A 121,896-nucleotide genomic window follows, 5' to 3' on the forward strand; every position below is an offset into this window, starting at 1 on the left:
ATGAAGACCATCGACGGCGAAGCGACAGCGACACGGCTGCCGTTCGACATGCAAAAGCAAAACTTTTGTGAAAAAACAAAAAAAACCGAACACAAAACCCAGAGTACATGCCATGGTGCGGTATGTAGAGCGTGGAGCATGTCGCGCCATAAATTAAATTTAAGATCGGCTGCTACCGATAGCAGGCCATGGCGATACGATGCAGTCCCACTTCCATATGGTGGCATCTTCGGGAAACTGTCCTAAGGAAAAATCGCAGGGCACGGAGTGCGGAGGAAAACTGTAATCGTACATGATCTAAAAAGTATTCCACCAACTTTTCATTGCAAATTAGGTTTCATCTTTTCTAAGAAATTTCTACGAACTACAAGCACAGCTTTATCGGGTTTTACGTCCGGAATAAACATCATCACACTTGCTCAACTGCCTATCTGAAGGAACGGACGCACGACTCTAAAAAAAATACCATTAACTGAACTCAATCTCAACCTAGGATAGACAATTCCCACTGCCAGGTTAAAATATTTAATGTTGGAAAACTCTGTGCAAACAATTTTGGGGAAATTCAGGCGGTTAAAAAGTTTAGTTTAGCTCTTGAAATGAAGCCTAAATTGAAGTTAACTTAATAATTGTTGAAACAATGATAGTATTATAGACACAAAATACACACGTGTTTAAATAAAGCCCTGATCTCTGATTGAATAATCAACAAATATAAATACACCAATCGTCCCAATTTAAATGCTGTTCTTCTATTAAAAAGATTTGTAGCCCATTTCAGCTTATATGCCATTATATCCAAAATATCATTAATTAGCACTTAGTTCCATTTTTTTTAATAGTTTATAACTATAGTAATTATTTTAACTCGTTGAATTTCGGTTATTTTAATTACTAGTCATAAGTTCAAACTCGATGCTGAGAGCTAGTGGATTATATGAGGAACTTGTAAATTACTACAATACGTATAGGCAACCACTAATACTAACCCTTTCCAGTGGTTATCCAGTTCTAAGCAGATCAGGCGCCTATAGAGCTATATCTCTTCAGTTTGTTAGACAAGTTCGCCAGTTCGTTAGTAGAAATTGGCACTGTACGGGCACATCTGGGGCGATGTTTGCGGTTGACAGCTGACTTCCTATACACATTCAATAAACGTGTGGTGGGTGGCAAGTGGTGGGAGGCAGGTCCATGTTGGCCCCGACTGAGTCAATAAACAATACCGCTGACTAAACGCATCAATGCACAAATTGTTATAACTAAGCTTAACCCATACACTTTGCGCCTTTCGCTTTAATTACATTTTAGAGCAGTGCGCGCCAATGGAGGCAGAATGAAATTGAATTTTCAAAATATCCGTACTAGCCATGAACGGCGTGTTTTGTGTTCAATGTTCGTTACTCGCTGCCGCTGAATAAACATAGTTGACGATGACTCCTCGTTCCCCCCATCCCATCCCATCCCTTCTCTCACTCTGCGTCCGTCTAATAGCTATCGAACGTCAAGGAAAGCCCATCAGAAGTGGCCCCACGAGTGTCGTAGCGTCGTCGTTTAGTGATAAACGCATTAAAAACTAAAACAAAACAAAAACAAAAACAAATACAGAAACTCTCCGACTCTCCGTCATCGCTGTCATAGAGAGATAGATAGCATCGTAATGTATCGCTCGAGGTTCAAATGACACGTATCATTGGCAATTAAATTAAAGTATATACACAGCCATAAGTACACAGCACACACACACACACACACACATCTCGACACTTTTTACAATGTCAAGTATCAACATTACAAATCGAACTAGCTACATACATACTACAAGTATATGCACATATGTACGAGTATGTGAGGTGTGTGAGTGTGTAGGTCTTTCGCCAATAATATTTTAATTGATGTTATGTTTTATTGATAAATGTACATACTCGTGTGTGTGTGTGTGTTTATACGAAAACTATTGCTAATTGTTTTATTGTTAAATGCGGTTTGTTTGTACACTGAATGGCAGCGTAATAATAAATTTTAAATATTGAATAATTAGAGCTTTAGTTGATACCACTCGTTCGTAAGTATTACACAATGGCTCTCTATTGTCCACAAATGTTGTTTATAAATGTCTTAGCAGGCTGAATTGAGTTTGTGAGGTGCATTAAGACTAAAGTCCGATTTTGTGGCATATTCACACAACTTGCAGTTTTGTCACTTCCCTCAATTGTGGCCAATTTGTAATGCCAACTTGCCCAGGGAGTTGCAAGCACCTACTTAGTACGTGTATGAACGTGTATGTGCATGCGTACGCAAGCGCTTCTGACTTGCACTAAATAAATAGTACCTTCCTTCATATGTATGTAATACATGCACACATACAAACGTGCAGACGTACGGACATACATGTCGAGCACAATTGCCACTAATTTAACATTTTTCTTGCTTTCTTTTTAAAATCTGCCTCAAAGCTGACACTGTGCTTCTCACACATGCCACTTACGCGCCACATTATACAAATACATACGAGTTCGTGTGTACTATACATACATGTATTTATTGCTATGTACTCGTATGTACTACATACATACATATGTACATATGTATGTATGCATTGCGACAACACTCAAAAGCATTACTAATCTGTGTCTTTTATAAAGCTAAGGCGAGGTCACGCCACGCCACGCCGACGACAACGACGGCGGCGTCAACGTCGACGACACAACGATGAGGAAGGCACTGGCGACGGCAACGGCAACGGCAAGCTAAACCCCCCGAGCTATAGCCACAGAACCGCCACAACCAACGCTACCATCATCAACACCAGCTCCGCTGCCGCCCGCCTCGGCTACGCCTCGGACTTGCCACTAAAGTATATCTAATGAGACTTAAGAACAGCCACTTCAACGTCTAAGTTGGACATCATCTTCTGCTACTTCTGTGCGCGCACTAGCTAAAAGCCGAGCTAAATGCTAAGTTAAAGAATGCGCTTAATTCACGATTTATAGCTCGGAATTGTCGACCCTTGTGGCATTGTGAGTGGCAGTTGTGTGCGTTGTCGGTCGCACCAAATAGATTTCGTGTCGAAAATATTCAGACAAAGTACCAAAAGCATTTTCATTTCAAGAGCTCACTCAATTTTAGTTTCTTAACAACTCATGATCTCTGACCGGAAAATGTTTTTGCCAGACCTACTATCTAAATAAGATTTAAAGCTCTTTTTTCAGATCAGTACATACATACCTATCGTTACCATAGTAGATATTTGATAGCTATACTTATGTGGGTATCATCCAATGCCTTAACATTTTACAAGTGTGTAAGGATGAGCAAAGTCTCAACTCGATATCTTTATTGATCATTTCGGCAATATAAACGAGCATTAATTTACATTTATTATACACATTATTGAATACTCGTATTAATTAATTTGTTGTTTATATAAAAACAGAAGTCACATAATCGACGACAGTCGAAGTAGAAACATAAATAAACAGCTAATTCCTTCAACCCAAAATTGATATCAGGAATTTTGTAAGAATCCACAGGGCTTTTCAGATCATGTTTATGTATCATACAGCTGTTACATAAACAATATGTTTTGTATAACATTATAAATATTAAAGAGTTAAGCCCACTCGACTCTAGCATTCCCTTCTTGGTCTCTTTTGGTTCACGGGGTAAGCCTTCTGTAGCCAAAAATGTAGATAAGACATTCAGCATTTAAAATCATTATTAAAAGCTGTTAAAATCATAAATGTGACCAGAAATGAAATAAAAGATTATTAGTAATCAAAAACTGTTTAGTAGATAACATGGCACATGGGATGCAAGGGGTGCGATCTGCTCTAAGTTTTAGACACTTTTTCAAAATGTCAACCTCATCTGTCCGTGTTAAACCATACGTTAACTAATAACCGTATCATCTACACAGGGAAAAAAAGGTCGCGTCTTTTTCCACCTAGAGGAGACCAGATGCAATGGATTAATCAGCGACTCATCCCAAATCAATTATGCAAAAAATTTGCTAACTACAAACTTTTATTTGGTCTTTGCGAACTGTGTAGCTTTTATCTTCTTTAATTTATGGATCTTTGTTGCTTTGCGATTAATATATATGAATATGTTCGAGTAGATCTAGAGTTGCTCTTAGGAGGAAAGAAATTTTGTTAAAAAAGCTTTTCTGTAACGGAGAGAATATTGAAAATGTATGGCATGTTATTACATAGTTACTGTGTAGAGTACATGCCAAGGTCATTTGTTTCTGAAATCCAGACGTTCATTACCATCATATCAGGATAAAAACAAAATGAAATGGTTTGGATCGCGACCACTAAAGCCTGGTTTCAGATTTCTGCTCAACCTAAAAAAAAATAGTTCTTAGCTAATTATTTTTGATTGCATCCCGATGCGTTACACTTGTATGTATATATGTATGTATGTATGTAATTCGTAGGTCTTGTAAAATAGGCAAACAGCTGCACGAGCACGTCCAAAGTGCGCTTTGTAGAAGCACAAACACACACACATACTCGTACTCGTACATCCATGCATGCGTACATATGTACATATGTATGTACATACATACGTTACGTACGTATGTGTGCTATAAGGCGGAAATTACCTTGTTTGTGTTAAAACAAAAAATCCAAAAGTCAAATAGTGCAAATGGTCAAACGACAGGGCACACAAAGCGCTTAGTAAAAACAACAAGAGATGTTCTTCAAAAGCAATATTCAGCGCGACGCCCAAGCAGCCATAACAAATTTGTATACTAAGTGTGTATGTGTGTGTGTGTGTGTGTGTGTGTGTGTGTGTGTGTATGTAGAACTGCTCTCAAAGTCGCTCTCTTGCTGGCTTCCACACTTTGGCACACAACGCACTCACCCTCTGCCGCTCTCTCTCTCTCTCTCTCTCACACACACACACTCTCTTTGTTCCTCTATTTGTATAATGCATTGTAAAGATCAAAATCAACTTGGGCCGGCGATAAGAATCTCAAGTGCAAAGCAGCCAGCCAAGCGTTCGACAAAAACCAAGCACACACACACACACATACATTCGCACATTTATGTGTAGTTGTGGTCGTGTTAGCTTTAGGTTTGGCTCGTTTGCAGCCTCAGTAGTTGCTGCTATTTGAATAAGTAAGTATTTTTCATTGAATTTCGTTGTGGAAATTTTCAACGAAGAAAAAAGTAATTAAGATGCGCGCGGCGACGGCGGAAGCAACAACATGGCGGTCTGGCCGCCTGGCTGCCTGGCGGTAATAGCGAGTGGGACGTCCAGCAGGTGGCGGGGGTGCTGTGGCTTTGGAAAAGCTCATAGTTGCCGTTTCACTTGAACAATTCGTGGCGATAATTTATAAAATAAATGAATTGCACTTCGACGACGTTGTGGCGACTTTGAGCAATCGTTTGTTCTCATGTGCAGTCGCAGTCGTCTTAGAGGGTTGCTGGTTGGCGACCCTGTGCTGTAATTAATCTGTTATGTATGTGGTTTGACGTGCTTGGAATGGCGATTATTATTGCCTCTGCTCAATATATACATACATACATACATATGTACATAAGCTCCTAAACACATTTCTATGATCTAAAAATTAGTTGGAATTATAGAGCTCAGATCTCACAAATCCAGGCAGCTCATTGTGAGACACAACTCGTTTGGCCGAGTCCATCACAAAAGCTAATGCAACTCAATTTATATGCCAAAATTACAAATGAGCATAAAAAAGCGCAGAACAATAACGACAGCAACAGCAGCACCAGCAGCAGCAGCAGCAACAACAATAACAATAACAAATAACAAAAGAGACAGTGACGACGACGTCAACGCAAACAAAAGTGAAGACAGCACGCTGACGACTCGACAGTGACACAAATGTGGGGAGCAGAGCATAAAGCGAATCGGAGAAGCAAAACCATAGAACGCCATAACAAAATGACTTCAAATGAAATCAAAAGTGCAAATGACTTCAATACACCACAACAAGAGAAGCAGACAAAAGACGAGACGAACCCAGAGATGACTACAATAATGCCCGTACAGAAGTGTTCGTCCAGGTCGGGTGGTCGGGTTGTCAGGTTGTCCGATCCACCAGAGAATAACAGCAAACACAAAAAGAACGCAAATCGAAAGGAAACAAACAGTCAGCCAGAGACATGGAATAAATAACAGCAACAACAATAGAAATGGCAACAACAAAATGTAAATCATGTGCACAAAATGGCAATGGCAATAATCAATTGGGGGGGATGGGGAGTCGTGGTTATGCCCGAGGTGTGGTGGTGGAGTTGGTGATGGAGGTGGAGATGGAGGTGGAGATGGAGGTGGAGGAAGTGGAGTTGGTGGTTAGTTACCGCCGCAGTGAACGCATAAAGTGGACGACGAGTGTGGCGCTCACAAGTGTCATAGAAAATATTGCACAGGCCAAAGCGAAAGAAGCTTGTGAAGCGGGGAAAAGGAAGAGACACCCAAGAAGCCAAAAGCAACGGAAATAGACAAAAAGAACAAGAAAAAGAAGACAAAATGCGTCAGCTAAAGAAAAAGGAAGCAAAGATGTGCAGAAGTGTGCAGAAAAGAAGCAGCACCAACTCAAGCACACTCTTCAGACAAACGAACAGATAGACGCGCGGACAGACAGTTAAGCAGTCGGTCCGTTGGTCGGCTGGTCTCTCAGTCTGTCATTCTGGCGGTCGAGCAGGCAGGCGGGCGGTCTCTGACGGACGCAACCTCACGCTCACGCCATTTTGTTGCTGCGCTGTTCTGGCGCTGGCTCGGTCGCTTTTAGGCACCAGCGGCCATTGCGGCGTAAGGTACGGAAATGCCATAACCATTGCTGCTGATGTGCGTCATCCATTTTTAGTTGTTGTGCACGTTCCGTTCCGTCGATGTTGTTGATGATGTTGTTGCTGATGAAGATGACGAAGATGATGATGGTGCTGGTGCTGGTGATGGTGATGAGACAGCAGCAACGACGGCGCAATTGACAATGCCAGCCACTGTCCGAAGAAGTAGGGCGCAGGGTAAAAGTAACGCTAGAGAGTTGTTGTTGTTGTTGTTGTTGCTGTCTCTGTTGGCATTTCAAGTGTCTTAGGCAGCACCAGCAGCAGCAACAACAACAACAACAGCAGCAATTGCAAGCATAAACAAATTCATTAGAGCCACGTTAATTAAACGAAATTACGTAATTGAGAATTTGCAATATTTAGCTCAGCAACCCCAACAAAGCCGATGGGTCTGGCGAAGGCTACTCTAGATGATTTCCTTGATAAAGCTACTTAGAGTAAGTAGATTAGCAGAGAAGAGTTAGGGCGCATGTATGACCTCATTCTGTAACATACAAGTATATGTATGCCTACTTACAACTACTATTTCAATACACTGGCTGAGCTTATCACTCGACTTTTGCGTGATAGGCCAGATCTTTAACATGCCCAAGGCCTTACAATATTATAGGGAAGAAAACAAAGAAAACAAATTATATGTAGCCTATAAAATTCACGCTAATTGCAGCCCTTTTTCTTGTGGCCACTATCTTGAGTTTTTGGCTTTGCGCTGGATTTGCAGCCAGCGATAAGTACGATCAACGACGAAATGGTGTGGTAGTCTTTGTTATCGTGCCTTGTTTGTCTGCCCGCCGCGTGAGCCAAAGATACAGATTCAGATACAGATACGGTAACCCCAGATACATACGCAATGCAAATATTGTATCTACTTCTTAACTTTACTATGTAGCAGACTATTTTCGTCTGTTAACTCTGCTGAAGCGCCTTTTTTTGTACATAGAAGAAAATCTTAGTAGCCCAAAGATACTGCAAATAAATGCTTACATATGTATGTATGTCGGTTCATCTACTTTTAGCATTCTTCTCATCATCCTAATGCCGCTTTGCCCATAGGCAGCGCTACAGCCCCCAGCTTGAAGGAAATATTCCCAACTCTCCAAGTTCAATTCATCCTTAAAATTATAAATAATTTCAATTCCACATCAACTTTTTGCTTTGTCTTCTGCATGTCTGCAATAGATTCTGCAGCTTACGAGGGTCAGCTATCTGACATCAGTTGTCTCTAATAAACTGGGAGTGGGGTAAAGTTTTGGTGAAGCCAAGACGACCTTGATTCTTGTAGAGCCGGCTATTTAAACTGCAAAAGCGTTGTCCCAACAGCCAGGCCGCTTTGCGATGCACTTGACTCCACACTTTCCCACCGTGCGATTTGTTGTTTTGTCGCTTTGGTGTATTTGTTGTTGAGTTCTCGCCTTCAAGCGTCCGGCAATTAGTCTGCGCGCATGCGTCGCTAGCTTCAGTGTCAACGTCAGCAGTGACAGTGACGGCGACCGCGACCGCGACTGCGACCACGACTGCCCGTTTTCCCATATTCAAAGTATTGAGCGTAGTAAAAAGTTAATTAAATTCAATTAAAATGCGTGGCGAGTCTTCGACAAATGTTATTTTAAATTCAAGGTTAATTTGACAACTGTTTGAAGCTTTTAAGCCGGCTGCGTGCCAGAAGTGCCAGTGACGATGACGGCTCTGGTCTTAAGGGGTACTTTTTTTATGCGCCACGGCCGCTAAATCGTTCGTTCCGCACCATTAATGATTTATCTATGCTATCCGCCCATTTATCGAGTCGGTCCGCCATGCCCGAAGGTGAAGCATGCCACTGGAGCCGACATAGAATGTTAATTCAGATGCCAAATCATAATCCAATGCGTTCTGCATAAGTAAATATTAATAAATTCAATGCATTACTTCTCACAGCCGTTGCCGCCTCACAGCCCCTGCTTGCAACATAAATACGAATTGATTTTGGCATTTCTCCCTGCTCCCGTCCTACTGAGCCTACGGAATGTAATAAAAATTATTTTAGCCACAAAACGCCAACTAAATGCTTTTGCCAGCAACCCCCATTACAAATCCTCCCCCACTTCCGCCGCCCACATACCGACCTGTGGCTCTGGACCACACGCTGCCACACGCGCCGCCAGCTGCGACCTCGGCGACGCTACCACTTAATGACTAAATGAATGTACGCCACGTTGTTGTTGGTGTTGTTGTTCTTGTTCTCGTTGCTTTTGTTATTGTTGCTCTCCGGAACACAGGCGGCCCGAAAATGCCAACAGAGTATTTAATGTTTGTATTTGAAGGCAGCAGCATCAAAGGGCAGCAGCCCACACGCAACATGTGGCTGTGAATGGGGGTTTTCGGGTGGTTTTCCCTTTCTTAAAAACGAGTGTATTTTGTACTTTTTCCACACACGCACACCCAGCAAGAAAAACATCCAATTTATACTAAATATGTGTAGCCATACTCGAAGTAAAAGGCTCATTCAATATTAAATTTAGACGTCTAGTACGAAAAACTTGCACAAGGTTTCCCACGCTGACTTGCATCCGCCATCACCAAGTTATGAAAATTTAATAATGTTTTGTTTTGGAAGAAAAAAAGTTTGTTGGAGCACAGTTCAGTTGCGAGCCAGCTTTAGTCAAGACCATATCAAAAGAGCAGGGACTATTTAAATGAAAGAAGGTATCACGCGGAAAATGGACACCTTCAAAATTAAAAATGAAGTATTTAGAAATCACCTTAAAGCAGGGATTCGTATTCGGGCCATCGCTCTATTTTCGCCAGCACCAACGCCCGGTGGAGTGGCTTCGAATATCAAGCGGCATCTGATGTGTTGCGGGCACAACTTATAGAGTATATACACATACATGCATCTATATACTTCTGAGTACATATGTACATATCTATATAGTCCACCAAAGGCGGGGGTGTTGAGTTTCAAGCACATCGTAGCCACAATAGCAGATAAATCAAGGTGTCGTTTATGTTTGAGTACCTGGCCGAGGCGATTGTCCAGCTACCTACGAGAAGCTCATATTTAATGCTTAGTTGAGTTCGTCTGCATGTCGCCGAACCCCATCCCCCGGGCGGGCAATAGGATAACCCTCGGTGGACTTGTTTGCGTTGGCTGCCATAACTGTGACCGCTCTCATCTGTCAGAGCCAGTGTGTGCATTAAATGTCAATAACCATAACTTAATTCATTTGGTTTGTCTTCCACATGGTTGCCGTTTATAAGCGCACTATCGGATTCAACTGTTTGCACTTGCTGCATTGGTCAACTGTCGTTGTGTGTGTGTGTGTGTTGTGTATATGTGTGTGTGTGTGTGACTCGCACATTGAAATCGAATAAGTTGTGCAGTCGACAAATTGCTGCCTGCACCACTCCGGGGTGCACCATAAACCCACATGAAGTCACAAGATATTGAAAATACATATATTTTATTTCCCAATTATTGATAAACTATTTCGTGTTCCAAATGAGTCTACATTTTCCAGCTCGTAAGCTCATTCTTAGTTTTGCATTGCCTTGTTCCTAGCTTATCGAATGTTTCCGTTTGTGTGCAAAAATTTCATTTTTGGCTAAATAACTAAAGCGACTTTACGACCTTTACCTTCAATATATGTACTTTTGAAGGGAAATTGGTCTAGAAGACTCTGCTTATAAATTAAATATCGCGTCCAATTTTCAAGAATTATATGCGGAATAGGATAACAACAAAAATATGAATTCACTGATATACATATATACCCTCTTTCTTCCTTAGTAAGTTTTCGTGACTCACGAGTGAAGCAACACAATCAGATGAGACAAAAGCATGTCTTATATGCATATTGGTTTTAATATTTTTATAGAAAACGTAATTTTGATACAAAAACCACTCTTAAATCATATAAGTTTCTTAATTACTGTTCACTCGAGTTATCCTAAAATTGTGAAAGGATTAGTGATTGAAACATTTTGATCAGATAAGTATCTGCAAGTATATTATACCTATATACCTTTGTCATGTGATGCTTTCTTGTGAGTAAACTCGAAAAACCATAAAGGAATACTAAAAGCACGCATGCACAAACTTGAATTAAAAATAGATGGCTTACAAATGCTAAAGAGCTTTATAGACTTAAGAGTCCTGTCTGTGCGACAACGCACTATGTACTTATACAAATTGAGCCATAATTGTTCTCATATTTTTCCACTCAACTCGCCAGCCCCTCTCGAGGCAGGGAAAGCAATAATCAATTCCCCTAACAATGTTCAACGATTTCGCTTACCCCCATTGAAGTCAAAGTCCCTTGAGCTTGCAGCTCAAGTGCAACTATCGACTGACCCGCAAGCAAAAAGCAGCTAGCCAATAAAAATGAAACCATAAAAATTGAAATACCACAGGTGGAGCTTTGAGGCTGACGCACACTTAGATCCACATACGTGAACACACCCATACAAGCACAAGCATAGTTTTTTCTGCAATAATTTACATAACTTTTGCCTGACGACTTGGCAAAAAATATAAACAAACATACTATACGTATGAGTACGAGCACAATCAACAGATAAAGGTAAAGGCGAACACAAAACCGAAACGGAGAACTCATGATGCACCCTTTTGGGTTTGTTGGCATTTGGTAAAGTTTGGGAGTTTGCTGAAATTGAAAACGGCGTTGATTATAATGTCAATAGTCATAAAAATTCGCAGCGACACGAAACCCACACACCCGTACAAACGCACACACAAGACTGGTAAGGCCCAGTCGGCCATGGGTGCGGTCAAAACTTGGCTTATTTTTTGCGCTTTTGGGAGCATCAAATGTACATTTCGTGTTTTTTCTTTTTGCAAGCAGTTTCATTGGCACTTTGAAAGCGCGTTTATGGGTATTAATGTTTGTATTTTTTTTTTTTTTGGCTGAACTTCACCCTCAATCCTGTTGCTTACCTGCCGGCAGTCAGCAATCGTGATGCTGTCGCTGAAGGTCTTGTTGTTGTTTTTGTTGTTGCTGTGGTCCAGAGCTTAATGCGCTTTGGCATGCTTTTAGGCAATAATTCATGGATTAACGCCATTTGGTTTAAGCTTATTTTCGGGCTTTTAGCAGATTTGGTTTTGGACTGCTCTAAACACACGCCTTTTCTGAAGGCATCCTGGCGCATTCCTGGAACGTGACTAATAAGCGTCCCCATCGTCGTCTCTAATGATTTTTGCCATTTTTATTGTTTTTGCTTTTGTTTTTTGTCAAAAATTGTGTAGCGATTTGTTGACCACAACAAATTGCATTCTGCGGATTTGCTCGTGTGCCCATAAATAACCATTTGTTTGACCACACAGTGTTCGAGCCTCCTTTAAGGAGATTCGAACAAGTGGCCTTGTACCTGCCAACAGCACGTGCTCAAAACTGGGCTGTTCTCTATACATACGTATAGTATGCATGTCGCCCAACTGGAAGGGCCAGTCATTAATCAATATAAACACATTTACATTTACTCGTAGGGCAGACCCAGACCCAGAGCAAGAGAGCAAAACCCACACCCCAACTGCCGCTTATTACAAGCTAAATTTTGCTGATTTATGCGCCCGCCTTGAATGCTGCTGAGTAAGAACTTAATTTCGTCTTTTACAATCTGCACATAGTACTCGTACACAGAATATAGCTTATCCCTTTGCGCTCGAACAATTCATAAGTCTAAGGACACGCCAACGGCAGCTGGAGGGCTTCTTTTGCATGCAGTAGCCGGCCAACAAGTTTACTCTACGAGAATTTCGTGTTGAACGTAACGGAGCGGAGGAAGTGGTGGGAGTGTTGAGAAGCGGTAGGGAGTGGAAGGGAGCAAGGACAATCAGGCTAGGCCGCTGCTCCCCAAGCAGTTGAGCATTTTGCGCTCATTTCGTAGCATAACTTAGCGTGCTGAAAATCCAAAAATATGTCTTGGCCAGAAAGGGTTGTGAGCCCGAGTCCAGATTGCACAAGTAAGCTGTTGCTAGTGACGCCCCTGCCACTCTCGTTGCGTAAGTTTCCGGTTATGGTATGGTATTTTCATTGTTTTTCATCACAACCAGCAGTGGCCGCCATATCAACGAGTTTTGTGTTGCCGCTGCCAGCTGCCGTCATTTTCTATTTGGCTAAAAGTTTATTCGTATTCAACGCATTTAATAACCGCTTATTGTACTTAAGTTTTCATTGTTACTGTAATCCTTGTTGCTGCTGTTGGTGCTGTCCTCGTCGTCTTCATCGTCGTCGTTATAGTGTTTGGTTTTGTGACTTTAATGAGTAGATCCGCTTTTGGCCATTTTGTTGGCTTGGCTCTTTTCGCTTCCCAGTTGATGCGAAAACAATGGCTGACCTCGGTTCGTAGCTTTTGTCTAAATTCCAAACTTTTTGTGGCCTGCACAAGTTTAGTGGAATATCCGTACCGTATAAAAAGAAGTTACTCCTGTCCTGCGCTGTATTGTGGTACTTTATTAAATTTTGTATATACATAGCATTATCAGATAAAACTGTGTACAATTGAAACACAAATACATACACATATCAGCTTTAAATAAGCACCTTAAAGCAACTTATAATGTAAAAGGCATTGAAACAAAATTATTCTTGACTCAAAATTAGCTTCAGCAACAGTGATTTAACAGCGTTGTGTAAGCTAACATACCAAGCGCACTACGACCCCAAAAACAATCATGGTGCAGCCGAATTACAAAAATGTGGGGCTTGGGACTTGGCTTCGGATTCACTGTTTAGCTTGGCTCGTGCATCCCACTGTTAAGTTAGGCACTTGCTAGTACTTGTAATCGTCACCACTCTCTTCGCCCGTACACGAACGAACGATGAGTTCGTCGGCTCATTTTAACGAATCGTATTACAGTTGCGCTTCGGCTGCTGCTGTTGGGGGGCTGCCTGAGGCTGACTGACTGGCTGGCCAGTGCTTCAGTTCTTCAGTAACCAACAACAACAACAGCGCGGATGGATGCTTACGCTTCGTTTCTTCTTGTACCGTTTACATTGTGTTTTGTACTCTCAACAGCAGCAACAGCAGAGGCAGACATCAACATCAAGCACTCGCTCTCTTTATCTCGTTACTCTCTCGTGGTTTTCCGTTCTCAGTTCGGTGCCCAACTCACCGTGGGGAGCTGTGGTCGGTCGTGTGGGGCTCTTCAGCTCTGTTGTCGGTCGCTGCTGCTGGCTGGCTGGCTGCTCTTCTTTGTGTTTCTGCTACTGCTGCTGCCGCGACCGCTGTCGCCGCTGTCGCCGCTGCCGTCTAACCGGCTGAACGACAGACTGTTGCTGTTGTTCTTGAGTTGGCGCTGGCGTTGTGGTCTCTGTTTTCTGTTTCTGTTTCGGTTTCTGTTTCGTTTGTGTCTGGCTGGTTTGATTTTTGCGCGCTCCATTCGTGCGCTCTGCAGTTGCGTTCGTGCGCTTTTTGAAAATAGTTACAAGATGTTCATCGAAGTGAGTAGAACGCCGGAGCGGGTAATTGGACAAGCAGTGGTTGTGTGCTAGCCCCACAATAACAACAAGAAGAAGAATAAGAAACAGAAGAAGCAGATGAAAACAGTGCAGTGAACATCATTCATTCAATTGAACAAACCGAGCTAAGCTGAACGGAACTAAAACACATGTGAACGGATAGTAACTACACGTACTCGTATGCAAGCTTATTGCATCGGCAAAACAAATACCAGTTCATATATAAATAAATACATACATACTACGCATATGTACAATTAAAGCTACATAATCATATTAACGCACATATAAGTACGAACATGTACATTTTTTGCATATGGTCAAGCTCAGTTTGAAATTCCTCGAGCTCTGCCTCCTCCGCATTATCAGCAGCGCAGGCGGCGCGCGTGTTCGTGCAACGAAGTGCCAAAAAAATTCAGAATTTCCTATAAAGCCATTAATACATACAAATTTATAAGTATGTGTATGTAGGCACATGAAGTATATAAAGTGCATTTCCTTCAACGCGCCACAACTATTGCAACAATTGCTATTTCCCCCCGACTGTGCGTGGTATTTAAAACGTGCTGACCGTTGCCTCTTGGCTTTTCCCTAAAAGAAAATTCATCTAAAAATAAAATAGACCAAAAACTAAACGCGAAACAAAAGAATCGCAGCACTATTGACGAGCTCTCGTTGTTAAAATTATAAAAATACCAAAAGCAAAGGGTAAGACTCGGGGAGCCGAACCAAAAAAGTGCGTGTTGTGGCATTTTCCACGTTCAAATTTTTTAGACGAAACCAAGAAAATGTGCCAAAAATAAACCTCCAAGTGCCGTTGCGGCTGCATTTCTCTTTTCCGCTAAATAAAACACAAAGTGTAATCTGTGGATGCATACATTTAAATAATATGCAAAAATTCCAAATCAAAAAGTGCAATAGTTTCGGCGGTGCTGCAGTGATTCGAGTGCAAATGACCCGAAAATAAATAAATATAGTAAAAAAATAATAATGCCAAAATTTTGTTCCTTTTGTTGATGTACATATATACATACACATATATTTTGAAAATACACACACAAGTGTGTGCGCATTGAAATTGTTCAAATATAAACAAACAATGAGTGTTTGATGCAGTCGACGATATTTCTGAAGAGTCTCTTTTTTTTGGCCTTCTCGTCAACACTTTTCTACTTGCAAGCCATGTACATTATTTTCTTGGATACCAACACATAAGAAGAGTTTTCATTTCGATCTGCATCCGAAGAGTAACCTTGAATATAGCAAAATTGTTTACGTCACATTTGGAATATTTGCGATTTGGATACGAAACGCTCTCCTTGGGATCAATCAGAAAGGTGGGTAAATACAAATATGTAATTGAAAAGTGAAGAAATAATCATCTATTCTCTGCCATACGTAATTATCTTATTTATTTATTCATTTATTGGTTTTCTATTGTAAGAATATTAAAAACCCCCCGAATTATGCTTATAGTATATATCCTAAAAAGAAAGCATCTGTAAACAATTTTCATTCAAAATCAGACTACCTGATGGATTTATTTGTGCGAAAAGTGACAGTATTGTATAATGTAATCCGAGTGCGATGAAAACTACTTGCTTTTAACTGTATTCCAAAACAAAACTAACAGATTCTAAAATGAAAAAAAAATGAAAAAGCCCGTTAACAACAAATTATATCTAAACAAATTAACTATAGCTGCTAAGCAACGGATAGAATCGCCCGTCATTTTCTGTATTTATACAAAACCCAATAAAAACTTGTGGTGCTAACCACTATTAAAAAAAGGCCTTAATCCACTACTATAATTACTTATTATATAAGTTATTTGAAATTGTTTGTGATAAACAAAAAACAAACCGTTTCTCTCTTCAATCTCTATGATTTCTCACAACAACAAGAACCGCACTTCTCTCGCACACGCTCCTATTGCCTTGAGATCTGTAAAGCGAGCAGCAACAAAAGTAAACCACACAACCGCCAGATAAATTAAACATGTGAACACAGAGATACAAATACACACACATGCACATGGCCAGAAAAGCGGTGGCGTATCTTCTTACGTGCTCAAGGATAAAGACTATTGTCTTCTTTCATAGCTGCAGCAAGGCGAAAAAATGAAAAATTTAAGAAAATCGCAAATAACTTGAGCATTGAAACTTTTCTCATTACGAATATCAACGGCAGGCGGTGGTAAGTGTTTTAAACTTTGCACACTTATTGCCAGGATGGTTGGCTGTCAGTCAGGGCCATGGCTATAGCCACGGCTATGGAGGAGGCCAGCTGGTCACTCCGAGAGCGAGAGCACGTCATCTGCCATTGCGCCCACGCCCACTCATAAAGCGTACTGACAATTTTTACTTCTCAATAAATTTTGCTGGAAGCACACATAAATCTATTTCGCGCATTTTATTTGTTTATTTAAAATTGTTAAAGGAAATAATACGAGTGGGCAAGCAATAATTTTCATGATTGGTGTGACAATGTAATTAATTTTGGAGCGCGGCATAAGAAGCGTTCCTCGTTATGATTTTTTAATTAACGATACGATGCAGAATGGTGTTATAAAACTGGGTGGGTAATACATCAGTTTAAATTATGTGAAGTGCGTTGCTTGATGCGATCAAAAGTCGCTGTCCAAATGAGTTTATTCACACGGCCACACAGCCTTTAGCTCTACATAAAGCTATAATTAAATGAGCGTATGTGATTGGGTGTATTGCACTCTTATCAGCGCGTTTACGTCTACGGCCAGGTGGCTGGCCCTGCTTCTCAGAGTCTGCCGCCATGACACTCCCACGTTTTTCTTCATTAATAATAATCAAAGCGTCCAAATTTCTTTGCCATTGTCAAATGAACTTTCCGTAGGACAGACGACACATTCTAAACATTGTTAGGCACAGTCAGTCAGTGTTGATAAGTGTTATGCGAGCATGTGTGTGTGTGTGTGTGTGTGTGTGTGTGCGGCAAAGTCGAGCTGCTGCACCCTGATAAGCGGTGCTCCTCAAATTATTTGCATAATGCTATTTATTTTCCAGCCAGCCAGCCATTACATTCTGCTTGAGTTTTGTTTTTCTTGGGCCCAGCCCGCTTAATTAGCCGCCTGCAGTAAATAACCGAAAATATGTATATTTAGAGACTTTACCATATTTCTCAACCGCCGCGGCGGGGACATCGACGCACATAAATAAGCTTTAGTCCAAAGCCAAATCGGCGGCCGTTGTTGTGCAAAATAAGCAGCCGAAAGCAGCTGGCAAATGGCCAAGAGACATGGCCAAATGTGCTGCTAGTCGTGCCTGTTTTACCCTAAAATTTAACTAAGATGGTGTATTTTGTTTGGAACCCAAGTTTGTAACACTCATGTGTATGATGATGCATGCCTCCCTGTTATATATTTGATGTCAGCATAGACATACGAACGCCTTTCGATCTCCTTCAATTGCCCTACACAGGTAACGTGTCGAAACCGTCAACACATTTTAATACATTTGTTTATTGGATCCTATTAACAATTCAAGACTCATGTACAGTGAAGCAAAAACGAAATACTATATTTTAGAGGGAAGGGTGAAGGGTGCATGAAAAATTCGATATAGCCGAACAAAATTTTAAAGCTCTTTCTTGTTGTTGTTGCTGTTGCGGTCGCCCTCGAGAAGGTGATGGCGACTGCTGCCTCTGCTTCTGCCTGTGCCTCTGTTTCTGCTTCTGCGAGCTCATGGCAATTGGCTACTGTTGAGGCCAATTTCTCTGCTGTACTTGATTGTGGGCCGTGCCATCGCCTTCGTCGCAGAGACTGCTGTGCCGTTGGTCACTAACAAATAATTTAAATTGTATTTATTTTCGCTTGCAGAGGCCTGTTCCACTTTATTACATAAAGGCGTGCAATGAGAAAACAAGCCAAGAATTTACACAGACACACTCGTACTAAGTATTACAGATTGGGACCATCTTGTGCGTTCGCTAAACGGTGAACCATAAAATTCCAAATTTCATTGTTTAGCTTTTATAGCGCAAAGCCACGTAGCCTAGCCAAGTGGCCAACCAGAAGGCAGAGTGCAAAATTTTCCACTATTACATTTTGTTTTTATTTCACTTTTTTTTATTGAAAAACGTGATCAACAACAAATTGAGTTGCCCGCCTGACCAAGCAGGCAAGCAGGCAAGCACATAGCCATGGTTGACAACGAAAACAAAGCACGGGGCCAATTGCACTTGGAATATGGAACTTGGTCTGTGTGCTGGGTGTGAGTTTGAAGTCTTGGCAATTTTTTCGACTTGGCCGCTTATCAGTTTTCCGCCTGTCTGCCTACCGCCATCCGTTCCTTCTTCCCACAATATGTTTGACTCGATTATGTTGTGTGGCTTGGGCAAACAAAAACGAAACGAAGGTTTGAAGGCCCAACGCACAGTGGGTTCAGTTTCACAAAAAGTGAAATCAAAATGTAAGCATTAAAGAATGCCTTTGGTTAATCAAAATGAAAACATTTTTGTAATCTATCGAATTAAACTAGAATACATATGCGGTTAGTAACTCAAATCATGTTCAAAAACGAACTATTTCTCAATTCAAAAGTTTCAATCCTTTTTAAATATGTTTATCTAGTTACGTTGTCTTGCAGAGCTCAATATTTATAGGTCCAACTTCCAGAATTTCTGAAAATGTAGAAATGTTGTAATCTATTAAGATTTAATTTTTAACTTATTCGAATCTATAAATAATACTTTTTCAAGACCCAAATCATGTTCGGTTTTGATTTAAATTACACTAAAAAAAAACAACAATATTTTCACATATGTACATTTTAGTAAATAAATTTTGATTTTAATTAACACATAGAGAATTGAAATGAGAGGCTATTTAATTATAAGTGCTGCAGAGGGTTTGATTACCTCCAAAAGATCATTTTTCTTTTTAATTATAAAAAAGATACACTTTGTTATGACTATTATTCATATTTAAATCAGTAATCAGTCCAATGACGTTGTTTATACTTAAAAAAAAGGAAGAATTAACACATTCCTCTGTAAATATATTCATTTGCACTATGCATTACTTTTGTTCAATGTATGAACGAAATTAGTGGAATCCTTCGTAGTTGAAACCACTGTGCTAGAGTGCGTTCAGTTGGTTGCGGGATGCGGAATGCGGGATGCGGGTGCTACGCTACATGCCATTTTTTGAGTCATCGAACACGTCTTGGACATTTTATGCTGTCACAGATAGCTAGCTAGGTCTGCGTCAAGTGTCAGTTGGCGACCTCCAGCCGGCCGACTGTGCATGTACATGTATGGCATGTGTGCATGTATGTGTGTCCGACACGTTTGCTTTGCCTGGCTTTTGAGACAGTACTGAGGCGTGTGGCGTGAGGCGTGAGGCGGTTTGGCGAAGGCTACTCACTCGTTCTTTTTGAACTGCCGTTGCGTTATTCATTGCACGCCCTCACACATATCGACAGCGACGCTGGCAGCTACGCAGGCAGCGACGCCGCCACACACTGTGACATTTATTGTTGCTTGTAATTGCTTGTAGTGCACCCGATGCGCTCGATATCTCCCACACTGCATGTGACTCTCTCACACACGCGAATACGCGCTCACATACACATACACATACACATAGGCAAAAACACATGTTTTATAGGCGTGTTGTGTTTATGCGCATCAATACTGGGCCAAGGTAGTTTTATCTTTCTACTTTTTATTTTCAGTATGTGCCGATTTTCAACAGATCTGATTCTCTTGTTATTGTAAACGCAATCCTTGAAAAATTGCTTAAACACACATTCAACACATACACGCATCTACATACATACCTACTATACATATGAATGTACATTGACCATCAGAAGGCGCGTCTATTCTCTCTCGCGCGCCAAGAGCGAGACTCTCCGTCCGCTCTCTCTGGTTCTTTGATTATTTATTTATTTTAATTTCGCATAGTATTGTTTTGCTTTTTGTTTTTATCTGCACTGGCAGCACGTTTCTACATATACGAGTACACACACATACACACATGCTTGTACTTCTTAGATACAATCATCTTGGATTGATTTACAGATGAAAATCTGCATTCCTGCAAATACAACATCCCAGTTGTTAAGTCAAAAAACCGACACCACTTTTCACTTTTTTATTTGAGAAGCAGAATAAGAAAGAGAGATAGGAGAAGAAAATTAAAAGATTTCTGTCAACTAACAATTTTGTTTTTCAAACGAAAATACAATTTTTCTTTTGTTATTTATTGACGGTTTTAAATTGATCTTATGTAACAAGTAAACTTCATCCTGTATCTCAAGTGTCTTTCCTCTAGTATCCGTCCTCAGCCCACAAATGTAAATGATAGATTGTTTTTTCTCTGCTGATTCTCTTTGCTCTCTACAGACTAAACTAAAATCCTTACAAATTCCTTAACAACGCTTCATTTTCTCTTAGTTTCAACTCTTTTCTCTCTCCTGCCACTCTCCATTCCCATGGCCTCTTCTCTGTAGAGGGTGAAATCAATGTCTTTTGCAGCAGCTTTTCTGCTTTAGAGCTGTCATTGTAGAAGCTTCCAGCTTACAATGCAGACTGCCTTATTTATGTTTATTTTTTAACATATTTCTATATTTTCTGTTCGGAAATGCTGGGCAAAGGAAAAGTAAATTGCGAACGGAAAACGAATAACTCTCAATGGGAAACGTTGTTGCCAGTTGTGTTACTTGGATTTTTGTGGTGCGTGTCACGAACATGACCGCACAGCCATTGCACGCATCTTGGTTGAACAACTTAGAAAAGTAAAGTGTTAAGTTTGCCACCCTTGCTGTGAGTTTGCGGTTTGTTTGGTTTATCACGTTGCAGTATCTTGTAGTTGCTAAAGATTTGGCAGCGATGGCCGAACTGGCAGAAGTAGAAGGAGTGGCAGGCCTCCTAACTAGACAGGCGGAGTCAGCCCAATTGATTTTGAAGCGGTATCATAGATTGCGCCCTTTGTTATGCAACGGCATCGTGCTTCACATATCCAATTGTGTATCTGACTCTGTTTGGGGGAACCGAATACAAACCAAGATGGAATGATATACGAGCATGTATATACATACATACACATACGCACATAGACAAATGTCTGCGTCACCCGGGGGCCTTTGCTTTGTTCAGATTTATTGCTTTTAGTATCGTGGCTCTTTTCAGTTGATAATTGATGAACGTTCTGTCTGCTGCAAAAGCACACAGACGCACACATTCGTATATATGAAACACTTATACTCGTACAGGACCATTTAGTCCTTATTGGAATGTGCATTGAATGCTTCTGATTGTTTTAAGGCCGTGTGAGGTTTAAGCTGATTTTTGCAGCATTTATCTAGATTTGTCTACTCGAAACAGAAGCCAAATCGAGTGCATGAATATATAAATGCATATATGTATACACAAATAAACTGATGGAGAGCATATTACTGGTACAACAGGATCTTGAATGTGTGTCTTGCCAACTCTTTCAGAAGCTATCAAAACACTGAAGATTATATTCCGTACATGTGCTTGCATCCACATCAGCACTTCTTGAGCTCGATTGCGCAGGTTTATTGCAGAGCTAAGCAACGCCTGGAAGCAGGCAACACTTTTTCATGAGCGCGCATTAAACTTTCGTCAAAGTCATTCGAGGTGTCAAAGTATGAAGGTGAAGCAATGCACACCCTTGACAAAAGCCGGAGACGTGCCGAAGTTGCAAGGTAAACGAAACGATGAGACGTGCAAAGTACTTGCCTCTATCCATCTGTAGGTGTATTCCTGCAAGTAACTTAAAGTCAAAAGCAGCATACGAAATCAACAACAAATGAACAGTCGGCGTCGCAAAACAGCAACAGACACCAGAACGAACTACCATTTTCTTGACGACAGCGATGGCAGCAGTCGCGCACCTAATGATGGCGGCAAACAAGACGAGACAGGATTCCGTCGCATAGACCATACCATTACACACCCACACACACCCACATATACATCTGCTTATTATTCACTCTCGTATGGGGAATTTATATGTGTGTATTTACGTACATGTATGAGTGATTGTTTGCGCCTGCTGATGACAAGTGCTGCCTGTTTTGAATATAATGACAAAGCAAGTCAATTCTTCAGACTCCCACACCCACTACCATCTCGCACTGTTATTATTGTTGTTGTTGACGTATGTGAATACATGGCGCTTGATTATTATGTGTTGACTCAGCGTGATTTATTGGGGTTGTTGTTGTTGTTGTTGCTGCTTTTTGATGTTGTTAGGCAATCTAAGGTTCCCCGAACATACATATGTGTGTTTGGACACCTGTGTGCCCATAACATGAATACTCCATCCTATTATGAGCTGGACGATTCGAGCTCTTAAAAGAGAACTAAAACAACAATCAGAGGATATATTCAAAAGAACAATTACAGCACATTTACATATGGAATAACAAAATTTGAAAAATGAATACTTAAGAGTTCAATGCAGATTTAAACGACCACTCCTCACTGAAGAGTTGATAGGCAGAACTCGCACAGCATCTCGATCGAAAAGTAGCAAAATAAATTTGAATGTGGGGTCTAGTAGGTAATTCCAAAGCAAACCCCCTCGCAATTATTACCAACAATAAAGCCCAAACAAGACACACTAAAGTTTCTCTTTTATGTTCCACAAATCTAGTTCAGAATACGAAATTTGCAGTGACGTCTGTCTGCGAGCAGCGCAACTCTAAAACACTTCAAGTTTGTTGGCTTAACTTTTTAATAACATTGGAGCGGCATGAAAATATTTACAATTTTCACGAGATCAGCCAAGTTTGCTGCTGCTGTAGTGCTATCGTAGTTGAAGTTGCTGCGGGTGCCAATTTTATTTCACTAAAGTTGCGCAACAACAACAAGCCTAGCCGACTTCCTACTCTGGAGGCATTAATGGCTGCATTTTGCAGGTCAGCTCTTGTGATTTGCAGAAATGTGCTGTTGTTGAGTTCTCAGTAAGTTTCCCTATCAAAACTTTGAAAGCTTTAGCTGCTATTGGTTTAGTTAACAGCGTTAAAAGCCTGTCAATAATGAATAGAAAGACATGCAAACAAGTCAATCATGAACGTGCCTGTACGCAGTTATTTGCGCCTAAAAGGCTGCAGCAATTTCCTTGATTAAGATTGTAGCTGCGAATTTGTTCTCTGCGCTTTTTGTTAGTGTGCCAAACATATAAGTTAGCGCTAAAGCACACATACTCGTAATCCCACAACCACATAATTGATGCGCCACTGTACCGCTTGAATTGGCCAACGGCTGTGCGCCCAAAAACAACTCCAGCAACAACATCTACATGTTTACACTCTCTACTTTAGATGAAAGAGTAGATTGTGTTTAAACTTAAAAACAGTCTGCAACGCAACACGGGCTTTCATAGGAAATGTATTTCGACTCAAATAATTGGAAAAACAAAAACTCTTATTTAAGAATTTCTTACAAAATGGCCACCAAATTTTGGTCCTAATTTTCGGTCTTATATCGGTGCTCGCACATAAAGAACAAATCAAACAAGTTTATAAAATGCGCTTGAAATAACTCGATAAGACTGCTAATAAGTCAGATTGCATGAGTGACTATTTTAGTCGTCAGGTTTTTTGTCACTCCTAACTCAGTTAGAAAGTTTTTCAATCATCCAATAAAATGCTTTGTTACAGGGATCTGTCGGCATCAATCGTTTAGAGTGTATGTAGAGGGTATGTAGTCGGCGCGAAGCCAAGAATAACAGTTGTGACCTTTTTCCTCTTGGTTTTTATTATGGCTTGGTTCGGGCTTCAAGGTATTGCAAAGCTCTGTGGGTGTGAACGGCATGCCACACACACACACACTCGTACATCTGCACAGGCACATGAGGGGCGCCGCACACTGCCTTGGCACAGGTGTGCATTGATATATTTTGCAGGGCAAAGTCGTTTTGGGCTTAGGTCGCCTGATATATGTACATATACTTGTATATACAGGTGCAAATCCTTCAGCTTCAGCCGCCGTGTTTATCTGGGTGTACGCGCGCGTGTGTGTGTGTGTGTTTGTGTGTGTTGCGGGTATATGCGTGTAAGTGTGCAGCTGTTATTTGGAATGCGCGCATTTGAGTTTCTAATCAAGGTAATTTTATGTTGGCAAGCACACTTAATGCCAAAATTACATTTTTTGTTATTGTTGGCGGCTATATTGTGGTTGCTGCTGCCTGGGTGGGTGTTGGTGTTGGTGTTTGGCCATTGTCCTAATGACCTTATTCGCATATCCGACGTTGGCAATTTGGGCGGCTTTGCGAGTTGGCAGCTTCTTAGCCACACAGTTTGCAAGTGACAGTACACGGCGTATACGCAATAAATCAAGCCAAGTGCGCTCACCGTCCACACTTACCATAGTATAAACATACGGACATGGATATGTATGTACATGTGTGTCGTTGGCATCATTGAGACTGCATCAAAATTTGCATAACATTTGCGAAGCTAATTAGAGGCCACATTTTAGCTGCATAGAGCAGACAGTGGAGCATCATTTATTTTTGGGTTGAAGCATGTGAGACGCTTTAATTTTATCAAGAAATATATAATTCATAGACAGAACATTACTGTTAGAAACAAACGGCTTTGATATTCATATAATGAATATAATTTTAATAATTTTGTTTCTTATTTGCAACAGTAGAACAGTTATTGTTTTAAAATTAAAAAGATTTAAAAAAGTTATCTTAAAAAGAACCAACATTGCAACAAAAAGAAGAAGACAACCCAAACAAGCTAGCGCTTACAATACATTTATGTGGAACAATTATACAAATATACAGGACTAGATACATTTAATGTAGTCTTAATTTGATAAGTTTAATAATTAAATAATAATTAAGTAATTTAGCTGAATTAAGGTCCACATATACGCCATTGTTTGCATTCAAATAACAAACATTTGCGAGCATAAAATTTATATTTATTTTACATGTGACGAGGCGTGGCAGATCCCACAAAGTATATATACCGTATTCTTGATCAGCATGACAGGGCGAGTCAACTAAGCCCCGTCTGTCTGTCTTTGGAAAGTTAACCCACTGTACAACGCTTTGAAACAGCGCTTCCTGTGGCGGCCCACAGTTACTCAGACATGAGGTTGAAACAACAATAGCAATTTCTAGGCAAGACAGGCCATTATCATTAAGCTGTCGGGCAAAGCGGGAAAGGCGAATGGGATGGCGGACAATACAAAAGACCGCACTTGAAGCTGCCGCACTTTGGCGCATTTGTTGCCTTGACTTGTCGTCAACCCCGCATACAAGCACACTAACACATATTTGTACTATACACGTATATGTACAGTTCGCAATTCCCTGGCTTCTATTGTCAGTTTTATTAGCAGCCAGTCAGTCAGTCAGGCAGTCTGCTGCATGTTGTCTCTTGCCCTTTGTCCCAAGCCAACTGATAACTTTTATAGTCGTCTGCCCTTTCATGGTCCAAAAAATCATATTGTTGTCTATTTTGCAAAGTATATAGTATATACAAATATATTTTGTGTGTGTGTGTGTGTGAGGTTAGGCTTTGTCTTTGTGCTTTTATTGTTTTGGCTTCTGTTGGTGGATGCATTTTATTTAGTCTTTGACTGTCTTTGTGTTTAGCTCACTGCTATGTAAATTGTACGACTCCCAGTTCATTTTTTCAACCAGTGTGACTGACTCTTTAAAGTCAAAAGTAGTTGTTGTACAGGCACATAGAGACACAGTAACTGAGATACGGTTTGCCACCAATGCGGTGCGCGCTGAAAAGTATGCTATGAAATTCGTAATTCACAAGCATAGGCCTGCATTTGTGCTTAAGAGCATATATGATACGAGTACATGTATATAAGTAGTATGTGTATAAGGGCGCAAACACGATCCACGCTCGCTGCTTTCCAACGCTTGGCAGCTCAATCAATCAATCAATTCATTGAATGGAAAGGTCACAAGGGTTTGTCGCAGGTTCAACGCTGGCTTTTCAATATTTCATCGGTGCACGTCGCACAGCTCTCTCTGTGAATGTGTGAGTGAGTGTGTGTGTGTGTGTGTGTGTGTGTGTTGATGACCATTAGCACATGTATATGCGCAGCACTCAATGCATCAAGCATGCTTGTAATGCAAACCATTGATGTCATGCATTTGACATTAATGCAGCATGCTATTGAATAGTGAGAATATAGTATGGTATGAATAAAATCGTTATTCATATAAATACTAGGTGAGAAGCAATTAGCTTTTAGTGAAGCACTTTGTACAGTAAAAAATGTCAATGGAATTCCCATTAATTTATTTACGAGTATGTCCCATCCAAAACTAACCAAGAAATGCCTTCATTCTCTTTACAGTTGACATGCCCTCAGCTAACGGAACTCCTTACATATCGGTAAGTACGAAATATGAATAAACATTTACGATAAGAGGAGCAGACCAAGTGGAATTCAAACCAATCAACTGATTAAAGTTGATGCTTTAATTTAAACAAGCACACACTCTAAAAATTCAAATTCCCTCTCTCACATGCACACATAAAAGGACATCCTCGCACTCGTATACATACCCGCATACAGATACCTAATCAAAAATACATATTGACACCGCAATAACGACAAACAGCCTGGCGACGATACTTGCTTACAAGCCGGGCACGTCTGGGCAGGTGTCAGGGGTGGGGAGGGGGGCTGGCAGAGCGATACAAACAGCATTTTTAGTTGTGAGAGTACGAAGTGCAAAATGAAAATTCATACAAACTTACATATATCTAGCTAGGTATGTGTGTGGATGGCTTTGGCTGGCAGTCAAGCATGCATATAAGCAAATAGATTAGGAGTGTGCGGTATGTCTCTGTGTGTGTGACTGTGTGTGTGTGTGTGTGTGTGTGTGTGTGTGTGTAGGCGTGCGCGTGGGTGTTGTGTATATAACAGCAATCCAATTTGGTTTTGTTTTGAATATTTGACAAAGTTAATTGACAGCTAAGCACATCACCCAGAGCAACGCAAAGCGCGGCAAGCTTATCCATGTCATAAGCTTACATTAATCATACTCCATGTGGTACGGGGCTGCAAAATGGCTTACTTGGGGATCTCCCTGTCTGTGTGTGTGTGTGTGTGTCTGTGTCTGTGTGTGTGTGTCTGTGTGTGTGCCATAAAACTTTCTCTACATGGAAATTTCATTAAAGTTTAAGCTTGTTATATGCCCGAATGTCAACGAATGCTGTCGTTATTTCATTGTTTTTGTTGTTGCTGCTGCTGCCGCTTGTTGTTTGTTGTTTGTTGTTGTTTGTATTGCCCACATTGAAATACGCCCCCAAACTACCATTAGTTGAAATCACATGTCATTGGCAGTTCCCAAACACATGCACAAACACACACACACACACACTCTGATAACATGAGACGCTTGCGCCAAGTGTGAACTGAAGCTGTTGTTGTTGTTGTTGTTCGTGCCAAAGGTTAAATGTTTGTGTACGTGTCAGCTCTGCCAGCCACACTGTGTGCGAGTGCGAGTGCGTGTGCGTGTGCGGCTGCTTGTGAGGCTTTATGACAGTTCATTGATATTCATTTGTGTGTTAGGTGCGCTGGTGTGTGTGTACATGCCTTTAACCCTTCTCAACTCAAAACACAATAGCGTCATTTTAAAGTCCGGCTACTGCAGAAGGTGGGTTTTAATGAAGCTGCACTCCTCGCTATCATCTCTACAATACACAAATTCAATTAAAAACGAAAATACCCACGACAGCAATGTGTGTGCTTGTGTACGGTGTACGGTGGTCAGTGGCCATAATCGGCTTACGTCACTGGCATGCGAACGCCGTGCCAACCGGCTACCCGAAGTCAATCACTGAAGTTTGATTTCCTCGCTGCTGCTTGTAGCCGTGTCCCAGCGCTGCGTTCACTTTTTATTGCATACTTTGGGGCGCTTTGAGGAATTCCACTTGCAGCGGCTGGCATCAATTTAAAAATGCCTGTCCTTGCACGTTGCCACGTCCTTTTGTTGCAATCTCTCGCCGTTGTTGCCTTCGCCTTGCTCCCGACCCGCACAATCAATATGGCTTAGGCATTCGTTATGGATTCATGTCCGGCCCTTTTTGTTTGCATTGAAAATATGAATTCCAATGGCTTTCACTGCCTTGCCTCCTCTTCTTTTTTGCCGCATTCGTTAGCTCAGACGAGGGGAAAGTGCCAAAGATGGCCAAGCTGTTGGGTTGCCAGCAGAAGTGGTGAACCGTTTGGTTTGACTTTTGCACAGCAGTTGAACTGAACTTTTTCTTTATGATTTGATGAAAGAGTATACTGGGGTATTGCAATTTAATGATTCAAAGATATAAAGCCTAATGAACTGAACTGATTGTCAGTCCATAAGGAAATTAACATATTAAATCGATATTTTATATTGTCATTGTTGGCATCAAATTTAAAGAGTACCGACAATTTCTATCTTTAGCTCCCAGAATTTTGACTGTGACATTATTATAGAACCGTTAAAAAAGAAAAAATAATACAGGGAATTGCTTTTGCTAATATACTCGCATTTATTATTCGATATGTATATACTTGTAAAGCAGATGTTAGATAAGAGCATTATAAAATGTGTAGATATGTTTTCAATTCACTTTAAAACTGGCTAGAGAATGGCAGGCATTGCTTAGTCGACTTTGCTTTCGCCTAGTACTCTGTGCATCTCTGTACAAACTTGGGTCAAGTGTGAAGACGGCTATAAAGAAATACTTTTCATCTTGCATCCTTTCATTCTGCGGTCACTATTGGGTTTTGTGTGCATACAAAACTTGCCAACTAAGGCTGAACGTTCAACTTTAACTCGAAGCTTGAGTAGGGCTGATATCGCTTTACATCCTGCTTTAAATCTTAATGTTGTGCTTTCTGTAACAGGCCGAAAACAAAATCTCATAAATATTTCAATACGACCCGTGCACCTGGCCAGGAGCGAACTCCCTTGAGCAAATTAGCCAAGTTTTACAACTTTATGCGAGGCGTAAATTTCGCCAGCCCACACAAACACATTGCGGCTGCTTCTGCCCATACTCGTACATCTATCCGTATCTAGAATAGACACGCCAAGCTGACAGCGAAACACTTAATCCGCACATTTACACCTCACCGCACACAAACAAAAAGGCGTGCGAGGAGACGGGAAAAAAGAAAGCTAAGGCGGCTAAGTGAGGCAAGCGAAGCAGATCCAACAATAAATTCGTGTATCTACTTAATAATTAACTTGAAAAGTTGTGTGTGCCAAGGCGAGGCCATTGTGGCAAGCTTATACCCAGTCTGCTTCAGTGAGGCACTTGAAATCAACCGAAAAAGGTCACAGCTCAGCCCGAGACACCTGGGGAGCTGGAGCTAGCCGCCACCCCAATTTTCCATCGCGTCAAGCTTGAGACAAACACCTTTGACCACTGCATGATATTTACAAAGCAGGACAAATTTAAAATGACAATACTTGAAGCTGACTGAAAGAACTTTATTTCCTGCCAATTTCTGACAAAGCATGCCAGTGGCATGAAGTATGCTACGGCTTTCCACTTTGCCAGCGATGTTGTTGTCTTCATTGGCGTGCAGTTGCCGATGTTGCCAAAGCAAATAAAGACAACGTTGCAGGGGTACAAGAAAATCCGTTGCTTTAATTGCGCTCGAACTCGGACCCTCGACCTCATCCAACAGTTCAAGTTAATTTGCTCATCGCAACTTTCAGCTAGCTCATTAATTACAGCTTGGGCAGGGCCCCCAGCTTGTGGCGAGGAACCACGACCAGCTGATTTACCTCAATTCATAGCTAACGTTTTCGTGTTTTCGTTTGTGTTGTCGTTGCTGTTGTTGTTTTTACATTCATGAAACTTTTCCGGTTTATTATTTCTTATTATTTCTACTTCCTTTACTTTTGCGCTTTTCAACAGCTCGGCGATTTAGGTTGTGGCTTCTTTGTCAGTTGGGGTTTAATCAGTTGGGCTGCCATCCTGGCGCATCTCTTATTAATGCTTTGTAATCAAATACGGGTACGAGTACATGCAGCTCGTTCGCTGGCCAACGGAAGCTTTTTGGTATCTCGGTTATTTCGTCCATTATTTCGCTTTGGCAATATCCATTTCGCTGCCTCCTCATTCTGTATTTAATTAAGCAAATAGCAAAGGCAGCTTTTGTTTCTGTCAAGTGTCCTTCTTGTGCGTCGGTGTTCAACCTTCGTATTCCCCTTGTGGGCTCACTTGTTGCCCACTCTGTGCTATATTTTCGTGGTCGCTGTGGGTTGTTGTTACCCAAAGCTTATAATAAAAACTCAAAGCCAACTGGGAGCACTTTCCACATAGCGCTCTTTCGTTTACTTAGCCAACTTCATTTTAACCCTACTCGAGAGAACAGTAGGTCCAATGCTGCCATTTCAGTCAACTTGTCGCCGTGCTTGCGTCACTTTCAACTGCACTTGCTCCCGATTTGCAACTAAATTGCAAACCTGTCAGGCGACAACAGCAGCAGGATTAGTAGCGGAAGCGGCAGCGGCAGCGGCAGTGGCACCAACTCGCACACGTTGCCTGCAACAATTTAATAAGAAATATATTGGTTGACGTGCCACATTGTGGCAAGTGGGGCTGCTGGTTGGAGCAGGCATCCGACTGTCAAGTGTGCAAAATGACATTTGCCAGAATGCGCCTTCGGCTGCGACTAAAACGGTAAACTAACGCAGCTTCATTTGAGATGGACGCGTGACAAAAATGGGGGACAGAGGTTGCGTTCACGAACAGTCATTTTATTTTGTATTTTTTATTCTATCCCCAGGCCCACGCCACCCACCACTCATCTAAACTGGCTAGACATTATTTTCTATATCTATAACTGTTCTCAATTTTAGTCCGATGTGCATATACATTTAATTGATTGGGGTAAAATATTTATAGTTATTCCTCGATACATTAGGCCTGTTTGTGTTTTTATATTATTTATACATTTATAATCGACTTACTCGCTTGAATTTTGGAAGAAGTTTTAAAAAATGCAACCAAAACTAAAATGTTGGAAGGAAAACTTTTTAGCATTGCATCTTTACACACTTTTCTCAGTTAATATTCAGTTATCTTATAATTTATTTATCCCTCTTCTCTGACACCGCAAGTCGTGAGCGAGACGTTCATTTCTACCCCTGGCAAAATGTCTGTGTAGAACGCAACCTGGCAACCAGGCAGACAAGGAGACTCAGGCAGCATCACTTGTCTCGTAATTCAATTTTAATAAAATGGTAAAGCAATTAACTTTTTTCCACACTGACGCCATACAAAGTGCGCTCAGGCAGTGGCAACAGCAACAGCAGCGGCAGCGGCAATGGCAGCCAAGCGTTCGCTGCATTAATTTGAAACAATTAATAATGCATTAAGGTGCACATTCACACTCACACTCACACACACACACACAGTCACACTGTGGACTTTTAGCAAATAGGCGCACAGCACAGGCTTTAAGCCAAAATGTCAAGATTGCCTCTGTGCCAGTGCAAAGCAAAAACAACAGCAACAACAACAACAACAGCAGAAGCTTTAACAGCAGCAACTGCAGTAACAAGGTCGCGACTTACAGCAAAGACAATTTAATTAACCTCGACCTTCCCTGCCACCAGCGCCAACAGTTGACGTCAGCGTCATTTCGCCGCTTGCCAAGCAAATCACGTTCAGAGCTGGACGGCAGGCAACTGTAAGTGGCAGGGGGGAGCGGGGAGAGCGGGGAGAGGTGCTTGGATAACGACGACCAAAGCAGTTGACCATCGTAAATTGCAACATTAAGACATCAATAATAACGCGTGTGCGTGAAATGTAAATGTTAAACTATTCATACTCGCTCATACTAACTACGCCATGCTAATTTCCAATTCACCAAAGCGCGCTGCAGGCAGACGAACTGCAAGTTTTGCGCATGCGTACCAAGCCCGACCCGCCATCAGAGAACGATGACGGCGACGGTGGCGCTTGATTGCGACCGCTCCTCCAGTCGCACCGCTGCTCTGCCATCACCAGAAACCAGTTTGTCAGCCGCTCTCAATGTTGCACAATGTTGTTGTTATCACTGTTGTTGGTGCTGCTGTTGCTGCTGTTGTTGTTGTTTCTGCTACTGCCGCAGCAATTGCAATTTCAAGAACCAGGTCAAGGTTGACGGCGTCGCTGCGCTGATCACAGTCAGCTGCAACGTCGCTTTCGCCTTGCTCGCTCGCATTGAAAGTCAAGTTCGCACACATGTTTGATTGGCATTGGCCGCGTGCGCCTCGAACATGTTTGATGGCACATCCATGTTGTTTGGCTCACCTATGACGCAATATGTGAACATTTCAGCTTTAATATGGCAGCTTAATATGACAATAATACATTTCGTATCATTTATTTGCAATGCAAGAATCTTATCTATTTAGTTGTATGTAGGTGGAAAAAGACAAGCATTCCTACAACTTGAACGTAACTACTTATAGCCAATCTGAACACCCTCTTGACGCGGTGGGGGGTAAGAATCAATTTTGTGTTAAGGCATTTCAATTACTTTGAAACCAGCAGTCAGATGGGAAAATACGCATACACACACACACACACACACAAGCACTGCATATTAAAGAACTACACTTTCAATATTCACAATGCGATAGACATAAATTCTTCAATAATATGATAAAACAATAATGCAATAATATGCAATATAAGTGTAGTGGGGTCCATAGTAACTCAACCTTCTGGGCGTTACAAATATTAGATATTAATATCGGAATCGGAATGAATTTTGCTTATATTTTGACTTTATATTAAACAACCGCCGAAACCCCACCAATTAGGAACACATATGCCACGCCTCCTGCTGTGTGTTACATAGTCCATATTCGCATAAAGATGGTTTATCATTTTACCGATCGGATACGTTTTAATTGAAGCAAGCCCGATCGTGAAATACGCTGCACTTAAAAAACGTTATACTCCGTTATCGTTCGCATTCCTGCAGTTTGTTTCCACAATACATTTTCATTGCATCGGCCGATTTCTAGGAAATTTATGATAGAGGTACATAGATATTTGTATATTAATTGCAATGTTTAGTTTAGTTTTTTAAAGCTACTACTTCGAATTTTTGGCAGGAGTCAGGAAAATCAAAAAACAAAACAAAATCTTAGGATAATAGGCTCAGTCGTTTCCGAAATCGTAAACCGAGTGGCTTTGGCATGATCAAGAACATACATATGTATATACAAGTCTATACTTTATTTAATTTATTTGATGCCTCCTTCTGAATTTAAGTTATAAAAAGGCTTGAATTCAAGCTTAGAATTTGTCTCCCCAAGAGTGTAAAAAAGAATTCTATAGCATCAATCTCCTCAAAGGGGGAGCAACCACTTATCATAATTTCGGACTATATACATACGTTGTTGGAGCAAAGGCCAGGCTGGCCGGCTAGCAGGCTTCTTCAGCTCATGGCTAACACCGTTCATGTTAGTCGACAGCGTGGCGGCAGCAGGGGCGCCGACAAAGCGCTGTCACTCAAAACAATTCTCAAAGTCAGAACTCTATGCTTGTGCTGTACCTTATGCCAATACTTATGTATATGCTGCACAAATATAGATTTGCGACCATGAAATGCAACACTGCGAGCTAAGTAACCTCGAAGTCTGCCGATGACGCACTGCTACGCATTGTCGTAGTTGTTGTTGCTGTGGCTGTGGCTGTTGCTGTGACTACGACTGCGACTATATTTTTTTTATAATTGCTTTAGGTGGCCACATTGAATCGAGCATTGCAACCGCATTCTCTTTAAATGTCAGTTGTGGTGGCTGCAACCTGCAGCTCTAGAAATAAACTCAGCATCGGACCAAGTGACTCAAGAAGTTGAGAGCTGATAAGAGGCCTCGGCATGGTTTGTAGCCACAAGAATAAATTATGACTAATGGCGGTTGCTAGGCTGATTACCGCAAAAAGTAAGTAATTGTATGTGGCTGTTGCTTCTAACATATGTACTTGTAAGTAGCCAGCAAAGTATCTGTATAACTATAAATAAGTTGACCTGGAATCGCTAGCTCTAGCAGATGCCCCAGATTTGTGTGCGAGAGCGCTAATGTGCTAATTACTAGTTTGATTGGCCACCTTCACAGTCCTTACTGTAGAAGTTAGTGCATATGGTGAGCCACTAAGTCTCTCAGCTCATGTAAATCAATTGACAATTGGTGCAGCGCTCCAAGGTTGCAGCTGCTCATTTGCAATATATCACGCAATTCACGCAGCCCCAGCATCAAAGCCAAAACGTTTTGCGGCTGATCTTGAACCAATTGCAATTGCTAAATGCAGCAGCAGTAGCAGCAACAGCACCACCAGCAGTAGCAGTAGCAGTAGCAGTTGTAGTGGCAGTCAACCCAGTCATGGCCAGTAGCTGTGGCTATGCAATCAAAGCGTCGAGGCTGCCGCGGGCGTAGGCATATGGTGCTGACTGCATCGATAAATTAGATATGCAGCAAACGACACGCATACACACACATATGTACATATATACATAAATATAGTATGTACACACTACTACAAGTATATGGGTGCATGTGAGCGGTCAACAATGCACTTGAACTTTCAATTCTTCAGGGATGCGTAAAACGATTGCTGATGTCGCTTTATTTGTGCATCACTCAGCCTCCTACTTGCTTGTAACCTTAGCAACCATCGTGCCACATAAACATATACATATACACACACACACACACACACACACACACACACACACACACACACACACACACACACACACACACACACACACACACACACACACACTCATTTCAAGTGCAGTTCTTTACTGAATTGTTGTCGATTGCCAATTATGTGTGTAAAGAACCACAATATTGTGCGACCTTAGAAAGAAAAAAACAATGGCAGCCGCCACCAATATAACATTCGTACGCATATAAATCAATATAAAAACGTTTTGACGGGAAAGGAGACTTAGGGACGAAAGTATAAATGCAACTCATTCTCAATTTCCAGCTGGGAAGAGGGGGGAAACAGAAAAACACACACAACACGTGTAGCCTAGGTACTAGGAGAGTCTACATACCATCCTTCATAGGACATGACTAGATCGACGTGTCTCCTCCAGCATGCGTTTCCCTCCGTCTACACTATATCGAAAGTTAACAGACCTTTTATACCATTTACTCAACTGATAAAAGGTTCTTTTAGTTTTAAACCTATAGCTCATCTTTTTTATGTAAATTTTATTTTTTGATTATCTTCCAGTGGTTGAAGGATATACTCCATGATAATTTATATTGTTGAATTCCATTCCGGCAAGCTTGTTTCTTTGGTTCCTAATAAAAACCTATTCAATATTTGTTTTGCATTCACTTACAATGTCTAATCAAAAACGATATTATTCGCGAATCGCTAAATATATATTTTTTTATTATTTAATTTATGTGTCGGTATGTGTTCAGTTGGGTCTGCTCGACTCTGGCATTTAATTAAGGTTTTTATTTAAACTATTTAAATGAAGTTGAAGAAAACAATTATATATAGATATAGCACGTTCCTTGAGGCATATATATATTTATAATACTACTTACTTATATACAGTTACAATGGCATTAGTTGTGTCGATGTCTCTATGCGTGATTGTGTGTACATTACCGAATTGCTTGTGAGAATGTCACGTTCACGAGACGGGCAGGATTTGCGCCCAATGCTACAAACTGACAGTATATCAAGGGCCAGGAAAGCTCGAAGGTCCAGTTAGGGACTACTTGGTGGTCACAAATCTGGCAACGTTTTACGATGAAAGATTAGAAAAAGAAAGATATACATGTATATAATGAGAGCAGTGTAGAGGACACTAACACTTCTTAGATCACAGGTTGAAAATAGAAGTAAAAAGTAGTTGCAACCATCCATTTAAGATTAAAGTCAAAGTTGAGCTGACATCACAGCATCCAAGGACTGCTAAATCGTACAAAAACCAAGGCGAGAACACGGCACGTATGCCTTCAAATCAAAGGTGCTTGTCACACTTTCCGCCACCTGCTGCCAACAGCCAAGTTGATTTTCTTCAGACTACGCTTTTCATTCTATTTGCCAGCGCTCACAAAGCGAACGCTAAGAGCTGGCAAGTTAGTAAGTTGCAAAAAGAAATCAACTACTAAAAGTATTATTATTGTTGCTGCTGCTGTTTGGTTGTTGTTGTTGTTTTGGCTGCACCTTGAGGTGGTTCACTTTGTTACGGATATGTTTTCTTTATGCTCCCAAGTCGAGCACACACACACACGCACACACACACAAGCACTCACAGACGCCATTCAACGTCCTTCATGGCACACGCATATGTTTCTTACAAATGTGCTCGTATGTGTATGTAGATGTGTACACAAATAGTATGTGAATGGCGGACACGTGAGCGTGTGTTGGAATATGCCGGAAGTGAAATAGGAAATTTCATATGCTTTTATGAAGAACAACTACACGTGCGTAGTTGCCTGCCACCCAGAAAGAGTTCCGCTCGTACAAAGTGTACTCGTACCTTGGCAACTAGCAACTAGACGTGCTCTGCCTTCGAGGCGTACAGTCTTTGGCATGCAGCCACCAAAAGGAATTTTATAATTTGATTCCCAGAAGAATATTAATAGAAAATGGAGTATTGCATTTGAAACTATGACTTTTGTATAATTTAAGCTATCTTGCCTTCTTAGAAGCTGCTTTATTATAAATTAGTCAAACAAAATGCAAGCTGCAAGAAACTATAAACGATTCCTCATTCGAATTTAAAGCCACACCCTTTTTTTCTACTATCTGTGTATGCAAGTTGCAATGCCTGTTCCTTGCCCATGCCCAAGAGCCGTCAGTGTCGGTGCACATGTTACGATACCCAACTTTTGTGGCCAAATTGAGCTGCTGTTTCATTTACCAACGAATACTGAAGCGCATAGACAGCAGCAAACAACCAAAAACAAGCAGACAAGTTGTGTTTCAGTACAATTGAGCGGCAGTGAATAGGCACTCGCACATAGCCCGCAGCATGACTCGGAGGGTCCTCTTTAAGGCCGCACTGAAAGTATGCTCGGCATGTTCGTGTACTGTATTTGCCTGCTGGTGGCATGTTTTTCGACGCAGCCAACTCAGACCCCTCTCAAGTGTTTGATTCGAAAAGTTTGCTGGGGAAACTGGTGAAAGACTTTTAAGATTACAGTAGTTACGTCAACGATTTTTATAGCTTCTCCAATGGAGCTGCTCGATCAGAACTTCTTCTATTGACGCGCAGAAATTCTAGTACTTAACCAAAGCAACAAATTTTGTTCGGCGGAAGTCAGTGTTTGACAGTGTTACGCCAATGGCTGTATGTCAAAGGCTTATTATTTATTTTTATACAAGAAATTTCGATTTGTATTTATTTACATGCGGTTATCGAGCTGACAGACAAACAGGCAAACAGGAAAACTGGCAAAGCGGCAGTTTGAAGCTGCTTCAATATATCATATAACTAAATACACAGAGCATACACACATTTGGAGGGAGATAGACAGGCGGTTTGTGTGTGTGTCTGTGTGTGTGGCACTTTTGAAATTCCCCTATGACAGGCAGTTGGCAGGCACAAATGTCAAGAGTGTGTGTTCGCTGCTTAACCCGCACACACCGCTCTACCCATCCCTCCTCCACAGGCGTCCCGCCTCTCCGGGCCTGCTCTGTCGTCCGTTCCTTTCCTTTTTTGCCTTAGCTAAAACGTATAAAAATGCATGACCGCAACACATTTTTCAGCACGCCCGCACACACGAGTATATACAGACAAGTGTATACATATATACTTGTACGAATGTACATATGTATGTACAGGACTCTCGCTTTTTTCACGGCTTCGTTCTAAAGTGTTAAAATGTTGATTGTCCTTTTGCCTCCGCCGCGTGTGTTTGTGCAAAGCCAGTCTGCCAGTTAAAATGCATGCGTATGCTTGCGTGAATGTGGCAAATAAATTTTTAAGTAGCATTTGTGTTGATTGCGATTGTGTTGAAAAAGGACCCGCTTCATTCCGAGTTGCGGCTTTGCAGTTAAGGGCGCTTGATTTAAACATGATTCAATTGGATGTTTCGGTTTGTTTTGCAAATTAATTGAGACACACTTTTATCGTAGACCCACACCGTCCACATATAAAACCATGTTTAATATTTAACAATCAGCAAAATAACAAATAATACAGGTAGTTTTGAGTTGCTGTTGCCAGGGCTTTCGGGATATCAATGTACTCTCATACATTTTTGATCTTGTTAGGCTTATGCATCGAATTATTCTCATGTAGCGTCGACCCGATATCCTCTAAGCTTATCACACACTTAACAGATTTTTAACAGTGACTGATTTTAAGCAACTCTCATGTACAGAAGCTTAAACAAAAGAGTCCCTAGCAAATCGTACTCTTACGTTAAAGAGCGCATACTGCAGCTTAACAGCAGCATAAATGTGCCATAACTGTACGCTGTAAACGAAGAAACGCCATCATCTGCCACTGTTAATTCGTTGCTATTTACGTCCTCTGCAATGGTGAAGCACCAAAGAGCTCACCAACAGTCGTCGAAAGCACCATGGCGGACACTTCTTCGGCTGCTGCTCAGTTGTTGTTGGACCGCAAGAGCGATTCGTTGTGTGACGGCAGGAATTTCTGAAATTGTTGGCCAGCCGAGTAAGCTGCCCATTAAATTGTGATAACTGTAAATGAGTATGAAGAAAGAACGAGACAACGTTAGCATGCGGCCACTAACAGTTTAAACAAAGCGTGCATATTCAAGCGTCGGGGTGCCCTGTGAGTGCTGTGCGTGGGAGTGCAGAGGATTCTGCCGACGGCATACGCTGCATGTAAGTCCATATGAAATTTATGCGGCTGGTTATACATACAAGTATGTGGGCTTGTGTTTTATATCAGACAATGGCCGATTACTGAGCCGCGCATCAACGATGCTGTCGTCGCTGTTAATTTACATGCGGGAAACCATTTACGTGCATATTTTTTTGCGCCGCCTCAGTGTCCAGCCCCAGGATAAGCCTCAACACGTTTGCTCTGGTTACATCTTCAGCATCCACATAGTACTATAACCACAAACATACACATGCTCGTATATAGCTTGCCATTTCTCTGCTATTATTTACCAACTAACCAAAACACTTTTTAACAGCTTTGGGTGTTGAGCATATGTTGCTTTGTTTAGCGCGAGATAGCGAGTGCTCCAGCATCTGTGTACATGTATGTGTCCATATGTATGTTGGTGTGCGTAATTAAGTGTTTTGGGGGTTGTTTTTTTTTTTTTTTTTTGCCTACGCCTCCAGTGAAATCCACGTATTGTGCCCGCAGCATACGTGGCGTATGAGCAATGCGAGTGCTTTTCTTGTATTCTTCTGCTGCCTGCATTGCTTTCTATGTATGTTGAAACGCACATACATATGTATGATTTGCACTGGTTTACTTGAATTGTTATTCATAGCATCAGGTAGCGGGCACCGCAGCATATGCTAACATATGTTAATGTGAGCCACGTCGCATGGGAAAAAGTGCTGCCTCTCGTAGCATCTCTAATGAGAGCTTTGTGCCTGCGTATTCCTGTACGCTGCATTGTTATTAATTTTCCTCTGTGCTTTTTTCTAGTCCTTCCGAACAGGTCTGTACAGTTAAAGTTGTTTTGCTTCTACTCACACAGAATTAGCCACAGCACGCCCAAACATTTTCTGTTTTTGTATATACTTGTATTTTTATTTAGCCAATCCCTATCAACAAACTCATTAAAAAAACCCAACTTTATTAAAACTTCCTTCAAAAGTTAACCTTCGACTCGTCAACAATGAAATAGAAAGCAACAACGTAGGCATCGGAGGCCGAAATTCCAAAGTGTCTAAGCGGAACACGAATTTTCGAACCTACAGAAAAACATGAAAACAACAACAAAGCATACATTTTCCTGTTGCTTGTGGGAAATAGGAAATACAGTTTTCTTTCGCAGAGCAGCGCAACAAGACCAAGAACTCCAGCGCTTTGCTGGCTCATCAGGAGTGTATGTGTGGATGTGTGCAAGGCAAGTCAAAATGGATTTCTACGTGACAAATCTTTATTTAATTTCAAAAATGCGAAATAAACTTTGACGTTTGTTGAGATTTATGTGCAGGCAATATAAATGGGACTGGATCGACTCGTTTGTCGAAAGAACAAGTGAAGGGCTGAGGACTTAAACTTTGTCGTCTTTTGTCGTATTTTGCGCAAAAGTTTTGCGTGTTTCTGTACCAAATCAGTAACTTTCAACATCTTTAGTATTGAGTGTAGATGATGCTTTCCTGAAATGTGCATGGCAAGAAGAATAAGTTATTAAAAAGCAAGGCTCTTTGGCCTAAAGATAATGTCCCAGCTATTTTAGGATATTTTAAATTAGAAACGTAATTTAATATATAAGATAGGTAATCTTTACAGCAACAATGCAGGATATAATTTTAACAGCATTATAGTTGTTAATGGAATAATATGATTTATAGTTTAACCTTCAAAACATATAAAGGAAAGGGTATTTCGGCATTCCATTTATAAATAGAAGGGCTATAGAAAGGTGGGTTTCTACACCTACCTCGTATAATTTTATTTTTTAAAAAAACTATAAAAGTAAAAAACAGGCTACACATACATATGTGTTTCATTCTATTAAAAACTTAAAATTGCTTTAGTTTTCGTATTATTTTTGGTTTTATTTCAACTGTCGAACTAGCTTCACACATAGATTTAACAGTGTGCCACCTCTTAAGTACCCTTTACCCACTCCCGGCAGAGCTTATGCAAAGGTTACATTTATAGCTAAAACTTCCACTAGAACTAACCTATCGTGATGAAACCTAGGAATGTAATTGGCAAGTTACGGGAGGTATGGAAAATCACTAATGGGCTTGCCTAGGGCTATACCTACCTACTAGGGGTATACCTACATGCCTGGATAGCAAGTTGGATTATGCTAGCTCTTATATTTTCTGAGATCCTTTCATTCCTACAGACGGAACATCGCTATATCGACTCTTCATCGACTTGTCATCCTGAATATAAACACTCTTTTACCCTTTGGTTACATTTGTCCGCTTTTCCCATACGAATAACTGTGCGTCGTTGACATTTTTGGATTAATCAAAAATATATTTGCATGTCACAATGATGTGGTTTCAGAAATTGTGAGCAACGACCATTAGCCGAATTTAATTATTAAGCAATGTCAGATGCGAGCATTGTTTGTATATTGTACCATAACCCGCCATTAAATATGCAAAATTTAGCGCATAATTAGCGCACTTTTTGATTATATAGATGGCAGCGACATCATTTACATGGCATTACAGCGATGGCAGGGATCAAACGTACAACTGTTGCACAAGCGTGCATATCCTGTCTCCTGTTTCTATGGCCCCGCTTCCGCGCTCATTTCCGGATCGAAGCGATGGCATGGCATTCACTGTTACACTTGAGTTCTCGCCAAACATTCCGCTCCGATTTTGTATGCTCTGAACGCTGCCACCACCCACTGGACACCCCGAAATTCCGGCTGTCGTTCCTCAACTTACGCCTTTGGACTGCGTACGCCATTTCCGGCCATGCCGGACGAGCTGCTTTTGCATTCGTTGCCATGGCTTTGCTGGCGGTGCAAACTAAAAAAAAATTTTTTTTACAAATTAACTGCAACTATGTACGTCATGAGCTGAAAAAAGGATTCAAAGTAAATAGTTAACGACTACAGTCGCGTTCTTTCGTCGCTTCGTTGAATTCGCCAGCTTTTCATTTCAATAGAAGCCCCAGCTTGACTCGCTCCTTTTCAGATCTTTATTTATCATTGTTGTTGTTTGTGCTGCTGGTGCCGTATCTGATACTGTTTGCGCATTGCATTCAGTTCGCTTCCAATGCCACCTAATAGGCTACCAGTTAATGGTAAAGCGTAAATTCAATTTAAATTATTTGCATATTTTTCGCCAAAATGTTTGCCATTACAGAGGTTTGCTTTTGAAAAGTAAGCTCGTTGAAAGCTAACAGACATTTCGTAAGCTGGGGAATTAATCAAAGCAACACATAAAAGATACGTATTAAATGAGAAAAAGAGAGTTATTTTATGGAGCACAAAGGCTAAAGGAAATGCAAACGCATCAATGGCATACATACTCGTAAACACGGAAGCCACAGCACCACAGTTGACGAAGAAGAACATTCGATAAGCGAAATCCTATCATTACAAATTCTCCTCGCAGGGTAAAAAGCTATTAAACAATCATTTTATTGTATGCAGCACAAAAGACAAAGCGCTCCAGAGGCGTCAAATCATAAAAAAGCACAATTTTTCGGAAGCGTATGCAAACGTCTAATTTCAACCCCGATTAGAGCGAAGACAAATACTTCTTTTGTTTGAATTAATCAATAAAAAGTTAATTACATTTTTCAAAAAGTAACCAGTGACCTCTGCGATATAATGATCATAGACGACTCACCCCAATCGGGACCGAATTTTCAAATGCTTTTTCAGCATGCCTTCTTAACTTATACAAGTACTATAAAAAAGTGATTTCAAGAAATTCGTTCTTTATTAAAGCTCATACAAAAAGAAACAAACATTATTTCTCTGATAGTTTTGAAATAGCCGTCATACAGTTCGAAATCATTTACAAACAATTTCAGCACATTTTGTGCCAACAGTTATTGAAACTAACTTTGGAAAAACGACCAAACGCAAATTGCTAATCGAGATAATCACACAAAGTAGCAGTTTTTCAGGAGTCTAAAAGCTTGCTAAAAAATACATCAGAACATATTAAGCAACAAGGAGCGAGAACAAACATTGGGAAAGCAAAAACCAGAAACAACCTAGAAAAGGCATTTAGTACATTTGGAATTCGAAAGGTGGGTATCAGTCTGTGATTTGAGCAATAGTTGATGTAACCTCATTATCATTCAGATCAGTGCTTTGTTCTTAATGGACCTAATGGAATAAATAAATATATATAATTAATTAATAATAATTATCAATCAGGTGAATATATTGGGCATATCCATAGCCCTTTCTTTTCTAATTGCACAGCTTCTTATGTTGACGAACCAATCCAAAGGATTAGGTTGGAAATAAGTTTTCTAAGATTCTTTACAATACAAGTAGCTTTTTATAGACAAGATTGAGAGAGTATTTTAAAAGTAAACTTCTGAAGCTGAACCAAACTCAGAATGGTACAGATTATATGGCCATAGATCATTTAGTTTACTTTAAAAAATGTCATTTGTGAATAGAGTAAGTTCTTCAGCAATTTATGTTAAAATCGATTCCAAAGACAAGAACTGAAGGCAAAGTTTATTTAAGTTGAATATGTTTGCTTTTCCTATTTTTTAGCTGTTCCCCCATACGATTTATTCTGTTTTTGATTCCAAATACTGCCACCTGTATTCGCAAACTAGAGAGCGGCGAAGCAGGCGCCCTAAGCCCATAGAAAGATTAATTAAGTCCGGACGAGCAAAAAAGCACAACAAACAAGAACTAGCTATGGTGGCGAGGGGTAGACGGAAGGCGTGTCAAACGGGCGTTGAAGTTGATGTTTTGCTTTCTTAGCATACTTTTGTGAGCATCGACTGTGTGAGAAATTAAAATTTCAAAGCGAACGCGTTGTGGCATAATGTTGGCACGTTACAGTGTGGGAGTGACGTGTGCGTGTGTGTGTGAGCTTCTGTTTGTGCCAAGTATTTGTCAAGCTAAGAAAAACAAAAGGAAAAATAACAACTGCAAATAAGCGGAAGCAGAACGAAGGAAAAGCCCACGTCGCGCTTTCATATAATAAGCATTTTAAACGAGTGAAAAGCGCGACATAAACAAAGCAAAGGACATGCTACACACACACTTGCATGGGCGTTTTCTTAACTGGAGGGGCCTGCCGTAATGAGCGCACGTTGGTGTTGATGATGTTGCCACTGTCTCTCTGTCCACCACATGGGTGTGTGTGCGTTGTTTTCGTGTTTTGTTTTTCTTTTCATTTTTTCCCATGCTCCGCGTTGACAATAAACGTGTTGAATGTCAAGTGTATTATTTGTGAGTGTGTGCGTGTGTGCGTGTGTACGTGTGTGTGACTGTATATGCGCCTTTATCTAATGCCCTTTCATATAATTAAATGTGCCAGCTTAATCACAATTTTTATGTCTGTGCGGCAGATTAGCACGCGCTAAGAATTTAAAGTGCTTCATTTCTAAACCCATGTAAATACGCTCATGAAGCTTTTACGGTGCTTTAGTTAATGCACATTCCATAGCACTTTTTTCAATTAATACGTATATCTTCTAATAAGGCGGACTGCGAGCGGCTCATGAGTTTGGTTTTACATCACGTCTGGGATCATGGCATATAGTACTAGAGAGAGAGTGTGAGGTCGTCGGGCTGTGCAAGTAAAAAACAGCAAAGCCGTAAAATGATCGCATTTGATAAAAACTACCCCCAAAGGATTAACCGCAGCTCGTGGACCTTAATGTATATATAAATTGTGATGGGGGGGATGGGTACGCCTCAGCTACTTGGTATTGACCTCAGTCCCCGCTCATCGAACTCTCGTTGTCGTTATTTATGTCGGTGCGAGCGAGGGATTCGGCTAGGAAGTCCAATTAGGACTAAGATATGTTCATGTATCACATGGAAACTTTCAAAATTGTATCCGCCTTCGCATCTTGCTTTGCAGGCGCCAACTTTCGCTTCCTTTGAAATTTATTTGCATTTTCCGGCCTATTTGTGTTTTTTGCTCCACCTTAATGATTCCTCGGAACTGTCTTTGCTCTCTGCCGACTATAAGGCGGAGAAGCAATTCATTTTAATGTCCTTCTGCTCAAACCAACGCAATGCATCGTATATCAAGTGTGCTCCCTTTTTATCCCGACAGTTATTGATTCTATTTTTTATGGCCGTTATCATAGCTATGTCTTTAGCTGAGAGCCTAGGCCTAATGCACACACCCATACATTAACACGAATACATTTTCACGCAGCTATACGCAAGGACATCTGCAGGCGCGTAACAAATTTTTCAAATGATTACTTCATTACTTAGCAGCGGATGGAGTAGAGCCTTCTTGCAGTAAGATGCTTGATTTTCTTCGCTGAATACTTGAACCATTTTAATAACAGATTTTTAAAAGCTTGTACTTAAAGCAGCAACTCTTTAAAACTCTAAGGCGAATGCTTCCAGATTTTCAATAAAAAAACCATTGCGAAACAAAGAGCATTATTCAAAAGAAATTTCGCTGAGGTGTGCATTTCTTCCGTTTAAGGCATTGTGAACATTCAAAATTAAATAGATATCGAATTACACCTTTCACACAAATTAGTCTCGTTAAGAGATTTTTATTGATTATTTTATTACTATAAACTATTTTAAAGGCATGCCTACTGCAGGGGAGCAAAATGAAAACACCGCTTCAATTGCTAAATTCAAAAATTGAACTAATTTTAATATTCAAAAATACTCGAAGTACTTACTGATATTTAACTCTACTTTAAGGTTCATGGTTTAGCGCCTTAAATGTAAATTTGTAAATACATTCATTTGGTGTGCTTACAAAGTTTGAAAACATTGTGTGGTATTACTTAGCTCTTCAAGAGGGCCTTAAAGCACTGCACATTCGTACAATTAGCATGTCGTTGTTATTTAAATACCTACATGGCTTAGACCCCAATATTGCGTAACATATTAATTATAATATATATAATAAAGTACGCTAGTATTAATAATAAAGTCCCGTCCTTGTTCGTTATCCACTACACACCCCTGTGACAATCAATGAGTTAATTTTCCTTAATTAACCTGAACTTGTTGTTCTTCTCTTGCAGTAACCCCTTAACTTGGCTCAGCCATTGTTGCTGCCATGGACCTACCCTCGATGGTGCAACGCTCCGGCGACACTCTGATCGTGCGTAGTGTAGTTAGCGGCAACCAACTGTACATGGACCAATCCAACCACAGCAGCAGCAGCAACAACAACAACAGTGGCAGCAGCAACAACAGTGCTAGCAACAAAGCATCGCCACCGGCCACAGGGCTTGCAACAGCCGCGAGCAGCGTGCTGGAGCAACAACTGGAGCGCTTTCGCATTCAACAGCTGCTGCAACAACAGCAGCAGCAGCAGGCAGCCGCCGCCGTGGCCGTTGTAAACACCGTGCAGCAGCAACAGCAGCAGCAACAGCAGCAGCAGCAGCAACAACAACAACAACAACAACGTCTAGCTATGGACGCCAAGGAGGAGGGTCTGCCGCAGTGTAAGATCAAGCGCAACTACAGCTGCAACCATTGCGCCTACTTCACCCAGAACCCACGCTACCATCTGACCCACCTACGAGACGTGCATGGCGAGAAAATAGTCATCAACAAATGCAAGCTGTGCCTGTACGCCTCCCGCCACTTCCAGAAGCTTGTGCGACACATGAAAATGGTGCACGGATGCACCGACGGCATACCCAGCGGGCACGGGCAGGCACGTGGCAAGCGTGGCATGAGCCGAGAGGCACGCAAGCGACGCCTTGAGGAGAGCGTTGGTGTAATGAGCGGCCAGGTTACTGCCAGCGGCCTGTCCGTGCCCACACTGGAGCAAGTGAAGCGGGAACTGCAGCTTCAGGAACAGAAGCTGCATCGCGACATCGAGGCATTTAATCAGCGCCAGCGCGAGGAGCAGCAACAGCAATTGGCCACCAGTGCCAGTCTCTTCGTGAGCAGCTACGAGCAGCAGCTACAGCTGCAAGCTTTGCGTGAGTTTGAGGCACGTGAGACTTATGAGCGTGATGCGCAGCAATCGCCATCAGCAGAGAACAATAGCCACAACAACAGCAACAGCGATGTGGTTGCAAACAGCTACCTGACACATCCAACCGTGGAGCTCGCTACACCGTCGCCGAGCGGCTCGGCCACTCCACCTTCCGCTTCCGACACGCCACAGCCCGTATCAGCCCATGCCGGTGCTAACTACGAAGAACCACTGAATCGCCTGCTGAAGTGCAGCGTGTGCGACTTCACGACCATGTACCGTGCTCAGCTCGTGGATCATGAGCTGGAGGTGCACCACAAGACCAAGTTTTTCCGCTGCGACAAGTGCAGCTACGTAACGCACATCAAGGCGCGGTTTAGCAAGCACGTCAAGTACCACTCCATGCCGATGATCAAATGTGTGACCTGCGACTTCCGCACGCCCTACAAGTGGAACCTTGACCGTCACATGAAGAACCACGGTGGTGCGGGGCCCTTTAAATGTGCTGCCTGTGACTTCACGGCAGACATCAAGCAGTCCCTGACAGTACACGAAATGAATCACCATGTGCCGCCTGTTGGTAATGCAGCAGGCATATCCTTGTCACGGCGCCGCAACAAGGTAGGCGGCACTGATCTATGCGATGACTTTCTCAGTGATTCGGCTGAGCTGGAAGATCAGTACAACAACAACAACCTGGATGAGGAATATGATGATGTGGGGCTCAGTGCCGAGCACTACGGCAAGCGTGGAAAATTCGACGAGGAAGAGCCCACGGATCTGTCACAGAAAGGAGGCTCGTCGGACACCTCTAGTGTGGGTACGAGCACACCGCGGGCTAAGCGACCGGTTCCCAATCTCATACCCATCACAAAGGGCTCCAAAGAGTAAGTTTGAGACCGCCTTCTTCACCTTCTTCATATCTCCATATTTTAACTTTTCCTCCTTTTCTCTACAGCGTGCTTAATCTCTCTAGAGATACAAACGCATCGCGCAGCTCTCTTACGGAAATAGCATCAATGTTTTTCAATGATAAGCAAATAACCGAGATGCTTGACAAGTCGGACGTACCACAGCTATCCCCAACTACGACTATTACTTCTCACACATCCAGTCATTCGCGCAGTCTGCTTGCAAAGAAATCCAGCGGAAGCTTCTTCGAAAAGCTGAAGACCAGCGGTGCACAGCACGAGAATCTCATGTGCCCATGCGGCCATGTGGCTAAGTGCCTATCCGAGTCCATTATACACGGAAAATCCTGCAATGCATCTGTAGTCATCAATGATGATCTAAATGATGAGGAACACGAGGACGATGCCGATGGGCGTCTTGAAATAGACGAGGACGATGAGGATCGGCAGTCACACTCGGCATTGAACCTAAGCGTATCGGGATCCACGCGTTGCCAACACTGTCGACACCGCTGCAAGTCCTCCACGGACCTCCTGCACCACCTTTCTCAATGTGCAGAGGCGATTCGCTGCGCCAACGAGATGTACGATTCCAATTCGGGCGAGAGTGGGGAGCGCACGGATCCCAAATTGCTGCGTCAGCAGGCTGAAGTGCAACAGCAACGTGTCTGCATTTGGAACAAGGCGGCAAAAGAGATTACTGCTGCAGTTCATAATAGTGCGGACAAAACCAGTGCCGGGTCGAACAAGTCCATAGTTGGCACTTCTGGCAGTGCCAATCAGTTAGCAGGTCCTAATGAAGAAAACAGCTACTACGGCGTGGAAACAGCACCGGGCTACGGCGAGGTAAGTTAACTGAATCGCATTCACCCATCTCATTTCCCGTCTATGATCACGCACTGCACAGAGCACACACTTAGCGCGTCAAAATGAAATTTGACTCTTTCACACACGGCAGGTAACCAAAAAGATGACGGCTGAGGAAGAAGCTGCCAACTCGTCACTGAAGAAGGTGTACAAATGCCCGCACTGCTCCTTCTGGGCTTCCACCGCTTCACGCTTTCACGTTCACATCGTGGGTCATCTCAACAAGAAGCCCTTCGAGTGCTCGCTCTGTTCCTATCGCTCCAACTGGCGCTGGGACATCACCAAGCACATACGCCTAAAAACCATTCGTGATCCCTCGCATAAGTCGGCCAAGGTACTGATGAACGACGAGACCGGAAGACGCAACTACACCAAGTACAATAAGTACATCACACTGATGAAAGTCACCGAAGAAGATGGCGATCCAAAGCTTATGAAGTCGGGTGAGATGACACCGAACCAGGTCGCATCTCTAGCCTTCTTGAAGGACTATAACAAGGTGCCTAGCAATCAGGACATCACCTTGGAGGCGGTCTCCACGAGCAAAGTAAACGCTCTGGATGATCCCCACTTGGCAGATAATCTCATTCGCATACCACTCCTGGCCACCATGATGAACGCAGCCATGGCCCAGCAACAACACCAGCAACATCAACAACAAAAGGAGCAGCAGGACCAAGGCCATGCCCATGCAATGATCACACCTTCAGTGACCATTTCTCCGGTGAAGCGGACAGCTAGCTCATCGTCCTGCAAGCCAACCGACGATCTCATTACTGAGGTCCATCAGGAGGGCAATGAAAAGAAGACCTTCTACAGATGCCGTAAATGCAACTTCAGGTACGTGTGAACTATTTATCACGCTCACGCCTTACTCCTACAGCAATGTAGCTATCGTGAGGCCTTTATTCGACCGGTTAATATGTCAAGACTAGATCGCGATATCATGAAGCTGTTACATTTTATAAAAGTATTGAAACAAAATTGCACATTCAGAATGTTGTCGTGTGTTTTGGAGGTGCATCGCTGCATCAAAAAAGTACAAAACGCTTTCCAATGAAAGAATAAATAGAACCTACTAATACAGTTCGAGTTCCATAGCCATTGTTGTACAGCAACGTGAAGAGTACTTAGCTGTTGCTATTATTTATTCATATGTCCAACATTATTTTTTCCAAACCTCTCGCAGACACAACAACCGTGACGCTGTACTGGCACACGTGAAGATTCACTACCAGGATCCCAACCAGCCCATTGTCACCGCCACCATGAACAGCTCGTCTAAGTCACCGCTGCAGGTCTCGGTTAATTCAAATCCACAACTCTACATGAACAAAGTATTCGCAGCAATGTGCCTATCCCAACCCTCGCCTACGGCTAGCGGCTCTGTGCCCGTCGGGCCTGGCACCGCCGCTATCAGCAACAACAACCAACATTCCATAATATCCGCTGGTCTGCTGCAACGCGCCATTCAGGAGGCCCAGCATTCACCTACACCCAACGCCAGCGCTCTCAGTGGCCTGGCGCTCGCTCTAGCCGGCAACAAGTGTACCAGCCATGCGACCAGTGCCTCCACAGCCCCACCAAAAGCCAGTGCCGCCTCCATTTTAGAGCACGGTGAGCAGAAAGCGAGTCAAAACGAGGCAAGTGCCGACAGTCTGACGTCGCCCAGTACCACATCAGCAGCAGCATCTTCGTCGTCCTTTGCGACGATGTCGCTGCAAGATCTGCTGACCTCACCACGTGCTTCTGGCACTAAACACAGTCACAACAACAGCAACTACGGTGCGGGTGCTACATCATCAACAGCCACAGCCACAACATCAGCCACCAGTGTCCAAACTAATTTTAATGCTAATAATAACTCGGTTATGGGTTCCGGATACAATGCAGACCACAAGCTGCCGCCGCCAAGCACCGTCGCGTCCGTCGCAATTACCAATTCGAACACAATACCCACCAACACCACCAATATGTCGCCTATTCCAGTAACTACCACTTCTATTCCTACTTCTTTTCCAAACCTAACTAGTGCAAGTTCTTTGCTACATAATCCGGGTAATGATAACCACTCATCCCACTCCGACACTCACAGCCAACGCCAGAGCCAGCCCCAAGGTGCTGCCAATGGCGTTGGTCTTCTCATTGACGCTGGTGATGGTTGCTTTACGGGCAATGTTGTAACCTCCTCGCATACTAATCCCAACTGTAATAGTACAACACCAAGTGTCGCGGTCGGGGCCATTACTAAGAACACATCTATGTTGACATCGTCGTCGTCATCCTCGCCATCGTCGGCGTCATCGTCGTCGCTATTGTTGTCTTCGTCTTCGGCCTCGGCATCCTCATCAGCATCGAACGCGTCTGCCTCGCCGCACTCGCCGCCGCCCTCGTTTATGCATGCCTCGCAGGCATCGCGCTTCCATAGCCATAGTCCAAGTAGTACAAGTTTGTTAACGGTGAACGATGGCGATCGACGCGATCCGTCGCCATATCGTTGTGGCCACTGCCATCAGGTGTCGAATTGGAAACATGTCATTCAGGTATTTGATAAAATGCATATATTAGTTTTGTGTTTTGTCCCCCTCCCAACTTGCAACCACTTCGATGAGCATTCGCGACTATACTCAGAGAAAAAATCGTTTCCGATTTTGCGTCACTCAACACTTCTAAGCGTTGAGAATATGAAAACTTAAATATAAATATTCATTTCCCTTGTACCAGTGGAATTTACGTTCCTATTTTTTCTCTGAGTGTGTGCAATGAAAATGCGAGTCAGGGCTACCGAGACGCTACCTCAACCTTTGCTAGGGAATGTAGCAAGGAGGTTAATCGTTGCAGTTTAATCAGAGCTTTAGAACTATCTGGGAATCTAACATACACCGGACGCTTGGACAAATCATGTCAGACCGTAAACGCAATTGGGCGCAGCCTTTCTTAGTAGCCATCTTTCTCTGCCCCAAAGAGTTCCCAACGCTTTAATCCGCCTCTCGCTATAGTCTCGAATATCCGTTGTATCTTGTGCGCACTTGTAGGCCAGAAGTGCCGAGATAAAAGAACACAGCCAACACACACACACACACTCACAACCACAACCACACACTCATCTGTCTGTAGTCCTAAGCTGCGCTGGTAAATATGCAAAACAAAGTTTGTACTTTCTTTATTCTCATACCGATATTAAATTACTGTTTAAATATTAATTGTGTGGTGTCTGGGTTTGCTTTGTATGTCTTACCACTAGTATAAGTATAAGAAATCATGGTGAAAGTTTTGCCTGCTCGGAAATAATCCAAAACCCATTAAACTCTCTCCATACGCCACCTAACATCGAATGCCATTGGGATTGGGTTGCAATCATGGCACAACTTAAGCCAAGCTACCTTATTTTGTGCGTCCCCCAAACACATCCACACTCACATACGAATAACTAGTCCGTTATTTCTGATAGTTACTAACTTTAATTTCCTCTTTATTTCTATACCTATAGCGGCACTGTCGCTTAAAGCATTCCGGGGATATTCGGATCGAGACCCTTGAGCGCAACTCAAATGCCAGCAACGCCGCGCCAGTTTATCGACCTCTTGGCGCCGGGGCGACAAACGAGTCCCACAGCACCAACAACAACAACAACACCAATAGCAGCAGCAGCAACAACAACAATAATACGAAAGTATCTCTCGGCTCCAGCAACACCAAAAACAATACAGCCCTCCTGATGAGCAGCAAGCAGCTCGAACAACTCCTGCACTCGCCCCTATCGGCCAGCGCGGCCGCCGTTGTAAACGCGGCGAACACGCAGCAGGATCTGCAAGCGGCCGCTGTGTACTGGGCAGCTGCTTGTAAGGCGGTCAACGCTGTGGCCAATGGCACCTCCAGCCTCAGTCCAGAGGAGATGCTGCAGCTTCAGCAGAACGATCAGATCGAAATCACGCGCTTGTCGTCATCAACGGGCAGCAACCTGACGCTGCTACTGGACCAGCAACAACATGCAACTAATGCCAACAGCAACAATAACAACAACAGCAACACGAAGAGCAAGCAGCAGAAGTGTCCGGTGTGCCCCTACATTTCGGAGAGCAAGTCCCAGATGAACTATCACGTCTCACTTCATAAACCCACCCAGTATGAGTGCAGGCTCTGCAGCTTTGTTTGCGCCAAGAAGCAACACCTGAGCAGCCACATGCGGAGCGTGCATCAGCAACATCAGCAGCAGCAGCAACAACAACAACAACTGGTAGCCACAGAGTCTATGGGACTGGACTTTAGTATGGCACTGCAACTGGCCGCAGCCGCAACTCAGGCCCAAAAGGTAAGCCCCCGCCTCCTTTTCTAATTTGGCTTAATTCCTGTCTAGCTCGTTCCTACTTGTATTCTCGATTATGAGCACCAACAAGTTCACTTAATACTAAATGGCAAATGTTGTTTTTGTCATCTTGTAGGATGTGGTCGGCATTCCTTTGGCTATGGATTTGAGCCACCTGAACTTAGACGCGCAAAAGCCTAGCGACGAACTGCCACCGGAATATCAATACAAACTCATCAGCTACTGCCCCAAATGCCCAGCTCGCTTCGCCCAGAAGCACAACGAGAAAAGTGACACCAGACAGGCATTATCCCAGCACCTGCAGGCCCATAGCCCGAGTGAGCTAGACGCCGAGGAGGTCTACGTTTGTGCCTTCTGCGAGTATCACGCCAGTGCTGAGACTATGCTGCAGCTTCACAGAGCCGTCCATATGTCGCATTACCAGGAGAAGTGCCAGCAACTGTACAAGAACTGCAAGGAAGACGCCGAGTATCCGGCGCCAAAGCTCCTTCAGATCAACGACACCAGCAACAAGGAGCTACCTGAGACTATTTGGGTGGTGGACAACGAGCTGAGCGCGCAGCTGCTGAAGCAGAATGTGAACGTCAGCTCCTCATCGACTCCAGCAACAGCAGCGGCTGGTGGCAGCTACGATAGCAACAACTCCCTTCTCAAAAAGCAGCTAGAGTCCGGTGGTGGTGGTGGTGGTGTTGCTCAACTGTCTCGCGATCAAGCTCTGTCCAAGCCCCAGTGCGACGAGGATGAGCTCAATAGCACCTCCACACCCTCGACAAGCGCCTCTGTCGCCACCAGCGACCTGGCTGCAGACGCCAGCAGCGAAGTGGGCTCCATGGACATGCCCCAATCGGCGCCGGCACCAGAGCGCTGCTTACACTGTCCATACGAAACGGACGAGCATGAAGCACTGCGGCAGCACATGCAAAAGCATGCATATGTCTCGCAACCGCCAGCAGATGCCCACAAATGCGCCCATTGCGACTACAGCGATGTGGACATGGCGCACATCGAGGCTCACACGGCCGTCCACTTCAACGCCAGCGAGAAGCTCAAGTCCGTGGAGTTCTTCACGTGCTACGACAACCTGGAGATCAGCGTGGAGCGGGAGCCGGAGCAAGAAGACGAGGATATGGCGACGCAGGGCAAGCAGGAGGAGGAGCATAACAACAATCAGGACAACGTCGTCAATGCGAATGTGCAGCGACTCCACGAATTGGAGAAGGCTGCAGAGCATGCGCAAGAAAAGAAAGCCAGCACTAAGATTATTCTCTACAAAAATGAAGGGACTTTAAGTGTGAAGCCTCCTGATGATGGCGCAACAAACCAGCGGAGCGAGAACATCAGTGATCGCCTGCGCCGCCGTATCCTACGCGGTACTCCTCAATCCTCAAGCACAGCTCCGCCCCAACCGGCCGAGGATCAGGAGATGCCCGACAAAATGATTCTGGTTAATGCTAAGACGGGCAAAGTAATATGCAGAAAATAGGCGTATGCTTCGCTGTATATTAAGCCGACAAACACAAATACATTTATACAAGTGTATATTATTGTTAAACCCACATCAGACATTCGAGAATTGTTGCCAGCCCTTTGCACAAAAGACTCATTTGACCAGTCTGAAGAATCAAGAGACATATAATTCTGCCAATTGTGTAGACAATTTTATTTAACTCTAACAGTGCAAAGGTTTGGCAACAAATCTGCTTACTTCTGTTCTGATTTCTTTATTTATTAATTACTTAGTTGTTTTTTGATTTCGTATGTATGAGTTTTCTACCTAATTGCAAACCGTTATTATGTTGTTGTTTTCTTTTTTGGGTAGGTATTTAATTTAAGGCACCCACGTTTTATTGTTACTAATACCACACACTCACAGAAACACACACACACACGTATATATATATATATATTTCTATATATATATATATGGAACACGAAACCGACCATGTTCCTGCACTTAGAAATTTGTCCTAGATTATAATTTTGTTTTAGCTTAGATGTACATTTGTTTTAACTTATGATATAAAGAGGGTGCAGCATATGATTTACTAAAACTAAACAACATATACGATACACGAAGAGATATTATACATTGAGAAGCTTGCACAAAACATCTCACCCGAGCCTAATAGTGCATAACTAAATGTATTGCAAACATATTTTGCCTACGAGCATAAAGAATTGCTGACGCATGTCCGCATGTTCGGCATGTCTTGCACATAGTTTGTACATACATACATATAAATAAATAAATATATTTGCATACATACAGACCTACATGGATATGTAGGCGTTAAGCACCAGCCAAAATTCCAATGAGTTTCAAAAAATCATTTATAGAATACACATCAAAAATTCAAAATTAACTCTTGCTAATCGACAAATTTTGTTTTTGAATGGGAACTGTGATTATTGATATGATAAACTATTGTAAATGCAACATCATTAAATGAATATGGTACTTTATACATGCTATATAAATATTTAATTAAATAATTTTAAAACTTATGTATTACACCTAAACAGGCTTGTTTTACAACAGCAAAACAATATTATCATTAACAAAGTAAATGAAAAGAGCACATGTGGAATAGCGGGGCCATATTTAAATAAATAAAGTAGTAAAAGTATACAAGAACAGTTAATTGAAAATCGCCTTTGTATACATATTAAAACAGTCTCTAAAATTAAACTACAATTAAATAGTTTACAGATTTAGTTGTTTACTACGCACATACACATTTGCAAACTACAAACTTTCAAACAAAAATGTACAAAACAATTGTTAATAAAGAAACGAAATAAACATACAGTGAATTGTATTTAAAATTTCCTTTAGCGTTGAGTATTTTCTTGCGAAATAGACAAAACATATACATATGTATGAATAAATATAGCTTTTGGGGAAATAGTGATGATATTCAAGACCCGGTTTGCAACTTTTGTGCGACGGTATTTCCAAAACCAATTTAAGGGTCGACTCAGGTTTGCTCAACAAAAGTAAATCTTTTACTCCATTTTACAAAAATTATACAAATGGATATTTAAAAGCTAAATGCATGCTATCCAACCCTTCCTAGAAGTCCGTGTACCGTTGACGAAGACTCTGGCGTTTAGCGACGTGGTTCATCTAGATGGACAATCAGAGACATTAGACATAGACCGAATGGAGTCGATTATACACAGATACTCACCAGACGTTGTTGCCTTCGCTCCCGATTCTTTTCGTAGGCTCTAAGCAGGGAGGGACACTTCCGCCGTATATAATCTTCCGATTCCCAAAAGAGACCACCCTGGTTTTCGTAACGTAACAAAAACTCTACCTGAAGACCAAAAGCGATAAATAAACAAGAACAAAAATATGTGTCATTACTTGCCTTTCCCGCCTTTGTCTCTTTCCCTAGTATACGTTCGATACCGTTTTCTGGATGGATTCTTTTGTAAAAATCCTCATCGTTGTCGTCGGACACTTCTTCAGCTGCATCTAGAATGTGCGTACATTGTGTGCAAAATATATCTTGGGCAGCTTATTTAATATTTACCGTTTTGTTGGGCTCGTCGGACAAACGTCAAAGGATGCTGCTTTAAGTAGTCCTCTGCTTCCGCAATCGTTTTAGCCAAATCAAACTCCTCCTCCGTTTCTTCTTCCTCCTCTTCGTCATCGTACTCATCCACATCCAGGTCCATGCCATCACAGTGCACTTTTGTAGCAGGGCGTCGTTTCTTTTTTACTCGATTGCCGCCATCGTTCTCTTTAACGTCCTGGTGGAAACGCACCTTTTTCACACGTCGATCACAGTTCTGTCCCTCGGGTGTGGAATTAATCGGGCTGTCTGTGGCATCACCACTGCCTTTAGAATCTTTGGCATCTTCTGTCTCTGCAGCCATCTCGACTACGGTTTCGGCAAGCGTAGTTTCCTTGAGGTCCTGCGAAATTTGTGTTACCTTTGTTTCAAAGGCTATATTACATGCTATCGTTGTAGTAGCTTCACTACTGCTGTTGCTTCCCGCCACTGAAGTACTTTCACCCACACTTGACACCACGATCTGTTTCTGAAGATTCGCATCTGCCGTGGTCATTGCCATGTCCACCGAATCACTGCCTGCCGAATCGTCAGTGGACTTGCCATCCGCATCCATTTGTGGCAGGTGTGGAAATCAAGGGAGATTTTTTAATGGGAACACGAGTATTACTTTGTATTATTTTAGTAGATTTTAAGTTGTTGCCATTGGACTAAATACGAGCGCTTTGCAGCACTGCAATACATGTACATATGTACATATATGCACCGATAGCACGATAAATTTCTGCTTCGATTTGTCGTCATTTGACAGCGCGCATTTGCTTTCACAAATCGCTGAGATTTAAAAATATCTATACCTCTGTGATGTTAGTATTTATTTAAATAAAAAGGTAAAGCCATCAAACTTGCTAATTTAGTTTGCTTTAGTGCCCAGAATCCTACTGAAGATCGAGCAACGACACGCACTACATGTATTTTGTTTTTGCATCAATCTGCTTGTGCGTCTCGCTGGCGACAACTGCATGTATTTAGTTTTCGTAAGTTCGCTTGCGATCGGTCTTTTGCTTGTGCGTCTGGCTGGCGCCACTTACCCAAACATAACGGAAAAAGCCCTAGGAGTACAAAGAACCACCATGTGCCCTTTACTAGTTTAAAGGTTTCCTTCGGCAAACTTCCAGAAAAAAGTGTTTCGGTATCTGTGAATGGCACAATTAACCAATAGCTCACTCCGATACATGTAATTTATTTCATTTACATCGAATTTGGTATGTATACAAGCGATGCCAAATTGTTGGAATTTAATCATACTAACAGTTTAAAAAAAGTATTTCGTGAATAACGTCCAAGAATACCCCTAATGTACCTCAATTGAAATGTTTTCCAACACTGTCGCGATAACGATTAACAACGTTGAATCGATAACAGAAAAATACATTTCTGCATCGCGCCGGCGTCATTTGGAAACGCGCATTTTTCTCGATTAAGGATTAAACATTCTAAACTGCATAACTAAACTCTTCTAATTCACACTAGTTTTTATCGTTACTCAATAATTTGGTATCTTGCGTACATAAAACGAGTGGATATCGTTTAAATAAATCATTGTTTAAAGTTCTTGAGTGAGTGTCTACCTTGATTTGCTCCTCTCCTTTTTTGCAACTCCCGCAAACAATTTTTTTTATTCATGTATGTATGTATGTGTGTGTGTGTGTGTGTTTATGCTTTCAGTAGATACTGATAACTCAACATAATAATGGGCAAGAAAGGAGATAATCCCGAAAACGCCGGTGGTTCCTCTGCAGCCGAAGAAGAAGAGGAAGAATTCGCAGTAGAAAAAATTTTGGACCGTCGTGTACGCAAGGGGAAGGTAAGTACAGGGTAATGTTGCCTGAGATCGCGGAAATTTGAAATCTGAAAGTGTTTATGCTCTCAAAGGTCGAATACTTCCTGAAATGGAAAGGATACGCCGACACCGAGAACACTTGGGAACCGGAGGGCAACCTTGACTGCCAGGACCTTATACAACAGTATGAGCTTAGTCGCAAAGATGAGGTACGTCTTGGTGTTGGTACAGTTTCGCCTTTGATTGCATGCATGTGTGTACATATATAAAATCTTACAGGAAAAAGGCAAGGAGAAAAAAGAACGTCCGAGCAGCAGCGCTAAAACCAAGGAATCTGGTCGCACCAGCACATCGGCCAACGCTCCCGGCGTTAAACGCAAATCCGAGGAGCCGTGTAAGAATAAAAATTCTACTATGCGAAATGCAAATTTTTTACAAATATTTTGCATTTCAGTGTCTGTACCAAAGTCAAAGCGTACCGAGGTTGAAAGTGATAGCAGTGATATGATACCGCCAGGATGTACTGGTTTTGATCGTGGCCTAGAAGCTGAAAAGATATTAGGCGCTTCGGACAACAATGGAAGGCTAACATTCCTGATTCAATTTAAGGGCGTGGATCAGGCCGAGATGGTGCCATCAACAATTGCTAACGTCAAAATTCCACAAATGGTAATTCGGTTTTATGAGGAACGCCTCTCCTGGTATTCTGATAACGAAGATTAAGGCCATGTGAAATCGGCAGAATTGAAGCCAGTTAGTTTAATATGTATCGGCGCGGAATAAGGACTGCTATTTCCAAACTTTCTAAACACCAATTATGTTCCGCTCATCAAAAAGGAAAAGCGCATAACAATTTTTTTTTTAAATGTAGTTTTTCCCTTGTTTCCATAAATAAAAACTGCATAAATCTTCTAAGATTCACTCATTATTATTAGTGAATTGAAATAACCATATTTCAGTTCTTGCCGACGAAAAGATAAAATTGATATAATAATTTGGCCGTATGTTACCAAACATAAGTTTAACAAGAAAAGAATGGTAGAGTCGAGCAGACCTAAGTCTTACATACCCTGTACCCAATCCTACAGCATAAAATTTAACAAATATATATTTTAAAAATTGATCTAAAAAATTAATTGAATTCAATAAAAATATTCACTTCATACATACATAAGTGGAGACATATGTTGATGTACAGTTTCAACAGCATACATTTACATCAGAGCCGTGTCTCTGCGTGTATGTGTGCTGTACAGAAATAAGTCAGAGCAGCAACCACAACTACAGCCGCAGGTAGAGATTACATTTCATATTCAACACATACATGCATAAGTGGAGACATGTTTATGTACAATTTCAACAGCAGAGTCGTGTTTTTGTGCAGGGTTCGTAAAATGCGACCCATTCGGACCCACGAAAAACTCTGCCGCGGCCCGCTGCCGACTGAAGCAGAGTTTCGTCTGAGCCGTCTGGCAGTGGCCATGGGCCGGCCGTGGGTCGCTGCCGACAGCAGCAGTGTCTACGAGCCGAGCTGCAGAAGCCGAGCGCTCGTTCGTGCCAGGCAGTCATATGTACGACCCGTTTCATCCCTAATAGCTTCATCTAGCTGTTTTGTCTGCGTTGGCATAGTGGTACCTGATATTATTGATATTGATAATATATCTTTAGATTTTTGGCTATAGGATAAATAGAATAAATAGACCATTTGCAAATAAAAAACTTGCTACTAATATATTTTACTATTCTAAAGAACTAGACATACATATTTATTGTAGGTTTTACTATTATGGGAACACAGTGAAAATCCCTTAACGAACGCCTCTTTCAACCGGACACCCCTCTTGTTCTAGAACATGCGTTTTGGTGTACTTTTTAGAGCAAGTTCGCTGACACTATTTTTCGAGAAATTCGAACTAAAGCCTCTTTTGGCTGGTCGCAAACCTCATGTTAGAAGACGCTGAATTGCAAAAACACATAAAATTTCCAAAAAAAAAAAAAAAAAAAAACCTCTCTTGGTCCGACGCGTACATTTTGATAATGGACGTTTCAAATGCATGCAAAATAGTTTCATGTTTATACTCTGTACATGAAAGGTACAAGAATATATTAGGTGTGCGCGAGCTGAAAAATGTAACGGGCAGAAGGAGGTGTGGCAGACCCCACAAAGTATACATTTATATTCTTGATCAGCGTGACAAGACGATCTAGCCCTGTCTATCCGTCCGTCTGCCTGTCTGTAGTTAGTGATTATGAGTCCGCATGCCAAGTTTTATAATGATAGGCCGATTTAACAGGAAGTTATAGCCATATATGTCTATACATATGACCGAGCCACCGAGACACACACAAATACACGCATAATTATTCTACACATATGTAGAGTATTTCAAAGTCCAGATACCCGACTTTAGCTTCTCTACTTGTTTTCATATTCCTTTTTTTTCTTTCTACGTAAACCCATGGGACAACATTCTTGAACAAATATTGCAAATTAAATTAAATGTTTATTTAGCTCAGGAATGGTTGCAAAAGGAAAATATTTTAGTTTTATAATACTTTGCAAGATTAGTGAATATCTGTTTTTTCTGCTATGGCTGAAGCCAAGCACTGCACACAAATATTGGTTTTGAAGGAAAAAACTTACAACTTAAACTTCAAAATATATCTGTGTGTTTATAAATGTATGTAAACCTAAAACTATTAAATTAATTTGGATCCTCATTTTTCTAATTGATTGTTATAATGTTAAACAATTAAAATAAGCAAAAAATGGAGAAAATGTCTATGTGTCCTCTTAACCGGACACAACCCGTTGGCCGGGCAAAAGTTGGTCGGCGGTGAGTGTCCGGCCAAGAGATGTTTCACTGTAAATAAGTAGTAAAGTCCCTTTAAATTACGTTGCAACGCGAAGGATCCTTAAAAATAGTATCAAGTACAATTGTAGGCAAAACAGCTGGGTCAAGCTGAAACGGAGTAGGCAGCAGGTACAGAGTGAATGAGATCGCCACATTTCGCCTTGACATACATATATACATACCCACAAGCATACCATCATACAAATTTCACAGATGCGTGATGCGACACTCGGCTTCTGCAGGTCGGTTCGTACGGCATTCTGCTTCTGCCGACAGCGACCCACCCGACCCACGGGCTCTGCCGGCGAAAACCCACTAATACCCGCGGCAGTATTCCTTATGGGTAGCAGCGGGTAATGAGCAGATTTTACGAACCCTGTTTTTGCGTGCTTATATGCGTGTATTCGTGCAGTGCAGAAATAAGTTAAAGCAACAACAAAAGCTGCGGGCAGAGATTACATCTAGGCGTTCATCCAGACGGACGGACGGACATGTCTAGATCGATTTCTCTCGTCATGCTGATTCAGAATATATCTCTATACATACTTTATGCTTTATGGGGTCGGAGATGCTTCCTTCTGCCTCTTACATATTTTGCTCAAACCTAATATACCCTTTTTACACTACGGTAGTTTAATTTTCCCCCCACTCCCTGAGAAAAACCAAAGTTTGCACACGTAATGTGTATATAATGAAATACTTTTGTTTCAAATTTCATCAAAATCGGTGAGTTCTAAGTGAAGTTATCAGTGAAACGACCACAAACTGCAGGAGGGGGTTCGCTCTTCTTCCTTCAAAAAGCCATAATTTATATGAAAATCTAGTTGTCGTGTTTTTCTGTCCTTTTTCAAATTTTCTATTCCTTTTTCCGCTTTATTTTGTGGCAAGGTGCTGGAAAACAACAACAGCTGCAGGCCCTAGGCTATACGTGTTTATTTTGCACACGTAATCTACAAATACAAATATCTACTTTCGGTTCGAATTTCATCCAAATCGGTCAATTCTGAGAAAAGTTATTAGCGAAACAATTTCACTCCAGTACTACTCTCACAAACTGCAGCATTAAATTCGGGTACAGGGTATTTCACTGTCGGGCTTGCCCGACTGTATCATCCTCTCTTGTTTTGAGTTGGGACTAGGAGAGTCTACACAACAAATTTTGTCAATGTACGCTCAGCCGCTTCCGAAATGCAGGCGTTCATCCAAACAGACTGGCGGACCTCTCTCAATCGGTTTCTCTCGTCATGCCGATTATGAATATACTTGTATGTAAGCATACATATGTATATACTTGTACATTTATATACATACTTTATTAGGTAAATTTTTCTACAGGTAAAGGGAATAAAAAATTCTTCAAAATACAAAGTCAGCCCAAAATAAAGGATATATTTCCGGATAGAGGATGTTGGAAATTTCTTCACGCTGAAGCAATATTTAAAAGGATAAATCTATCCGGATCTATACACGCACATAGAAACAATTCTGATGTACATATATATGTATGCATTAAATATTTTTTATTCAATTATTTAAAAATTCTTTTAGACTAATTTTTAAATTATATTTTCTTAAATTGTTTTCTTTTTTATGTGAGGGTACGGGGTTAGGAGTTGAGCCCGCTCATTCATTTCTTCTTTTGTTTTTTAATATTTGGGACACCCGACTTGAGCTTGTTTGGTGCTCTCTATAGTTGTTTTAGCTACGTCTGTCTGTTTATCCCAGTACGGATGTATTTCAAAATTGTTTTCCTCCCCATCCTCATCGTGAAAGATCAATTGTAAAGGAAGTTGTAGTTATCGCCAAAGTTGATTTATTAATTTACTTAAGAATGGTTAAACTGACTTAGGACTAATAAAAGTACGTGCATAAGTTTTAAAAAATAATATTTAAGTGTACATTGTTCTTAAAAATCTGTTTCTGGGCTTTGTGGTCTCGCATCATCTACGTGAATCTCGGTCTTTGGTGGTGGATTTTGTTGGCTGATAGCTGCGTCTGCAGTGCCGAGGCCGTCATGGTTCTGGGGTATACCATCACCTACGTTGCTTTCACGTACGGGCTGGCTGCTAACTATATCCGCATTGCCTGGGACATCGTGGCCAGGTGCTATCGGGTCTGCATTTGCTGGAGTAAATGACTTTAAGCTTCCCAACTGAGCTCTCACATCAGTGTCAGACAGATGATGCAGAGGAACATTGGCGGGCACAGCCAAACGCTTGGGGCTGGTACTACCGTCATCTGGCTTGCGTCTGTCTGGCGGGAAAACGACTTGAGCATAGGTTACCCCGCTGCCATTGGGTTCTATAACGCTCTGGCCACCACTAGATGAATTTGTCAGCGAGCTGGGGTTGCGTAGGACGGTGATTCCGCGCCTTTCTTGAGTGTCTTGCGTATTATCCCGACGTTGCATAGGCGAGACCGATGGCACAGTGGACGTGGTGGTGATGGGGCTTCCACCTCGGGCCGTGGGTAAACTTGTCCCTGAGCTGGTATGGTCCTCGCGTGGCACCGGAACGTACAGCGAAGGCGTGTAATTGTTGTCGGTCACCTTGCAATTGTAGATGTTCAGGTCCTTGGCATAGATGAACACCAGAACGTCGAAGAGCACCCCTGCCAGTATTAGACTGGCGGTTAGTATGTCCAAAATATTTCCGTGCTTGGGTGTTTCACGTAGCAGGCAGCGCTCGTAATGCGGTGCCCAATAGACGCAGGTAACGCCTGTAAAATAAATCGCATTTAAGAGCAATCAGAAAGGGGTTTTTGTAAACTTACGAGAGACCAGATCATAGCTCAGGTGGACCGGAATGCAGGCGAATAGAAACAAAAACATTACTTCAAATGCAAGTGCCAAGCTCTTATCCTGGGGCAGCACAGCGCGTAGCGTAATTAAAGTCCTTCCGATGACTCCCACGCCCAGCATGAACGCACTAGAAATACTCAAGATCTGAAAAATGATGATCGTATTCTGGCAGCGCGCCGAACTACAAGCTCCTAGGGTAGCACTACTGTCGCCCAAGTTATTCAAGGTTTGATCTCCACGGCAACTGCAGTCTCCATACAACTCATAGCTGTTTATAGTCATCTTTTTGCTGCAGCCGGCATAGCAAGGTGAAAAATAGGTCACGGTACTGTTCTCCGGGCACACTGGCATAAAGGCGGTTGGCGTGCACAAGCATTGACTGGAACAGTACGGCTGAGTCAGCTTGCCGCCAACTATTCCGGCAATAGCACCAACATCGCAAGTGAGGAAGATATATCCCACGAATATGCCGACCAAGTGAAGGCCGATAGCAATATTTATGCCTGTAATCTTACGCGCGGATAGCTGGGCTTTGGATATTACCAATCCACCAATCAACATTCCAATGGCCAATACCGGTGGCCTGAGGAAATACGAGACGAAAGCCGCCTTCCATTCCTGCGCGAGGCCGTCCTGTTCGCTGTATGGCAAGAAGAAGCGGGACTGCAGATAGCTCTCCTCCTGCGATGCGTAGTTGATCACAGCTGCCTGCACGAACATGATGCTCATTATGTTGAACATAAGCAGCTTGTTCCCGAATAACCGCTTCAACGAGGGCCAGAAGTTTGTGTCGTCAACGTAGGTGGCGAACTGACTTCCAAAGTTCCGCATGTTCGATTGCTCCATAATGTGCTGAGCGGCCTGATGTATGACGGTCTTGGGCAGACGCTTGGGAAACAGCCCCAGCAACACGGCACTCACAAAGACGAGTGGCGCCAGAATTATCCACCCAAGCCACCAGCCAACATGGGTCACTCCCACGCCCAACACCAGTAACGACCCTATTTGCTGGCCGAAGGCGCGCGCTGCCAAGGTGGCTGAAATAACCGCCGGACTGTCCTCCGACAAGGAGTTGTCGTCTATGTAGGTGACCCCAAGGGTGTAGTAGGCCAGGGAGGCCATTCCCAGGGCCAATTGCAGAACAAAGAGTAACACCAGCGTTATGCTGCTGCTCTGCTCCTCGGTCAGGGTTAGTCTCTGCAGCTGGGCCAGTGATGTGGAGCACATGTTGCTATCGAGCGACTGATCCTTCGGCTTCACACCATCGGCGCTGTAAGAAGTGATTGCGAATTCGTTTAAAACAATAATAATTGTAAGTTTACATTCCTGGTACATACAAGTTCATTATCGATGGGATAACGGAAATGACCAACGTCGCAGCCTGCAGCATAAGCGTCCCCACGAGCCATTTAATTGGATGGTAAACATTGGCCCAAAATGCAAAAGCCAAAGCGAATATGGCCTGAAAGAGTCCACTACTTGCCAGCAGCCAATCTGTTAGGAAAGAATTAGCATTAACATCGAACAAAATCGTATCTTCCACGAAGATGGCAAGCTTATTTGCTTTTCAACACGTAAAACTATTGAGTTTTAAATGACACTTTACATTCGTTTTAGCTTTGATAAACACAGATAAATTCTTTGAATTTAAACACCAGGCTGCTGAGACATACATACATATGTATCCCATCAGGCCAACACTCACTAACTGGCTATTTGATGACGAATAGATAAGTTACGCGTTCACTCACACACGCACTACGTACTATAAGCTACTAATAAACAATATCGCAAAACTGATAAGCCAGCAACAAATTCAGGCCAGTTTCGGCAGAGTATCACCTTGGTACCCCTGCCTGCATTTTCCATTCTCTGGCGATAAGAACTCGCTCTCTCAGCACACTCCCAAAGTGCCACTGCGATTACTCACCCACAATCAAAGGATTATAGTTGAATTGTGTGGCTGCCTGCTTGGCGGAAATGCGAAAATATGATTCACAGGCCCCTTGGAGAAGACCCGCACTGGTCAGGACAATAAGGAAGGTGCGCACTCGTGCGTATTTCTGACAGCCAGGGCTGCGGCACCACCCCAAGCCCTTAATGCCACAGTCAATACTATCTGCGGGATGAAGATACACGTATGAATGGATTTCCCAAATGTTACGATTTTCTCACCTACCGTCTGGAATGCTTTGAACGTTTACTGCTATCTGTGATAGGTTGGAACTCCGTGTAGGCTGCGCCATTTCAGAGTTGGATTTCGTGGTTCTATTCGAATATATAGTAAGTATGTATAAGTTCACTCGATCTCTGCTGCACTACACCAGTAGCATGTTTGCAATGAAGACACCGATAACTTCTCGTACCTTGCGCTACATGCGTCTATTCGAATTCGTGGTCGTAAGTAGAATGAGCCCGCTCTCGATGTTCATTGTCAATGAATGGTGTTGGGCTCGGTCTTATCTAAATGGCTATTTTCCGGCCAGAATACGAGTGAGATTGAAAGAGTAGTTGGGGGGTTTTATTGAGCTTTTTGAATATCTACTGAACTATTGCTTTTTACTACTAAGAAGCATATAATAATATAGACAACAAATAGAGGTATTGAACATAGGTAAGATTGCACTAAGAGTGTAAATGTACATAAAACTAGCAGAAGAGTACAAAAATGTCAATGCTTCAGACATAAAAAGTTTAGTTGTTAATGTTAGTTGTAAATCGTAGTTGATTTACAGGACCTTTTTTAATCGCAATCTAATCAAAACATTCAAATAAATGTATATGAAATATCAGTTAATAATATGATTACAATGTTATATTTTTAGCTATTTTTTGCTGTCCAACCTGCCATTTTTTGTAATTGACAGTTGGCAGCACTGGTTGGGCTCGAACTTATCTTATCACATGTTGCTGTTTCTGCTGCAACAATGTTGCCAGCAACACGATTTTGTTGTAGCAACACAGCGCCTTCACTTTTGTATTCCAAGACTTGAAATTGCTGTAACTATCGAAAAAAGTGTTTCAATAATTACTTGTAATTAGCTTTTGGTAAAAACTTGTGTTTTATTGTACTCTGTATCTGAAAGGTAAAAGAGTATGTTAGGTTTGTGCAAAGTGTAACAGGTAGAAAGGGGCGTGCCAGACCCCGCAAAGTGTTTATATCCTTATAACAAGACAAGTCGATTTGGCAATGTCTGTCTATTCGTATTAATCACCTACCCTTAGAGAATACTACTATATCAGCTAGAGACACCAAATAAAACACACAGATGCCTTAAATATGTATGCAATACAAGCGTATTCAAAAATTTTCCTCCAACCCCCACACCCTCGCTATTAGTGATATTCCAAAGCTTCCGAGATTCTTTGCATTTTTAAATAAAATTTGGCAGTTACATCCGGTTATGCGTCCGTAAATTTAATCCCGATAGGCACATGTTCAAGGAAGTTATATAGTAGTCATAAATGTAATCTCTGCCTGCAGGATGTAAATTCGATCATTTATTTCAATTTTGTTTATTGTTCCTTTTTCAATTTTGCTAATTTGTTTAATTATTTTACAGTGTATTTCAAACTCAGGGCACCCGACCTTAGCTTCTACACTGGACCTATAAATTGTGCATCCTTCTGACTGCCCCCACTCTTTATATATTTCTTCGAAAAAAATAATATCGAAAAGTCATACTGCTGAGAGAAAACAATCAAAAAGTCCTGATATTGTGGGTTCGTTCTTTTGTTCAAACAACTTGGATAAAATGAACAGATTGTTATTGGAAATCTTTCTCCTACTGGCTGCTTTGGCCAAGACCTGTGCTGGTGGGGATCCGCCGGTACTAATGTGGGGTCTCGACGCGTAAGTTTTCAGTCAGCGGAAATCCTCAATTCAAAATAGCCCGCCCTCACTAATCCACAGGCCTGCACCAGACACAATTTTTAAACCTGTTGAAAGCGAAATGTTGGCTGATTTCTTGGACCCGCTGCAGGAAAACTACATGATCGTGGTCTATTTTGCACAAGAGGTAAGTAGAAAGTCGGCATATCCGGGAGCCAGCTGATATTTGAACATTGAATATTTGAATACACAGCTCTCGCCGAAGGACTTCTTGTGTGAGGTGCCCGAATCGTCACAGAAATGTTTCAAATACCTTAGTGAGGTCTTTCCGCTCAATTACTATAGTCAAGTGCGGAGCCCTCAACGCGTGGTAGAGCTGTTCGCTTACAAAGATCCTGATTGGCAGCAACTGAACGTGAGCGCCGAGCTGCAGCTTCAGCTTCAACAGGCCCCAATATGTGAACCAGGTCTGGTACATGCCTTCAACTTCAGCGACACCCATGCCCTACGACATCAGAACCTCCTGGCTCATGGTAAGTAAGCGGCGTACTCTAAGGGAAGTAAACTTGACAATCCGTCAACAGATCAGTTCATTGCCTCCGTATCCGAGCATCTTAAATCCTGTCCAGTCATACAGCTATATACAGCATTTGATGCGAGTAGCCAGCACCGAGAGCGTCGAGCCGACGATTGGGACCAGTTTAAAAAAGTTTCGCCAACTCCGAAAGCAGATATGGACACGGGCGACGTCGGCATAGTGCAAGAACCTCACAACCTGACTGTACTTCGGGCGGACCTAGGCCTCCTGGTGTACAAAAAGATAGTCTATGCTATTGAAGTGAAGCAAGGGAAACACGTCTACTACAGACGACTGTACATCAAGCTGGTCGACAATGAACTGATGGTGGAGGTGCTGAACACGAGTGTATCGCAGCTCGGTTTCTTGTTCACTCTAAATACTGTGAAGGGGCCCTTGCAAATTGAAATTCGAAGCACGAAAGGAGACTGGCGAGTTACGCAGTTCATGTACCAGGGTGGTGTTAAGTTTCAGACCATTGATCTGATTTTCTATAGCAAGACCCACTCGCTTTGCTGCACAGCCATTACGGCGTATTCGCCGCGCGGGGATCGAATAACCATATACGACCTTTATATGGACGTGATAACAAATGGTAAGTGGCAGAAAGTGTCAGAATGATTCGAACCTAACCGGACTTCCCACAACCGGGCGTAGAAAATCAAACGGGAACTGATCCGAACTATCGCCCGAAGCCCTGCTGGTATTGCGAAATATTCATAACCTCAGGAATCGCACAGGCCACCTTCACGGTAATTATTCTGATTTCCCTCCTAGCCTTCGGATTCTCGATGATCTGGGACATTGGCAAGAATTCAGCCGTTCCGGTACTTAATAGAGATAGAGACCCGTTGGAAGCTGTCCGTTAGCCATAGAACTCTCGCAACCACCCTCGGCCGCCACTGCTCGCAGTGCACAGAACCGCTACACGTTTTTTGTAATTCACTTGCTTACGAATTTAATCATTTGAATCCGAGCATCGCCGATGGAGGAGGCACTGGAGGGGATGGCGCGGGTGTCCGTTTACAGAAGTGGATCGGCAGACGCCATGCGCCGTGCAATAGTTTAATTTTCGTCATTGCTGTGAATAGTACAATGGCTTCGGCGTATCTTTTAATCAAATACTTTCGTGCGTTTTGGATAGCATTAAATAAACAATTTACCTAGCACGTTAGGTTCCAAATTTTAATTACACGTGCGTTTAACTCGGCGTATGAGCAACATTCGATATTCTGCACGAGTCCGAACCGCATTTCTCAGCTCGTCATTGCTGATAGTGTGCTAGCGCTTTATGGAGGTGCACTTAGCGGCGCAGACGGACCTTCTCGGCCAATTTAAAAATTTCAGCCGTCAGTGTCAATCGCGCATCGCCGCCCAATGGTTCAACGCTTTGTTATCCGATTGTTAGCTCTCTCTCGAATTGAGAAATTTAAGCAATTCAATTAATCGGCGAGTGCCGTTAAGTGACGATAAGATTACTTCTAATATTTTTCTTGTGATAAAGCATCAATATTTAAAAATAAATATTCGATTGAAGTACACAAATAATATATACAACGCGTATAGCAATAATTAAAGAGGACCTAACATCCTTAAATAACATAACCCATAACTTATAACGAGAATCTCTTTGTGCTTCATATTTGAGAGAATTCATGGGAAAGGTTTTTGTTTTTAATAGAATCCAATAGCTGTGCAGGTGCGCATCAATTTTTTTTTATTTTGCTGACCCTCAACGTAATCATCGTTATTAGTAATCAATTGTTTATGATAGGCTGAGCATTTATTTGGTCAATAACCAGAGCCACATGTCACTATCAAGACGAAGGTGGTCGCCACAAAAATCGTACGAAAACTGTGATAAGATATAGCCGTCAGTCAGCATAACTGGCACATTTTCCAACAATTGCCCAAACCGAAAGCAATGTTTCGCAGATCACTTAATACAATCAATTTTGTAATTATTAGCAATCTAATCGTCAGTTTCAATGCAAATAAAATGTCTAGCCTAGGCGCCCACCCTCTGTGATACAAAATTAAATATTATCGGGCATAACACTAACACTAAAGTTGTTTACCCAGTCATCGTTATTGGAATATTTTCGAAACGGTTCAGGAACTGTTTTGATTTTCGCCAAACCAAACAGCTCGGCTAACGTTCGATCATTATTTACAAGTTCATCAAAATACTCTTTCTTTACATGCACAGTGAATCAGTGATAAGACAATTGACTTGGGCACATCCACGACTATTATTCGTAAACACACACAAATTTGCAAACACAGAACTCGGCTAAAGATCTGATATGGCGGAAGTACGAAGGACTCCTCCAGGGCATTACCTCTGCGGTATGTCTAATTGGCATCCAGCCTGGCTACAAAAATACGCCACCACAAAAACATTTATGGGTGTCTACGGACTGCTCGGCACAATTCAAGCCATGTCTTACATGTATTTCATCGTTACATTAACCACACTAGAGAAACGCTTCAAACTTCCCAGTCAAACCACAGGTAATTAATGTGGGTCCCGAAATAAAGGTTCCCATATCATGTCACCACTCTGTTTCCATAGAAGCATTTCTAACTAGTTTCTCCCTCTCAGGCATTATCCTCAGCGGAAATGAGATATCTCAGATAATGTTGTCACTCATTTTATCATATATTGGTGGACAGCGCAATCGGCCCCGCTGGATCGCCTGGGGCATTGTATTCTGTGGCCTGTCCTGCTACATTTTGGTACTACCACACTTTATTTACGGAGCCGGGCAAGAAATGCTCCAACTGACGGAAGAGTATCAGAAGAGCTTGGGAAATAGCACCGATCCAAACTTCACGGCTGTGGTAAGACCAAATGCTTTCATGCTGATATGTTACGGGTAAAGCCTCACTTCCCTTACTTCCAGAACGTCAGCACTTTGAAGAACCAACCAGAACAGCTTTGCGGCTCAGGCAAGCATGAGGAGGGCTGCGACAGCCTGTTTTCCTATGTACCCCTGGTGCTCATATTTCTGTCCCAATTCGTGTTGGGCGTGGGAAACACCCTATACTATTCCTTGGGACAAACCTACCTCGATGACAACACAAAGAAAACGAATACCCCGCTTATGTTAGCCGTGGCCATGGCTTTGCGGATGATTGGACCCGTTTTTGGATTTTTTTTCGGTAGCTACCGAAAAGATTTCCTCTAGACAATTCAATAAATCGAATTCTAATTCCACCCTGCAGGCTATCTATCGCTAAACATGTTTATTGATCCCAGCAAGACGCCGCTAATAGACAATAAGGATCCGCGTTGGTTGGGAGCTTGGTGGCTTGGCTGGATTATTCTCGGTACCCTGATGTGCCTCTTCTCTGGTCTGATTGGGCTGTTTCCCAAGCAATTGCCCAAAGCTACAGATTCAAGCAAACACAATTCGCACACACCTCACGTCCTTCGCCACGAAGAGCTGAAGAGGAGCTCAGCAGAACATTTGCCTTTAGGCAGAGGCTTCTCCTCAAATGCGACGCTGGACACTGTGGCGGCAGGCGCGACCTCAGAGTTCCCGCAACTCAAGGACTTCCCGCGCGCTCTGATGAGGCTATTGCGCAACAAGCTGCTTATATTTAACATCATTTCGGGAGTATTCTATATTCTGGGTGCCGCTGGATATATGACCTTCCTCACTAAATACATGGAGGTTCAAATTTACGTTTCAACCACTTAAACCTATTAACGACCGTTTTCATTTAGGTCCAGTTTCATAAATCGGCGCAAAGTGCGACCATTGTTGTCGGTCCTATCTCGATTTTGGGAATGGTCGTCGGATTGATTGGCTCTGGTCTGGTAATATCCAAGAAAAAACCATCTACAAGCAAAGTACTGTTATGGAACGTGTTTGTCGGCTTCATCTACATCTTGGGTCAAATCTCCTATACATTCATGTACTGCCCCGACTCGATGTCAGTGGCACATGATGGCAAGTATGTGCCGTTAGTAATCAGGACTCCATCCGTAAAATCTAATAATTCGCCTTTCAACCTCTGACCAGATTAAATTTGACAGCCGAGTGCAACGCCAACTGCTCCTGCAGTGGCGTCCCCTACTCGCCGGTCTGCCACGAGCCGAGCCAGATCACCTACTTCTCAGCGTGCCACGCTGGCTGCAGCTCATGGGATGGCGATCTGAAGCTTTACGACAACTGCGCATGCGTGGCTAATACCACAATCCAAGCATCCGATTCCAACACCACTCAGCGACTCCTGCAGTTACTGACGGAGAACCCCTACACGGTGCAAGTGGAGAAACTTGCCACCACGGAGACGATCAATCTCAAGGAACTGCCTTTTAGCGATGCCACCACGGAAACGATCAATCTCAAGGGACTGGCTGTTAACGATGACTTCTCAGCCGAGCTCAACAGTGTTGATGAGGACTTTCTCTCGAGAAGCAAGCGCGCTTTTGCCGATTCCATAATACGTCCAGGCGTTTGCATGGAGGGCTGTAATGCGGCATTCTGGGCGTTTTCAATCACCTCCATGATTGTGAATTGGTTTGGCTCTTCAGGTCGCATTGGAAACGTGCTGGTCAACTATCGAGCCGTGTCCCAACAAGACAAGTCCTTTGCTCAAGGCCTGGCACTCATGATGATCAGTTTGTTCGCCCTTATTCCTGGTCCCATCATATTCGGTCGTATTATAGATTCGAGCTGTTTAGTCTGGACAAAGACCTGTAATGGGAACGGAAACTGTCAGTTGTACGATCAGGCTCGTTTTCGCTATTCAGTGAACATATTATCATGCCGTGAGTCCTCAGCAACAATGTCCGTTTCCATTTACTAAGCAATTTCCTTGTAGTGCTCACTTTCTTTGGCGTGTTCTTCGACCTCTTGGTCTGGTATTATGGGCGTGATTTGGATCTTTATGGCGAGAAGGAAGCAAAACGCTTGGAACAGGAAAGCAGGCGAAATGCAGCGATTACACCATTATTGGCGAAGAAAAATGAGAAATAAGATTTCTCAGAATGATGGGAACTCCTACGAGTGCCGAAGCCCAAAATGTACCTACATCCTTTAGATGCAAACCGATGATCACGTTGAGAATTTTGTATGTGAATTAATTAATATACTCTTTTGTACTTCTAGCTATAAATAGTTCAATATATTTATTAAATCATGTAGACGCACGTGAGAGAACTCAATCATCTGAAAAGATAAACCTGAGTGAGGGGGGCATGTTTCCTTAAAAATTAATAATAAAAGAATAAGTAATTGTTAGAAACGATGGCATTTTGGTTCTTTTGCGTTCTTTTTGTTTTATTGATAAAAAATGCTCAAATTTATACGGATCGTTTTTTAATGTATGCATGTATAATAATACATTTTATGTTGTATAAATATTTCAATCAATTGTATTTTCATACAGTTTTGTTTATTATTCAGTTGCGTAGTTTTTCTTTATCCGTTTAGTAAGTATTTGAAACATTTTAATATGTTCACGTATAACTGCCCGAGAAATTTTAACAAATTGTCGTTATGTAACGTTTCTCAATCGAGTCTTCGAAGCCGGAGGAGGTTTGGAAAAAAGCGTTAAAAAGCAGATTATATATAATGGGTTTAACGTTAAGTTAATTACATTAACTTATTGAAGGACCACTAGATGTTTGTCGTTTTTTAAAAAGGGAAACAATTTTTGATTTGTTTTTTCTTCATGTTCAATTATCTCTTCTGTAAAAAATTGCGTCATTCGCTATATGTATATAAAACGTGCAACATAAAAAGGGAAAAGGGCAGAGTACTTGTATAAAATAGAGAGAAAATAATAAAACAAATAAAAATTGTTCGCAGAACCCAAAAACAACTGAAGAATAGTGCATTTTTTATTCCGTTTCACAATCGATTTGTTGTTTTCTTTTTTATATAAATTTACTAATTTGAATAATGTAAGGGTTGAAAAATTAGGAAAATACATAAATTATAGGGAGCGAACAAATGGTTGTAGGCATATAAAATAAAATCTAAAGATAACATATTACGTAATCAAAGTTGCGGATAAAACTTTACTTTTATAGAGATGTAGATGTCAAAAAAGAAGATGCTCACTTCATTTTAAGCTTAAATTTAAATTAAAGCAGTGTTTTAAATTTGAATATTGAAATAACAAGACATTGATTGATATCTGCTTCATTTTCATTTTAGCCCGCGTGGAAATAATATTGTGGGTGTTTAGCAAATAACAAGTTGCAATACAAAATATTGAAGCAAAAATAAAGAGTAAACAAAATTATTCCACTTATTAACGGTAGCGGTCTTTGTATAAATATAAAAATGGTAGCTTACAGCTTTAGTTTTAAAATTCACGACTGCTTTTGTTTTAAACTTGTTTTAGGCATATACATCGGTTATTTTGGTTTATATAAATAATAAACCGGAGCCGGCGGCTTGTTGTGTACATTTTTCAATATCAGTGCCTCAACAAAAACCTATTTGCGATGGCATAATAATCATAAACGCCATAATCGTATATAAATATTACATCTTTTTAGCAATTTTCCGATTTAGTTACACATAATATAGTTTATATTTTATATATAATGCATTTCTGTTGCTCTCTTTTAACTCTACTTTTATGCTTGTAATGCACTCTACGATTCGTTCATTTCGTTTGCTATTTAGATACTTTCTATAACGCTGTCTATTCATTATCATAATCAATTGCTATTGTTGTAATTTAAATTTGTGGTTGGTTTGTTGGTTGTTTGTTTGTTTGTTTTTAGTAGAGAAAGTAAAAGTACTTTTGTGTGTGTGTGTGTGTGTGTGTGTATATGTGTGAGAGTGTAAAGTTGTCTGTTTGGGTTGTCAATAAAATGTATATGAAAAAAACGTGGCATTTGTCGTTTACGTGCGTTTAAAAGTGCGCGGGATCCGTTGTTGTTCCGCAGCAAAAGGCGGACGCTCGAACTGAGCTTAGCTCAATTTATTCGATCACTTTCAGCACTTTTCCAATAGCAATGGTTTTGTCTGTGGACAAAAATTGGATATGAATTGTAAAAACTTGTTTCAAATCATAATTTAACTCACTCTCATCTCTCAGCGTAAAACGACCCATTTGTGGAAATAGTTTAAATTGTTCAAGGCATATCATTCCGGAACATTCAATACGCATAATTGCAACCTGATCCTGTTTAACGAATCTTGGACGTGTTTTTGATTTCTCGCCAGTCTTTTTGTCGACCAAACATATTAGTGCCTGCAATGAGAAAGACATTTTTACTTGCATCATTTTTATCATTCTAGAGAAATATTCATGCACCTACCTTCACCGTCACCTCCTCTGCGGCACAGTGTATATGCATAACTGCCGAGTAGCCCGCACAGATAATTGATTTGTGTTCTAATATAACGACCTGAGCATCAAAGATTTTGCCTGTTTTAATTGGATTCGCCGCATCGCAGATCACAAAACCAGGTGACACGTCCTCTTCCTCAATGCCCTGTGAAACAAAAGCGATTTATTTAAATTGTCATCCGTAATGTTGGGTAGTGACTTACTTTCAGCTTAATTTTGACATTTTCACCTGGACCCACGGATGTCACTTCATAGTCGTCTGAGAACAGTTGATCCACAGCCACTTGCGTCTGTCATTTATTAACAAATGAACGATTAGTATGGTATATATGTCTGCCTTATGAAACCAAGCTACTCACCCGATTTGGCATTACAAGCAAATTCTGTCCCTTGCGCGCTGTACCGGATTCCACTTTACCCATGACTACTGTGCCCATATCTTTGTATTTGTCAACAATTGGCATAATGAATGGGCCATCTAGTTTGCGATTGAGCGAAGGCAGTTCATCGATGAAAGGTATGAAGGCGGGCCCTCTATACCACGGGCATATTGTTTCTGATATTTGTTCCCTCAATCCCAGTCCACTTAGACCCGAGCAAGGCATAAAGGTAAGATCCTTAGCTGGATTAAAGCCCAGCTTCTTGAGGTATGGTAGTATCTTGTCTTTGCATTCGTTGTAACGCTCCTGATCCCAGTTCACTGTCGGGTCATCCATTTTGTTTACGAGCACGACCAAATGCTTAACGCCCGCAGTCTTCGCCAACATGGCATGCTCGCGCGTTTGCCCGCCTCGGTCAAATCCCGTCTCAAATTCACCTTTCCGCGCCGATATAACCAAAACCGCCAGATCTGCCTGTGCCGCCCCGCCAATCATATTAGGCACAAAACTTTTGTGACCAGGCGCATCAAGTATGGTGAAATGCTTGCGATCCGTTTCGAAAAAGGCTCGGCCCACCTCAACGGTTTTGCCTTTGTCGCGCTCTTCCTGATTTGTGTCCAAGGCCCAGGATAGATACCAGCTTTCGCGTGACTTCTCGCGCGCTTCTCTTTCGTATTTTTCTAACGTGCGTTTGTCCACCATGCCCGTCAGGGACATGATTTGGCCACCAATTGTCGATTTTCCAGCATCTATGTAGGTTAATAGACGACAAGAGATTAATAAGATTTTCTGCCTGGCAACTTTCGCTACCAAGGTACTTACCAACATGACCTATAAATACGACGTTCACATGCTCACGCTTGCTTCTATTCTCCTCCACTTTCGGTATCTTTTTCTTTGAGACTTTTGGCGTAGCTTCTCCCTCCGTAAATTCAGCATCATCGATCTCCTCGTCATCGGGTGTAATAATTGCGTCGTCTTCATTGTCCCAGCTATCAGCAGGATCGGTTTCTGCAAATAAAGATTTTTTATCAAAATGGTCGTAAATGTGTAGATAGCGACGTACTTGCGGCCATTTGAAGTAATAGAACTCAAGAAAGTTTACAATATAATAATATGACAGTGTACGAATATTTAAAAAAAAAAGCCTTCTCCAAGCCTTTGAATATCCAAATATGCATGCATATACCTACATAGATATAGTCATGAGAAAAAGAAAAGAAACGGACCCTTGCATTGAGGAAGTTCAATCAGTAAGTCTGCTTCAACTGGATTGATTTCATGAAAAAGGTACATTAAAGAACGTTACAATAAAGAGCAGTTAAAATGAAAAATATTTATTTGGCATTCTATTTGTTTAGCTTGTGCTTGTGACAATTGCGGCTTTTAGGTATTAAGCTTTAGGATACTTTACAAAGAATGTATGTATGCACGATTATACATACATATGTATGTATATCACACATGTATATTCCACATCTTCTTTCGTGTGATATATTAGTACTCCTTATTATACCGTACCTCCTTCGGCAACAGAGTATAAAAAGATACCACAAAAAATATAGCGACAACCGTATTTGTTGTATTATAAACGAGAAAAGTGTTACTTGTTAAATGCAAAGAGATGGTCAAATTTGTACCGTCCATATCACACCCATCGAGATCATTAATTTAAATTAAATATCGAGTTCATTTCGATTTTACATATTATTATCGAACTTTCTAAGAGCGGGTTGGTCACACTTCAACACTTTCACTTTTGGAGAAATACTACAATATTTATCTGATTTTTAGCATATGTACATAGCATAACTGTAGTGGTGCCTGCATGCAAATATACCAACAAACTGTATGCACATACATACATATGTATGTAGGTATGGACATGTGTGTGAAATATTATTAAAGTAGTTAGTTAAAAACTTGATCGGCAAAACTTGCTATGTGTATTGTAGAGGAGATACGGAACGAAGGGGAGTATTAAAAAAGACAGCTTAGCTATCAGAATAGCGTTCAATGCCTACCCGAAAGCTCCCTTAGTTTAGTTTTAGTATATCCATTTCGAATTAATAATAGTTTGGTTTGGCTTGTTCGTTTATAAATATTGAACTGGTTTGGAATAGCATTGAACACTTTGTGTCAACCACAATTGGGGAAGAGCCTCTAGCTCCACCAAAATAAAAGACACGCACAAAAATAACAGCTGTTATGGATTTAAGGAAAAACTGACTTTTTATACGGTTGCTTAACACATTTTTCGCGTTCGTTGGCATAATCTTTAAACTTCGATACAAAAACTTAGCTAAAATAGTTTTGCACAAATTAGGCAAACTTTACGTGCAACGTGGAAAAGTAAAAGCTACATACTGAACACAAAAATGAATTTCTATGCAAACTCGGTGCCGTCTCTGCTTGCTAAGGCCAGCCAGCTACTAACAACAGAATCAAGTTCAAAGCAGTTCTAACCAAAAGGGAGCTGACACTCACACTGAGCAGACATGTGGGCCATATCAGTAGTGGCAACAACAACAAAGAATGTTGTTGAATGGAGCCATCACCCCTCTCCGACGCACTCCTATAACAAACAAGTGATCTCAAATGAGTGTGGAGCAACAGCACTAGTCTGTTCGGCGAAAGACAGCACTACTTTTTAGCGAGTGAATCAACGAACAACACAAGACGGCAACAAAACGAGTGAAAACGGCAAACGTGTCAAAACACGGTGATAGTCGTCGAATGTTAAGCATAAAGACATGAGGCCAGAGGGAAATTGTTGGTGAAGCGCAAGTGCCAACAGCTGCTGCGTATGAATGGCATCGGATTAATATGTAAAAAGGGGAAAAATACTCCAATCTCTGGTTGTTAGCGTGAAAATCAAGACATATTTGAGATCTCTTTTGCCTTCAATTTTCGTTAACATTACGACAACTATACACACAAATAAGGGACAGCTAATCACGTTGCACATTTGTGTTTGTTGCTACGTTTCTCACTCTACGATAGCAGCATTTGAGGTTAGGATCAAGAATAGTAACCTACCTTTTGCATTTGTCGTTAGGCAGTGTCAGAAGCAGGTAAACAACAACAACTAAGTTGCCTTTGTTTGGTATTTCCTACTGGTGTTCTGCAGACACACACAGGCATGCATTTACGAGACACGTGACGTCACTTTGAAAAACAACGCGCACGGCAACACGCACATAGAAAAGTTCAATGCGCCCATTTCTTTTTACATGGTAGAACAGAGAAACTACCCCCATTCACCCACACCAACACACTTGCATACATCACTCCCCACCATCCTCACGCACACTGTGACTCGTTCTCCTTACCATTGTTGGCTGCCGTTTTGTCCGCCGCACTTATATTTTCGACTGGCGCTGCCGCTGTTGCTGAAGAAGGCGTGGTGACTGGCGACCCTTGTACTGGCGATGTAGAGTTCGATGAAGAAGGCGCCGCCGCTATCGCCTCCGTTCCCGCTGCAGCTGCTGCTGCGTTTAGGGCATTTGTTGAATCTCCAGAGCCTGCAGAATCAGGCGTTGTGGCTGGTGTGGCACTACCAGATGCCGGCAAGGAGCTGCTAGGCGCAACAGTCTCCACTGGCAGCTGCTGTTGCTGTGTTGTGGTTGATTGTGGTGCTGGCGCCGAGACTGCCGCTTGCGCTGCAGCCGCAGCAACAGCCGCCGCGCTGGCAGCACTATTGTAATTAAAGCTGGGCACAAATTCCACTGCATTCACATTTAGAGTTGAGAATTTTGTTGTTACTTCTGTGTTTTCCTGCGCCGCCATAGTTGGATGTGTGTTTTTGTACAGAATTTCACTTTTTTCTGTTCGAATCGGATATAATATAAAAATTACACGCGACGAAATCGACGGCAACGACACACTTTCGCCCTCCTACTTATTCCGCTGCTTCTACTTCTGCGGCTGATGCTTCTTCTTCTTTCTACTAATGCAGAACACTCACAAAAACACGCGGGAGTGCTGACACACAAACACACACTTTTACGGCGGATCCAGCCAGACGCAGAGTTGCGGATTTGGTAATACTCCCAATTGGAATTGGTTCTCAAAGGCACACGCCTGATGATGTAAAACTTTATTAGTTGAAAAGTAATTTCTTTTTTGAATATCGCGAAACAAAAATAATTTTTTTTTGTATGTGAAAGCTTTGGATTTGTTACTGACACCTTTTTCAGTCTCAATGACACCAACCACGTTGCCAATTTTACTGCTCTGTGCTCACGTTACGTATTTGCATGCAACGTAGACGTAACGTTAAATTGCTTACAGGTGAATTAACTGCGCAGCAATTGTTAAATTCGCGTACTCTGCAAGCTATGGCAAATTCCTTTAATCTCTATTTAACACCTTTCCCAACAACAAACGCGTAAAAATATACTGAGTTGCTCCCAATTGAATTGCAGCCCTAGACTTGTTCAGTGTTGATTAAGAACGTTTGACATTTGGTAGGGTAGCACTGAATTGACATATAGCGTGTGTAGCCGGCCCGGCTGCCATTATTCTTCATTTCCCTTTTGATTTTCGTTCGGTGTAGACGTTTGTGGAAGGGCGCTTCAAGTTTACTGTGTAAAATTGTGTTAACAAAAAGTAGATAAGCATATTAACAAATACATTTTATTGTTAAAATATTTCCTAAGCAATGAGTGCAAGTGGCGGTGGTGGTGCTGGAGGTGGTGCGCGACCTCCACCAAGAATTGACGGCATGGTCTCATTGAAGGTACATATATACGCAATATGGCGGCTAGTGCTGCAGCCGTCGCCATTTGTGAGGCGGTTTTTTTTTCGTTATCTAACCATTCTATTATACATACATACATACTCGCCTGTGCACAAAAAAAATATATAAAATAACTATTTGATTTGCAGGTTGATAATCTCACATATCGGACTACTCCGGAGGACTTGCGTCGCGTTTTCGAACGCTGCGGTGAAGTTGGTGACATTTACATACCACGTGATCGATATACACGCGAGAGTCGTGGTTTTGCCTTTGTTCGGTAAGTTACTGTCGAGTGTGAGGTTAGATTTGCATTTATTTTTGCACATTAAGAAAATTTTTGCATACTCTGCGACTTTTTCTCAGTCATTAAATGCCAGATAAATTGTATTCAAATTGCAACTGTTGCCTACGAACCTTTACTAGGCGACATACGCTGAATACAACAAAGCTGCCAAATTGTAGAAAGTTGGAACTTTCACATACGTGAATATGTACGTGTACTTCATTTATATTTTCTTTTCTTTGCAGCTTCTATGACAAACGCGATGCTGAGGATGCACTTGAGGCCATGGACGGCCGCATGCTAGACGGGAGGGAGTTACGTGTTCAAATGGCCCGCTATGGTCGTCCTTCTTCGCCAACTCGTCGTAATAGTACCAGTAATCGTCGTGGTGGTGGAACTGGGGGTGGTGGCGGAGGTGGACGTCGTCGGTCTCGTTCACCCATGCGTCGTCGATCGCGTAGTCCGCGTCGTCGTTCGTACTCACCACGCTCTCGCTCCCGATCCGCTGACAGTCGTTCGCCAGGTCGCCGCAACAAGTTCTCCCCCGTCCGTGGTGACAGCCGAAATGGCATTGGAGCCATTGGGGCCTCACGCAGCCGAAGTCGCTCTTAATTGCTATTCGAATACTTTCCATAATATCTGGTAAGATAGGCGTTGGGTGATATTTGCGCATCCTTCATTGAAATGTGTATTTTATCCCGTTTAGCCACCCGGACTACTATGGTGGTGGATGTTCCAGGCAACAAAACACCCATCGACTCAGCCAACACTCATGCTGTACCAGAACAGCAGGTATAAATGCATTAGACATAAACAAAACGTATATCATACACGCAAATATATATTATAGTACACTTAATCCTAAGTTATCCACAGCGCCAAGTCAAAATGAAAATTGTTTAGAATTGTATGATGATACGATATGTGTTTCGAGTACATTTTCTACTCTTATCACTATTGGCATTGTTAAACTGCTTAACACAAGTGAGTTGGAGAATACGATTTGACACAGTAATAGGAATTTCATGTTATGACTTGAGTTTCTTGTATTTTTAGCCCACAAGATTTGTGAAAGGATAGGCACACACATACTTTAAAATAAAACTCGAAATACATGTACAAACAAACGTAACTGCCATTAGTTAGACATCCATAGATGTATTTAGGCGCTACCTACTTCTGTATTCTCTTAACGTTTTTTTTTTTTCCCCTCGGTAATTTTTGTGTTTGTTGTTTGCGCTTTTTATTGTTTTCAACAAACCTTATTAACAAGCTTTCCAACATTTTACATATTTATATATATGCAGGCAATGGTGTGGCGGTTGTTGCAGTCATGTTCAGGCTTAAAAATGTAAATATTATGTTGGCGAGTCGTAGGCGAGGGAAAGCGAGCGACGCGCGAGCAGCTGGTTAAATAAATTGGGCATCGAAACAGCGGCAATTGAACCGATCAAAGCAGATTGGAGACACCAGAGCGAGCCTTGCCTGCCGTCCCGGTCGTCGTCGCTGCTGTTGCTACTGCAGTTGTTGCTGTAATGCTGCATCTTTACGAGCTGCGCTCGACCTTCTTCAAATTGTTGATGATGCTGCTGTTGCCGCCGCCGCCGCTGAGGTTGCTGCACGACGCCTCGTTAGTTCGCCGCGATTTTTTTACCTGTACTGCATATATTGCAGTCTGCCAACTTTCTGGTGTTTTTGCCGTTAACTACTTTTTCGTACTTATTCCTGCCTGCATGAGCGTTAATTTCTGTTGGTGTTTTGCTGAGTTGCTGTTTTGGGCGTACTTTTGAATTTAGCGAACTTTGCAGTTAAAAAAGCGTACGAATTGACGATATCGAATTACTTGCTGGATGGATGTCTTTAAGGACGTTGTGCCCAGAGCTCTGGTAAGCATTCGAAGTACAAATTGCTAATAACATTTCAGCTCCATTGCAGCCAAGACAGGTCCACATCGTTAACACGAAGCCCCAAATGTAAGTCAGCCGTAAAATGGATTAGAAATTTAAATTCCTTTTGCAGATTTTGGTGCTTCAATATACATAGCTTATAATGCCAATCCTTACATTAAATAAAGTGATGATAAAAACCGCGCAAGATGTTTGTCTTTTCATTCGCTTTACCTAAGGGTTAAAAATGGAAAGCTCTGCAATTTTTTTTATTTGCAACGCTATTGATGATTTTCCATAGCTTCCGTATTCGTGGAATATTCAACTTTAGTCAAATTCCGGTTAGTAATTGTGTGTTCGTATGCAAAGTTTCGCCAAAGTGGGTCAATTTGAAAGGAAGTTATAGTAATAAATGTAATCTCTGCCAACTGCAGCTGCTTTGGCTCAAATCTGTCATAATTTAATTTAGTTTTTGGCACGTCATTATTAATCTAGGTTGGATACAGGGTGTTTAAAAGCTGGGTCCGTTTGACTATCATTACATTCTTGGTTTTCTATGTCCTTCGCTGTAGAGCAAATCCATACTATTATGTATGTATATCATCAGCATGACAAGAGTTGTTGCAGCAATGATAGTTCCAATGGTACTAGGCTGAAAAGCGGCTTTTTCTTTCTCACCTACACTGTCAACAAAAATAAGGCCCCAAGAACTTCTTAGGAAACAGTATAAAATTTTTGTATTCTTTCCGAATGCAAATCAAGTTTAGCGTCGGTTGAAAAAAAAAGTAGGTGTATCTGGGCGAAATGAAACCTTATGGTTGCATTGAATGACTCAATTTGAGGTAACTATTTATAGATTGGTGAGGGGAGCCTTTATAATTATGCATCAACGATGGTTGGCTAATCTACATTTGACTGGAAAAGAATGGCTAGAAAATGGTTATCGAGCTAGAAAACTCGCTCGATGGAAAAGCCACTAAAAATATATAGAACAAGATAGAACGCTACAGTCGAGCAAGCCCGACAGTAAAATAGCCTGTACTCTCCACAAAAAGGAAAAATTAAAAAAAAAAAAATTTAAATAAATTAAATTATTAAAAAAAATGAATGAATTAATTAATTAAAATAATTAATTTAATTAAATTAGAATACATGTTTATGTTCAGTTTAAACAGCATACATTTACATCACGTACCTATGCGTGTTCATATGCGTGTATGTATGCAGCACAAAGTTGAACAAAAGCAGCAACAACAACAGCTGCGGGCAGCGCTGCCGACAGAGCTGCAGGCAGCGCAGTACTAACTGGATGTACCTACCAAAATTAATTTTTAAAATCCGAGAATTACGGAAGTTATAAGAAAAAATACGAATTGCGGGGGAGTGGGGGGTGTATCAGAAAAAATAAACAAACTCGTTCTGCCTAGGGCTTATAGGAACCTTGATACCAATTTTGGTTATCCTAGCTCTTGTACTTACTGAGATCCTTGCGCTCATACAGACAGACGGACATGGCTATATCGACTCGTCTTCTCATCCTGATCAAGAATATATATACTTTGCGGGGTCTGCCACGCCTCCTTCTGTGTGTTACATACATGCGCACAAAACTAGTATAGCCTTTCACCCTTTGGGTACAGGCTATAAAAATCGCTAGAAAATGGCTATAAAATGGCTTTCAAGAGCCTCAGACAACGCAGTTATATTTCGCATTAAAAATATTCCTCTTAAAAATCACGACTTACCAGATGGGCAGAAATAAACAGAAGGCAAATCAACTGCTAACGAGTGCGGGTTTATTTTATCCTTGCGTACATGCAGCTATATTTCAAATGTAAACAAGAGGAGAACACCAAGTTCGCTTGCTTTTCATATTGTATTGTTAGTATGATGCATTTTCATTTTAATTCTTTACCAGTTTTTTTTTTTACTGTTCATTTACGCGCGTCTGTTAACGCGTCACTGGTTTCGTCACAGAAAAGGTTACTGTTCCAGATACTTTGAAGCCCAATTTCCCCCTTTGGAATCAATCGAATTTTCTGCTCACCTACACTGTGAAAAGAAATTTGTGCTCGAATTTCAGCATCCTAGCTCTTACTGTTTGGGCTGCGAGTTAATCGCCAATTAGTCAGGACAAATGGTTCTATATGGTTCTAAATGGTTCTGGCAGGCTCAGAAAACATATACTTTTTATTTGATAGACGATCCCACTTTATTGTCAGCAAGTATGATAGAAATTTAAAATAAGTGCTAGGTTCTTCTAATTATTTTATTTTGAATTTAATTTAATTTTTGAACATTTTTTAAATTTGATTTAATTGGAATGAATTGATTTAAAAATAAGCGCTAGGGACATACATATGCATATACTATGTAAATACATATAACAAAGCAAAGCAACCAAACATTTCATTGACAAAACGTAACCAGGACAACGTAAAACTTTCAAACTCCACTCACTTTTACAGAAAATTGGTTAAACCGAACACTGAAAAATAAGAAAGTCGGAAAAAGCTAAAATTGAACTTGAGGCTTACAGCGTGTCTTTTGCATTCCCTTACTGGCTTTATTTTTGGGTATTCCCCAAGTCTTTGGCACAATGATCCAATACACATACGTAGCGGTTCGCAATGAATCCTTCGAACCGGACCTCCGCAATGAGGGCACCTACCTTTGTAAAATGCCGGCCCCGCCGCCACCACCGCCGGGTGCCAAAAACTGGTATAGTCATTTGAAGCCACACGAGCGCCTCTATTACCACCAGACCATGAACTCGGTCCGATGCAGCAAACGCTATCGCGGCAATCCGAATGTACCGCGGGATTCGTTGGACTTGCAGCTGCAGTCGCGGTATGATCATAGCCGCGAGGCATTTCCGGAAAAGGTGGATTCGGTGCTGCAGCGGGAAACGTGCAAGGCCGTCACCAGCTGGTCAGCACCGGCTGCTGAAAAAGAAATTGGGGCAAAAATCAAGGTCTTCCGTGTCCTACGCAACACTCGCACGGTTCGTAGGAAACAGGAGGATGCACTGGGCCATCCGTTGCGTATTGGTGAGTGTGAATCGAAGTTAGTTGAGGAAAAGCACATTTCTACTATATACATATATATTTGCTCCCCAGGTGGTTGCAAGGAAAAGGTTCACCCCCATAGCGTAAAGCTTATTTGTAGTGGTGTACATAATCAATTGGTCAACAATGGCTTCTCCCGCCAGACTTCGGACGGCAACTTCTTCCGCTACTAGACCAAACCAGTGTTTTTTGTTTTTTTTTTTTTGGCTAACTGCACGTACAATAATTCACAGAGGAACACGATACAACATATAATTATTGGGAAAATTGAATAAAATTTACAGAGCAACGTCATAAGTGCAAGTCACGCAGGAGACATCAGTTTCGGCTGTTTGGCCGCACCAGTTGGTTCTTCCAGCTGCAGTTCCACCTCTGAAGCCTCCGGCGCTGCTTTATGGCGTTGTTTTTTGTTTTGGTTACGATAACTCTTGGGCATTTTGTTATCACCGATCCTGTCGAGAAATGGACATTAGCAAGAGCACTGCAGGGTGTACGCGCAAGTTACTTACATAATGGTAGCGCGGGTGCCAGGTCCCCAGTGCGGTGTAGGATTCTCCTGGAAGCGTGAGAGTGCCTGCTTGCGACTGCTCGGATTTGCGGCCTCATGCAGCTTGTCAAATTCGTAATCAGCACTGCACGGTTTTGCGAGTATGGCTTGCAGGGGAGTGCCCTCGATCATGCGTTCTGCTCGTACCGGATGCCGCTTGTTCCAGCATCGCAGGATGTCCCAGAGCACCGCTGGCGGTGCATCCGTTTTAAGCGAGTTTTTGCTGGCATGCGAGTAGGAGACGCGGTAGCCCGCATGCAGTAGGGCCGAACGAAGCTTCAGCATAGGCACTATTTCTAGCTTAAGCACGCAACAGAGCTTATCGGGTGTATAGTAGAGGGGCACATCCTGCAGCTCTTCCAGCACCATGGACAGCATGCCCACAATTCGTCGTTGAGTGGTACATGCAGACAAGGGCTCACAACGCACAGCATTGAGCAAATCCGTGACGAAGTCCGTATTGTGTATAGGCGCCGACCAGATCGGACCGCCCATATGGTGCTTGTGACCGCAATGCTGGCAACTGCTGCCCACTGCCGGTCCAGTGGGTATGCTAAACTTCACCTTTTGCGGATTCTCTGGGGACGGACTGTGCCTTATGATGCCCAATGGCTGCAGCGTGTGGGTTTCACAGCCCGTGCACTGGTAGACCATTGATTGCTTGCTCATGCTGTATTTACACTGTGCCTGTCCGACATGCACACGTAGAAAGATTCTCACGTAGAAGTCGGCAGATATGCTCAGCAGGGGCTCAACGTATTTCCCGTAGCGATTGGCGTGCGTTTCGATACAGTGCAGAAGTATACGCAGTGCCATCTCATGGCAACATTTCATGCGCAGTGGCACAGATCCGTATTTTGCAAAACACGCCTCTGGCATATTGCCTGCCAAGACGGCCATATCCGTTGCGGTGACGAGCAACAGACCACCATTGACTAGGCATTGTATTGCACCATCTAGAAAACGATTTGGACAGCCATAAGGATCCAAATCCACAGCATCGAAGCGTTTCGCCGCCGGCGTTGATAAGTACATGACGGTCCTGCGTTAAAAGAAAGAACTGGTTATATCCTTCACACGCTATACGTATTTTATTCTCTGCACATTCGAAGCTCCGATCATTTCCAACTGATTTCAAACTGTTACTTCTTATGCGAGAAGCCCATCCCTAAAATTCAAAAACGCGAGTTTCCTAATAGGAAATGTTTGTCCGTCTTTCCGCTTACATACATGTATGTACATACATACATATATGTGCATTAGCAGCTTAAACCCCAAATATATATACATTTGTTCTATCTATACGCAGGCTTCTATAGCAAACCGTCTACTACTACTACTATATTGGCCAAGCCCCCGGGGAAAATTTTACCTGCGTTTTCAATTTTGAAACAACATTGTTAAGAACATTTTTTAATGTTAAATAAAGATTTTTAGACTCGTTTTGAATAAGTCTGAACAACCTTCAGACAATACTCTATCGCTAATTTAATTTTAATTCATATGTGTATAGTATATTTAATTAGTTTAGAATTTAAGTTAAAATAAATATACATACATATGTATGTCTAAAAAGTCAAATTAACTTACATACATATGTATAAATAAACTTTTTCTGGCAACGAAAAAATCCCCTAGACAATCTATTTGGCAAAAAAGGAAGAAATTCTGTTCTGACGTTGCTTTTTAGCGTAAGGGCTTTAGCTTGAATGGGTAATTCAATTTTCTTATTCAAGTTTCCTTATATTTTCCCAAATACTTTTTATAGAGAAATGCAGCCTTCAAGCCTATTTCGTTTAACGACAAAAGTAATTTAAAATAGAAGGAACTAGACCTAAAAAGCTAGTTCAGTATTTAAATTTTAAAACCCCGGTTTTTGGAACTAGTTCGGAAGAACCGACCTAACATTAGGCATCACCTTGACTTACATTGCATCCGCATGGCTCGTCTCAACCAGGTGCTCCACACCGTTATGTTGCACGTTGGCCTTAATCGATTCCACCGCTTGCTTCGACAAATCATTGGCCACAATGGTGTGTACGCCGGCTATTTCTTTGGCATAGCGAATACTGCGCAAACCTGTGGCCGACAGCGCTTCCAAAATGCGCAAGCCATCCTCGTACTGGGTACCGGCTACGTATGTCGCCTGCGACTCTACAGGTGGCGGTGTTTCGGTGGGTTGTTGTTGTGTGTGTTGCTTTTTCAACGCACGCTCGTGCCGCTCCTTTACCAATCGTTGAAAATATACGTTTATAACGGCAATGCTAAGATCACGGTTAAACTCCTGCACGGGATTGTAAAACACGTTCCCGCCGGACACAATCTCGGCACTCCTTTCACGTATAATGTTCTCCGAAAATCCGAGGAATGGAGCCTCCTGTTTTTCATGGTCCACTTCCATTTTGCATGCTCGCAGCACGATGTGGTTCAGTTATGGAATCGATAGTCGATACCGCTAGATATGGCATGACAAATATTTGTGAGAGAGTCACGATATCGATGTTGTAGTCCATACCTAGCTGTCGTAATAACCTGCCGTTTTTTAACTTTTTCAATTAAAATGAACAAAATATCGTGTGCATTTATTCGAATTTTACAGCACAGCAACTCTTATGGCGGTGCGACAGTGCTAGGTCGCCAATTATCTTATAAAAGCGACTTGTCGTTGGACAAAATATATCCAAACGTTCGACTGCAGCTCTACACGCCGCCACCGGTGATTATCCCAACTACAGTTATAGAATAACACAATAATAACTATTTAATTTTAGCCTCCCAGCGACGGGGACAAGTTTAATGGTTACGTTCCTATGGATAAACTTGAGATAACCTACAGTCGCAGCTCAGGGCCAGGTGGTCAGCATGTCAACACGGTGAACACAAAAGTGGATGTGCGCTTCAAGCTGGCCGAGGCAAAGTGGATACCCGATAAGACGCGTGCGAAGCTACTGAAGGCAGTAAGTGATCTAATTATGCACATTCATGTAGTATATAAAAATGAAAAATGTGAGTTTTTCATCTATACTCCCAAAAACAGTTGCAGAACAAAATCACAAAGGAGGGATACTTTTGCATCAAAAGTGACCTGACACGCTCACAGCAGCTCAACTTGGCTGATGCGTTGGAAAAGCTGCGTGCAATCATTCGGGCCCAAGAAGTAGAGGCTGCGTCACCTAGCGAAGAGACACTGGAGAAGATTAGGCGAAGGCAGGAGAAAGCCGCCCGCCAGCGGCTGCAGCTGAAACGTGGCCGTGCACAAGTAAAAGCTGATCGTCAAGGACCCAGTGCCGTTGATTTTTAGTTTGTGATAGAGACAAATCAGTTAATACATAAATAATAATGTTGATTATACAGTGGTACTTTGTAAAGCGTTCATCAATTCAGGACATCAGTGGCAGGAGTGACTGTAAATCTTTTTGTCGTTTGTTGTTCGTTCAGCACATCGACGACGGCGGTGGCCTGGGGAACTTGAAGTTTATTGATCTCACACGGCATTGTGGCGAAACGTGGACGAGGGAGCATACAAGACGTCGCATCTGGAGCCCTCTGTGTGGTGCGGCGAGATAGACCTTTACCTTGCCTGTAACTTTCATATGTAAAACTATAAATGCTGACGAGTTGGTAGTTTCACTTACCAGCGTTCGCTTGTGTTGGTAATGGTTGTATAAAGCTTTTCCAGGCGATGTATGGTGGACAAACTGTTGCGTGCTTCACGTTCTTGAAAACTGTTTCTTTTGATGATTGGGGACCATGTGTGCTGGTACGAATCCTTATCCAATTCCTGCAGGAATTCGCAATCAATACCTAAAGCTCGTTGATCCTCCTTATCCAGGTTTGTGAACTCGTCCATTATAGCCGCATCGGTAGATACAATGTCATGTTGTGCTCTGCAGCGCGCCAGCTTAATATCGTGCTTCCAGAAGTCGCTATTGTTGCGCGCTATAACTGGCGCGATCTCCTTCACCTTTAGCACCAAAATCCCCATCACATAGATGCAAAGAATATTAGAGAGGGTCAGGCACATGCTGATGCTCCCATGTATGGCTAATTCCGCCGCTTGATTGTTAGAATATTTATGCGACTTCACAACGTACAAATAGCGGGAATCATCGTTCTCAAATAACTTGTATATGCAAGCCAGGGCCCAAAGCAAACCAGAGTTAACAGCCGGTGGTAGCAACGATGCAGAAATGGCCACACCCACCAGCGATCCGATGTTGCCGCCTAATATGCCAATGGCTGCTGCCGCGCCCGAAGGTATTGCCGTAAATACGCCTACAATGAGCGAGTGAAGATCACAGCGCGATAGCATCTCCGCAGTCAAACCCTCGCCAATTCCATACTTCTTGTCTGTTGTACACACAACCAGACCGAAGAGGAAGCCCACCACCGTGGCAAGTAAAATACCTATTAGTTCGTTCTGCATTCCCAGTCGTCGTAAAGTGCGTTCCTCGATGACAGTGCCAAAGATCGCCGCTATGATGGGACCCATAAGCGGGGATATCAGCATGCTCGAGGCAAGGAATATAGTGCTGTTCTCAACAAGCCCGAATGAGGCCAGCACACTGTGAAATAGTGGATGGATCGACAAAAGGGATAAAGCATTCGCTGACCACAATACTCACGCTGCCGACACTAGCAATATACAAAAATCAAATGTTATCGCCGCATCCTGACGCACGTCTCGAACTATTTGAGCCACATTAAGACGCGACCGGACGGAGTTCATGAAGCGATTCCAAGCACCATGCTTTTTTGCATTTGCACTGCTATGAAAAAATCAGATGAATTATTCGAGCTTTGCGAAATTTGTTGTTTCTGTACCTATATTGATTGCTAGATAGATCTGCGTATTCGTCCTCTTCGTAACGGACATACGACTTGGTGGCTATGCAATTCATAACCGACACTGTCGAGCCTTCCCGATCTCCTATACCCCATTCCTGTAGCGCTTCGTGCAGTTTCTCGTACACCTCATTAAACTCAATTGTAAATGTGATCTGATACATGCTGCCCTCCACATTACTAAGCCACACAGCAGCGATTTTAAATTTGCGTAAGATCTCGCGCAGCACCTGTTCGATGGGAGTGTCCACGGGGAGATCGAGAGCAGGGCAAGATGGTGCGTCTGCCGATTGTACCTGCACAGTCGGCAATAAATTGCAACGTTGTGGAAATGCTTCAGATTGTGGCGTGGCTACCGTCTCGCTCATTGTCAGACTTATAGTTTGCCTACTTTGTGCATCCGTCTCGGGCTCACTTGTATTTGTATCGGCCATTGCCGTTGGCTCTGCCATTTGCTTGTCCACATAGACATTCCTCATGCGTTGCTCCTCAACAGCAGTCGGCACTGTGATTGTAAAGAGCACAGCTGCAGCGCCAGTCATTATGGAATAGTAGCTTAATGGATTTTAACGTTAAACAAAATAAAGCACATGCACGGAAGCAAAAAAAACAAAAACAATCTATTTTTACACAATCACACGCCCGACAGTGATGATTGCAAACTGCACTGCAAAATTCAATGCAATGTGTTCTTGCTTCTTTCAATTCACTGATAACGGTTCTTCGCATAGAGATCTGGCGCTAAGCCAAACTTAGTACATTGTGGGCGATAACACTTATCGATTTAGCTTTGCATCCCTATGATGTCCTGATGCATCGAAGTTTCACTCACGTGAAGATTTGCTAATGGTATAGAAAAATTCAGTCATCAGCGCGATTCGTTTCCGATTTGTAGTGGCAATGGCCCGACGGCAGTATTATTTTAGCAATTACACAAATTTTCACAAAAATCACATCAAATTGTTTGCTGTTTATATGAAAACAGCAAATTTAATGCAGAATTGCAATGTGCTGAAGCGCTCGCTTTAAGCTAACGCCGCCGTTCTATGTATGTATGTACGTGTACATGTATGAGCGTGTGTATTAGTGGTGTCTGTGCGGGTGTGTTAGCAATAAAAGGAAAAGTTATTAGTGTAATTTGTAGTATGCCAGAAATTGCATAAGCTGAAATCAAAGCTCATTCAACAAAAAAAGAAGAAACATGAAAATTTTAAAATGCTTGCAGTTTTATTGAAGCGCTTTACAAAATTGTAATCAATTACACATAAAATTAGGCGTGCCCAGTATTCAAATCTTGGTAGAAACTTCAAAAATGGTAAGTTAATGTCTACTTCAATTACAAATGTGTCTGATTGCATGTCAAGTACGAAGCGTGTAGGCGTATATGATTTTATACATACATAGATTTTTGTACATATGTACATATATACTATATGTAGTGTGTGTATACGGCTTATATAATATTATGTATTTCTGCCATTTCTGTCGTTAACTCTGTTAGACTCTGTATATCAAGCTTTTTGTGGACTTTGGCCTGCTGTCTTAATGTGTGATGCAATCGGATTTACAAATGCAATTACATGTGTGCATTCATTTATGTATGTATGTACATTAACATGTACATATACGGCAGGCCAATAGAGAGCGGCCTGAAGGGTATGAAGAAACAGGCTTTAAGTTCGGCGGTTGCGGTAGGCAAAAAGCTGGTGTGCCAGGTACATACGTTCTCCCGCTCGCCCACGCCGCCTATTGTAAACAGATGTTTTTCGCCAAGTGGCAGGCAGTGCGCATGTCCGGCTAAACCAAAACAAGTTGACAAGACGCGTTCTATGTCATGGTGCAACACAATGCCCCATCTGCCCACCACTCTCCGCCACTGCAGATGACATCTTATGGCCATAAAAGTTACAATGGCAAGAAAGCTGAATGCAGCGCTCGATAGTATGCTATACTTCCCAAAAGTATATGTGCATATGCTTGTATTGGTATGCGGCATTATACAAGTATAAAAGAAGGCGGAAGAAGTCTAGCTGCCGCCATGTTTGTTGTTTTTTGTTTCCGTCGCTGGTTACATGATTTAGTTTTGTTATGAGGAAAATGCCTTGACAGCTAAACACAGTCACACACAGATTCAGAATGATATTGCTTCTGCGTCACGCCCCTTACAGAGTATTTATTATCTTATATACGCCACTGGCTTCCCATACAGCGTGCTTTTTCCTCCCCATACATGGCCATTGCGAAAGTGTAATAAATTTGTATTGTTCTTTTTTGTTTGTTTTGGTGGGGTGGGGGTTTGTCGCCTTTGAAGTGGCAACTGCTGAGCCGCAATGGCTTGCTGCTCATTTGTTTGCCTGTGTTTGGTTCTTTTCATGCTGGTTTCCTATTTTCGGGTGTTGTATTGCGTCTCGCAGAACAAATGCCGTAGTTGTCTCCACCACAACCACCATCGATTGTCCTTGAGCAGCACTTGCCATTTACATAACATGCGGCGCAGACGGTTTATTTTTGTTTGTGGTGCTTTGAATGTGGCCCCAACAAATATTCGTTTTGTGTAATGTTTAAAATATGTGCACTACTAATATAAGTCTAATGAGCTTCGTCATATTCTACAATCGTTTGAGAGCACACTTTTAAAAGTTATATTTCCCACATTACTTAATAAACAATTTTCACAATTGTTATGAGCCCAAAGGATAAAAAGGCATACATGTTTAATGCGAAAACACCCAGAAAAAGGAATATGAAGTTTTCATCAGTATAACGAGGCTAACCGATATAGCAATATCTGACTGTTCGTCTGTAAGAGCGCAAGGATAACGGGCATGAAATATCCGCTAGAAAAACCCAAAGTTGGTATACATACATAAATTTTCTAAGGCCATGTTTGTGTTTTCCCGGTTCACTTTCAAATCCCATGCTTTTAGCAATTTTTCAATAATTTTATATTTTTGGGAAGTTTGTCTCCAACTAATCCAGTTGCATCCTTTTTTTTATTAATGTTTCTTTATGCTTCGTTTCTCAAGTATAGCTAAACTCTAAAGTCACAGCTACAAATTTAGGTTCATTTACTCCCAAAGAGTTCTAATGGGAATAAGAACGTAATTCTAATATACAAGTATCACAGTCAATTAAAACCATCTATGTAAGTATTACTATTATGCAGCTATTATGTTGCCTTAAGCTCTAATATCAATATAAAACAGGACCGAGAATTGCAATCAAAGCTGTCGTTTTTGCATGTGTAAGTTGTCCTTAGATTTCAATTACGAATATGTGCACTTTGTGCAAATCCAACAGCTTGCCAATTGATTGTTCAAGTACAAGGATACTACACTATGTAAGAGACTACACATACATATTTGTGTGTGTGCATTTGTGTTTGTGGAAATGTGCTGCCCACGCCAACTTTAGGCAAGGATATGCTAGCGATCGATATGGAAATGCCACGAACTCGCTATTGAAATTTTGTTGAATGCTATGTAGAGTGTAGAGGCAGACATGAGAATGCAGGGTATGTGTTTTGTAATTATAAAACTACATACGAATACGTGTAGTTATCCTCGCTGCTGTTTGGTATATACATACTAGACCAGTATATTGCACGCCACATCAAGACCAAATCCAATTTACAAGTAAGGTGCAGTTTAATGTGCGGATTGACCGATGACGCGATTTTTGTGGGCACTGGCCGGCAAATTCAATTAAAAAAGAATATTTTTACAATTCCCAGTGCGAGTTGAATGTGAAGGAATGGGGATCTTTTGCTTTAACATCTACTCATTAAAAATGTAGTTGGCTGCAATGAAATTGTTACGTTTTCTGTCCGCAACAGAGGTGCTGTTAACAGAGCCGCAAACACTGTTAAGTTGCTGTTAGCCAGCCACTGGAAGAGCACCGGCCTGGCTACGATTTTGTCAGTCTCAGTTCTCTACTGAATAGCGCTCGCAGCAGTTTGTTTTCCATCGCTCCATCCGCTCGTTTTGTTTACTTGCGTGCATAATATTTACAACAAGACCTTATGTATGTACATACATATGGACATATGTATGTATATTGAAGCAAGCTGTGTTTTTACAGTTCTCCCTTTACGTACAGATTGTGTAAAAAGTTTATTGTGCGCTGCGGTCTCTCTTTAGAAAGTTGAGAAATCACATTTCGCAAAGCGTGTAAGAAACAAGTAATTTTGATAATTGAAACAATGTATACGTGTCCGCGTTTGTGAACTGAACAAAATATGTTATGAAATGTTGTTATTTATAAAACCATAAAGTATTGGCAGACAACAACTGCGAAACAAGACGGGGTCGCAGACGTCCAAATATTTCAAGAGAGCGCACATCGAGGAGAGCAACAACTAAGAACAGCTGCCATTGCCACTGCCGGTTGCCTCTCACTTTGTGGTTGTTGTCACTGTTGTTGTTGAATGGAAAAGCAGCGAAAATCGAAGGTAACAGCTCAAGTAAAATACCTGAGATACGCATAGCAAAGAACAGCATTTTTGAACATACTTACGAGTTATGTACGTGTGCATGGTATGTATGTATGTACATACTTATGTATAGTATTTATATAAATATTGTTGCTTCTGAATGTAGTTTCAGAGCAACTGATTAATGCATGCTGTGCATTGGTGCTCTAAGTGGTCCAGCATCTATTTTTAGTTACTATTCACTATTCAAAAAATCATTTTGTTAGTTGTAAAACGATATGAATCACTCTCAAGTGCTGTTGCTGGCTCACATTTCAAAGCCATTTGACACTGTGTGGTACATTATTTTAACTGAGAAATGACTCAGTAAGCAGCTTTTTCGCTTTTTTAACAATGTCTGTCGGATTCCCACAGCATAAATATTTATTTATTTATGTACACGCGCGCATGCTTATATAAAAAGTTTATCTATTTGTGAACATTTACTTACTATATACACATACATATGTATGTACATATATCGAAATTAACTCGTCAATCAAATTGATTTCATATCAATTTGTGCTCCAAACTTAGTCATGTCTTCCGCTTGCATTTTGTTGGTATACTCGTATGTATAGTACATCAATTCCTGATATTCAGTTCCAGTTGATTTTCAAGGGTACCCATATTTTGTTTACTATCTTTGTGTAATGACAAATACGCGTTAAGACTTTGAATGTTATCTATAACATTTTTTCCTGCAACATTTAAAAGAATTTCTACCTGTAAGCCATGCAGGTATTACAAAAAAATGGACGGTGTTAATGGGTTTTAAAGCTCATGGTAGTATGTCCAGTTGCGCTGACCAATAAAAAAGGCATTCTTACCAACTTAAAGACATGGGTTTCAAAGCTCGGCCATCTTATCTTGATGTATAGCTTTCTTTGTTCGTATGCATAAGTACAGTTATTGTGCTCTGCAAGGATTTGAATTGAATGTATCTTTTTTTTACTTTATATACCCCAATACCAACAGAAAAAAGGGTCACTAGTTTTATGAATGTTTGTAACACACAAAGCAAAGCATGGTATACAATAAAAACTATAATTATTCTTGATCAGTATGATGTGATGAGCTGATATTTAGATCATCTGTACGCACGTAGGAATTTTGGAAGTTTTAAGAATTAGAATCAGGAAAATTGGTATTCATGTATATTCTTAAATTTATGCCTAAGCCAGGTATCTCTATGGCATAGTAAAATACCTGATCGGTACATAAAACAATGAGAATTTATGTGTGACTAGCTCTATAATAAAGTTGCTGGAGAAATTTAAAGTTATATTAAGATAAAATTATGTACGCTCTTTAAAAACCCATTGCAATAAAACAGACATTTTTGGCACAACATATTTGCGAATAATGTAGTTCTGGGTACATTTCCATTAAAAATGATTTTCTTAAATAACGTAAAAAATAGATACATATTATATAAATTAAATCGAAATTTGTATTAACATTTAAAATAGTCGGTTACCTAAGCGAACAAAACAAGCTCATAATCTTCTTCTGGGAGAAATATGAATATTAAAGATGGTGTAGTAATCAGGCATCAGCGCATATGGTCTGTTCCTGCCTCCATCTTCGAGGTGTCTGCATATATGTTAGTGGCGTGTTGGTTTTAGTCCTGCCAATCGAACTGTGTCCGAAGCTTCCTGTTCAAAATAAATAGCAATAAATAAATAACTTCCGGTGGACATCATATTCTTCCAATGGCCTTGCCGTATAGAACTGTTATGAATTAAAATGCTCTTTTTATACCCTTGCAAAAGGTATATTGGTCATGGCTGATCACCCTCGCTAATAATGAAACAACATATAGTATACTCCAGTTTGACAAATCGGACTACTATATCATATGTACAACGATCTTAAAAAGTCATGGTATTAAACTCGTGATAGCTTGCTAATGAACCATAACCATATAAATTATAAGTATATTATGTAATTTATGAGTGGATTAGCTAGCTTCTGCATTGATTGTTATTAAAACAATCATACAAAGCCTATACTGTCTAATCATCCCCAAACCGTGCCATTACCAGACTATTTTGATAGTTCATGGTCAGGCAATGGAGCTCAAAGCATTTGTAGCGGGCTGTTGTTGCCTTATTTCAAATGGGCATTACAATTGTGCAAATTGCGTTTCGACGGCATGCCTTTAACCAACTTCCGACCCGAAAAGGAGCAACATATCGGCAATGAGCAATGGTGTGCCTATTAATGGTTTTCCTATACTTATATTCGATGCATACGAGTATTGCAGAAGTATCTACATGTAACTAACTATACATACTATGCATATAGTATATGCAAAGATATTTATCTTTGGCCGGCCTGCGTGTCCGCGTTGAGGTTACAATTTTCATTGAATTGATTTATTAATATAAATGACTTTGCACTGCTGGTGGAAGCTCGTGGCCTTATCGATTGAGGGTGCAACAAGGCGATGTTTACCTAGATTTGGGAAATGAGTTGTACTTGAAGTAGTGGAAATTGAAATGGCGGGCAGTACTATTTGTAAGTAAACAAGTTACATTTATTGCTAACCTCTAATTGCATAATCGATTGAGCTAAAATGTTGATTTCCTAAACATTTCCATAACCCTTCCCTGCCTACCTTTTCGTCCGAGTGCGTGGCCTTCGTTTGGGTTCATTTCATGACGCTTGAATGAGCCAAATTATAATGTCTGTCCATTTGTGAATATTTTAGCTCAATTTTTCCTTATTAATTTTAAAATTTCAGACTGTATGTGCGCCAAATCAAACGCTTGGCAAGCGTTTTCTTGGTTGGCGTCCAAAAATTATCTATTGCGTCGTGTTGATTATTCTCGTGGCTAAATGTTCTCCACATTTACGAGACTAAAACAAACGCTGCTCATGGGGCGCTTCTCAAGTCTATAAATTTCATTCGATTTGGCAAACTTGAACTTTGGCCAAGAGTTATAAACAAATGTGTATCAAGCCATCTGTAATCACATCTCTGCAGTCGATCAGTTGGTTCATCAAATATCAACCACCGTTTAACTTAAATTTAGTCTAGTTGACTATTCTCACTAAATGCAATAACTTTTCTTCATTATTGAAATCAAAATTAAATTGCCTAATGCCACATAAAGTTAATTGCTAGCCAATTAAATTCCACTTACAAATCTTGTTAACGGTTTCAACTGGCAGTCAATGCCAATTAGTGGCCAAGTGCTTTTAATCAAAGTCACTGAACTCGAGTTATGTGCTTGTTAATAAATTTGATTGGCTATCAGAAAAATTTGTGCCTGTGCCTGTTCTTTGTATTTTTTATTAGCTGATTGGGTTGGCGAAATTGTGTTAGTAGACAAATTCATTTCGCAGTTTAGAAGATTCAGTTATCTTAAAATATAAGGCAGTATCAAAGCTACTGGGGAGTACTAAATCATATGGGTCTTATAAAATATACTGCTGCGCTTGACGCCACCAACGCCTCGTGACAAGCCAGACTGACGACCCTCAAGAGATAAAGATCGACGCGGTGGCTTATCACTCTCAAGTGTACAAGTATTATGCAATAAAAGCTACTACATGAGATTCTGAACGAATTATTCGGCCTATTACGTTCGCACAAATAGAAGACAATTGCAATTATAATGTTTTACATCCAATAAATTTTGAGCCATTGGCTTGGAATTCAGATCAACTCAAAACGATCAATTGAAAGATCGTTTCGACTGCGGTTTCAATTCATCTCCCAAACTGCGACATTACTGCAGAATGTTCCTTGCCATTGCACTTGAGTTTGTTTGTTTGCGCTAATTATTTCATTGCTTTGTAAGAATCAGCTTTTCATCTTATCTGCCCAAGAGCCAACAAGTCCGTACATGTGCTCTTTTGTTAAAAATGAATAAATGTTGGTGGAGCGAGCTACTGTTTTAATCATTTTGTACGACAAGCTAATGTTTTTATTTCTAACTCGAGCTGGGTGTGAGCTTATTAATTACGCGTGGCGCTAAGTAATCTGGATTTTTCCAGTTCGAAAAACATGTAGGCCAATAGTAGTATGTATAAAGAGGGGTTGTGAATTTTATATTTGTTTGAGAAGCGATAATTGAACAGACAAATAATATCACTGCAGATTAATACAAATTAACAAATTAAATGGAATTTACTAAGGAGGAATTTGTTAGCTTACTGTTTGTTGGACTATGCTTGGTACACAAAAAAGTACAAGTAATGCTCTATTAGTATTAAATAATAGGAATCGCTCGTATATAAATCTGTCTTCAATAATGAAAGGCTATTCGGTCACAAATCATGGAAGGTTTCTCACACATAGCCACCTATGGACATTAATCACGTGGAAAGTTGAGCATTTTAGCACATTCATTGGCACCTCTTCCAGTTAGCTGGCCATTTGCTTCTCTTTGATCAACTGCGATTGTTAAGAATAACTTTAGCAAATATTTGATAGCATTTTTATTAAGCAAATAACGGAGGTTCATTGATGACCGGCAAGAGGGTTTCTTTTTAAATAAAAATTCTTGACTTGAACCAGTTTAGATCGGTTATTACGGCAGGTCGGTCGTGTTTAAAAAGTTCAATAAAAGTAATAGCAAAACTGAATTTCAAAACGAAGCCAATAACAAGTATTAACTCTCTTTGCAGGCACATAGAGACCTGGCACCTAGTTACTCTGAATAAACGCCGGACAGAAATTTGAGGAACGCACACCTGGGATCTAAAGGCGAAGACACAACAATAAACGCACACAAATGCTGAGTCCATAGAACAAGCCGGAACCACAGGACAACGCAGGATTATGCTGGCGTCAGCAGCCGCTTTAATGCAAGCACAAATCAATATTCAAGCCAATACAAACACCATTAACAAACACCACCAGCAGCAGCAGCAGCAGCAACAACAACAATGAATGTGACGGAGAAGGATTACGACAGCGCGACCTCCGCGCTGGAACAGCAAATGAATTTGGCCCGCCGCGCCTGTTGGAGCACCGGCAGAAGGACGCTTTCAAGTGAATTACCCGCGACAAAAATTGAAGTTCAAGTTGAAGTTGAATCTGCGGCTGAGGCAGAAGCAAAAACAGAAAAAATGAATGGTGCTACTTTAAATAATAATAGTGAAACATTTAGCCAAGTCTATGAGCATAGCTTACAAAATTCTAAACAATATGAACTGCATTGGAGGGGCAAGAAATCGGGCCTCGAATCGTTGCTCGGCCAGCTTTGGCTACAAATGGTGGCTCTTGTACATCGTCCAAACCAACCACCGAGTGGACCTAACACAAACGAAAACAAAAACCACATCAACTACAGAAAAATACTGAGTAAAAAGCTGACGCTGCTCTGTGCCATTTGTATGTTTCTAAGCTGCATTGAGGCCCGACCGAATACAAGCGTTTTGAATCCAGTCAGCGCTACAAAGCCCACAGAAGCGATCAGCTACGAAGGTGTTGCGCCGCTAAAGGTAAGTTCCCTTCTACAAGTATATGCGAGTGCTTAGTAGTTGGGAGACATTGCTTCCCACTTTCAATTCATTATGTCGTTAGTTTCTTAACTAACTCCTCCCGAAACTAAGATTACTCTACTAACTTATCGACAAAACAAGCGTGCGACCAATTCACATTCACAAGCGGCGTTTCTGCGACTTTTGCTAACAAAAACGTCATAAACAACGGCGTTTAGGGTGACAGTCGCGATAATATAGGTAATTAGCATATCACCCGAAAATATGGAACCTGTTAGCAATTCACAATTACGCCTTTAACTCAATGCCGCGCTGTTCCACGTTCCGTCTTCACAGCAAAGTAATATGAGAAGACGGCATACTTCATACTCTGATATATGAGTATGAGATTCCGACTACTTCAGCTTAACAAATTGCTAGTAATTTTGTAGAAAAACACATGTCTTTCAGACACACTCGTACACAAAAGGTGTACTTTATTGGAGATCATTATCCTAATGTAAGCATTTCTCATTAGAGTGTGTTTACAGTTTCCATTTACAATTAAGGCGGGTTTGAAACAGTAAATAGACCTTCAATTTACTTTAGCCGAGCAAATAATAGAAACTTGCTTTACAACTGTGTTATTTTCAAATCAATATAATAATATACTTAAATTATTGAACTGAACACAAATGTTCATCTGTTTATACAAATGTACGAGAATGTAAAAAATAGCAGAAATATATTTATAATTCGCTATTAAGCAAACAATACGAAGGCAACATGAGTTAATACGAAATGCCATTAGCAATTAATTATACTTTTTTGTCAATAAAGAGAAGAAAACAAGAATTGAATGATAGAGTCGAACGGGCCCAACTCGTTAATACCCTATACCCCGAAGCAAACATTAGGTTGGTGCAAAGTATGTAACAGGCAGAAGGAATCATCTCCGACCCCACGAAGTGCATATATTCTGAATCAGCATGACGAGAGAAATCGATCTAGACATGTCCGTCCGTCCTCCCGTCTGTCTGTCTGTCTGGATGAACGCCTGGATTTCGGAAACGGCTGAGCGTGTTTTTAAGAAACTTGGTATGCTCCTAGTCCCTTGTCTATACGAGTTTATTTTATTTGTTTGATCCCCCCACAAACTGCGCTCTTCTTCTTCATTTTGCTTCTGCTAGAGGTGCCCATAACTCAGTGTCGAAGCTTTGCCTGGGTACAGGGTATTTCACTGTCGGTCTTGCTCGACTGTAGCGTTCTCTCTTGTTAAAAATATTTTTATAAAATAAATATTTTTAGATTTAATTACGTAAATTAGTCAGCTAGATTATTTAATTGATAACACATATGTATGTATGTTTAAATGGCATACATTTTCATCGGGATTACGTCCAAAATTACGGGAGTTTTGGGAAATCACTAATAGGGTAGAGAAGTAGGGGAGAGAGAGGCATCAGAGATAAAATAAAAACTCAATGTCCCTGGGGCTTATATCAAGTTTGTTTATTATAGCTCTAGTATTCATACAAATGGACGGACGGACAGACCAACATGGCTATATCAACTCAATTTGACATACTAATCAAGAATATATATATTTTGGGGGCCTGCCACGACTCGTTCTGTATGTTACATACATTCACACTAAATTACTAGTATGTATACCCTCTACCTTTGGGTTACGTGTAGTCGAAAGCAGCAGCAACAGGAACATAATTTTGTTTCGTGATATTCTTTATTTAAGATCTGTGTTGGGCTGGACAATTATAAAATTGTTATTAGAACCCTATGCCGGGCCCCGATCGTGAATATACTCTTGCCTTTTACCATTCTCCTATATATAGGGTACCAGTAGAACGCAACCCAAGCTTTCTTACCGTGATCAATATTTGCACCTACAATTACAACTACTTTTAAATCCCATTAGTCGTATTTTCATTCATGAAGCGCCAAGTTTCGGTCTATTGCTCTCAACACATGCGGCTGATACTGTTAATTGAACAATTGTACTTAGTTTGAGTGGCGTGCATGTAACTGCCGCTTCTAATGGAATATCCCAGGGCTAAGGGCATAGACTGCGTGAATCGGAATCGTGACATATATGGACTTGTATCAGCAAACTTTGTCTTTACCATATTTTTATCACACACACACACTCTCTCTCACACTCTACCAAACGCAGCTGCAGTCTAGCACTGCAGTACCCACCGATACCGATACGTTGGAGCCTTTACCAAACGCAGAGTACTTGACGAGCGACGAGGAACGGCTCCACGATGAAGAGGGTCACCATAAAACGGACCGTTACCCCCTCTCGCAGGTGGAATTTGCGCGAGTGAAGACGCCTTTCATCATCGGCATTTGGATATTGTCGGCGAGTATAGCAAAAATCGGTAAGTGTTGAGCGGAAGACTTGTGGGCGAGCTGCCAAAAAAAATCAATAAGATTTATATAATTGTGATGCGTTCACGACGCTGCTGACATTTATGTAGATTTACGTCAAGTTATCAAGGCGTCATGTGTGCGGGTCGGTGTGGGGGATGATTTGGGGCTGCTTCCGTAGTAAACGACTGCCTCTGAAGGACATGACGTCGGTGCAGCCTGCAGGCAGCATGCATTGCATAAGCGTTATTATAACTGATGCTAGCAATGCTTTGGGCCATGCAAGGAGCTCACAATTGTGCGAATTCAGGCTGTACCAAACAATTAGGCTATTCCATCAAATGGGCTTCATAAAGGGGTTTTCGACAGACATACAATAGGCCCCAAAATAGAAATAGTCTGTTCTTTCAAGGATAGTCAACATTGAAAATGTTCCTCTGACGCTTGAATTGAAATGCTTTGTGCTGCACTTTTATAATCTCTTGATTCCAAAGCAGAAAGAGCTGGAAAATACATGAAATACCGCCTATACTACAAGTATATACGTAGTGTAACCTATAAACATTTCTGTGTACTCATATATTTTGTTTTGGCACGAATTGTGTTTTTATTTTTCATTCATGTATGGGTATTTCGCACATTTGCTGCCTCATGCGCTGCTATTGACCCAAATGCAAAAATTTCGCTCGACCGCACAAACACACAGATCGACAGACCGACAGACAGACAGCGGGATAGATGGACCGCCTGACAGACCCATGGTTTGTTCGACGAGACACATTTACATCTAAAAGCGCCATGTTGAATATATAAGCAGAAATATACAAAAGCTTCGTATGTAATTAATGTAAATATGTTGTGCATATTAAGCAGGGAGCGATACGTCCCCTGCTCTGGCTCAACCCCTGAATTTGTACATTTTTAAATAAATTTGTTTGGTTTTTGTTCCTTTTATTCTCTGCGCTTGCAGGTTTTCATATGACGCCAAAACTGCACCTGATTTTCCCGGAGTCATGCCTGCTGATTGTAGTGGGAGTCGTCATTGGTGTGGTGCTCTATTTCTGCACCGATGTGGCTGTTTCGCCACTCACGCCCAACACATTCTTCTTCTACATGCTGCCACCGATTATCCTTGACGCGGGCTACTTTATGCCGAATCGCTTGTTCTTCGACAACCTGGGCACAATTTTGCTTATGGCTGTGGTTGGCACAATCTTCAACATCGCCACCATCGGTAAGTAACGAAAGTGCAGTTCTATATACAGACATAAACATATAGTGTACGGTTATATACATATCACAGACTTAGCCGATCTAACCATGTTTTTATTTGTTTAACTGAGGGTTAGGCTACCTAGTCTGCTTTTTCAAAGGCGTACTTGAATATTCATTACCACGCAAAAATATTACCAAGCAATAAGAAACGAAATAGCAACAAGCTTCAACATCAATGACTAACTGGTTCAGTATTCTGTGTCTCAATCGACAATTTACTGGCTTGCTAAATTACAATCACTATGTATTTCATGAGTTGAGTGCCTAAAACGCCCATGAAGAGACCCCGAACGCCCACCACTGATTTTTCTTAATGAAATTGCAACACGTCAGCGAATATGAAAGATTATCCAACATACAAGTATGTGTACTATATGTATGTGCACGTTCGAACGTGATCTTTACTGATTTACGGATTTAAAAGTGAAATACAAAAATGCAAACAAAAGATAGACATCAACTGCATCGCATTACAGCGAACAAAGCTCGACTGACACCGAATTGCCCATGACAATGCATACTAATTTTAATTATTCCGCTTTGTGACAATAGTGTTTAGTATGTTTTCCGAAACCTCTTCTAATCTAGGGCTGCAACGTTTTAAACTCTATTATACACACGTGCTACACATATAATAGTTATCAATATGACGATCAGAGGCTTTCGACTGTATAAAACAGCCAAGCTTTTGGACACTATTTCTCGTAATCCTTGGAACTATAGTATGAACCCAAATTTGACAATTACAGCCTTTAAATGCTTATGTGTCCTCCTGTCGAATTTCATCTTAATAAGTCAACTCTAATGCTAAAACCATAATGTAGATTCTAGCCATGATCTGCCAGCAGCTGTTGTTGTAGTTCTACTTGTAGAGACTCTTCACAAATAAGCCTTATAATTTCATTTCATTTATTAATTTAATTTAACGTTGAAAAGTTTTTGTTCTTTAATTGAGAATAGGGTATTTGAGAGTTGGCCCCACTCGACACTAGCATTGCTTTCTTATTATTTAAAGAACTATGTATTATTTTAAAAGTTATTTAAAGAACACCAACGTGGAAATTTTTTAATTTGAATGGGGACTTCAATATTATACCTAAACTGAGTTTTCAATTACATATTCACATTTCATTCAAATTTTGTATGGTTCCATACTACTTTCACATACTTTTTAAACCGTTTCGCACTTGGGATGGAAAAGGAGGAATATTTAATTTCAATCAGCAGCTACACTTCAAATTTCGACATGGTATTGGAGCTATGTCGAATTCCTTTAAAGCTCGGCTTTAATAACGACAGATAAACATCAGCTGAGCTCTAATATTGTCTGATATACAATTAAGCACATGTTTAACTCTACTGTAGATGCAAGAATATATCTTCTTTTTTTTTATTTTCTCTGCAACAAAACTGTATTAAAGCTTTTTTTCGTTTTATCGGCAGGTGGCTCGCTCTATGCGTGTGGTCTTTGCGGCATGTTCGGCGATGAGAGCGCAACGCCCAGACTCTTGGATGTCTTTCTCTTTGCATCGCTGATATCCGCCGTAGATCCTGTGGCTGTGCTGGCTGTATTTGAGGAAATACACGTCAATGAAATCCTGTACATTGTTGTGTTTGGCGAGTCCCTGCTAAACGATGCCGTCACAGTATGTCAATATCCCCCCACCCCCCTACACACTCACACACACACTACACGTCCTTCCAATTTAAATGATTTGTATTCTTGTAGGTGGTCATGTATCACATGATGGAGGTGTACAATGAAATTGGCTTGCCGAACATTAACGCACAGGACATAGCAAGCGGTGTTGGTTCCTTTTTTGTGGTGGCGCTTGGCGGCACTGCTATAGGTAACGTCATGGCCAGGCCTACAGAGATGTGTTCATGTACAACAACTACTGTTTCTAGGTATAATTTGGGGCTTCCTAACAGGACTTGTCACACGTTTCACCGATCATGTGCGTGTAATAGAGCCAATCTTTATATTTGTTATGGCCTACTTGGCGTATCTGAATGCGGAAATCTTCCATATGAGCGGCATATTGGCGTGAGTATTCCCCTAACTTGATTGCAGATGCTCCTCAATTCAATATCAATTCTCATATTTCTACAGAATCACCTTTTGTGGCATTACCATGAAGAACTATGTGGAGTCGAATATATCGCAAAAGTCGCACACCACTGTCAAATATGCGCTCAAGATGTTATCCAGCTCGGCGGAAACTATAATATTTATGTTCCTAGGTGTGGCAACCGTTAATAACAAGCATGTTTGGAATACGGCCTTTGTTGTGCTGACCATTACCTTTTGCTCAGTATTTCGTGTTGTGGGTAAGTTTGGCAAACCCCACCAACAATTTCTACCATAACTGATGTGTGTCTGTCTTCAGGTGTTATTTTTCTGTCTGCCATCGCAAATCGTTTCCGTCTCCACAAGCTGTCGCGAGTCGACCAGTTTGTCATGTCCTATGGTGGCCTGCGCGGAGCCGTCGCCTTCGCTCTTGTGCTGCTGGTCGATGAGAACGTGGTCAAGCAGAAGGATATGTTTGTGACCACCACCATAGCTGTGATCTACTTTACTGTGTTTTTGCAAGGCATTACTATAAAGCCGCTGGTGGAGATATTGAATGTGAAGCGCGCACAAAAGCGAAAGCCGACAATGAATGAGCGCATCCATGAGCGCGTGAGTATAATACTTTATATCTTTGAACTTCATACCTAATGGTGGATGCTTTTCACAGTTCATGGACCACCTGATGGCTGGCATTGAGGATATCGTCGGCAAAACTGGCAATTACAATGTCCGAGACAAATTCAAACGTTTCGACAACCGTTTCATTCGTCCTTTGCTGATCAGAGATCTAAAGGTAGTACTTTGTGTTTAAGACTTGCGATATTTTTAAGAGAGATGTTCAAGTCAAATCCCTAAAATTTACTCAGGAAGTTAATGAATTACATTTACTGGATCGCATTCCCTTGCAATATTATGAGAAACATTATGATAAGAAAAAACGCAAGCTTCTGAACTTGGATCATCCCAATAGGCTTTCCAGCTCAAATGTTAAGTCGCGCCGCAGCTCGCAGCCCCAAATCCCCAATAAATCACAGCGTAGCGATACCAATTACGATGGCGATGAGGATCTCTAGACTTTCTTAGGCACTCCTTAATGCATTCCAACATCTTTTCTATTCCCATCGATAGGGCGCAGAACCGAAAATCATCGAGACCTACTCAAAGCTCACTATGCGCGATGCCATGGAAGTGATGCGCCGCAATCCCTCCACCATTGGACAAATGACGGGCACCGAATCAATGAGTGCGCTGTTTAGGAACTATACCAATAACTATATTGGGGGCAGGTGGGCACCGCCAACCATATACACCACCTGGTAAACGAATTTTCGATACGAAATTAATGTACACTCAGAACTTGCTAATGGGTTGCATGCCCGGCACAAGTACTTACTACTACATAGTAATCCACTCACAATGCATGTCTACAGACAAATCGTAAAACGTATTTTACTTGTAAATGTAGAGGATTCTTATATTGTCGTACTTGTATATTGCATGTTATCTCAATTAACACGTCCACGAAATACATACATGAGTAACGGCTAACTACTTGTAGCCTATCGTGGAACAGACAGTGCACACAATTTATTCACGTACTCGTATTTGAAAGAGCACTTTGTAAATATCTAAAATTCGTTTACTTTAATGTTAATTTAATACATAGCTGCGATATTGACCTAAGCTAACATATTTCTTCATACCGATAGTCCAAGCTTAACGAACCTAGACAATGCTTGTTCGCGTAATCTGGACATGGCTGAACTTGACTACAATCCATCCAAAAAGGATCTGACTGATGCCAAAATACATCATCTCCTAGCCGAGGAACTGAAGCCATATAGAAGGGTATGTAGGATGACATCATATACGTTTTTGTGCGTTAATTTTAATAGCTTTCTTTAGATTTCGATAATATAGTAAGAAAGTTTCGAGTTCAAGCAATCCAAACTGATCTCACTCCAAGTTTTTTACTGTGTCCTCACTCTCTTTCTCTCTCTCTCTCTCTCTCTATACAGTAGTGAGCAAAAGTGAATGTATGTTAGAACAACAGGCATTTCGAAGCCCATATAAAAACAAACGCCACAGCAAATCGAGTAAAAGTATACCCTGTATACCTTGATAATCCAAATGAGATAAAGTAGTAGTATATCTGTTTGTCCGTATAAAGACCAAGAACTTTGAAACTATAACTGTTTGGGAAAATAATCCAGATGCAGATCAAGTTTTGTACAATCAGTGTACATTTATTCTCATTATTTTATATATCTTCCGAACGGTGCAAAAATTACTCTTCGTAGGATAACTTTTGCTTAGGCAAAATCTTGTAGTTACGAGTTTGGATGGATTTCACATATTGCTATAACTTAGGCTTTGTATAATATGAAGATTTGTTAGGAACTATTAGGTAAGGAATACAAAAATGTTTTTGTCCGATGTTCTGTGACATTATTCTTTATATGAGCTTCGAAGTGAATGTGACCTTTGCTCCCCACTGTGTACTATACATATCTATGTATATCTATTTCTCACGCAACTCTACCTTGCATATATTACTCTGGAATAAGTACTTATGCAAAGAAATTTCGCTTCTAGTCTCGACCATTCTAATAGTCTAGGCACTTTTAAATTACATATATCGATCGTTTATAAACTGACTATATACTTGTAAGTAATCATTTGTTTGGTTTCTTTTCCATTGTATTGAACTCGTCATCAACTTCTCGTCAACAACCCGTAATGTTTAATTATTGCGTTCAACAAAACTACAACAAATTTATTACGCTTTCAATAATAATGTAAAAATTATTTCAAAAGGCTTCCATACAAATGGTACGAACAAATTGGATTCATTCTTTTGTTGTTCCACTTTAAATGTTTATTTAATTAGCTTATTTTTTCACTTCTTTGAATAATTGAACAAATGTTAAGAGTGGAACGTTTCTTGTGTGTCCGTGCTTTTCTAATATACCTATATTATAACATATTTTTACAAATTACTGTCAATATTTACAATTTCTGTATAAAATACTCGTATTATATGTAAAATGTGTTCTTATTGATGTCTGTATGTTTTCACATTTATATTAATACTTAAACAATGAATACTAACTTGCAAATAAGTGTTGTGTGTTTTTTCAATCCTTTATTCAAAACTAACTCAAACTTTCTTCAATTTGCATTTCCATTAGTTGGTTTTGACATGACTATTAGTATCATATCGCAGGAATTTGTTCAGCTTCGAACACACCGACTGACTAGAGTCTTACTACTTAGAGCATATTTTAATTTGTTGTCTTTGGGTTCGAAAATTCTCATACCATTTCTATGCCCAAAAGTCGCACACTACTTGTATATGTTGTTTTCCTGTGCTGTTTAATCCACGTTAGCACTGTCGTCTATAGCATTGTTTTCAGAACCACAAAGACAATTATTTTATTCATGCATATAAGTAGATAGGCATAGACCTAATACATTTTAGTAATATTAGAAAGAAAGGGGCTAGGACGTGATGGACGCCTTTGCAGAAAATAAACGCACTTTTAAAACAGTATTCACTTGATATCAAAAGCGCAAACTCCATTCCAACCCATGTAAAGATTGTACAAAATGTTTTGAAAAGCCCCCACACATAATCAATTACGTACTACTATTATTAATAGTTTATAAAAGTTACCGTATGCATTTGAAGTAACCATTAATATTTTGACAACGCCGCACACTCCACTATTCATGATTTAAAACTGAACTTGCTTTTGTAATATTTTTACAGCACCGTCGTCTTAGTTATAGCCGACACGCGGTAGATGACAGAGATTTGTCCACGCAGGTAAGTCATGATCTAAAGCTAGTGACAAATCTCTGAACTCACAAGCACATATCACATGTCTACGACACATTGTGCTTAACTCTAATTATTGGGGTGATCTTGTCGACTAATTTGCATTTTTTATGTTACAGGTCAATTATAAAATGCAAATGAATTTCCGACGAATGTTCAATGATCGCAAACACCACAAGCGAAGCAAGCGAGGTGCAAATAGCAAAGCAAGTGAAATGCCTTAGTAATTTAGTTTATCCACTAATTGTATCTTCCTCCATTTTGCCAGGATTCTAAGGAGAACGTCAAACAAAACCACGTGTCTTTCCACGATTTCCAACAGAACGGCACCAACAAGCAGCTCTCCAATGGTACGATTTCGAATTCAAACCATTTTCGCAAAAAATCGTCCAGAAAAAAACATTCTCACAATTCACTTAACAAATATCGTAGATTAGAAATAGGTAAATGGCACTAAAACATATCAAAATACGAATCTACTTTTTCGAATGTATAAAGGAATGATACTAACCGCTTCATTTGATAGAGATCGGTGGCTTATTAGTAAGCTGCTCAATTTTTGAGTTTTACGTTTTTCAGTTCTAAGTCCCGATTATTTAAAAAGATTATTCTATATATATTACATATATTTTACAAATTCACCTAAGACTTGACTCCTTAGGGGTTTATGTTTAAGAAGAAATGTTATCATTTTTGACGAATTGGTTATTACAATAATTTAAACCTTCCTATCTCTCTTTTTGTCTATTTTATTACGTGCTGTCCCCAAAATTGGCTGTTTTCATTCGATTCAATTTTACAAAATGCGGTCCTTCTACTAAAAAAAACTCACACACAACACATCTCTGGCTAACATGATCATGCTACATATATTATCTCGTAAAGATTATATTAATGATTTGCTTAATACAACAGCTGAGGATTGCCAACTCAATCCGAACGAAATCACCGTTGTTGGTCCTCCCGACGACTGGGATGATGGATTAACCTTTACTGCAAAATCATCACGTAAGTTAACGCTTTAGTTCCTGCTTTGATATGTACGTTTATCTAAAATGTGATTTTATGGCCAATGTATAATGATTTAACGATGTTCTTATCTCCGCGTGAATACTACTTTTCCAAATCCCTCCCAGTTATTTGTCTGCACTTGTCCCCATAAATAAATGCAAAGTCTAAGTACTTTCGTTCTTCTACCTCGTTTATTTTATATATTTACTTATCGTTGCTACAATAACATACAACAAGTCCAAACTGAGAGTTTTCTCAATTTGAGCAGTTACGAGCGAACCAGTTACGGAATCTGGTTGATGCGCTTGAATTACCCATAAGAGTTGTTCTTTTTTTCCCTTATTTAACGACTTGACCAATTGACTACACAAAAATGCCATAAAATATAATTCATCCGAAACATATGTACATACAAATAGTATGTTTACCAATGAAGTAAAAGAGAGTAACATTGTATATGATATCATAAAGCGAGGAAATCCTCGAAAGGCTTACCAATTTTAGTCCACACATTTCGTATATTCTTAGCTGTTAGGTAGCTCTGATTTGTCATGGATCTGCTTGTTATTTAAAATATTAATTCAATGGTTGAATTGCAAGCATTGTTTCATAAAAGTATAACTACTTACTACATAAAGGATTTGTCTATATACTACTAGTACGTTATTGTAGGTCGCCAGTTTTGTTTGTCCTTATACTATATAACCAGAGTTCTTGTACCTTTTTATGATTTCTTTTGTTTTGGCAGCTATAAGTTGTTTTGGTTTATATTGACAACACTATTTGAAACATATATTTTAAGTACCAATTTATTAAAGCTATAACGACGCTATTTCTATATATTTTCCCCTCTTAATATTTGAATATTACAAAACAATACAATATATATATATATAATGTATATATAAATGTAAACGCGTGAACAAAAATATCAGCTGACTCGGATCGCGCCAATAATAATTCCTTAATAACGCATATTCAAAACCTGCCGGGTTTTGATGCATCCAAGGCGCGCATCGTGCAGCATTACGCACCCAAACTTGAAGAGAGCCCTGGCCAAGAATTAGGCTCGCCAGATCCACCAGTTGGACCCACAGCGGCGGAGTTGATTTTGCCCTGGCGACGGGATCGTTCGTACCAGAGCATTGGTAAACAAAAATACCATCCCATTTAAGAAGAAGATATGGCTGCATAGCATTTTCCATGCACACAAATCCACTCACCAAACACTACATACTCGAACCATACCCGAACCATACTCGAACCCTACATACAAAGAATCATTTCGTACTACTCGTATATACTATCTAAACCAGCAGACTATGCGCTTTACGGTATTGTTTGTGAGAAGCGAAGCACCTTGCGCGGACTCCAACGTCTACTTTAAGCCGCCACTTGACTTCTAATCTACATAATCGTACATACATACATACAACCACGTACTATATATGTTTGTTGCTTTTCATTCCCAATTCTGATTATTTTCATTGCTACCTACATAGTTGTAGCTACCATAGTTTTCATACGTACATACATACATACATACTAGTATATGTGTATAATTAATTGTGCGTTAAAGCGCGCTTTTGTAAAATAATATAGTATACGCTTTTAGAGGCAGCGAACGCCCTGTAATCGGAGAACACCCGGATGTTTTCGCCTTTGTAGAAGCTTACATACTTGTACTACATACAAATTGCTCAAGAAAGTAAATACATGTGTGTATACTATATACGATATACGAGTATATACTTGTATTTACTTTCGGGTACGGTCAGTCATAAATAGCTCATTACGATATTATAGTAAATCGGAAATCAATAGCAAGGCAGCATGGCATTTTTGTGCATGACAACGTGTTTTGCTTAAGTTACGAATATGTTTTCAGTTTCTAAGTTAGCGGTCGAGCTTGCACTAATTGAACCACTCCTATGAGTTCGGGTATATCCGAACAATTGAAATTCAACATGAGACCGAGGATCGAACGCTTCAGGAAACTCGTTTGCATTACTTGTATGAGTTCAGAGGTTTTCTGTCTTGGTCTGACAAGTAAATAATCTGCCGCAAGCACATCACTTACTACAAGTATATAGTACTAATTAACGAATTTGTGTGTGCAGATTATTTGTTTGTCTGATCGCCAAATTACTGTGAACAGACCTCCATTTATCTCCATTTGTTTTTATTTTACTTTGATTAAGATTGCGTACATACCTTGTTTAAGCGCACCTTGTTATTTCCCAATTAACTATTTCAAATTAAGTGTATTTCTAATTGTACAATAACTGCGCTTGCGATTTCACTGATCTATGAATAGTTGGCCCCCGGCATATGCGAGACTGCAGTGTCCAAATGGGGCCAACCATCCGACGAGTTGCATGGGACTCTAATTAAGGTGTAAATATCACACGTCTTCTCTCCAATTAGTTGCTGAGAATCCCATACCAGAGGAGGATCGTAACATGTCCCGTGACTCTGATGGCGAGCGCCGGGTGGCCACCCCGACGGCTTTGGAATCTCAGCTGCCCTGGAAACGCCAAGGAGATGAATGCACGGACGCTGTGCAGCAGAACGAGTTCCCTGCCTGGGCATCGAATAAGGAGTATTTGGCCTACAATTCGCCGAGCGCAACGTTTCTAGGTAATATACCAGAATACGGGTACAAATCCTGCAAATATTTCTGCAGGAATATTGGACTCGAGAATCATTTTTCAATTCAAGACCCGACCGATGGTTTCTCAATTTTCGTCATTAAGTTTGCTCGAACGATTATTGTTGTTTCAGCGAGCACTTTAGATTGGTTTTGAAAATTGACCAACCACGCGATATCGGCCCTCCAATTTGTACATGACATACTACTATGTGTGCTTTTATAATTTGTTTTGAGTTTCATTAGTGCACCAAAAATATATTGAAAGAAACCATATCTGTGTAAATACACCTTCTTCGAGTACATATGTGTTGTATGAGTTGTCTTCTCTCTCCTTAACTTTCTCTTTTTTTGTCCTTCTCTATTTACCGGGCTTTTCGTTTTGGTAACTCCAAATCTTGCCACTCACACACTGTCTTCGCTTGCCGCAACACAAACACACACTCACGGATCCTCCATGTAAATTCCTGCCCAATGTCCGGCAAACACAAACACACACTCCCCTGCATACTCTGGAAACATCTGCAACCCCCCAGGTGGTATAAACAAGCCTAAACAGCCAAAGTCCGTCATAGGTCTCTTCCGGCGGGAAAGTTCCAGCTCCAAGACCGGCAGTGTTGGAATCGGCAGCAACAGTGCCGTCGACGGCGCAGTCTCGGATCCGACCCTGGCAGCTGCCTTGGGCACCTTGGCGGTCCCTTCTTTAAATCAGGCTTGCAGCACAGCGCCGTCAACTTCGATGCACAATCCGCGTCTGGACAAGCGTTCCCAGTCAATTTCGTCGACATCGATGTCCAGTCATCTGGTCGGCCCGGAGGGTCATGCCGGGCCTTTTCCGGTCACGGCTAGTCATCGGCGCAACGTACGTCGCGGTTCAATGCTGGAGCTGAGTGGGTAAGTACTGCGGCACATGCCGGACTTTTCTTCCTCTCACACACAACAGTCATTCGTCTAAAATGTGCTTTATACATACTATATATTGCTTTGTTAATGTTACATAATATTACTGAGTTGGTATCGTCATTCGTTATGCGGATTGCGTATTAATATTTCTCACACAATTCAAACTTAGCCCTAACCAATGTGTATTTGTTTTCTAGATACAATTAAATTAAAGAGCACAATTACTCTCCCCTATATTGCTAACTAAAAAGTGATTTAAATGGAAATCAGCATGCATTTTAAAACTAAAACTAAAACTTAACTTGCAATTTGTATATCAACGGGGAGTTGCTAATATTGTGAACACCCTACTACTCGTGTATTTAAAAGACTTATTGTTAGGCCACATGATTTATCTCGCTTTAAAGCCACTTCAAGATCTATATCTTTTATTAGCTGCGTTGGCCGTCATTTGATTGAAAGATATGATCTAACGATTTCAGAATACTCAGTACTGAATAGAAAATACAACCAAATCATCAAGACACTCTTAAAACGAATGCATCATGCAAATACCTACATTTGCAGAATAAGAACGTTTTGCAGTTAATTTTATTAAAATAATTTTCTGTGTGTTTCTTTTTGTCTCCCATTCCCGTTCCCTCCCACCCCGTCTTTACGTGTGCGTCGCCTCGGCCAATTTTATTTTACAGACTAATTGCAACTGGACGTAGGCCCAGTAGAATAATGCAAATATACAGTCCAGGAGCAAGTTTACTAGAGTCAGTAAGGGTTACGGCCAGTCCAACAGCAACAACAGCCACCAACATCACCAATACAACAACAACATCTACAGCTACTAAAATACCCAGTCAAGAAACTAACGAAATACTACTACTGTCAACTACTAACAGATCTGAAAACTCCTCCAATGCAAGTTCAACCACCAGTTCTCCCACATCTGAGAGTATTGCAACGTATTATTCAAAGTAATCGAAAGCCTAGCAATGCAACTGCCACTTAAGCCGGCCATTTTCGAATCTCAACATTATGAAAATACAATAAAAACCTACCCACATACACATACATGTGTACAAGTATATCGACAATATGATCGCATCGCCTATGTATATGAAATCGAGGCTTATCATTGTAGTTACAATTTAGAACAGTTTAGAATGCGCATCTACTCGTATAAGAAATGCTTTGTCATCATTAGTATTGGTATGCCATTTTTAAAATGCGAACGGTTGCCTTAGTTCCAAAATACATAAGTTATCGTTAAGCTCTGGATATTGAAAAACATTCATATCAAGTCCACTCACGCACTCATTTGTATCTTTTCACTGGCCCGTATCTTTGGTTTATTAATCCATAAATTCTGATGTTGCTGAATTTAATTACTATACCTTGTACCCCGAAGGGATAAAGGAGGTGTGGCAGACTCCATGTTATCGGTACTAATATGATCAGCATGACGAGACGGATCGATAACGATATCTCCATCCGTCCATCCGTATGAACGCTGAGAACTAATGCATCATAAAAGCTAGCTTTGCAGGATAACCTTTTTTGTTTAAAGTATTCAGAAACCTTTACCTAGTTTGTGTTTTAAGAGTTAAGCTTTTTTAAAGTGTTTCTTTAATGATAGTTTTCAAGATGACTCTTGGTATTCAACACACTTTTTGTTTATCTCGGATTGTAATCAAATTTGGTGTTCATTGGTTTTTTATAATGTCCCACAACAATCCAAAATATAATCAAAACTGATTTACTATATTGTAAAGCTACCATTGGAAAGATCGATGGAAGAACCAATCATAGTACTAAAATCTTTTCTGTTTATTTCAGTAACTGAACCAAATTTGGTATTTTTAGTTTTTTTAAATCTGGTATTTGATCAAAATTAGTCAGAGGTACAAAAAGTTTATTTTAGTTGAACGGCTGCAGGGGGGAGAAGGGTGGGTACAGGGTATTCAAGAGTCGGGCTGGCACGACTCTAACGTTCCACTCGTTAGCTTTTGGCTGTATGATCTAACCTTTGGCTTTGTGGTCTAACCTCCTTGCCGTTTGTCTAATACGTATATAATGTTATTGGAGCACATACTATAGTGTACTTAGTATGTGTGGCTATTATATAGTACTTATAACTGATTTATTTTTGTGGTAGTTGTAACTCGGTAATTATTTCGTTTTGTTGGATAACAATTGCATGCTTTATCCATTAAGATGGACCTAACAGACATAGCAACAACAAAAATACCATCTTAACCCAAAAACATACCCTAACCGAATATAAATATTAATCAAAAATACTGTCTTAATTTGTGAGTTAATCGTTCAAATGATAACAATGATTCCTTGTCAAATGTGTGTCATGGTGCGTTCTATTATATTTTGAATCTTCAATGAGTAATAACCAAGATTTGCATAAATATTGGCCAACAGAATGTCATCTCTATATTAACCAATCCCTAACAAACTATATTTTTAGAGCCGCCTCAATTGAGTCTGTATAGCAATATCGAAACGAGCACACAACCCAAAACCAGGAAAGCTGCACAAGAAACCTTTTAACTTACACACTAAACACAAATACACACATACACACACACACAACACCCAGCACCTGTGATAATTCCCTAGACTTTTATATGCCTTAGAGTATATTCATATGCCTTTAAGAAGAATAATTTTGTGTAAGTATTTCAAGCACCCTTTTATCTTATCCACTTTCTATCCACTTACACATCTTGTGCAACTGCAACCACTTCTCTAAAACCACTAACCACTGATTGGGACAGTCTGTCACTAATTTCTCTTGATTTGTGCAAACAGACAAGTACTTACTCTTATCCAAAAAAATGTAGGTAACCCAAGACTAATCACTCTGTTTGACATAATATTTAGAATTAAATTTCGCCGACGCCCATGCATAACCATAGATGAAGTCAGCTTTAATACTATAGTATATATACTATAATTGTATCATACAAGTACATGTGTCCTTTATGAATTAAGTAGAAAGTAGTAAAAAAGTGTATTAGTTGCTGTATAGACTATCCTACTAATTCATTTTGGTTTCTCATCTTTGTTACACTGTTTTAAAAATAATTAAAACAAACCAAAAAAAAAAAAAAAAAAAACAAACAAACAAGTAAATCGTTTTATTTGCCTTATTTTTTATTTAATTGTACATATGTATGTATATCTATACTTAGACTCTAAAACCTAGTAATTTAGTTATTAGAATCATGCCCAAAGTATTTTACCCACAATCTTGGATTACGGACCCATCTGATGTTAAGGAATGGGTTTGGTAATCCAATATCGTTTGGGTAAGGGCGTCTCACATCCAAACCAAATATATAACCAAATATTTCCCATACCATTTACCGTTCTCAAGTCATGCCAAAATTAATCACAAATTTACATTAACTTTCTACGAATTCTCTTCACCTCACCAACCAACCAACCAACCAAACAACTTTTCAAACCACCACCTCGAATGCCTGCACCACTCTTGCATACAATACAAACACCAACCATAGTGACACAATTCCCGAGGAGTCCTCGTACCAGCACGGCCACTCGAAGTCGCTCTGTGAGCCGGCAGGCGACGATTGGGACACCACACCACTGGCCATGGGCAGTGCCAATAGCGAGAAAATGATGCGCAGTGGCCGGGAACCGCTCCTTCCCCGCTTGACGCCACGGGCCCAAGTACGTCGCATGGGGGCCGGGGCAGTGAGCGGCGCCAGCGTTGGGGTGCCCGGCAGCAAAAATCAGGCAACCACCGCGCTATTAGCTCCCACGGACTATGAGGACGATGACGATGAGGACGAGGATTTTGATTTGTATGACGATGAAAACATTGTGGTCGTAACCACGCTCCACGATGGAGGTGCTGGTGCCCGTCCCAATCGTGGAAGCGGATTATCAGCGACTCCGGGGCAGCAGCCCACCACCACAACCAGCATACGGCTGACTCGGAAGAGCGACGAGAGCATCATTTGAGTATCAAGTTCGGAAGCCGACGTGAGCATCGAGGACGAGCGGGAGGATGACAGACAGCAGCGCCGGGTGCAACCACGTTGGCTTGGCACACGTTCCAAGAGTCTATTCAAGTACGAAATGTTTTACTGAGGGCTAGCAACGATTTATCTAAAGAGTACGATACAGAAGATGTGTATGCTATTTACACAGAGGATGTTAATTTTAGGCCAACAGTTGACGAGTTGCAGAAATAGTTTCAAAATGGTTTTAACCAAAAAGCTTTATACATATTAAATAACAAACTGTACTTGTATATTAATTATGTATCACAAAATAATAACTTTATGTGTTTAGTCAAAGGGAAATTTTATGTTCCGTAGGGCAGGTTGCTGCATTTCATTTATGTACTCGTCTGTATGTATGTATGTAGTTTGTGTTAATATTGTTGACAATTAAATTCCGATTTGCGTTTAGTACAAATTTTAAAATAACGTGTTTGGTGCACGCAGCCAGCCCTACCCCAGCAATTGTTATACAAATAAATTAGGTGATTACAGCTAATGTGTTCTTAATAGCAAGTCAGTAAATTAATATTGTAATTCTGAGGTAATTATGTAGCCAGGCCTTACATTAAGCTCACACCATTTAATTGTCCGTCTTTATTTAAGTTTCTTGTTCCTTTCCTCATCAACTTCAAAGCTTAGTTCAATTGTAGTCTAAGTTTTAACATTTAATGCAATAGAAGCCACAAAGGTACTTAAGTTTTGTACAATATAGTACGGTACAGTGAGCAGTACAGTACAGTACAGTACAGTACAGTACAGTACAGTACAGTACAGTACCGTAACACTAAGGTAATGACTAATTGAATACAAATTAATAGAGGAATGTATATGCAACTCAAAATTAGTCTCAATATATTATTTTTGTAAGAATTTACGAGAGGAACTCGCATACATAGGCCCAACTTTTAAAATAAATCATGATGTCGTGTTTGAGAGTTTGTGGAAAGAGTATTACAAGAGACAACCCAAAAAAATACAAAATAGTAGTTGTAGCCCAAGCCTAATGGTTTAAGTGCTCACATTAAATACATACTTGTACAAGTATATGTGCATTAATTGCATATTCTTCTTAAGTTGAACAGACAATGTAAACATAGCGGATTAGTGAAATAGATACTTACCTTAAACGAGATGAGTTTTTTACTGTCTGTGCGAATGCAAAATTGGCCGCCATCCCCCCACTCTATGCTAATATTGTGGGGGACCGTTGTTAATTAAATGGACGGAATACTTATTACTTTGTATAATTTTTCATAATCAAACTAAATACAAAAACCGCCTTTCAAAAACCCTAATGATGCATATAATACAGGCCTTACATCCTTTGAACAAGAGTTCGACAATAACCATCGAAAGAACTAAATATGCTAGGAACTCATTTGATTTAAAAACGAGTAAGGCATTTTAATTATAATAAAAGATTTCAAAAAATCAGAGCTGTGTTAAGTATGAGCTAATTTTTATATAAATTTTAGTTATGCATAAACCGTTCGCAACAAAATAATGAGAACTATATGCATAAAGAGTTTATATAAAAAACGTAGCTCATATAATAAAAGATACCAACTATAAGTTCAAGTGAACAACTTTAAAAAATGATAAACGAATAGTTATACTACGAGTATATGTATGCAAGTTTCATATGCAAGCCTTAAGCTGTGCATCTTGAATTCAAAAAGAAAAAAACCGATAAAAATTCGAAATTATGAAACTATTTGTGCACATAAAAATAATACCTAAACACTTAAGACATTTTAATACAATAAAAGAAAGCCACAAATAAATAACACAATTTACAATTCTCGGAACGAAGTCTAAATTTTCATTAAGTGCAATAAATAACAATTCAAACAACTGAACTATATATATTTTTCTTTACACTCTTGGGGTTATTTTGCTTTTAAATTCATATCTAAACAGTAAAATGTATATACATACAATTATATTCTATCCATTAATTTTCTCCATCGTTCACTGTTTTGATGGAAAAATGCTTTATTTTGTAACGAATCAGCGAATCCAAAAATACTTCATGATGCTCTTTATTTGTTGTTTGAGTTTTTCCAAGAATTCAGTGAAGTTGATTTTTCCTCGTACATCCAAAGAAACCAAAACCTTGCCTTCAGCCGGGTCTCTTTCGAATCGTACCGTT

The 121,896-nt window shown here is 41.0% G+C and overlaps 14 protein-coding genes across 39 annotated transcripts; 9 read left to right on the forward strand and 5 right to left on the reverse strand.

Annotated features, from left to right (window-relative positions):
- The first annotated feature begins 14,180 nt into the window (after positions 1 to 14,180).
- On the forward strand, positions 14,181 to 55,972 carry LOC115628569. Of its 5 annotated transcripts, none has more exons than XM_030524733.1 (8): positions 14,183 to 15,624; positions 26,642 to 26,679; positions 46,130 to 47,924; positions 47,996 to 48,794; positions 48,907 to 49,655; positions 50,005 to 51,358; positions 52,306 to 53,127; positions 53,258 to 55,972. In XM_030524733.1, exons 3-8 carry the CDS (start codon positions 46,165 to 46,167, stop codon positions 54,623 to 54,625), a joined length of 6,852 nt encoding a protein of 2,283 aa, XP_030380593.1. In that variant the 5' UTR covers positions 14,183 to 15,624; positions 26,642 to 26,679; positions 46,130 to 46,164; the 3' UTR covers positions 54,626 to 55,972. The 5 variants fall into 5 exon arrangements, with proteins under 5 accessions (XP_030380597.1, XP_030380593.1, XP_030380594.1 ...); XM_030524734.1 differs by having other exon boundaries at positions 48,919 to 49,655; XM_030524735.1 differs by having other exon boundaries at positions 14,185 to 15,624; positions 50,005 to 50,803.
- Positions 55,973 to 56,125: 153 nt separating this feature from the next.
- Positions 56,126 to 57,368, reverse strand: LOC115628571. Of its 2 annotated transcripts, none has more exons than XM_030524739.1 (4): positions 56,682 to 57,368; positions 56,517 to 56,617; positions 56,334 to 56,462; positions 56,126 to 56,269 (listed from the first exon to the last, which is right to left on the reverse strand). In XM_030524739.1, exons 1-4 carry the CDS (start codon positions 57,277 to 57,279, stop codon positions 56,216 to 56,218), a joined length of 882 nt encoding a protein of 293 aa, XP_030380599.1. In that variant the 5' UTR covers positions 57,280 to 57,368; the 3' UTR covers positions 56,126 to 56,215. The 2 variants fall into 2 exon arrangements, with proteins under 2 accessions (XP_030380599.1, XP_030380598.1); XM_030524738.1 differs by having other exon boundaries at positions 56,517 to 56,623.
- Positions 57,369 to 58,142: 774 nt separating this feature from the next.
- Positions 58,143 to 59,421, forward strand: LOC115628531 (heterochromatin protein 1). Of its 3 annotated transcripts, XM_030524695.1 has the most exons (5): positions 58,149 to 58,282; positions 58,392 to 58,530; positions 58,599 to 58,715; positions 58,786 to 58,900; positions 58,961 to 59,421. In XM_030524695.1, the coding sequence occupies exons 2-5, from the start codon at positions 58,417 to 58,419 to the stop codon at positions 59,227 to 59,229; spliced, it is 615 nt and encodes a 204-aa protein (XP_030380555.1). In that variant the 5' UTR covers positions 58,149 to 58,282; positions 58,392 to 58,416; the 3' UTR covers positions 59,230 to 59,421. The 3 variants fall into 3 exon arrangements, with proteins under 3 accessions (XP_030380554.1, XP_030380555.1, XP_030380552.1); XM_030524694.1 differs by having other exon boundaries at positions 58,143 to 58,282; positions 58,395 to 58,530; positions 58,786 to 59,421; XM_030524692.1 differs by having other exon boundaries at positions 58,786 to 59,421.
- A 3,730-nt stretch (positions 59,422 to 63,151) lies between these two features.
- Positions 63,152 to 66,547, reverse strand: LOC115628520 (solute carrier organic anion transporter family member 1A1). Its single transcript, XM_030524673.1, has 6 exons — positions 66,528 to 66,547; positions 66,341 to 66,429; positions 66,092 to 66,280; positions 65,499 to 65,655; positions 64,134 to 65,431; positions 63,152 to 64,079 (listed from the first exon to the last, which is right to left on the reverse strand). Exons 2-6 carry the CDS (start codon positions 66,405 to 66,407, stop codon positions 63,268 to 63,270), a joined length of 2,523 nt encoding a protein of 840 aa, XP_030380533.1. The 5' UTR covers positions 66,408 to 66,429; positions 66,528 to 66,547; the 3' UTR covers positions 63,152 to 63,267.
- Positions 66,548 to 67,907: 1,360 nt separating this feature from the next.
- On the forward strand, positions 67,908 to 69,585 carry LOC115628573. Its single transcript, XM_030524741.1, has 5 exons — positions 67,908 to 68,014; positions 68,075 to 68,180; positions 68,247 to 68,526; positions 68,578 to 69,165; positions 69,228 to 69,585. The coding sequence occupies exons 1-5, from the start codon at positions 67,917 to 67,919 to the stop codon at positions 69,437 to 69,439; spliced, it is 1,284 nt and encodes a 427-aa protein (XP_030380601.1). The 5' UTR covers positions 67,908 to 67,916; the 3' UTR covers positions 69,440 to 69,585.
- Positions 69,586 to 70,117: 532 nt separating this feature from the next.
- On the forward strand, positions 70,118 to 73,962 carry LOC115628459 (solute carrier organic anion transporter family member 74D). The gene is made up of 8 exons (XM_030524577.1): positions 70,118 to 70,269; positions 70,780 to 71,084; positions 71,176 to 71,414; positions 71,477 to 71,735; positions 71,799 to 72,250; positions 72,304 to 72,533; positions 72,602 to 73,353; positions 73,407 to 73,962. The coding sequence occupies exons 2-8, from the start codon at positions 70,877 to 70,879 to the stop codon at positions 73,559 to 73,561; spliced, it is 2,295 nt and encodes a 764-aa protein (XP_030380437.1). The 5' UTR covers positions 70,118 to 70,269; positions 70,780 to 70,876; the 3' UTR covers positions 73,562 to 73,962.
- Positions 73,963 to 74,409: 447 nt separating this feature from the next.
- Positions 74,410 to 80,654, reverse strand: LOC115628460 (eukaryotic peptide chain release factor GTP-binding subunit ERF3A). Of its 2 annotated transcripts, none has more exons than XM_030524578.1 (7): positions 79,609 to 80,654; positions 77,099 to 77,287; positions 76,256 to 77,025; positions 76,100 to 76,186; positions 75,865 to 76,041; positions 75,629 to 75,797; positions 74,410 to 75,568 (listed from the first exon to the last, which is right to left on the reverse strand). In XM_030524578.1, exons 1-7 carry the CDS (start codon positions 80,063 to 80,065, stop codon positions 75,525 to 75,527), a joined length of 1,893 nt encoding a protein of 630 aa, XP_030380438.1. In that variant the 5' UTR covers positions 80,066 to 80,654; the 3' UTR covers positions 74,410 to 75,524. The 2 variants fall into 2 exon arrangements, with proteins under 2 accessions (XP_030380438.1, XP_030380440.1); XM_030524580.1 differs by lacking the exon at positions 79,609 to 80,654 and adding an exon at positions 77,343 to 77,367 and having other exon boundaries at positions 75,431 to 75,568.
- Positions 80,655 to 80,816: 162 nt separating this feature from the next.
- On the forward strand, positions 80,817 to 83,397 carry LOC115628476 (serine/arginine-rich splicing factor 2). Of its 2 annotated transcripts, XR_003995802.1 has the most exons (5): positions 80,817 to 81,017; positions 81,167 to 81,297; positions 81,549 to 81,945; positions 82,010 to 82,095; positions 82,611 to 83,397. XR_003995802.1 is itself a non-coding variant. In XM_030524597.1 (4 exons), the coding sequence occupies exons 1-3, from the start codon at positions 80,940 to 80,942 to the stop codon at positions 81,913 to 81,915; spliced, it is 576 nt and encodes a 191-aa protein (XP_030380457.1). In that variant the 5' UTR covers positions 80,818 to 80,939; the 3' UTR covers positions 81,916 to 81,945; positions 82,010 to 82,435. The 2 variants fall into 2 exon arrangements, 1 of the variants encoding a protein (XP_030380457.1); XM_030524597.1 differs by lacking the exon at positions 82,611 to 83,397 and having other exon boundaries at positions 80,818 to 81,017; positions 82,010 to 82,435.
- Positions 83,398 to 85,670: 2,273 nt separating this feature from the next.
- On the forward strand, positions 85,671 to 86,682 carry LOC115628507. The gene is made up of 2 exons (XM_030524650.1): positions 85,671 to 86,239; positions 86,309 to 86,682. The coding sequence occupies exons 1-2, from the start codon at positions 85,789 to 85,791 to the stop codon at positions 86,428 to 86,430; spliced, it is 573 nt and encodes a 190-aa protein (XP_030380510.1). The 5' UTR covers positions 85,671 to 85,788; the 3' UTR covers positions 86,431 to 86,682.
- Positions 86,496 to 89,223, reverse strand: LOC115628506 (probable tRNA (guanine(26)-N(2))-dimethyltransferase). The gene is made up of 3 exons (XM_030524649.1): positions 88,733 to 89,223; positions 86,767 to 87,846; positions 86,496 to 86,709 (listed from the first exon to the last, which is right to left on the reverse strand). Exons 1-3 carry the CDS (start codon positions 89,203 to 89,205, stop codon positions 86,562 to 86,564), a joined length of 1,701 nt encoding a protein of 566 aa, XP_030380509.1. The 5' UTR covers positions 89,206 to 89,223; the 3' UTR covers positions 86,496 to 86,561.
- Positions 89,224 to 89,332: 109 nt separating this feature from the next.
- On the forward strand, positions 89,333 to 90,163 carry LOC115628480 (peptidyl-tRNA hydrolase ICT1, mitochondrial). The gene is made up of 3 exons (XM_030524603.1): positions 89,333 to 89,520; positions 89,576 to 89,761; positions 89,842 to 90,163. The coding sequence occupies exons 1-3, from the start codon at positions 89,365 to 89,367 to the stop codon at positions 90,103 to 90,105; spliced, it is 606 nt and encodes a 201-aa protein (XP_030380463.1). The 5' UTR covers positions 89,333 to 89,364; the 3' UTR covers positions 90,106 to 90,163.
- LOC115628479 lies at positions 90,083 to 92,324 on the reverse strand. 2 transcript variants are annotated; one of them, XM_030524602.1, is made up of 4 exons: positions 91,629 to 92,324; positions 91,430 to 91,570; positions 90,440 to 91,369; positions 90,083 to 90,384 (listed from the first exon to the last, which is right to left on the reverse strand). In XM_030524602.1, the coding sequence occupies exons 1-4, from the start codon at positions 92,189 to 92,191 to the stop codon at positions 90,180 to 90,182; spliced, it is 1,839 nt and encodes a 612-aa protein (XP_030380462.1). In that variant the 5' UTR covers positions 92,192 to 92,324; the 3' UTR covers positions 90,083 to 90,179. The 2 variants fall into 2 exon arrangements, with proteins under 2 accessions (XP_030380462.1, XP_030380461.1); XM_030524601.1 differs by having other exon boundaries at positions 91,430 to 91,573.
- Positions 92,325 to 92,539: 215 nt separating this feature from the next.
- Positions 92,540 to 92,699, forward strand: LOC115628576. Its single transcript, XM_030524759.1, has one exon. The coding sequence runs from the start codon at positions 92,550 to 92,552 to the stop codon at positions 92,676 to 92,678; it is 129 nt and encodes a 42-aa protein (XP_030380619.1). The 5' UTR covers positions 92,540 to 92,549; the 3' UTR covers positions 92,679 to 92,699.
- Positions 92,700 to 100,993: 8,294 nt separating this feature from the next.
- Positions 100,994 to 120,874, forward strand: LOC115628575 (sodium/hydrogen exchanger 3). 16 transcript variants are annotated; one of them, XR_003995808.1, is made up of 21 exons: positions 100,994 to 101,580; positions 103,751 to 103,961; positions 104,921 to 105,184; positions 106,669 to 106,871; positions 106,955 to 107,075; positions 107,134 to 107,272; positions 107,339 to 107,556; positions 107,616 to 107,908; positions 107,967 to 108,092; positions 108,428 to 108,615; positions 109,009 to 109,147; positions 110,117 to 110,131; positions 111,072 to 111,128; positions 111,260 to 111,346; positions 111,409 to 111,490; positions 112,056 to 112,148; positions 113,087 to 113,299; positions 114,579 to 114,791; positions 115,338 to 115,695; positions 116,397 to 118,382; positions 119,235 to 119,329. XR_003995808.1 is itself a non-coding variant. In XM_030524742.1 (21 exons), the coding sequence occupies exons 1-21, from the start codon at positions 101,023 to 101,025 to the stop codon at positions 119,698 to 119,700; spliced, it is 4,320 nt and encodes a 1,439-aa protein (XP_030380602.1). In that variant the 5' UTR covers positions 100,994 to 101,022; the 3' UTR covers positions 119,701 to 120,874. The 16 variants fall into 16 exon arrangements, 15 of the variants coding, with proteins under 15 accessions (XP_030380602.1, XP_030380605.1, XP_030380604.1 ...); XM_030524742.1 differs by having other exon boundaries at positions 116,397 to 116,672; positions 119,235 to 120,874; XM_030524745.1 differs by having other exon boundaries at positions 115,377 to 115,695; positions 116,397 to 116,672; positions 119,235 to 120,874.
- The last annotated feature ends 1,022 nt before the right edge of the window (positions 120,875 to 121,896 follow it).

This window comes from Scaptodrosophila lebanonensis, unplaced genomic scaffold (genome assembly GCF_003285725.1).
Source record: "Scaptodrosophila lebanonensis strain 11010-0011.00,11010-0021.00 unplaced genomic scaffold, SlebRS2 tig00000118-arrow-arrow-pilon, whole genome shotgun sequence".
Taxonomy (NCBI): Eukaryota; Metazoa; Arthropoda; class Insecta; order Diptera; family Drosophilidae; genus Scaptodrosophila; species Scaptodrosophila lebanonensis.

Bases quoted from the DNA above. Each gene is read 5' to 3' on its own strand.
- LOC115628569 (XM_030524733.1), top strand. From the start codon at position 46,165: ATGGACCTACCCTCGATGGTGCAACGCTCCGGCGACACTCTGATCGTG. The intron at 47,925-47,995 runs GTAAGTTTGAGA...TTTTCTCTACAG, and splicing joins ATCACAAAGGGCTCCAAAGA to CGTGCTTAATCTCTCTAGAG. The intron at 51,359-52,305 runs GTATTTGATAAA...CTATACCTATAG, and splicing joins ATTGGAAACATGTCATTCAG to CGGCACTGTCGCTTAAAGCA.
- LOC115628571 (XM_030524738.1), bottom strand. From the start codon at position 57,279: ATGGATGCGGATGGCAAGTCCACTGACGATTCGGCAGGCAGTGATTCG. The intron at 56,624-56,681 runs GTAAATATTAAA...CGCACATTCTAG, and splicing joins CCGACGAGCCCAACAAAACG to ATGCAGCTGAAGAAGTGTCC. The intron at 56,463-56,516 runs GCAAGTAATGAC...TTTGGTCTTCAG, and splicing joins AAGAGACAAAGGCGGGAAAG to GTAGAGTTTTTGTTACGTTA.
- LOC115628531 (XM_030524694.1), top strand. From the start codon at position 58,417: ATGGGCAAGAAAGGAGATAATCCCGAAAACGCCGGTGGTTCCTCTGCA. The intron at 58,531-58,598 runs GTAAGTACAGGG...ATGCTCTCAAAG, and splicing joins GTCGTGTACGCAAGGGGAAG to GTCGAATACTTCCTGAAATG. The intron at 58,716-58,785 runs GTACGTCTTGGT...AAAATCTTACAG, and splicing joins AGCTTAGTCGCAAAGATGAG to GAAAAAGGCAAGGAGAAAAA.
- LOC115628520 (XM_030524673.1), bottom strand. From the start codon at position 66,407: ATGGCGCAGCCTACACGGAGTTCCAACCTATCACAGATAGCAGTAAAC. The intron at 66,281-66,340 runs GTAGGTGAGAAA...TTCATCCCGCAG, and splicing joins CGTTCAAAGCATTCCAGACG to ATAGTATTGACTGTGGCATT. The intron at 65,656-66,091 runs GTGAGTAATCGC...CTTTCCTAACAG, and splicing joins CTATAATCCTTTGATTGTGG to ATTGGCTGCTGGCAAGTAGT.
- LOC115628573 (XM_030524741.1), top strand. From the start codon at position 67,917: ATGAACAGATTGTTATTGGAAATCTTTCTCCTACTGGCTGCTTTGGCC. The intron at 68,181-68,246 runs GTAAGTAGAAAG...TTGAATACACAG, and splicing joins TGGTCTATTTTGCACAAGAG to CTCTCGCCGAAGGACTTCTT. The intron at 69,166-69,227 runs GTAAGTGGCAGA...AACCGGGCGTAG, and splicing joins TATGGACGTGATAACAAATG to AAAATCAAACGGGAACTGAT.
- LOC115628459 (XM_030524577.1), top strand. From the start codon at position 70,877: ATGGCGGAAGTACGAAGGACTCCTCCAGGGCATTACCTCTGCGGTATG. The intron at 71,085-71,175 runs GTAATTAATGTG...TCTCCCTCTCAG, and splicing joins ACTTCCCAGTCAAACCACAG to GCATTATCCTCAGCGGAAAT. The intron at 72,534-72,601 runs GTATGTGCCGTT...ACCTCTGACCAG, and splicing joins TCAGTGGCACATGATGGCAA to ATTAAATTTGACAGCCGAGT.
- LOC115628460 (XM_030524578.1), bottom strand. From the start codon at position 80,065: ATGGCGGCGCAGGAAAACACAGAAGTAACAACAAAATTCTCAACTCTA. The intron at 77,288-79,608 runs GTAAGGAGAACG...CTTTATTTGCAG, and splicing joins CAAAACGGCAGCCAACAATG to AAACCGATCCTGCTGATAGC. The intron at 76,042-76,099 runs GTAAGTCACTAC...TTTGTTTCACAG, and splicing joins ATGTCAAAATTAAGCTGAAA to GGCATTGAGGAAGAGGACGT.
- LOC115628476 (XM_030524597.1), top strand. From the start codon at position 80,940: ATGAGTGCAAGTGGCGGTGGTGGTGCTGGAGGTGGTGCGCGACCTCCA. The intron at 81,018-81,166 runs GTACATATATAC...TTTGATTTGCAG, and splicing joins ACGGCATGGTCTCATTGAAG to GTTGATAATCTCACATATCG. The intron at 81,298-81,548 runs GTAAGTTACTGT...TTTTCTTTGCAG, and splicing joins CGTGGTTTTGCCTTTGTTCG to CTTCTATGACAAACGCGATG.
- LOC115628507 (XM_030524650.1), top strand. From the start codon at position 85,789: ATGATCCAATACACATACGTAGCGGTTCGCAATGAATCCTTCGAACCG. The intron at 86,240-86,308 runs GTGAGTGTGAAT...TTTGCTCCCCAG, and splicing joins GGGCCATCCGTTGCGTATTG to GTGGTTGCAAGGAAAAGGTT.
- LOC115628506 (XM_030524649.1), bottom strand. From the start codon at position 89,205: ATGGAAGTGGACCATGAAAAACAGGAGGCTCCATTCCTCGGATTTTCG. The intron at 87,847-88,732 runs GTAAGTCAAGGT...CTTTTAACGCAG, and splicing joins ACGAGCCATGCGGATGCAAT to GACCGTCATGTACTTATCAA. The intron at 86,710-86,766 runs GTAAGTAACTTG...ATTTCTCGACAG, and splicing joins GGCACCCGCGCTACCATTAT to GATCGGTGATAACAAAATGC.
- LOC115628480 (XM_030524603.1), top strand. From the start codon at position 89,365: ATGAACAAAATATCGTGTGCATTTATTCGAATTTTACAGCACAGCAAC. The intron at 89,521-89,575 runs GTGATTATCCCA...ATTTAATTTTAG, and splicing joins AGCTCTACACGCCGCCACCG to CCTCCCAGCGACGGGGACAA. The intron at 89,762-89,841 runs GTAAGTGATCTA...TCCCAAAAACAG, and splicing joins GTGCGAAGCTACTGAAGGCA to TTGCAGAACAAAATCACAAA.
- LOC115628479 (XM_030524601.1), bottom strand. From the start codon at position 92,191: ATGACTGGCGCTGCAGCTGTGCTCTTTACAATCACAGTGCCGACTGCT. The intron at 91,574-91,628 runs GTACAGAAACAA...ATTTTTTCATAG, and splicing joins CTATCTAGCAATCAATATAG to CAGTGCAAATGCAAAAAAGC. The intron at 90,385-90,439 runs GTAAGTGAAACT...TGAAAGTTACAG, and splicing joins ACCAACACAAGCGAACGCTG to GCAAGGTAAAGGTCTATCTC.
- LOC115628576 (XM_030524759.1), top strand. From the start codon at position 92,550: ATGGCCCGACGGCAGTATTATTTTAGCAATTACACAAATTTTCACAAA.
- LOC115628575 (XM_030524742.1), top strand. From the start codon at position 101,023: ATGAATGTGACGGAGAAGGATTACGACAGCGCGACCTCCGCGCTGGAA. The intron at 107,076-107,133 runs GTAACGTCATGG...TACTGTTTCTAG, and splicing joins GCTTGGCGGCACTGCTATAG to GTATAATTTGGGGCTTCCTA. The intron at 108,093-108,427 runs GTAGTACTTTGT...TCCCATCGATAG, and splicing joins TGCTGATCAGAGATCTAAAG to GGCGCAGAACCGAAAATCAT.